This window comes from Syngnathus scovelli, chromosome 13 (assembly GCF_024217435.2).
Source record: "Syngnathus scovelli strain Florida chromosome 13, RoL_Ssco_1.2, whole genome shotgun sequence".
Classification (NCBI taxonomy): domain Eukaryota; kingdom Metazoa; phylum Chordata; class Actinopteri; order Syngnathiformes; family Syngnathidae; genus Syngnathus; species Syngnathus scovelli.
Genome location: NC_090859.1, coordinates 3,198,595 through 3,342,773, shown reverse-complemented (window position 1 = coordinate 3,342,773; position 144,179 = coordinate 3,198,595).

Here is a 144,179-nt window from a genome sequence, read left to right as displayed (position 1 = left end):
AAACGTTGCAGGTGGTTATTTATTTATGCGCAGTGGTCAACGCGGCACTCTCTAGCTGCCAAGAGCACTTTTTACTATGCACACCCAACCAGAGTGACGGGAGGAGCACATTTCAGAAAACGTGCTCAGCTCGTCGAGAAAATGCGATTTAAGCAATAAAATTAAAAATGCAACCAAAACCTAAACCAAACGTTGCAGATGGTCATTTCTTCATGCGCAGTGGTCAACGCGGCACACTCTAGCTGCCAAGAGCACTTTTTACTATGCGCACCCGACCAGAGTGACGGGAGGAGCACATTTCAGAAAACGTGCTCAGCTCGACGAGAAAATGCGATTTAAGCAATAAAATTAAAAATGCACCCAAAACCTAAACCAAACGTTGCAGGTGGTTATTTCTTCATGCGCAGTGGTCAACGCGGCACTCTCTAGCTGCCAAGAGCACTTTTTACTATGCGCACCCAACAAGAGTGACGGGAGGAGCACATTTCAGAAAACGTGCTCAGCTTGTCGAGAAAATGCGATTTAAGCAAAAAAAATAAAAATGCACCTAAAACCTAAACCAAACGTTGCAGGTGGTTATTTCTTCATGCGCAGTGGTCAACGCGGCACTCTCTAGCTGCCAAGAGCACTTTTTACTATGCGCACCCAACAAGAGTGACGGGAGGAGCACATTTCAGAAAACGTGCTCAGCTTGTCGAGAAAATTCGGTTTAAGCAATAAAATTAAACATGCACCCAAAAACTAAACCAAACGTTGCAGGTGGTTATTTCTTCATGCGCAGTGGTCAACGCGGCACTCTCTAGCTGCCAAGAGCACTTTTTACTATGCGCACCCAACCAGAGTGACGGGAGAAGCACATTTCAGAAAGCGTGCTCAGCTCGTCGAGAAAATGCGATTTAAGCAATAAAATTAAAAATGCACCTAAAACCTAAACCAAACGTTGCAGGTGGTTATTTATTTATGCGCAGTGGTCAACGCGGCACTCTCTAGCTGCCAAGAGCACTTTTTACTATGCACACCCAACCAGAGTGACGGGAGGAGCACATTTAAGAAAACGTGCTCAGCTCGTCGAGAAAATGCGATTTAAGCAATAAAATTAAAAATGCACCTAAAACCTAAACCAAACGTTGCAGATGGTCATTTCTTCATGCGCAGTGGTCAACGCGGCACTCTCTAGCTGCCAAGAGCACTTTTTACTATGCGCACCCAACCAAAGTGACGGGAGGAGCACATTTCAGAAAACGTGCTCAGCTCGTCCAGAAAATGCGATTTAAGCAATAAAATTAAAAATGCACCCAAAACCTAAACCAAACGTTGCAGGTGGTTATTTCTTCATGCGCAGTGGTCAACGCGGCACTCTCTAGCTGCCAAGAGCACTTTTTACTATGCGCACCCAACCAGAGTGACGGATGGAGCACATTTCAGAAAACGTGCTCATCTCGTCGAGAAAATGCGATTTAAGCAATAAAATTAAAAATGCACCTAAAACCTAAACCAAACGTTGCAGGTGGTTATTTCTTCATGTGCAGCCGTCAACGCGGCACTCTCTAGCTGCCAAGAGCACGTTTTACTATGCGCAGCCAACCAGAGTGACGGGAGCAGCACATTTCAGAAAACGTGCTCAGCTCGTCGAGAAAATGCGATTTAAGCAATAAAATTAAAAATGCACCTAAAACCTAAACCAAACGTTGCAGGTGGTTATTTCTTCATGCGCAGTGGTCAACGCGGCACTCTCTAGCTGCCAAGAGCACTTTTTACTATGCGCACCCAACCAGAGTGACGGGAGGAGCACATTTCAGAAAACGTGCTCAGCTCGTCCAGAAAATGCGATTTAAGCAATAAAATTAAAAATGCACCTAAAACCTAAACCAAAAATTGCAGGTGGTTATTTCTTCATGCGCAGTGGTCAACGCGGCACTCTCTAGCTGCCAAGAACACTTTTTACTATGCGCACCCAACAAGAGTGACGGGAGGAGCACATTTCAGAAAACGTGCTCAGCTTGTCGAGAAAATTCGGTTTAAGCAATAAAATTAAACATGCACCCAAAACCTAAACCAAACGTTGCAGGTGGTTATTTCTTCATGCGCAGTGGTCAACGCGGCACTCTCTAGCTGCCAAGAGCACTTTTTACTATGCGCACCCAACCAGAGTGACGGGAGGAGCACATTTCAGAAAACGTGCTCAGCTCGTCGAGAAAATGCGATTTAAGCAATAAAATTAAAAATGCACCTAAAACCTAAACCAAACGTTGCAGATGGTCATTTCTTCATGCGCAGTGGTCAACGCGGCACTCTCTAGCTGCCAAGAGCACTTTTTACTATGCGCACCCAACAAGAGTGACGGAAGGAGCACATTTCAAAAAACGTGCTCAGCTAGTCGAGAAAATGCGATTTAAGCAATAAAATTAAATATGCACCTAAAACCTAAACCAAACGTTGCAGATGGTCATTTCTTCATGCGCAGTGGTCAACGCAGCACTCTCTACCTGCCAAGAGCACTTTTTACTATGCGCACCCAACCAGAGTGACGGGAGGAGCACATTTCAGAAAACGTGCTCAGCTCGTGGAGAAAATGCAATTTAAGCAATAAAATTAAAAATGCACCTAAAACCTAAACCAAACGCTGCAGATGGTCATTTCTTCATGCGCAGTGGTCAACGCGGCACTCTCTAGCTGCCAAGAGCACTTTTTACTATGCGCACCCAACCAGAGTGACGGGAGGAGCACATTTCAGAAAACGTGCTCAGCTCGTCGAGAAAATTCGATTTAAGCAATAAAATTAAAAATGCACCCAAAACCTAAACCAAACGTTGCAAGTCGTTATTTCTTCATGCGCAGTGGTCAACGCGGCACTCTCTAGCTGGCAAGAGCACTTTTTACTATGCGCACCCAACCAGAGTGACGGGAAGGAGCACATTTCAGAAAACGTGCTCAGCTCGTCGAGAAAATGCGATTTAAGCAATAAAATTAAAAATAAACCCAAAACCTAAACCAAACGTTGCAGATGGTCATTTCTTCATGCGCAGTGGTCAACGCGGCACTCTCTAGCTGCCAAGAGCACTTTTTACTATGCGAAACCCAACCAGAGTGACGGGAGGAGCACATTTCAGAAAACGTGCTCAGCTCGTCGAGAAAATGCGATTTAAGCAATAAAATTAAAAATGCACCTAAAACCTAAACCAAACGTTGCAGATGGTCATTTCTTCATGCGCAGTGGTCAACACGGCACTTTCTAGCTGCCAAGAGCACTTTTTACTATGCGCACCCAACCAGAGTGACGGGAGGAGCACATTTCAGAAAACGTGCTCAGCTCGTCGAGGAAATGCGATTTAAGCAATAAAATTAAAAATGCACGCAAAACCTAAACCAAACGTTGCAGATGGTCATTTCTTCATGCGCAGTGGTCAACGCGGCACTCTCTAGCTGCCAAGAGCACTTTTTACTATGCGCACCCGACCAGAGTGACGGGAGGAGCACATTTCAGAAAACGTGCTCAGCTCGACGAGAAAATGCGATTTAAACAGTAAAATTAAAAATGCACCCAAAACCTAAACCAAACGTTGCAGGTGGTTATTTCTTCATGCGCAGTGGTCAACGCGGCACTCTCTAGCTGCCAAGAGCACTTTTTACTATGCGCATCCAACCAGAGTGACGGGAGGAGCACATTTCAGAAAACGTGCTCAGCTCGTCGAGAAAATGCGATTTAAGCAATAAAATTAAAAATGCACCTAAAACCTAAACCAAACGTTGCAGGTGGCTATTTCTTCATGCGCAGTGGTCAACGCGAGACTTTCTAGCTGCCAAGAGCACTTTTTTACTATGCGCACCCAACAAGAGTGACGGGAGGAGCACATTTCAGAAAACGTGCTCAGCTCGTCGAGAAAATGCGATTTAAGCAATAAAATTAAAAATGCACCTAAAACCTAAACCAAACGTTGCAGGTGGTTATTTCTTCATGCGCAGCCGTCAACGCGGCACTCTCTAGCTGCCAAGAGCACTTTTTACTATGCGCACCCGACCAGAGTGACGGGAGGAGCACATTTCAGAAAACGTGCTCAGCTCGTCGAGAAAATGCGATTTAAGCAATAAAATTAAAAATGCACCCAAAACCTAAACCAAACGTTGCAGATGGTCATTTCTTCATGCGCAGTGGTCAACGCGGCACTCTCTAGCTGCCAAGAGCACTTTTTACTATGCGCACCCAACCAGAGTGACGGGAGGAGCACATTCCAGAAAACGTGCTCAGCTCGTCGAGAAAATGCGATTTAAGCAATAAAATTAAAAATGCACCCAAAACCTAAACCAAACGTTGCAGATGGTCATTTCTTCATGCGCAGTGGTCAACGCGGCACTCTCTAGCTGCCAAGAGCACTTTTTACTATGCGCACCCAACCAGAGTGACGGGAGGAGCACATTTCAGAAAACGTGCTCAGCTCGTCGAGAAAATGCGATTTAAGCAATAAAATTAAAAATGCACCCAAAACCTAAACCAAACGTTGCAGGTGGTTATTTCTTCATGTGCAGTGGTCAACGCGGCACTCTCTAGCTGCCAAGAGCACTTTTTACTATGCGCACCCAACCAGAGTGACGGGAGGAGCACATTTCAGAAAACGTGCTCAGCTCGTCGAGAAAATGCGATTTAAGCAATTAAATTAAAAATGCACCTAAAACCTAAACCAAACGTTGCAGGTGGTTATTTCTTCATGCGCAGTGGCCAACGCGGTACTCTCTAGCTGCCAAGAGCACTTTTTACTATGCGCACCCAACCAGAGTGACGGGAGGAGCACATTTCAGAAAACGTGCTCAGCTCGTCGAGAAAATGCAATTTAAGCAATAAAATTAAAAATGCACCTAAAACCTAAACCAAACGTTGCAGGTGGTTATTTCTTCATGGGCAGTGGTCAACGCGGCACTCTCTAACTGCCAAGAGCACTTTTTACAATGCGCACCCAACCAGAGTGACGGGAGGAGCACATTTCAGAAAACGTGCTCAGCTCGTCGAGAAAATGCGATTTAAGCAATAAAATTAAAAATGCACCCAAAACCTAAACCAAACGTTGCAGGTGGTTATTTCTTCATGTGCAGCCGTCAACGCGGCACTCTCTAGCTGCCAAGAGCACGTTTTACTATGCGCAGCCAACCAGAGTGACGGGAGCAGCACATTTCAGAAAACGTGCTCAGCTCGTCGAGAAAATGCGATTTAAGCAATACAATTAAAAATGCACCCAAAACCTAAACCAAATGTTGCAGGTGGTTATTTCTTCATGCGCAGCGGTCAACGCGGCACTCTCTAGCTGCCAAGAGCACTTTTTCTATGCGCACCCAACCAGAGTGACGGGAGGAGCACATTTCAGAAAACGTGCTCAGCTCGTCGAGAAAATGCGATTTAAGCAATAAAATTAAAAATGCACCTAAAACCTAAACCAAACGTTGGAGGTGGTTATTTATTCATGCGCAGCAGTCAACGCGGCACTCTCTAGCTGCCAAGAGCACTTTTTACTATGCGCACCCAACCAGAGTGACGGGAGGAGCACATTTCAGAAAACGTGCTCAGCTCGTTGAGAAAATGCAATTTAAGCAATAAAATTAAAAATGCACCTAAAACCTAAACCAAACGTTGCAGGTGGTTATTTCTTCATGCGCAGTGGTCAACGCGGCACTCTTTAGCTGCCAAGATCACTTTTTACTATGCGCACCTAACCAGAGTGATGGGAGGAGCACATTTCAGAAAACGTGCTCAGCTCGTCGAGAAAATGCGATTTAAGCAATACAATTAAAAATGCACCTAAAACCTAAACCAAACGTTGCAGGTGGTTATTTCTTCATGCGCAGTGGTCAACGCGGCACTCTCTAGCTGCCAAGAGCACTTTTTACTATGCGCACCCAACCAGAGTGACGGGAGGAGCACATTTCAGAAAACGTGCTCAGCTCGTTGAGAAAATGCGATTTAAGCAATAAAATTAAAAATGCACCCAAAACCTAAAACAAACGTTGCACGTGGTTATTTCTTCATGCGCAGTGGTCAACGCGGCACTCTCTAGCTGCCAAGAGCACCTTTTACTATGCGCACCCAACCAGAGTGACGGGAGGAGCACATTTCAGAAAACGTGCTCAGCTCGTCGAGAAAATGCGATTTAAGCAATAAAATTAAAAATGCACCTAAAACCTAAACCAAACGTTGCAGGTGGTTATTTCTTCATGCGCAGTGGTCAACGCGGCACTCTCTAGCTGCCAAGAGCACTTTTTACTATGCGCACCCGACCAGAGTGACGGGAGGAGCACATTTCAGAAAACGTGCTCAGCTCGACGAGAAAATGCGATTTAAGCAATAAAATTAAAAATGCACCCAAAACCTAAACCAAACGTTGCAGGTGGTTATTTCTTCATGCGCAGTGGTCAACGCGGCACTCTCTAGCTGCCAAGAGCACTTTTTACTATGCGCACCCAACAAGAGTGACGGGAGGAGCACATTTCAGAAAACGTGCTCAGCTCGTCGAGAAAATGCGATTTAAGCAATAAAATTAAAAATGCACCTAAAACCTAAACCACACGTTGCAGGTGGTTATTTCTTCATGTGCAGTGTTCAACGCGGCACTCTCTAGCTGCCAAGAGCACTTTTTACTATGCGCACCCAACCAGAGTGACGGGAGGAGCACATTTCAGAAAACGTGCTCAGCTCGTCGAGAAAATGCGATTTAAGCAATAAAATTAAAAATGCACCTAAAACCTAAACCAAACGTTGCAGGTGGTTATTTCTTCATGCGCAGTGGCCAACGCGGCACTCTCTAGCTGCCAAGAGCACTTTTTACTATGCGCACCCAACCAGAGTGACGGGAGGAGCACATTTCAGAAAACGTGCTCAGCTCGTCGAGAAAATGCGATTTAAGCAATAAATTTAAAAATGCACCTAAAACCTAAACCAAACGTTGCAGGTGGTGATTTCTTCATGGGCTGTGGTCAACGCGGCACTCTCTAGCTGCCAAGAGCACTTTTTACTATGCGCACCCAACCAGAGTGACGGGAGGAGCACATTTCAGAAAACGTGCTCAGCTCGTCGAGAAAATGCGATTTAAGCAATAAAATTAAAAATACACCTAAAACCTAAACCAAACGTTGCAGGTGGTTATTTCTTCATGCGCAGTGGTCAACGCGGCACTCTCTAGCTGCCAAGAGAACCTTTTACTATGCGCACCCAACCAGAGTGACGGGAGGAGCACATTTCAGAAAACGTGCTCAGCTCGTCGAGAAAATGCGATTTAAGCAATAAAATTAAAAATGCACCCAAAACATAATCCAAACGTTGCAAGTGGTTATTTCTTCATGCGCAGTGGTCAACGCGGCACTCTCTAGCTGCCAAGAGCAGTTTTTACTATGCGCACCCAACCAGAGTGACGGGAGGAGCAAATTTCAGAAAACGTGCTCAGCTCGTCGAGAAAATGCGATTTAAGCAATAGAATTAAAAATGCACCTAAAACCTAAACCAAACGTTGCAGGTGGTTATTTCTTCATGCGCAGTGGTTAACGCGGCACTCTCTAGCTGCCAAGAGCACTTTTTACTATGCGCACCCAACCAGAGTGACGGGAGGAGCACATTTCAGAAAACGTGCTCAGCTCGTCGAGAAAATGCGATTAAAGCAATAAAATTAAAAATGCACCCAAAACCCAAACCAAACGTTGCAGATGGTCAATTCTTCATGCGCAGTGGTCAACGCGGCACTCTCTAGCTGCCAAGAGCACTTTTTACTATGCGCACCCAACCAGAGTGACGGGAGGAGCACATTTCAGAAAACGTGCTCAGCTCGTCGAGAAAATGCGATTTAAGCAATACAATTAAAAATGCAACTAAAACCTAAACCAAACGTTGCAGGTGGTTATTTCTTCATGCGCAGTGGCCAACGCGGCACTCTCTAGCTGCCAAGAGCACTTTTTACTATGCGCACCCAACCAGAGTGACGGGAGGAGCACATTTCAGAAAACGTGCTCAGCTCGTCGAGAAAATGCGATTTAAGCAATAAAATTAAAAATGCACCCAAAACCTAATCCAAACGTTGCAAGTGGTTATTTCTTCATGCGCAGTGGTCAACGCGGCACTCTCTAGCTGCCAAGAGCACTTTTTACTATGCGCACCCAACCAGAGTGACGGGAGGAGCACATTTCAGAAAACGTGCTCATCTCGTCGAGAAAATGCGATTTAAGCAATAAAATTAAAAATGCACCTAAAACCTAAACCAAACGTTGCAGGTGGTTATTTCTTCATGTGCAGCCGTCAACGCGGCACTCTCTAGCTGCCAAGAGCACGTTTTACTATGCGCAGCCAACCAGAGTGACGGGAGGAGCACATTTCAGAAAACGTGCTCAGCTCGTCGAGAAAATGCGATTTAAGCAATAAAATTAAAAATGCACCTAAAACCTAAACCAAACGTTGCAGGTGGTTATTTCTTCATGCGCAGTGGTCAACGCGGCACTCTCTAGCTGCCAAGAGCACTTTTTACTATGCGCACCCAACCAGAGTGACGGGAGGAGCACATTTCAGAAAACGTGCTCAGCTCGTCCAGAAAATGCGATTTAAGCAATAAAATTAAAAATGCACCTAAAACCTAAACCAAAAATTGCAGGTGGTTATTTCTTCATGCGCAGTGGTCAACGCGGCACTCTCTAGCTGCCAAGAACACTTTTTACTATGCGCACCCAACAAGAGTGACGGGAGGAGCACATTTCAGAAAACGTGCTCAGCTTGTCGAGAAAATTCGGTTTAAGCAATAAAATTAAACATGCACCCAAAACCTAAACCAAACGTTGCAGGTGGTTATTTCTTCATGCGCAGTGGTCAACGCGGCACTCTCTAGCTGCCAAGAGCACTTTTTACTATGCGCACCCAACCAGAATGACAGGAGGAGCACATTTCAGAAAACGTGCTCAGCTCGTCCAGAAAATGCGATTTAAGCAATAAAATTAAAAATGCACCCAAAACCTAAACCAAACGTTGCAGGTGGTTATTTCTTCATGCGCAGTGGTCAACGCGGCACTCTCTAGCTGCCAAGAGCACTTTTTACTATGCGCACCCAACCAGAGTGACGGGAGGAGCAGATTTCAGAAAACGTGCTCAGCTCGACGAGAAAATGCGATTTAAGCAATAAAATTAAAAATGCACCCAAAACCTAAACCAAACGTTGCAGATGGTCATTTCTTCATGCGCAGTGGTCAACGCGGCACTCTCTAGCTGCCAAGAGCACTTTTTACTATGCGCACCCAACCAGAGTGACGGGAGGAGCACATTTCAGAAAACGTGCTCAGCTCGTCGAGAAAATGCGATTTAAGCAATAAAATTAAAAATGCACCTAAAACCTAAACCAAACGTTGCAGGTGGTTATTTCTTCATGCGCAGTGGTCAACGCGGCACTCTCTAGCTGCCAAGAGCACTTTTTACTATGTGCACCCAACCAGAGTGACGGGAGGAGAACATTTCAGAAAACGTGCTCAGCTCGTCGAGAAAATGTGATTTAAGCAATAAAATTATAAATGCACCTAAAACCTAAACCAAACGTTACAGGTGGTTATTTCTTCATGCGCAGTGGTCAACGCGGCACTCTAGCTGCCAAGAGCACTTTTTACTATGCGCACCCAACCAGAGTGACGGGAGGAGCACATTCCAGAAAACGTGCTCAGCTCGTCGAGAAAATGCGATTTAAGCAATAAAATTAAAAATGCACCCAAAACCTAAACCAAACGTTGCAGATGGTCATTTCTTCGTGCGCATTGGTCAACGCGGCACTCTCTAGCTGCCAAGAGCACTTTTTACTATGTGCACCCAACCAGAGTGACGGGAGGAGAACATTTCAGAAAACGTGCTCAGCTCGTCGAGAAAATGTGATTTAAGCAATAAAATTATAAATGCACCTAAAACCTAAACCAAACGTTACAGGTGGTTATTTCTTCATGCGCAGTGGTCAACGCGGCACTCTAGCTGCCAAGAGCACTTTTTACTATGCGCACCCAACCAGAGTGACGGGAGGAGCACATTCCAGAAAACGTGCTCAGCTCGTCGAGAAAATGCGATTTAAGCAATTAAATTAAAAATGCACCTAAAACCTAAACCAAACGTTGCAGGTGGTTATTTCTTCATGCGCAGTGGCCAACGCGGCACTCTCTAGCTGCCAAGAGCACTTTTTACTATGCGCACCCAACCAGAGTGACGGGAGGAGCACATTTCAGAAAACGTGCTCAGCTCGTCGAGAAAATGCGATTTAAGCAATAAATTTAAAAATGCACCTAAAACCTAAACCAAACGTTGCAGGTGGTGATTTCTTCATGGGCTGTGGTCAACGCGGCACTCTCTAGCTGCCAAGAGCACTTTTTACTATGCGCACCCAACCAGAGTGACGGGAGGAGCACATTTCAGAAAACGTGCTCAGCTCGTCGAGAAAATGCGATTTAAGCAATAAAATTAAAAATACACCTAAAACCTAAACCAAACGTTGCAGGTGGTTATTTCTTCATGCGCAGTGGTCAACGCGGCACTCTCTAGCTGCCAAGAGAACCTTTTACTATGCGCACCCAACCAGAGTGACGGGAGGAGCACATTTCAGAAAACGTGCTCAGCTCGTCGAGAAAATGCGATTTAAGCAATAAAATTAAAAATGCACCCAAAACATAATCCAAACGTTGCAAGTGGTTATTTCTTCATGCGCAGTGGTCAACGCGGCACTCTCTAGCTGCCAAGAGCAGTTTTTACTATGCGCACCCAACCAGAGTGACGGGAGGAGCAAATTTCAGAAAACGTGCTCAGCTCGTCGAGAAAATGCGATTTAAGCAATAGAATTAAAAATGCACCTAAAACCTAAACCAAACGTTGCAGGTGGTTATTTCTTCATGCGCAGTGGTTAACGCGGCACTCTCTAGCTGCCAAGAGCACTTTTTACTATGCGCACCCAACCAGAGTGACGGGAGGAGCACATTTCAGAAAACGTGCTCAGCTCGTCGAGAAAATGCGATTAAAGCAATAAAATTAAAAATGCACCCAAAACCCAAACCAAACGTTGCAGATGGTCAATTCTTCATGCGCAGTGGTCAACGCGGTACTCTCTAGCTGCCAAGAGCACTTTTTACTATGCGCACCCAACCAGAGTGACGGGAGGAGCACATTTCAGAAAACGTGCTCAGCTCGTCGAGAAAATGCGATTTAAGCAATACAATTAAAAATGCAACTAAAACCTAAACCAAACGTTGCAGGTGGTTATTTCTTCATGCGCAGTGGCCAACGCGGCACTCTCTAGCTGCCAATAGCACTTTTTACTATGCGCACCCAACCAGAGTGACGGGAGGAGCACATTTCAGAAAACGTGCTCAGCTCGTCGAGAAAATGCGATTTAAGCAATAAAATTAAAAATGCACCCAAAACCTAATCCAAACGTTGCAAGTGGTTATTTCTTCATGCGCAGTGGTCAACGCGGCACTCTCTAGCTGCCAAGAGCACTTTTTACTATGCGCACCCAACCAGAGTGACGGGAGGAGCACATTTCAGAAAACGTGCTCATCTCGTCGAGAAAATGCGATTTAAGCAATAAAATTAAAAATGCACCTAAAACCTAAACCAAACGTTGCAGGTGGTTATTTCTTCATGTGCAGCCGTCAACGCGGCACTCTCTAGCTGCCAAGAGCACGTTTTACTATGCGCAGCCAACCAGAGTGACGGGAGGAGCACATTTCAGAAAACGTGCTCAGCTCGTCGAGAAAATGCGATTTAAGCAATAAAATTAAAAATGCACCTAAAACCTAAACCAAACGTTGCAGGTGGTTATTTCTTCATGCGCAGTGGTCAACGCGGCACTCTCTAGCTGCCAAGAGCACTTTTTACTATGCGCACCCAACCAGAGTGACGGGAGGAGCACATTTCAGAAAACGTGCTCAGCTCGTCCAGAAAATGCGATTTAAGCAATAAAATTAAAAATGCACCTAAAACCTAAACCAAAAATTGCAGGTGGTTATTTCTTCATGCGCAGTGGTCAACGCGGCACTCTCTAGCTGCCAAGAACACTTTTTACTATGCGCACCCAACAAGAGTGACGGGAGGAGCACATTTCAGAAAACGTGCTCAGCTTGTCGAGAAAATTCGGTTTAAGCAATAAAATTAAACATGCACCCAAAACCTAAACCAAACGTTGCAGGTGGTTATTTCTTCATGCGCAGTGGTCAACGCGGCACTCTCTAGCTGCCAAGAGCACTTTTTACTATGCGCACCCAACCAGAATGACAGGAGGAGCACATTTCAGAAAACGTGCTCAGCTCGTCCAGAAAATGCGATTTAAGCAATAAAATTAAAAATGCACCCAAAACCTAAACCAAACGTTGCAGGTGGTTATTTCTTCATGCGCAGTGGTCAACGCGGCACTCTCTAGCTGCCAAGAGCACTTTTTACTATGCGCACCCAACCAGAGTGACGGGAGGAGCAGATTTCAGAAAACGTGCTCAGCTCGACGAGAAAATGCGATTTAAGCAATAAAATTAAAAATGCACCCAAAACCTAAACCAAACGTTGCAGATGGTCATTTCTTCATGCGCAGTGGTCAACGCGGCACTCTCTAGCTGCCAAGAGCACTTTTTACTATGCGCACCCAACCAGAGTGACGGGAGGAGCACATTTCAGAAAACGTGCTCAGCTCGTCGAGAAAATGCGATTTAAGCAATAAAATTAAAAATGCACCTAAAACCTAAACCAAACGTTGCAGGTGGTTATTTCTTCATGCGCAGTGGTCAACGCGGCACTCTCTAGCTGCCAAGAGCACTTTTTACTATGTGCACCCAACCAGAGTGACGGGAGGAGAACATTTCAGAAAACGTGCTCAGCTCGTCGAGAAAATGTGATTTAAGCAATAAAATTATAAATGCACCTAAAACCTAAACCAAACGTTACAGGTGGTTATTTCTTCATGCGCAGTGGTCAACGCGGCACTCTAGCTGCCAAGAGCACTTTTTACTATGCGCACCCAACCAGAGTGACGGGAGGAGCACATTCCAGAAAACGTGCTCAGCTCGTCGAGAAAATGCGATTTAAGCAATAAAATTAAAAATGCACCCAAAACCTAAACCAAACGTTGCAGATGGTCATTTCTTCGTGCGCATTGGTCAACGCGGCACTCTCTCGCTGCCAAGAGCACTTTTTACTATGCGCACCCAATCAGAGTGACGGGAGGAGCACATTTAAGAAAACGTGCTCAGCTCGTCGAGAAAATGCGATTTAAGCAATAAAATTAAAAATGCACCTAAAACCTAAACCAAACGTTGCAGATGGTTATTTCTTCATGCGCAGCATTCAACGCGGCACTCTCTAGCTGCCAAGAGCACTTTTTACTATGCACACCCAACCAGAGTGACGGGAGGAGCACATTTCAGAAAACGTGCTCAGCTCGTCGAGAAAATGCGATTTAAGCAATAAAATTAAAAATGCACCTAAAACCTAAACCAAACGTTGCAGATGGTCATTTCTTCATGCGCAGTGGTCAACACGGCACTTTCTAGCTGCCAAGAGCACTTTTTACTATGCGCACCCAACCAGAGTGACGGGAGGAGCACATTTCAGAAAACGTGCTCAGCTCGTCGAGGAAATGCGATTTAAGCAATAAAATTAAAAATGCACGCAAAACCTAAACCAAACGTTGCAGATGGTCATTTCTTCATGCGCAGTGGTCAACGCGGCACTCTCTAGCTGCCAAGAGCACTTTTTACTATGCGCACCCGACCAGAGTGACGGGAGGAGCACATTTCAGAAAACGTGCTCAGCTCGACGAGAAAATGCGATTTAAGCAGTAAAATTAAAAATGCACCTAAAACCTAAACCAAACGTTGCAGGTGGTTATTTCTTCATGCGCAGTGGTCAACGCGGCACTCTCTAGCTGCCAAGAGCACTTTTTACTATGCGCATCCAACCAGAGTGACGGGAGGAGCACATTTCAGAAAACGTGCTCAGCTCGTCGAGAAAATGCGATTTAAGCAATAAAATTAAAAATGCACCTAAAACCTAAACCAAACGTTGCAGGTGGTTATTTCTTCATGCGCAGTGGTCAACGCGAGACTCTCTAGCTGCCAAGAGCACTTTTTTACTATGCGCACCCAACAAGAGTGACGGGAGGAGCACATTTCAGAAAACGTGCTCAGCTCGTCGAGAAAATGCGATTTAAGCAATAAAATTAAAAATGCACCTAAAACCTAAACCAAACGTTGCAGGTGGTTATTTCTTCATGCGCAGCCGTCAACGCGGCACTCTCTAGCTGCCAAGAGCACTTTTTACTATGCGCACCCAACCAGAGTGACGGGAGGAGCACATTTCAGAAAACGTGCTCAGCTCGTCGAGAAAATGCGATTTAAGCAATAAAATTAAAAATGCACCCAAAACCTAAACCAAACGTTGCAAGTGGTTATTTCTTCATGCGCAGTGGTCAACGCGGCACTCTCTAGCTGGCAAGAGCACTTTTTACTATGCGCACCCAACCAGAGTGACGGGAGGAGCACATTTCAGAAAACGTGCTCAGCTCGTCGAGAAAATGCGATTTAAGCAATAAAATTAAAAATAAACCCAAAACCTAAACAAACGTTGCAGATGGTCATTTCTTCATGCGCAGTGGTCAACGCGGCACTCTCTAGCTGCCAAGAGCACTTTTTACTATGCGCACCCAACCAGAGTGACGGGAGGAGCACATTTCAGAAAACGTGCTCAGCTCGTCGAGAAAATGCGATTTAAGCAATAAAATTAAAAATGCACCTAAAACCTAAACCAAACGTTGCAGGTGGTTATTTCTTCATGTGCAGTGTTCAACGCGGCACTCTCTAGCTGCCAAGAGCACTTTTTACTATGCGCACCCAACCAGAGTGACGGGAGGAGCACATTTCAGAAAACGTGCTCAGCTCGTCGAGAAAATGCGATTTAAGCAATAAAATTAAAAATGCACCTAAAACCTAAACCAAACGTTGCAGGTGGTTATTTCTTCATGCGCAGTGGCCAACGCGGCACTCTCTAGCTGCCAAGAGCACTTTTTACTATGCGCACCCAACCAGAGTGACGGGAGGAGCACATTTCAGAAAACGTGCTCAGCTCGTCGAGAAAATGCGATTTAAGCAATAAATTTAAAAATGCACCTAAAACCTAAACCAAACGTTGCAGGCTGTTATTTCTTCATGGGCTGTGGTCAACGCGGCACTCTCTAGCTGCCAAGAGCACTTTTTACTATGCGCACCCAACCAGAGTGACGGGAGGAGCACATTTCAGAAAACGTGCTCAGCTCGTCGAGAAAATGCGATTTAAGCAATAAAATTAAAAATACACCTAAAACCTAAACCAAACGTTGCAGGTGGTTATTTCTTCATGCGCAGTGGTCAACGCGGCACTCTCTAGCCGCCAAGAGAACCTTTTACTATGCGCACCCAACCAGAGTGACGGGAGGAGCACATTTCAGAAAACGTGCTCAGCTCGTCGAGAAAATGCGATTTAAGCAATAAAATTAAAAATGCACCCAAAACATAATCCAAACGTTGCAAGTGGTTATTTCTTCATGCGCAGTGGTCAACGCGGCACTCTCTAGCTGCCAAGAGCAGTTTTTACTATGCGCACCCAACCAGAGTGACGGGAGGAGCACATTTCAGAAAACGTGCTCAGCTCGTCGAGAAAATGCGATTTAAGCAATAAAATTAAAAATGCACCTAAAACCTAAACCAAACGTTGCAGGTGGTTATTTCTTCATGCGCAGTGGTTAACGCGGCACTCTCTAGCTGCCAAGAGCACTTTTTACTATGCGCACCCAACCAGAGTGACGGGAGGAGCACATTTCAGAAAACGTGCTCAGCTCGTCGAGAAAATGCGATTAAAGCAATAAAATTAAAAATGCACCCAAAACCCAAACCAAACGTTGCAGATGGTCAATTCTTCATGCGCAGTGGTCAACGCGGCACTCTCTAGCTGCCAAGAGCACTTTTTACTATGCGCACCCAACCAGAGTGACGGGAGGAGCACATTTCAGAAAACGTGCTCAGCTCGTAGAGAAAATGCGATTTAAGCAATAAAATTAAAAATGCACCTAAAACCTAAACCAAACGTTGCAGGAGGTTATTTCTTCATGCGCAGTGGTCAACGCGAGACTCTCTAGCTGCCAAGAGCACTTTTTACTATGCGCACCCAACAAGAGTGACGGGAGGAGCACATTTCAGAAAACGTGCTCAGCTCGTCGAGAAAATGCGATTTAAGCAATAAAATTAAAAATGCACCCAAAACCTAATCCAAACGTTGCAAGTGGTTATTTCTTCATGCGCAGTGGTCAACGCGGCACTCTCTAGCTGCCAAGAGCACTTTTTACTATGCGCAGCCAACCAGAGTGACGGGAGGAGCACATTTCAGAAAACGTGCTCAGCTCGTCGAGAAAATGCGATTTAAGCAATAAAATTAAAAATGCACCTAAAACCTAAACCAAACGTTGCAGGTGGTTATTTCTTCATGCGCAGTGGTCAACGCGGCACTCTCTAGCTGCCAAGAGCACTTTTTACTATGCGCACCCAACCAGAGTGACGGGAGGAGCACATTTCAGAAAACGTGCTCAGCTCGTCCAGAAAATGCGATTTAAGCAATAAAATTAAAAATGCACCTAAAACCTAAACCAAAAATTGCAGGTGGTTATTTCTTCATGCGCAGTGGTCAACGCGGCACTCTCTAGCTGCCAAGAACACTTTTTACTATGCGCACCCAACAAGAGTGACGGGAGGAGCACATTTCAGAAAACGTGCTCAGCTTGTCGAGAAAATTCGGTTTAAGCAATAAAATTAAACATGCACCCAAAACCTAAACCAAACGTTGCAGGTGGTTATTTCTTCATGCGCAGTGGTCAACGCGGCACTCTCTAGCTGCCAAGAGCACTTTTTACTATGCGCACCCAACCAGAGTGACGGGAGGAGCACATTTCAGAAAACGTGCTCAGCTCGTCGAGAAAATGCGATTTAAGCAATAAAATTAAAAATGCACCCAAAACCTAAACCAAACGTTGCAGATGGTCATTTCTTCATGTGCAGTGGTCAACGCGGCACTCTCTAGCTGCCAAGAGCACTTTTTACTATGCGCACCCAACCAGAGTGACGGGAGGAGCACATTTCAGAAAACGTGCTCAGCTCGTCGAGAAAATGCGATTTAAGCAATTAAATTAAAAATGCACCTAAAACCTAAACCAAACGTTGCAGGTGGTTATTTCTTCATGCGCAGTGGCCAACGCGGCACTCTCTAGCTGCCAAGAGCACTTTTTACTATGCGCACCCAACCAGAGTGACGGGAGGAGCACATTTCAGAAAACGTGCTCAGCTCGTCGAGAAAATGCGATTTAAGCAATAAAATTAAAAATGCACCTAAAACCTAAACCAAACGTTGCAGGTGGTTATTTCTTCATGGGCAGTGGTCAACGCGGCACTCTCTAGCTGCCAAGAGCACTTTTTACAATGCGCACCCAACCAGAGTGACGGGAGGAGCACATTTCAGAAAACGTGCTCAGCTCGACGAGAAAATGCGATTTAAGCAATAAAATTAAAAATGCACCAAAAACCTAAACCAAACGTTGCAGATGGTCATTTCTTCATGCGCAGTGGTCAACGCGGCACTCTCTAGCTGCCAAGAGCACTTTTTACTATGCGCACCCAACCAGAGTGACGGGAGGAGCACATTTCAGAAAACGTGCTCAGCTCGACGAGAAAATGCGATTTAAGCAATAAAATTAAAAATGCACCCAAAACCTAAATCAAACGTTGCAGGCGGTTATTTCTTCATGCGCAGTGGTCAACGCGGCACTCTCTAGCTGCCAAGAGCACTTTTTACTATGCGCACCCAACCAGAGTGACGGGAGGAGCACATTTCAGAAAACGTGCTCAGCTCGTCCAGAAAATGCGATTTAAGCAATAAAATTAAAAATGCACCTAAAACCTAAACCAAAAATTGCAGGTGGTTATTTCTTCATGCGCAGTGGTCAACGCGGCACTCTCTAGCTGCCAAGAACACTTTTTACTATGCGCACCCAACAAGAGTGACGGGAGGAGCACATTTCAGAAAACGTGCTCAGCTTGTCGAGAAAATTCGGTTTAAGCAATAAAATTAAACATGCACCCAAAACCTAAACCAAACGTTGCAGGTGGTTATTTCTTCATGCGCAGTGGTCAACGCGGCACTCTCTAGCTGCCAAGAGCACTTTTTACTATGCGCACCCAACCAGAGTGACGGGAGGAGCACATTTCAGAAAACGTGCTCAGCTCGTCGAGAAAATGCGATTTAAGCAATAAAATTAAAAATGCACCCAAAACCTAAACCAAACGTTGCAGATGGTCATTTCTTCATGTGCAGTGGTCAACGCGGCACTCTCTAGCTGCCAAGAGCACTTTTTACTATGCGCACCCAACCAGAGTGACGGGAGGAGCACATTTCAGAAAACGTGCTCAGCTCGTCGAGAAAATGCGATTTAAGCAATTAAATTAAAAATGCACCTAAAACCTAAACCAAACGTTGCAGGTGGTTATTTCTTCATGCGCAGTGGCCAACGCGGCACTCTCTAGCTGCCAAGAGCACTTTTTACTATGCGCACCCAACCAGAGTGACGGGAGGAGCACATTTCAGAAAACGTGCTCAGCTCGTCGAGAAAATGCGATTTAAGCAATAAAATTAAAAATGCACCTAAAACCTAAACCAAACGTTGCAGGTGGTTATTTCTTCATGGGCAGTGGTCAACGCGGCACTCTCTAGCTGCCAAGAGCACTTTTTACAATGCGCACCCAACCAGAGTGACGGGAGGAGCACATTTCAGAAAACGTGCTCAGCTCGACGAGAAAATGCGATTTAAGCAATAAAATTAAAAATGCACCAAAAACCTAAACCAAACGTTGCAGATGGTCATTTCTTCATGCGCAGTGGTCAACGCGGCACTCTCTAGCTGCCAAGAGCACTTTTTACTATGCGCACCCAACCAGAGTGACGGGAGGAGCACATTTCAGAAAACGTGCTCAGCTCGACGAGAAAATGCGATTTAAGCAATAAAATTAAAAATGCACCCAAAACCTAAACCAAACGTTGCAGGCGGTTATTTCTTCATGCGCAGTGGTCAACGCGGCACTCTCTAGCTGCCAAGAGCACTTTTTACTATGCGCACCCAACCAGAGTGACGGGAGGAGCACATTTCAGAAAACGTGCTCAGCTCGTCGAGAAAATGCGATTTAAGCAATAAAATTAAAAATGCACCTAAAACCTAAACCAAACGTTGCAGGTGGTTATTTCTTCATGCGCAGCGGTCAACGCGGCACTCTCTAGCTGCCAAGAGCACTTTTTCTATGCGCACCCAACCAGAGTGACGGGAGGAGCACATTTCAGAAAACGTGCTCAGCTCGTCGAGAAAATGCGATTTAAGCAATAAAATGAAAAATGCACCTAAAACCTAAACCAAACGTTGGAGGTGGTTATTTATTAATGCGCAGCAGTCAACGCGGCACTCTCTAGCTGCCAAGAGCACTTTTTACTATGCGCACCCAACCAGAGTGACGGGAGGAGCACATTTCAGAAAACGTGCTCAGCTCGTTGAGAAAATGCAATTTAAGCAATAAAATTAAAAATGCACCTAAAACCTAAACCAAACGTTGCAGGTGGTTATTTCTTCATGCGCAGTGGTCAACGCGGCACTCTTTAGCTGCCAAGATCACTTTTTACTATGCGCACCTAACCAGAGTGATGGGAGGAGCACATTTCAGAAAACGTGCTCAGCTCGTCGAGAAAATGCGATTTAAGCAATAAAATTAAAAATGCACCTAAAACCTAAAACAAACGTTGCAGGTGGTTATTTCTTCATGCGCAGTGGTCAACGCGGCACTCTCTAGCTGCCAAGAGAACTTTTTACTATGCGCACCCAACCAGAGTGACGGGAGGAGCACATTTCAGAAAACGTGCTCAGCTCGTTGAGAAAATGCGATTTAAGCAATAAAATTAAAAATGCACCCAAAACCTAAAACAAACGTTGCACGTGGTTATTTCTTCATGCGCAGTGGTCAACGCGGCACTCTCTAGCTGCCAAGAGCACTTTTTACTATGCGCACCCAACCAGAGTGACGGGAGGAGCACATTTCAGAAAACGTGCTCAGCTCGTCGAGAAAATGCGATTTAAGCAATAAAATTAAAAATGCACCTAAAACCTAAACCAAACGTTGCAGGTGGTTATTTCTTCATGCGCAGTGGTCAACGCGGCACTCTCTAGCTGCCAAGAGCACTTTTTACTATGCGCACCCAACCAGAGTGACAGGAGGAGCACATTTCAGAAAACGTGCTCAGCTCGTCCAGAAAATGCGATTTAAGCAATAAAATTAAAAATGCACCCAAAACCTAAACCAAACGTTGCAGGTGGTTATTTCTTCATGCGCAGTGGTCAACGCGGCACTCTCTAGCTGCCAAGAGCACTTTTTACTATGCGCACCCAACCAGAGTGACGGGAGGAGCACATTTCAGAAAACGTGCTCAGCTCGTCGAGAAAATGCGATTTAAGCAATAAAATTAAAAATGCACCCAAAACCTAAACCAAACGTTGCAGGTGTTTATTTCTTCATGCGCAGTGGTCAACGCGGCACTCTCTAGCTGCCAAGAGCACTTTTTACTATGCGCACCCAACCAGAGTGACGGGAGGAGCACATTTCAGAAAACGTGCTCATCTCGTCGAGAAAATGCGATTTAAGCAATACAATTAAAAATGCACCTAAAACCTAAACCAAACGTTGCAGGTGGTTATTTCTTCATGTGCAGCCGTCAACGCGGCACTCTCTAGCTGCCAAGAGCACGTTTTACTATGCGCAGCCAACCAGAGTGACGGGAGGAGCACATTTCAGAAAACGTGCTCAGCTCGTCGAGAAAATGCGATTTAAGCAATAAAATTAAAAATGCACCTAAAACCTAAACCAAACGTTGCAGGTGGTTATTTCTTCATGCGCAGTGGTCAACGCGGCACTCTCTAGCTGCCAAGAGCACTTTTTACTATGCGCACCCAACCAGAGTGACGGGAGGAGCACATTTCAGAAAACGTGCTCAGCTCGTCCAGAAAATGCGATTTAAGCAATAAAATTAAAAATGCACCTAAAACCTAAACCAAAAATTGCAGGTGGTTATTTCTTCATGCGCAGTGGTCAAAGCGGCACTCTCTAGCTGCCAAGAACACTTTTTACTATGCGCACCCAACAAGAGTGACGGGAGGAGCACATTTCAGAAAACGTGCTCAGCTTGTCGAGAAAATTCGGTTTAAGCAATAAAATTAAACATGCACCCAAAACCTAAACCAAACGTTGCAGGTGGTTATTTCTTCATGCGCAGTGGTCAACGCGGCACTCTCTAGCTGCCAAGAGCACTTTTTACTATGCGCACCCAACCAGAGTGACGGGAGGAGCACATTTCAGAAAACGTGCTCAGCTCGTCGAGAAAATGCGATTTAAGCAATAAAATTAAAAATGCACCTAAAACCTAAACCAAACGTTGCAGATGGTCATTTCTTCATGCGCAGTGGTCAACGCGGCACTCTCTAGCTGCCAAGAGCACTTTTTACTATGTGCACCCAACCAAAGTGACGGGAGGAGCACATTTCAGAAAACGTGCTCAGCTCGTCCAGAAAATGCGATTTAAGCAATAAAATTAAAAATGCACCCAAAACCTAATCCAAACGTTGCAAGTGGTTATTTCTTCATGCGCAGTGGTCAACGCGGCACTCTCTAGCTGCCAAGAGCACTTTTTACTATGCGCACCCAACCAGAGTGACGGGAGGAGCACATTTCAGAAAACGTGCTCAGCTCGTCGAGAAAATGCGATTTAAGCAATAAAATTAAAAATGCACCTAAAGCCTAAACCAAACGTTGCAGGTGGTTATTTCTTCATGCGCAATGGTCAACGCGGGACTCTCTAGCTGCCAAGAGCACTTTTTACTATGCGCACCCAACCAGAGTGACGGGAGGAGCACATTTCAGAAAACGTGCTCAGCTCGTCGACAAAATGCGATTTAAGCAATAAAATTAAAAATGCACCTAAAACCTAAACCAAACGTTGCAGATGGTCATTTCTTCATGCGCAGTTGTCAACGCGGCACTCTCAAGCTGCCAAGAGCACTTTTTACTATGCGCACCCAACCAGAGTGACGGGAGGAGCACATTTCAGAAAACGTGCTCAGCTCGTCCAGAAAATGCGATTTAAGCAATAAAATTAAAAATGCACCTAAAACCTAAACCAAAAATTGCAGGTGGTTATTTCTTCATGCGCAGTGGTCAACGCGGCACTCTCTAGCTGCCAAGAGCACTTTTTACTATGCGCACCCAACGAGAGTGACGGGAGGAGCACATTTCAGAAAACGTGCTCAGCTCGTCGAGAAAATGCGATTTAAGCAATAAAATTAAAAATGCACCCAAAACCTAATCCAAACGTTGCAAGTGGTTATTTCTTCATGCGCAGTGGTCAACGCGGCACTCTCTAGCTGCCAAGAGCACGTTTTACTATGCGCAGCCAACCAGAGTGACGGGAGGAGCACATTTCAGAAAACGTGCTCAGCTCGTCGAGAAAATGCGATTTAAGCAATAAAATTAAAAATGCACCTAAAACCTAAACCAAACGTTGCAGGTGGTTATTTCTTCATGCGCAGTGGTCAACGCGGCACTCTCTAGCTGCCAAGAGCACTTTTTACTATGCGCACCCAACCAGAGTGACGGGAGGAGCACATTTCAGAAAACGTGCTCAGCTCGTCCAGAAAATGCGATTTAAGCAATAAAATTAAAAATGCACCTAAAACCTAAACCAAAAATTGCAGGTGGTTATTTCTTCATGCGCAGTGGTCAACGCGGCACTCTCTAGCTGCCAAGAACACTTTTTACTATGCGCACCCAACAAGAGTGACGGGAGGAGCACATTTCAGAAAACGTGCTCAGCTTGTCGAGAAAATTCGGTTTAAGCATTAAAATTAAACATGCACCCAAAACCTAAACCAAACGTTGCAGGTGGTTATTTCTTCATGCGCAGTGGTCAACGCGGCACTCTCTAGCTGCCAAGAGCACTTTTTACTATGCGCACCCAACCAGAGTGACGGGAGGAGCACATTTCAGAAAACGTGCTCAGCTCGTCGAGAAAATGCGATTTAAGCAATAAAATTAAAAATGCACCTAAAACCTAAACCAAACGTTGCAGATGGTCATTTCTTCATGCGCAGTGGTCAACGCGGCACTCTCTAGCTGCCAAGAGCACTTTTTACTATGCGCACCCAATAAGAGTGACGGGAGGAGCACATTTAAGAAAACGTGCTCAGCTCGTCGAGAAAATGCGATTTAAGCAATAAAATTAAAAATGCACCTAAAACCTAAACCAAACGTTGCAGATGGTTATTTCTTCATGCGCAGCATTCAACGCGGCACTCTCTAGCTGCCAAGAGCACTTTTTACTATGCACACCCAACCAGAGTGACGGGAGGAGCACATTTCAGAAAACGTGCTCAGCTCGTCGAGAAAATGCGATTTAAGCAATAAAATTAAAAATGCACCTAAAACCTAAACCAAACGTTGCAGGTGGTTATTTCTTCATGCGCAGTGGTTAACGCGGCACTCTCTAGCTGCCAAGAGCACTTTTTACTATGCGCACCCAACCAGAGTGACGGGAGGAGCACATTTCAGAAAACGTGCTCAGCTCGTCGAGAAAATGCGATTTAAGCAATAAAATTAAAAATGCACCTAAAACCTAAACCAAACGTTGCAGGTGGTTATTTCTTCATGGGCTGTGGTCAACGCGGCACTCTCTAGCTGCCAAGAGCACTTTTTACTATGCGCACCCAACCAGAGTGACGGGAGGAGCACATTTCAGAAAACGTGCTCAGCTCGTCGAGAAAATGCGATTTAAGCAATAAAATTAAAAATACACCTAAAACCTAAACCAAACGTTGCAGGTGGTTATTTCTTCATGCGCAGTGGTCAACGCGGCACTCTCTAGCTGCCAAGAGAACCTTTTACTATGCGCACCCAACCAGAGTGACGGGAGGAGCACATTTCAGAAAACGTGCTCAGCTCGTCGAGAAAATGCGATTTAAGCAATAAAATTAAAAATGCACCCAAAACATAATCCAAACGTTGCAAGTGGTTATTTCTTCATGCGCAGTGGTCAACGCGGCACTCTCTAGCTGCCAAGAGCAGTTTTTACTATGCGCACCCAACCAGAGTGACGGGAGGAGCACATTTCAGAAAACGTGCTCAGCTCGTCGAGAAAATGCGATTTAAGCAATAAAATTAAAAATGCACCTAAAACCTAAACCAAACGTTGCAGGTGGTTATTTCTTCATGCGCAGTGGTTAACGCGGCACTCTCTAGCTGCCAAGAGCACTTTTTACTATGCGCACCCAACCAGAGTGACGGGAGGAGCACATTTCAGAAAACGTGCTCAGCTTGTCGAGAAAATGCGATTAAAGCAATAAAATTAAAAATGCACCCAAAACCCAAACCAAACGTTGCAGATGGTCAATTCTTCATGCGCAGTGGTCAACGCGGCACTCTCTAGCTGCCAAGAGCACTTTTTACTATGCGCACCCAACCAGAGTGACGGGAGGAGCACATTTCAGAAAACGTGCTCAGCTCGTAGAGAAAATGCGATTTAAGCAATAAAATTAAAAATGCACCTAAAACCTAAACCAAACGTTGCAGGAGGTTATTTCTTCATGCGCAGTGGTCAACGCGAGACTCTCTAGCTGCCAAGAGCACTTTTTACTATGCGCACCCAACCAGAGTGACGGGAGGAGCACATTTCAGAAAACGTGCTCAGCTCGTCGAGAAAATGCGATTTAAGCAATAAAATTAAAAATGCACCCAAAACCTAATCCAAACGTTGCAAGTGGTTATTTCTTCATGCGCAGTGGTCAACGCGGCACTCTCTAGCTGCCAAGAGCACGTTTTACTATGCGCAGCCAACCAGAGTGACGGGAGGAGCACATTTCAGAAAACGTGCTCAGCTCGTCGAGAAAATGCGATTTAAGCAATAAAATTAAAAATGCACCTAAAACCTAAACCAAACGTTGCAGGTGGTTATTTCTTCATGCGCAGTGGTCAACGCGGCACTCTCTAGCTGCCAAGAGCACTTTTTACTATGCGCACCCAACCAGAGTGACGGGAGGAGCACATTTCAGAAAACGTGCTCAGCTCGTCCAGAAAATGCGATTTAAGCAATAAAATTAAAAATGCACCTAAAACCTAAACCAAAAATTGCAGGTGGTTATTTCTTCATGCGCAGTGGTCAACGCGGCACTCTCTAGCTGCCAAGAACACTTTTTACTATGCGCACCCAACAAGAGTGACGGGAGGAGCACATTTCAGAAAACGTGCTCAGCTTGTCGAGAAAATTCGGTTTAAGCATTAAAATTAAACATGCACCCAAAACCTAAACCAAACGTTGCAGGTGGTTATTTCTTCATGCGCAGTGGTCAACGCGGCACTCTCTAGCTGCCAAGAGCACTTTTTACTATGCGCACCCAACCAGAGTGACGGGAGGAGCACATTTCAGAAAACGTGCTCAGCTCGTCGAGAAAATGCGATTTAAGCAATAAAATTAAAAATGCACCTAAAACCTAAACCAAACGTTGCAGATGGTCATTTCTTCATGAGCAGTGGTCAACGCGGCACTCTCTAGCTGCCAAGAGCACTTTTTACTATGCGCACCCAATAAGAGTGACGGGAGGAGCACATTTAAGAAAACGTGCTCAGCTCGTCGAGAAAATGCGATTTAAGCAATAAAATTAAAAATGCACCTAAAACCTAAACCAAACGTTGCAGATGGTTATTTCTTCATGCGCAGCATTCAACGCGGCACTCTCTAGCTGCCAAGAGCACTTTTTACTATGCACACCCAACCAGAGTGACGGGAGGAGCACATTTCAGAAAACGTGCTCAGCTCGTCGAGAAAATGCGATTTAAGCAATAAAATTAAAAATGCACCTAAAACCTAAACCAAACGTTGCAGGTGGTTATTTCTTCATGCGCAGTGGTTAACGCGGCACTCTCTAGCTGCCAAGAGCACTTTTTACTATGCGCACCCAACCAGAGTGACGGGAGGAGCACATTTCAGAAAACGTGCTCAGCTCGTCGAGAAAATGCGATTTAAGCAATAAAATTAAAAATGCACCTAAAACCTAAACCAAACGTTGCAGGTGGTTATTTCTTCATGGGCTGTGGTCAACGCGGCACTCTCTAGCTGCCAAGAGCACTTTTTACTATGCGCACCCAACCAGAGTGACGGGAGGAGCACATTTCAGAAAACGTGCTCAGCTCGTCGAGAAAATGCGATTTAAGCAATAAAATTAAAAATACACCTAAAACCTAAACCAAACGTTGCAGGTGGTTATTTCTTCATGCGCAGTGGTCAACGCGGCACTCTCTAGCTGCCAAGAGAACCTTTTACTATGCGCACCCAACCAGAGTGACGGGAGGAGCACATTTCAGAAAACGTGCTCAGCTCGTCGAGAAAATGCGATTTAAGCAATAAAATTAAAAATGCACCCAAAACATAATCCAAACGTTGCAAGTGGTTATTTCTTCATGCGCAGTGGTCAACGCGGCACTCTCTAGCTGCCAAGAGCAGTTTTTACTATGCGCACCCAACCAGAGTGACGGGAGGAGCACATTTCAGAAAACGTGCTCAGCTCGTCGAGAAAATGCGATTTAAGCAATAAAATTAAAAATGCACCTAAAACCTAAACCAAACGTTGCAGGTGGTTATTTCTTCATGCGCAGTGGTTAACGCGGCACTCTCTAGCTGCCAAGAGCACTTTTTACTATGCGCACCCAACCAGAGTGACGGGAGGAGCACATTTCAGAAAACGTGCTCAGCTTGTCGAGAAAATGCGATTAAAGCAATAAAATTAAAAATGCACCCAAAACCCAAACCAAACGTTGCAGATGGTCAATTCTTCATGCGCAGTGGTCAACGCGGCACTCTCTAGCTGCCAAGAGCACTTTTTACTATGCGCACCCAACCAGAGTGACGGGAGGAGCACATTTCAGAAAACGTGCTCAGCTCGTAGAGAAAATGCGATTTAAGCAATAAAATTAAAAATGCACCTAAAACCTAAACCAAACGTTGCAGGAGGTTATTTCTTCATGCGCAGTGGTCAACGCGAGACTCTCTAGCTGCCAAGAGCACTTTTTACTATGCGCACCCAACAAGAGTGACGGGAGGAGCACATTTCAGAAAACGTGCTCAGCTCGTCGAGAAAATGCGATTTAAGCAATAAAATTAAAAATGCACCTAAAACCTAAACCAAACGTTGCAGGTGGTTATTTCTTCATGTGCAGTGGTCAACGCGGCACTCTCTAGCTGCCAAGAGCACTTTTTACTATGCGCAACCAACCAGAGTGACGGGAGGAGCACATTTCAGAAAACGTGCTCAGCTCGTCGAGAAAATGCGATTTAAGCAATACAATTAAAAATGCAACTAAAACCTAAACCAAACGTTGCAGGTGGTTATTTCTTCATGCGCAGTGGCCAACGCGGCACTCTCTAGCTGCCAAGAGCACTTTTTACTATGCGCACCCAACCAGAGTGACGGGAGGAGCACATTTCAGAAAACGTGCTCAGCTCGTCGAGAAAATGCGATTTAAGCAATAAAATTAAAAATGCACCCAAAACCTAATCCAAACGTTGCAAGTGGTTATTTCTTCATGCGCAGTGGTCAACGCGGCACTCTCTAGCTGCCAAGAGCACTTTTTACTATGCGCACCCAACCAGAGTGACGGGAGGAGCACATTTCAGAAAACGTGCTCAGCTCGTAGAGAAAATGCGATTTAAGCAATAAAATTAAAAATGCACCTAAAACCTAAACCAAACGTTGCAGGAGGTTATTTCTTCATGCGCAGTGGTCAACGCGAGACTCTCTAGCTGCCAAGAGCACTTTTTACTATGCGCACCCAACCAGAGTGACGGGAGGAGCACATTTCAGAAAACGTGCTCAGCTCGTCGAGAAAATGCGATTTAAGCAATAAAATTAAAAATGCACCCAAAACCTAATCCAAACGTTGCAAGTGGTTATTTCTTCATGCGCAGTGGTCAACGCGGCACTCTCTAGCTGCCAAGAGCACGTTTTACTATGCGCAGCCAACCAGAGTGACGGGAGGAGCACATTTCAGAAAACGTGCTCAGCTCGTCGAGAAAATGCGATTTAAGCAATAAAATTAAAAATGCACCTAAAACCTAAACCAAACGTTGCAGGTGGTTATTTCTTCATGCGCAGTGGTCAACGCGGCACTCTCTAGCTGCCAAGAGCACTTTTTACTATGCGCACCCAACCAGAGTGACGGGAGGAGCACATTTCAGAAAACGTGCTCAGCTCGTCCAGAAAATGCGATTTAAGCAATAAAATTAAAAATGCACCTAAAACCTAAACCAAAAATTGCAGGTGGTTATTTCTTCATGCGCAGTGGTCAACGCGGCACTCTCTAGCTGCCAAGAACACTTTTTACTATGCGCACCCAACAAGAGTGACGGGAGGAGCACATTTCAGAAAACGTGCTCAGCTTGTCGAGAAAATTCGGTTTAAGCATTAAAATTAAACATGCACCCAAAACCTAAACCAAACGTTGCAGGTGGTTATTTCTTCATGCGCAGTGGTCAACGCGGCACTCTCTAGCTGCCAAGAGCACTTTTTACTATGCGCACCCAACCAGAGTGACGGGAGGAGCACATTTCAGAAAACGTGCTCAGCTCGTCGAGAAAATGCGATTTAAGCAATAAAATTAAAAATGCACCTAAAACCTAAACCAAACGTTGCAGATGGTCATTTCTTCATGCGCAGTGGTCAACGCGGCACTCTCTAGCTGCCAAGAGCACTTTTTACTATGCGCACCCAATAAGAGTGACGGGAGGAGCACATTTAAGAAAACGTGCTCAGCTCGTCGAGAAAATGCGATTTAAGCAATAAAATTAAAAATGCACCTAAAACCTAAACCAAACGTTGCAGATGGTTATTTCTTCATGCGCAGCATTCAACGCGGCACTCTCTAGCTGCCAAGAGCACTTTTTACTATGCACACCCAACCAGAGTGACGGGAGGAGCACATTTCAGAAAACGTGCTCAGCTCGTCGAGAAAATGCGATTTAAGCAATAAAATTAAAAATGCACCTAAAACCTAAACCAAACGTTGCAGGTGGTTATTTCTTCATGCGCAGTGGTTAACGCGGCACTCTCTAGCTGCCAAGAGCACTTTTTACTATGCGCACCCAACCAGAGTGACGGGAGGAGCACATTTCAGAAAACGTGCTCAGCTCGTCGAGAAAATGCGATTTAAGCAATAAAATTAAAAATGCACCTAAAACCTAAACCAAACGTTGCAGGTGGTTATTTCTTCATGGGCTGTGGTCAACGCGGCACTCTCTAGCTGCCAAGAGCACTTTTTACTATGCGCACCCAACCAGAGTGACGGGAGGAGCACATTTCAGAAAACGTGCTCAGCTCGTCGAGAAAATGCGATTTAAGCAATAAAATTAAAAATACACCTAAAACCTAAACCAAACGTTGCAGGTGGTTATTTCTTCATGCGCAGTGGTCAACGCGGCACTCTCTAGCTGCCAAGAGAACCTTTTACTATGCGCACCCAACCAGAGTGACGGGAGGAGCACATTTCAGAAAACGTGCTCAGCTCGTCGAGAAAATGCGATTTAAGCAATAAAATTAAAAATGCACCCAAAACATAATCCAAACGTTGCAAGTGGTTATTTCTTCATGCGCAGTGGTCAACGCGGCACTCTCTAGCTGCCAAGAGCAGTTTTTACTATGCGCACCCAACCAGAGTGACGGGAGGAGCACATTTCAGAAAACGTGCTCAGCTCGTCGAGAAAATGCGATTTAAGCAATAAAATTAAAAATGCACCTAAAACCTAAACCAAACGTTGCAGGTGGTTATTTCTTCATGCGCAGTGGTTAACGCGGCACTCTCTAGCTGCCAAGAGCACTTTTTACTATGCGCACCCAACCAGAGTGACGGGAGGAGCACATTTCAGAAAACGTGCTCAGCTTGTCGAGAAAATGCGATTAAAGCAATAAAATTAAAAATGCACCCAAAACCCAAACCAAACGTTGCAGATGGTCAATTCTTCATGCGCAGTGGTCAACGCGGCACTCTCTAGCTGCCAAGAGCACTTTTTACTATGCGCACCCAACCAGAGTGACGGGAGGAGCACATTTCAGAAAACGTGCTCAGCTCGTAGAGAAAATGCGATTTAAGCAATAAAATTAAAAATGCACCTAAAACCTAAACCAAACGTTGCAGGAGGTTATTTCTTCATGCGCAGTGGTCAACGCGAGACTCTCTAGCTGCCAAGAGCACTTTTTACTATGCGCACCCAACAAGAGTGACGGGAGGAGCACATTTCAGAAAACGTGCTCAGCTCGTCGAGAAAATGCGATTTAAGCAATAAAATTAAAAATGCACCTAAAACCTAAACCAAACGTTGCAGGTGGTTATTTCTTCATGTGCAGTGGTCAACGCGGCACTCTCTAGCTGCCAAGAGCACTTTTTACTATGCGCAACCAACCAGAGTGACGGGAGGAGCACATTTCAGAAAACGTGCTCAGCTCGTCGAGAAAATGCGATTTAAGCAATACAATTAAAAATGCAACTAAAACCTAAACCAAACGTTGCAGGTGGTTATTTCTTCATGCGCAGTGGCCAACGCGGCACTCTCTAGCTGCCAAGAGCACTTTTTACTATGCGCACCCAACCAGAGTGACGGGAGGAGCACATTTCAGAAAACGTGCTCAGCTCGTCGAGAAAATGCGATTTAAGCAATAAAATTAAAAATGCACCCAAAACCTAATCCAAACGTTGCAAGTGGTTATTTCTTCATGCGCAGTGGTCAACGCGGCACTCTCTAGCTGCCAAGAGCACTTTTTACTATGCGCACCCAACCAGAGTGACGGGAGGAGCACATTTCAGAAAACGTGCTCAGCTCGTCCAGAAAATGCGATTTAAGCAATAAAATTAAAAATGCACCTAAAACCTAAACCAAAAATTGCAGGTGGTTATTTCTTCATGCGCAGTGGTCAACGCGGCACTCTCTAGCTGCCAAGAACACCTTTTACTATGCGCACCCAACAAGAGTGACGGGAGGAGCACATTTCAGAAAACGTGCTCAGCTTGTCGAGAAAATTCGGTTTAAGCAATAAAATTAAACATGCACCCAAAACCTAAACCAAACGTTGCAGGTGGTTATTTCTTCATGCGCAGTGGTCAACGCGGCACTCTCTAGCTGCCAAGAGCACTTTTTACTATGCACACCCAACCAGAGTGACGGGAGGAGCACATTTCAGAAAACGTGCTCAGCTCGTCGAGAAAATGCGATTTAAGCAATAAAATTAAATATGCACCTAAAACCTAAACCAAACGTTGCAGATGGTCATTTCTTCATGCGCAGTGGTCAACGCAGCACTCTCTACCTGCCAAGAGCACTTTTTACTATGCGCACCCAACCAGAGTGACGGGAGGAGCACATTTCAGAAAACGTGCTCAGCTCGTGGAGAAAATGCAATTTAAGCAATAAAATTAAAAATGCACCTAAAACCTAAACCAAACGCTGCAGATGGTCATTTCTTCATGCGCAGTGGTCAACGCGGCACTCTCTAGCTGCCAAGAGCACTTTTTACTATGCGCACCCAACCAGAGTGACGGGAGGAGCACATTTCAGAAAACGTGCTCAGCTCGTCGAGAAAATGCGATTTAAGGAATAAAATTAAAAATGCACCCAAAACCTAAACCAAACGTTGCAAGTGGTTATTTCTTCATGCGCAGTGGTCAACGCGGCACTCTCTAGCTGGCAAGAGCACTTTTTACTATGCGCACCCAACCAGAGTGACGGGAGGAGCACATTTCAGAAAACGTGCTCAGCTCGTCGAGAAAATGCGATTTAAGCAATAAAATTAAAAATAAACCCAAAACCTAAACCAAACGTTGCAGATGGTCATTTCTTCATGCGCAGTGGTCAACGCGGCACTCTCTAGCTGCCAAGAGCACTTTTTACTATGCGCACCCAACCAGAGTGACGGGAGGAGCACATTTCAGAAAACGTGCTCAGCTCGTCGAGAAAATGCGATTTAAGCAATAAAATTAAAAATGCACCTAAAACCTAAACCAAACGTTGCAGATGGTCATTTCTTCATGCGCAGTGGTCAACGCGGCACTCTCTATTTGCCAAGAGCACTTTTTACTATGCGCACCCAACCAGAGTGACGGGAGGAGCACATTTCAGAAAACGTGCTCAGCTCGTCCAGAAAATGCGATTTAAGCAATAAAGATAAAAATGCACCTAAAACCTAAACCAAACGTTGCAGATGGTCATTTCTTCATGCGCAGTGGTCAACGCGGCACTCTCTAGCTGCCAAGAGCACTTTTTACTATGCGCACCCAACCAGAGTGACGGGAGGAGCACATTTCAGAAAACGTGCTCAGCTCGTCGAGAAAATGCGATTTAAGCAATAAAATTAAAAATGCACCTAAAACCTAAACCAAGCGTTGCAGGTGGTTATTTCTTCATGCGCAGTGGTCAACGCGGCACTCTCTAGCTGCCAAGAGCACTTTTTACTATGCGCACCCAACCAGAGTGACGGGAGGAGCACATTTCAGAAAACGTGCTCAGCTCGTCGAGAAAATGCGATTTAAGCAATAAAATTAAAAATGCACCCAAAACCTAAACCAAACGTTGCAGGTGGTCATTTCTTCATGCGCAGTGGTCAACGCGGCACTCTCTAGCTGCCAAGAGCACTTTTTACTATGCGCACCCGACCAGAGTGACGGGAGGAGCACATTTCAGAAAACGTGCTCAGTTCGACGAGAAAATGCGATTTAAGCAATAAAATTAAAAATGCACCCAAAACCTAAACCAAACGTTGCAGGTGGTTATTTCTTCATGCGCAGTGGTCAACGCGGCACTCTCTAGCTGCCAAGAGCACTTTTTACTATGCGCACCCAACCAGAGTGACGGGAGGAGCACATTTCAGAAAACGTGTTCAGCTCGTCGAGAAAATGCGATTTAAGCAATAAAATTAAAAATGCACCCAAAACCTAAACCAAACGTTGCAAGTGGTTATTTCTTCATGCGCAGTGGTCAACGCGGCACTCTCTAGCTGGCAAGAGCACTTTTTACTATGCGCACCCAACCAGAGTGACGGGAGGAGCACATTTCAGAAAACGTGCTCAGCTCGTCGAGAAAATGCGATTTAAGCAATAAAATTAAAAATAAACCCAAAACCTAAACCAAACGTTGCAGATGGTCATTTCTTCATGCGCAGTGGTCAACGCGGCACTCTCTAGCTGCCAAGAGCACTTTTTACTATGCGCACCCGACCAGAGTGACGGGAGGACCACATTTCAGAAAACGTGCTCAGCTCGACAAGAAAATGCAATTTAAGCAATAAAATTAAAAATGCACCTAAAACCTAAACCAAACGTTGCAGATGGTCATTTCTTCATGCGCAGTGGTCAACGCGGCACTCTCTAGCTGCCAAGAGCACTTTTTACTATGCGCACCCAACCAGAGTGACGGGAGGAGCACATTCCAGAAAACGTGCTCAGCTCGTCGAGAAAATGCGATTTAAGCAATAAAATTAAAAATGCACCCAAAACCTAAACCAAACGTTGCAGATGGTCATTTCTTCATGCGCAGTGGTCAACGCGGCACTCTCTAGCTGCCAAGAGCACTTTTTACTATGCGCACCCAACCAGAGTGACGGGAGGAGCACATTTCAGAAAACGTGCTCAGCTCGTCGAGAAAATGTGATTTAAGCAATAAAATTAAAAATGCATCTAAAGCCTAAACCAAACGTTGCAGGTGGTTATTTCTTCATGCGCAATGGTCAACGCGGCACTCTCTAGCTGCCAAGAGCACTTTTTACTATGCGCACCCAACCAGAGTGACGGGAGGAGCACATTTCAGAAAACGTGCTCAGCTCGTCGAGAAAATGCGATTTAAGCAATAAAATTAAAAATGCACCTAAAACCTAAACCAAACGTTGCAGATGGTCATTTCTTCATGCGCAGTGGTCAACGCGGCACTCTCTATTTGCCAAGAGCACTTTTTACTATGCGCACCCAACCAGAGTGACGGGAGGAGCACATTTCAGAAAACGTGCTCAGCTCGTCCAGAAAATGCGATTTAAGCAATAAAATTAAAAATGGACCCAAAACCTAAACCAAACGTTGCAGGTGGTTATTTCTTCATGCAGAGTGGTCAACGCGGCACTCTCTAGCTGCCAAGAGCACTTTTTACTATGCGCACCCAATCAGAGTGACGGGAGGAGCACATTTCAGAAAACGTGCTCAGCTCGTCGAGAAAATGCGATTTAAGCAGTAAAATTAAAAATGCACCTAAAACCTAAACCAAACGTTGCAGATGGTTATTTCTTCATGCGCAGCATTCAACGCGGCACTCTCTAGCTGCCAAGAGCACTTTTTACTATGCGCAACCAACCAGAGTGACGGGAGGAGCACATTTCAGAAAACGTGCTCAGCTCGTCGAGAAAATGCGATTTAAGCAATACAATTAAAAATGCAACTAAAACCTAAACCAAACGTTGCAGGTGGTTATTTCTTCATGCGCAGCATTCAACGCGGCACTCTCTAGCTGCCAAGAGCACTTTTTACTATGCGCACCCAACCAGAGTGACGGGAGGAGCACATTTCAGAAAACGTGTTCAGCTCGTCGAGAAAATGCGATTTAAGCAATAAAATTAAAAATGCACCCAAAACCTAAACCAAACGTTGCAAGTGGTTATTTCTTCATGCGCAGTGGTCAACGCGGCACTCTCTAGCTGGCAAGAGCACTTTTTACTATGCGCACCCAACCAGAGTGACGGGAGGAGCACATTTCAGAAAACGTGCTCAGCTCGTCGAGAAAATGCGATTTAAGCAATAAAATTAAAAATAAACCCAAAACCTAAACCAAACGTTGCAGATGGTCATTTCTTCATGCGCAGTGGTCAACGCGGCACTCTCTAGCTGCCAAGAGCACTTTTTACTATGCGCACCCGACCAGAGTGACGGGAGGAGCACATTTCAGAAAACGTGCTCAGCTCGACGAGAAAATGCGATTTAAGCAATAAAATTAAAAATGCACCTAAAACCTAAACCAAACGTTGCAGATGGTCATTTCTTCATACGCAGTGGTCAACGCGGCACTCTCTAGCTGCCAAGAGCACTTTTTACTATGCGCACCCAACCAGAGTGACGGGAGGAGCACATTCCAGAAAACGTGCTCAGCTCGTCGAGAAAATGCGATTTAAGCAATAAAATTAAAAATGCACCCAAAACCTAAACCAAACGTTGCAGATGGTCATTTCTTCATGCGCAGTGGTCAACGCGGCACTCTCTAGCTGCCAAGAGCACTTTTTACTATGCGCACCCAACCAGAGTGACGGGAGGAGCACATTTCAGAAAACGTGCTCAGCTCGTCGAGAAAATGCGATTTAAGCAATAAAATTAAAAATGCACCCAAAACCTAAACCAAACGTTGCAGATGGTCATTTCTTCATGTGCAGTGGTCAACGCGGCACTCTCTAGCTGCCAAGAGCACTTTTTACTATGCGCACCCAACCAGAGTGACGGGAGGAGCACATTTCAGAAAACGTGCTCAGCTCGTCGAGAAAATGCGATTTAAGCAATTAAATTAAAAATGCACCTAAAACCTAAACCAAACGTTGCAGGTGGTTATTTCTTCATGCGCAGTGGCCAACGCGGCACTCTCTAGCTGCCAAGAGCACTTTTTACTATGCGCACCCAACCAGAGTGACGGGAGGAGCACATTTCAGAAAACGTGCTCAGCTCGTCGAGAAAATGCGATTTAAGCAATAAAATTAAAAATGCACCTAAAACCTAAACCAAACGTTGCAGATGGTTATTTCTTCATGGGCAGTGGTCAACGCGGCACTCTCTAGCTGCCAAGAGCACTTTTTACAATGCGCACCCAACCAGAGTGACGGGAGGAGCACATTTCAGAAAACGTGCTCAGCTCGACGAGAAAATGCGATTTAAGCAATAAAATTAAAAATGCACCAAAAACCTAAACCAAACGTTGCAGATGGTCATTTCTTCATGCGCAGTGGTCAACGCGGCACTCTCTAGCTGCCAAGAGCACTTTTTACTATGCGCACCCAACCAGAGTGACGGGAGGAGCACATTTCAGAAAACGTGCTCAGCTCGACGAGAAAATGCGATTTAAGCAATAAAATTAAAAATGCACCCAAAACCTAAACCAAACGTTGCAGGCGGTTATTTCTTCATGCGCAGTGGTCAACGCGGCACTCTCTAGCTGCCAAGAGCACTTTTTACTATGCGCACCCAACCAGAGTGACGGGAGGAGCACATTTCAGAAAACGTGCTCAGCTCGTCGAGAAAATGCGATTTAAGCAATAAAATTAAAAATGCACCTAAAACCTAAACCAAACGTTGCAGGTGGTTATTTCTTCATGAGCAGCGGTCAACGCGGCACTCTCTAGCTGCCAAGAGCACTTTTTCTATGCGCACCCAACCAGAGTGACGGGAGGAGCAGATTTCAGAAAACGTGCTCAGCTCGACGAGAAAATGCGATTTAAGCAATAAAATTAAAAATGCACCCAAAACCTAAACCAAACGTTGCAGATGGTCATTTCTTCATGCGCAGTGGTCAACGCAGCACTCTCTAGCTGCCAAGAGCACTTTTTACTATGCGCACCCAACCAGAGTGACGGGAGGAGCACATTTCAGAAAACGTGCTCAGCTCGTCGAGAAAATGCGATTTAAGCAATAAAATTAAAAATGCACCTAAAACCTAAACCAAACGTTGCAGGTGGTTATTTCTTCATGCGCAGCAGTCAACGCGGCACTCTCTAGCTGCCAAGAGCACTTTTTACTATGCGCACCCAACCAGAGTGACGGGAGGAGCACGTTTCAGAAAACGTGCTCAGCTCGTCGAGAAAATGCGATTTAAGCAATAAAATTAAAAATGCAACCAAAACCTAAACCAAACGTTGCAGATGGTCATTTCTTCATGCGCAGTGGTCAACGCGGCAATCTCTAGCTGCCAAGAGCACTTTTTTACTATGCGCACCCAACCAGAGTGACGGAAGGAGCACATTTCAGAAAACGTGCTCAGCTCGACGAGAAAATGCGATTTAAGCAATAAAATTAAAAATGCACCCAAAACCTAAACCAAACGTTGCAGGTGGTTATTTCTTCATGCGCAGCAGTCAACGCGGCACTCTCTAGCTGCCAAGAGCACTTTTTACTATGCGCACCCAACCAGAGTGACGGGAGGAGCACGTTTCAGAAAACGTGCTCAGCTCGTCGAGAAAATGCGATTTAAGCAATAAAATTAAAAATGCACCCAAAACCTAAACCAAACGTTGCAGATGGTCATTTCTTCATGCGCAGTGGTCAACGCGGTAATCTCTAGCTGCCAAGAGCACTTTTTTACTATGCGCACCCAACCAGAGTGACGGAAGGAGCACATTTCAGAAAACGTGCTCAGCTCGACGAGAAAATGCGATTTAAGCAATAAAATTAAAAATGCACCCAAAACCTAAACCAAACGTTGCAGGTGGTTATTTCTTCATGCGCAGTGGTCAACGCGGCACTCTCTAGCTGCCAAGAGCACTTTTTACTATGCGCACCCAACCAGAGTGACGGGAGGAGCACATTTCAGAAAACGTGCTCAGCTCGTCGAGAAAATGCGATTTAAGCAATAAAATTAAAAATGCACCCAAAACCTAAACCAAACGTTGCAGATGGTCATTTCTTCATGCGCAGTGGTCAACGCGGCACTCTCTAGCTGCCAAGAGCACTTTTTACTATGCGCACCCAACCAGTGTGACGGGAGGAGCACATTTCAGAAAACGTGCTCAGCTCGACGAGAAAATGCGATTTAAGCAATAAAATTAAAAATGCAGCCAAAACCTAAACCAAACGTTGCAGGCGGTTATTTCTTCATGCGCAGTGGTCAACGCGGCACTGTCTAGCTGCCAAGAGCACTTTTTACTATGCGCACCCAACCAGAGTGACGGGAGGAGCACATTTCAGAAAACGTGCTCAGCTCGTAGAGAAAATGCGATTTAAGCAATAAAATTAAAAATGCACCTAAAACCTAAACCAAACGTTGGGGGTGGTTATTTCTTCATGTGCAGCAGTCAACGCGGCACTCTCTAGCTGCCAAGAGCACTTTTTAGTATGCGCACCCGACCAGAGTGACGGGAGGAGCACATTTCAGAAAACGTGCTCAGCTCGTCGAGAAAATGCGATTTAAGCAATAAAATTAAAAATGCACACAAAACCTAAACCAAACGTTGCAGGTGGTTATTTCTTCATGCGCAGTGGTCAACGCGGCACTCTCTAGCTGCCAAGAGCACTTCTTAGTATGCGCACCCAACCAGAGTGACGGGAGGAGCACATTTCAGAAAACGTGCTCAGCTCGTCGAGAAAATTCGATTTAAGCAATAAAATTAAAAATGCACCCAAAACCTAAACCAAACGTTGCAGGTGCTTATTTCTTCATGCGCAGTGGTCAACGCGGCACTCTCTAGCTGCCAAGAGAACTTTTTACTATGCTCACCCAACCAGAGTGACGGGAGGAGCACATTTCAGAAAACGTGCTCAGCTCGTCGAGAAAATGCGATTTAAGCAATAAAATTAAAAATGCACCTAAAACCTAAACCAAACGTTGGGGGTGGTTATTTCTTCATGTGCAGCAGTCAACGCGGCACTCTCTAGCTGCCAAGAGCACTTTTTACTATGCGCACCCGACCAGAGTGACGGGAGGAGCACATTTCAGAAAACGTGCTCAGCTCGTCGAGAAAATGCAATTTAAGCAATAAATTTAAAAATGCACCTAAAACCTATACCAAACGTTGCAGGTGGTTATTTCTTCATGCGCAGTGGTCAACGCGGCACTCTCTAGCTGCCAAGAGCACTTTTTACTATGCGCACCCAACCAGAGTGACGGGAGGAGGACATTTCAGAAAACGTGCTCAGCTCGTCGAGAAAATGCGATTAAAGCAATAAAATTAAAAATGCACCTAAAACCTAAACCAAACGTTGCAGATGGTCATTTCTTCATGCGCAGTGGTCAACGCGGCACTCTCTAGCTGCCAAGACCACTTTTTACTATGCGCACCCAACCAGAGTGACGGGAGGAGCACATTTCAGAAAACGTGCTCAGCTCGTCGAGAAAATGCGATTTAAGCAATAAAATTAAAAATGCACCCAAAACCTGAACCAAACGTTGCAGGTGGTTATTTCTTCATGCGCAGTGGTCAACGCGGCACTCTCTAGCTGTCACGTGCTGGTGCCACCTGCGACGGGACCACGCCCCCCTGTCAGTCGGATCACCGTCACCTGCCACGGGTTCATGGACAGCGCTAGATCAGCGCTGCCAGCGCAGACCCGAGTGCCAGTCTGTCCCTTGATGCTGCTTCGCTCATCATTCCCGGAGAGAATTGACTCACTTGACTACTCGAAACCCTCGCAGAATCGTTGTCCTCTCCAGCCCGATCGCCGCTCCAGCGCCAGCTGTTCCCATCATCCCCTTCAAATAAAGTCCGTCGTTACGCACTTGGCTGTACTGTCCGATCCTTAACAGTACAGACTGGCCAACACGATGCAGTCAGCGAACGACGAGACGGCATTGGGCCGACTGGAGCGAGCCGAGACCGCCATCAGCAGCCTGTCCGCCGACATCCGGAACCTGATCGAGGTTGGTCAGCAACAACAGCTGCAGCAGCAGGAGATGGCCCAAGCCCTCCAGAGACTGTCGGTGGCTGCGTCCCCGGCTGTCACGGCACCCCCGCACCGCCCGTCTGCCGAGGCCAGGAGGCTCGTGGACGACCCGGAGCCCCGCCTCGGCAACATTGAAAAGTTCAACGGCGATCCCAAGCACGTGAGGGCGTTTGTGACCAACTGTCGCATAATGTTCAGCCTCCAGCCCGTCACGTTTGCGTCAGAATCAGCCAAGGTCGGTTTCGTTCTAACCCACCTCACGGGCGAGGCGCGGCTATGGGGTTTGGCAGAGTATGAACGGATGGCCCCGGCATGCGATTCCTTCGACGCCTTCGCAGAGGAATTGCTCTTCCTGTTCGACCTGGGATCCGCCGCCGAAGACGCCGCCGAGGAACTGGCGACGCTGCGTCAGGGTAGCCGATCGGTCGCGGAGTACGCCCTTAAATTCCAGACGTTGGCCGGCAGCAGCGGATGGAACGCGCCAGCGCTCGTCAGCACGTTCCTAAACGGCCTCGCGGATTATATGAAGGACGAACTGGTGTCGTACGATCGCCCGCGAACCCTGAGGGGCGCGATGGACTTGGCGGCCCGAGTAGACCGGCGGATCCGGACGCGGCGGCGCGATCGGGAGAGGAGGTCCCCGCGGAATCCGCGTGGCCACATTCCTCCGTCTGCTGGGGACCCGCCCACCACTCCACCCGCCGAGCCCATGGATCTGGGAGGGGCTCGGGTCTCCTCGGAGGAGCACCGTCGACGCCTCTCGCTGGGCTTGTGTTTTTACTGTGGGGAGGGGGGCCATCGGGTGGCGGGGTGCCCGCTAAAAGGCCGGAGCTCACGCGGCGTCGGGGGATCCGCGTGAGCTCGACCAGCACCGGCTCTCCCAGTCCCAGCACGCTCACGCTGCAGGCACGTGTCCAGCTTGCGGGGGGCGACCAGAACGTGGCAGCCTTGGTGGATTCCGGCGCGGAGGGGAACATCATGGACATTAGCCTGGCGCGTCGGTGGGGTGTCGGCTTCCTCCCTCTGAGCCCGCCCATTCCCGCGCGTGCCATTGATGGCCGCCTGATTGGCGAGGTGGCGTTCGTGACAGAACCGGTTAAGGTACTGCTCTCCGGCAATCACCACGAGACCATCCAGTTTTTTCTTCTTTCCCTCCCAGGACAGCAGCTCATCCTGGGGCACCCTTGGTTGCGGCAGCACAACCCGGTGCTGGACTGGGAGGTGGGGGTTGTACAGCAGTGGAGCGAACGCTGCCATCGAGTGTGCCTGAAGGCGGCCACCAGCCCACTCGGCAGAGCCCCGCCCAGGTACAGTCCCGACATCTCCAATGTCCCAGCAGTTTATCACGAACTCAAGGAGGTTTTTAGTAAAGCCAGGGCCGCTTCTCTTCCTCCACACCGGTCCTACGATTGCGCCATCGACCTGTTGCCCGGCACCTTCCCTCCCAAGGGGCGCGTCTACTCCCTGTCCGCTCCTGAGCGCCGGGCTATGGAGGAGTACATCCGGGAGTCCCTGGCAGCCGGCATCATACGGCCGTCCTCTTCACCTGCGGGAGCGGGGTTTTTCTTCGTGAAGAAGAAGGAGGGCACGCTCCGTCCGTGTATCGACTACCGGGGAATAAACGCAATCACCGTAAAGAACCGATACCCTCTGCCTCTTCTTTCTTCCGCCTTTGAGAGCCTTCAGGGTGCCACCATCTTCACCAAGCTGGATCTTCGCAACGCCTACCACCTGATCCGCATCCGGGAGGGAGACGAGTGGAAGACGGCTTTCAACACCCCGAGCGGACACTACGAGTACTTGGTGGTTCCGTTTGGGCTCACCAACGCCCCAGCAGTTTTCCAGTCACTGATAAACGACGTGTTACGAGACATGCTGGACAAATTTGTGTTCGTTTATTTGGACGACATCCTCATCTTCTCCCGCTCGCTTCCTGAACACATCAAGCATGTTCGGGCGGTGCTGCGACGCCTCCTAGAGAATTCGCTCTACGTGAAGGCAGAGAAGTGCGAGTTCCACACCTCCTCTGTCAAATTCCTCGGCTACGTGGTGCGTGAGGGATCCATCGAAATGGACCCTGGGAAGGTGGAGGCGGTCACGTCATGGCCTGTTCCCGAGACACGCAAGCGGCTGCAACAATTCTTAGGTTTCGCGAACTTTTATCGCCGTTTTATCCGTGGATACAGCACGGCGGCCGCGCCACTCACCGCCCTTACCAGCCCCGCCTCTCCATACAAATGGACAGAACGGGCAGGACAAGCATTTCAGGAGCTTAAGAGGAGGTTCACATCCGCTCCCATCCTCAGAGTTCCCGATCCCGACAGACAGTTCGTGGTCGAAGTGGACGCCTCGAACGTGGGTGTCGGGGCGGTGTTGTCTCAACGCAGCCGCCAAGACGATCGTCTCCATCCGTGCGCCTTCTTTTCTCGCCGTTTGTCAGCCTCAGAACGGAACTATGACATCGGTAATCGGGAGCTCCTCGCCGTCAAGTTGGCTTTGGAGGAGTGGCGACATTGGCTGGAGGGCGCCACCACTCCGTTCATTGTCTGGACCGACCACCGCAACTTGGAGTATCTGAGATCGGCCAAGAGACTGAACGCGAGACAGGCACGGTGGGCTCTGTTCTTTGACCGGTTTGAGTTCTCTCTTTCCTACAGACCGGGTTCCCGTAACGCGAAGGCGGACGCCCTGTCGCGTTTGTTTCCTGGTGGGGAGGAGGGACAGGGTCCGCCTCCCACTATCCTCCCGAGCTCGGTTCGGGTGGCGGCTCTTACATGGGAGATCGAACGCCAAGTGGAAGCCGCATCACGCGATCAACCCGGCCCTAGCAACTGCCCGGAGGGTCGCCTGTTCGTCCCTGAAGGCCTGCGATCGGCCGTGCTGCAATGGGCGCACGACTCACGCCTGGCCTGTCATCCCGGCGCTGCACGCACGAGGTACGTGGTGGCACAGCGTTTCTGGTGGCCCACCTGGCAAGTGGACACCAGCGACTACGTCAGAGCCTGCTCAATCTGTAACCGCTACAAGACGCCTACTCGTCCTCCGGCCGGGCTGCTTCAACCCTTGCCGGTTCCCCAGCGTCCCTGGTCTCACCTGTCGATCGACTTTGTCACGGGCCTCCCCCCCTCAGAGGGAAACACGGTGGTCCTCACGGTGGTAGACCGTTTTAGCAAGATGACGCATTTCATCCCTCTGCCTAGGCTCCCATCTGCAAAGCAGACAGCGTCCATCATGGTGCGGGAGGTGTTTCGTCACCACGGTCTCCCACGAGACATCGTGTCAGACCGAGGACCTCAATTCGCCTCCACCTTCTGGACGGAGTTCTGCCGACTCCTCGGCGCCACGGCCAGCCTCTCCTCGGGGTTTCACCCTCAGTCCAACGGTCAAGCGGAGCGCCTGAACCAGGAACTGGGCAGGTCTCTCCGATGCATGGCCGCCGGAGACCAGCGCGGGTGGGTACAACAGCTTCCCTGGGTAGAGTACGCTCACAATTCCCTTCCCAGCTCGGCCACGGGACTTTCGCCTTTCCACTGCGTCTTCGGGTACCAGCCACCCTTGTTCGCCCACCAGGAGCGTGGTGCGGCGTGCCCGTCGGCCCAGGCTTGTGTCCGCCGTTGTCATCGTGCCTGGGCGAGGGGCCGGGCCACTCTTCTCCGCTCTGTTTCAGGCTACGCCCGCCAGGCGAACAAGCACCGGACGCCGGCTCCGGAGTACAGAGTGGGGCAGCGTGTGTGGCTCTCGACGCGGGATTTGCCGCTGCGAGCGGGATCCCGCAAACTGGCGCCCCGCTTTGTTGGACCGTTCCCTATCCAGAGGGTGATTGGCCCGGCCGCAGTCCGTCTGCTCCTTCCAGACTCCATGAAGGTTCATCCCACGTTCCACGTGTCCCGTGTGCGGCCCATCCATGAAAGCGCGTTGGCGCCGGCGCCCGTTCCGCCGTCGCCGCCCCAGCTCGTCGATGGGGGCCCGGCTTACGCTGTCCGCTCCCTGCTCCGATCGCGGCGGCGTGGTCGGGGCCTACAATACCTCGTGGACTGGGAGGGTTATGACGACGCGCACCGCTCCTGGATTCCGAGCCGCTGGATACTCGACCGTTCGCTCATCACGGAGTTCCATCGCTGTCATCCGGACCAACCGGGTCCTCGGCGCGGGCGCCCGAGGAGGGACGGGGGGGACCAGGGGTGAGGGTCCAGGGTGGTCTTGCCCACTGGTACCGGGGTCTTCTGTCCCCGCGCCCGTCGATCCTGCGTCTGGCGAGGTGTCGGACGTTTCAGCGGTGTGCTGACCCCTCCACCTGGCCACCCGGGGTAGTGCCTTCCTTTTAGTTTTTTTTTTGTTTTGTTATTTTCGGTTCCTGGGGACGTCGGGAGCCGTCCCTTGTGGGGGGGGGTTCTGTCACGTGCTGGTGCCACCTGCGACGGGACCACGCCCCCCTGTCAGTGGGATCACCGTCACCTGCCACGGGTTCATGGACAGCGCTAGATCAGCGCTGCCAGCGCAGACCCGAGTGCCAGTCTGTCCCTTGATGCTGCTTCGCTCATCATTCCCGGAGAGAATTGACTCACTTGACTACTCGAAACCCTCGCAGAATCGTTGTCCTCTCCAGCCCGATCGCCGCTCCAGCGCCAGCTGTTCCCATCATCCCCTTCAAATAAAGTCCGTCGTTACGCACTTGGCTGTACTGTCCGATCCTTAACACTAGCTGCCAAGAGAACTTTTTACTATGCGCACCCAACCAGAGTGACGGGAGGAGCACATTTCAGAAAACGTGCTCAGCTCGTCGAGAAAATGCGATTTAAGCAATAAAATTAAAAATGCACCTAAAACCTAAACCAAACGTTGGGGGTGGTTATTTCTTCATGTGCAGCAGTCAACGCGGCACTCTCTAGCTGCCAAGAGCACTTTTTACTATGCGCACCCGACCAGAGTGACGGGAGGAGCACATTTCAGAAAACGTGCTCAGCTCGTCGAGAAAATGCGATTTAAGCAATAAAATTAAAAATGCACCTAAAACCTAAACCAAACGTTGCAGGTGGTTATTTCTTCATGCGCAGTGGTCAACGCGGCACTCTCTAGCTGCCAAGAGCACTTTTTACTATGCGCACCCAACCAGAGTGACGGGAGGAGCACATTTCAGAAAACGTGCTCAGCTCGACGAGAAAATGCGATTTAAGAAATAAAATTAAAAATGCACCCAAAACCTAAACTAAACGTTGCAGGTGGTTATTTCTTCATGCGCAGTGGTCAACGCGGCACTCTCTAGCTGCCAAGAGCACTTTTTACTATGCGCACCCAACCAGAGTGACGGGAGGAGCACATTTCAGAAAACGTGCTCAGCTCGTCGAGAAAATGCGATTTAAGCAATAAAATTAAAAATGCACCTAAAACCTAAACCAAACGTTGGGGGTGGTTATTTCTTCATGTGCAGCAGTTAACGCGGCACTCTCTAGCTGCCAAGAGCACTTTTTACTATGCGCACCCGACCAGAGTGAAGGGAGGAGCACATTTCAGAAAACGTGCTCAGCTCGTCGAGAAAATGCGATTTAAGCAATAAAATTAAAAATGCACCTAAAACCTAAACCAAACGTTGCAGGTGGTTATTTCTTCATGCGCAGTGGTCAACGCGGCACTCTCTAGCTGCCAAGAGCACTTTTTAGTATGCGCACCCAACCAGAGTGACGGGAGGAGCACATTTCAGAAAACATGCTCAGCTCGTCGAGAAAATGCGATTTAGGCAATAAAATTAAAAATGCACCTAAAACCTAAACCAAACGTTGCAGATGGTCATTTTTTCATGCGCAGTGGTCAACGCGGCACTCTCTAGCTGCCAAGAGCACTTTTTACTATGCGCACCCAACCAGAGTGACGGGAGGAGCACATTTCAGAAAACTTGCTCAGCTCGTCCAGAAAATGTGATTTAAGCAATCAAATTAAAAATGCACCCAAAACCTAAACCAAACGTTGCAGGTGGTTATTTCTTCATGCGCAGTGGTCAACGCGGCACTCTCTAGCTGCCAAGAGCACTTTTTACTATGCGCACCCAACCAGAGTGACGGGAGGAGCACATTTCAGAAAACGTGCTCAGCTCGTCGAGAAAATGCGATTTAAGCAATAAAATTAAAAATGCACCTAAAACCTAAACCAAACTTGCAGGTGGTTATTTCTTCATGCGCAGTGGTCAACGCGGCACTCTCTAGCTGCCAAGAGCACTTTTTACTATGCGCACCCAACCAGAGTGACGGGAGGAGCACATTTCAGAAAACGTGCTCAGCTCGTCCAGAAAATGCGATTTAAGCAATAAAATTAAAAATGCACCCAAAACCTAATCCAAACGTTGCAGATGGTCATTTCTTCATGCGCAGTGGTCAACGTGGCACTCTCTAGCTGCCAAGAGCACTTTTTACTATGCGCACCCAACCAGAGTGACGGGAGGAGCACATTTCAGAAAACGTGCTCAGCTCGTCGAGAAAATGCAATTTAAGCAATAAAATTAAAAATGCACCCAAAACCTAAAACAAACGTTGCACGTGGTTATTTCTTCATGCGCAGTGGTCAACGCGGCACTCTCTAGCTGCCAAGAGCACTTTTTACTATGCGCACCCAACCAGAGTGACGGGAGGAGCACATTAGAGAAAACGTGCTCAGCTCGACGAGAAAATGCGATTTAAGCAATACATTTAAAAATGCACCCAAAACCTAAACCAAACGTTGCAGGCGGTTATTTCTTCATGCGCAGTGGTCAACGCGGCACTCTCTAGCTGCCAAGAGCACTTTTTACCATGCGCACCCAACCAGAGTGACGGGAGGAGCACATTTCAGAAAACGTGCTCAGCTCGTCGAGAAAATGCGATTTAAGCAATAAAATTAAAAATGCACCTAAAACCTAAACCAAACGTTGCAGGTGGTTATTTCTTCATGCGCAGCAGTCAACGCGGCACTCTCTAGCTGCCAAGAGCACTTTTTACTATGCGCACCCAACCAGAGTGACGGGAGGAGCACGTTTCAGAAAACGTGCTCAGCTCGTCGAGAAAATGCGATTTAAGCAATAAAATTAAAAATGCAACCAAAACCTAAACCAAACGTTGCAGATGGTCATTTCTTCATGCGCAGTGGTCAACGCGGCAATCTCTAGCTGCCAAGAGCACTTTTTTACTATGCGCACCCAACCAGAGTGACGGAAGGAGCACATTTCAGAAAACGTGCTCAGCTCGACGAGAAAATGCGATTTAAGCAATAAAATTAAAAATGCACCCAAAACCTAAACCAAACGTTGCAGGTGGTTATTTCTTCATGCGCAGCAGTCAACGCGGCACTCTCTAGCTGCCAAGAGCACTTTTTACTATGCGCACCCAACCAGAGTGACGGGAGGAGCACGTTTCAGAAAACGTGCTCAGCTCGTCGAGAAAATGCGATTTAAGCAATAAAATTAAAAATGCACCCAAAACCTAAACCAAACGTTGCAGATGGTCATTTCTTCATGCGCAGTGGTCAACGCGGTAATCTCTAGCTGCCAAGAGCACTTTTTTACTATGCGCACCCAACCAGAGTGACGGAAGGAGCACATTTCAGAAAACGTGCTCAGCTCGACGAGAAAATGCGATTTAAGCAATAAAATTAAAAATGCACCCAAAACCTAAACCAAACGTTGCAGGTGGTTATTTCTTCATGCGCAGTGGTCAACGCGGCACTCTCTAGCTGCCAAGAGCACTTTTTACTATGCGCACCCAACCAGAGTGACGGGAGGAGCACATTTCAGAAAACGTGCTCAGCTCGTCGAGAAAATTCGATTTAAGCAATAAAATTAAAAATGCACCCAAAACCTAAACCAAACGTTGCAGATGGTCATTTCTTCATGCGCAGTGGTCAACGCGGCACTCTCTAGCTGCCAAGAGCACTTTTTACTATGCGCACCCAAACCAGAGTGACGGGAGGAGCACATTTCAGAAAACTTGCTCAGCTCGACGAGAAAATGCGATTTAAGCAATAAAATTAAAAATGCACCCAAAACCTAAACCAAACGTTGCAGGTGGTTATTTCTTCATGTGCAGTGGTCAACGCGGCACTCTCTAGCTGCCAAGAGCACTTTTTACTATGCGCACCCAACCAGAGTGACGGGAGGAGCACATTTCAGAAAACGTGCTCTGCTCGTCGAGAAAATGCGATTTAAGCAATAAAATTAAAAATGCACCTAAAACCTAAACCAAACGTTGCAGTTGGTTATTTCTTCATGCGCAATGGTCAACGCGGCACTCTCTAGCTGCCAAGAGCACTTTTTACTATGCGCACCCAACCAGAGTGACGGGAGGAGCACATTTCAGAAAACGTGCTCAGCTCGTCGAGAAATTGCAATTTAAGCAATAAAATTAAAAATGCACCCAAAACCTAAACCAAACGTTGCAGATGGTCATTTCTTCATGCGCAGTGGTCAACGTGGCACTCTCTAGCTGCCAAGAGCACTTTTTACTATGCGCACCCAACCAGAGTGACGGGAGGAGCACATTTCAGAAAACGTGCTCAGCTCGTCGAGAAAATGCGATTTAAGCAATAAAATTAAAGATGCACCTAAAACCTAAACCGAACGTTGCAGGTGGTTATTTCTTCATGCGCAGTGGTCAACGCGGCACTCTCTAGCTGCCAAGAGCACTTTTTACTATGCGCACCCAACCAGAGTGACAGGAGGAGCACATTTCAGAAAACGTGCTCAGCTCGTCGAGAAAATGCGATTTAAGCAATAAAATTAAAAATGCACCTAAAACCTAAACCAAACTTGCAGGTGGTTATTTCTTCATGTGCAGTGGTCAACGCGGCACTCTCTAGCTGCCAAGAGCACTTTTTACAATGCGCACCCAACCAGAGTGACGGAAGGAGCACATTTCAGAAAACGTGCTCAGCTCGTCGAGAAAATGCGATTTAAGCAATAAAATTAAAAATGCACCTAAAACCTAAACCAAACGTTGCAGATGGTCATTTCTTCGTGCGCAGTGGTCAACGCGGCACTCTCTACCTGCCAAGAGCACTTTTTACTATGCGCACCCAACCAGAGTGACGGGAGGAGCACATTTCAGAAAACGTGCTCAGCTCGTCGAGAAAATGCGATTTAAGCAATGCACCTAAAACCTAAACCAAACGTTGCAGGTGGTTATTTCTTCATGCGCAGTGGTCAACGCGAGACTCTCTAGCTGCAAGGAGCACTTTTTACTATGCGCACCCAACAAGAGTGACGGGAGGAGCACATTTCAGAAAACGTGCTCAGCTCGTCGAAAAAATGCGATTTAAGCAATAAAATTAAAAATGCACCTAAAACCTAAACCAAACGTTGCAGGTGGTTATTTCTTCATGTGCAGTGTTCAACGCGGCACTCTCTAGCTGCCAAGAGCACTTTTTACTATGCACACCCAACCAGAGTGACGGGAGGAGCACATTTCTGAAAACGTGCTCAGCTCGACGAGAAAATGCGATTTAAGCAATAAAATTAAAAATGCACCTAAAACCTAAACCAAACGTTGCAGGTGGTTATTTCTTCATGCGCAGTGATCAACGCGGCACTCTCTAGCTGCCAAGAGCACTTTTTACTATGCGCACCCAACCAGAGTGACGGGAGGAGCACATTTCAGAAAACGTGCTCAGCTCGTCGAGAAAATGCGATTTAAGCAATAAAATTAAAAATGCACCCAAAACCTAAACCAAACGTTGCAAGTGGTTATTTCTTCATGCGCAGTGGTCAACGCGGCACTCTCTAGCTGGCAAGAGCACTTTTTACTATGCGCACCCAACCAGAGTGACGGGAGGAGCACATTTCAGAAAACGTGCTCAGCTCGTCAAAAAAATGCGATTTAAGCAATAAAATTAAAAATAAACCCAAAACCTAAACCAAACGTTGCAGATGGTCATTTCTTTATGCGCAGTGGTCAACGCGGCACTCTCTAGCTGCCAAGAGCACTTTTTACTATGCGCACCCGACCAGAGTGACGGGAGGAGCACATTTCAGAAAACGTGCTCAGCTCGACGAGAAAATGCGATTTAAGCAATACAATTAAAAATGCACCTAAAACCTAAACCAAACGTTGCAGATGGTCATTTCTTCATGCGCAGTGGTCAACGCGGCACTCTCTAGCTGCCAAGAGCACTTTTTACTATGCGCACCCAACCAGAGTGACGGGAGGAGCACATTCCAGAAAAGGTGCTCAGCTCGTCGAGAAAATGCGATTTAAGCAATAAAATTAAAAATGCACCCAAAACCTAAACCAAACGTTGCAGGTGGTTATTTCTTCATGTGCAGTGGTCAACGCGGCACTCTCTAGCTGCCAAGAGCACTTTTTACTATGCGCACCCAACCAGAGTGACGGGAGGAGCACATTTCAGAAAACGTGCTCTGCTCGTCGAGAAAATGCGATTTAAGCAATAAAATTAAAAATGCACCTAAAACCTAAACCAAACGTTGCAGTTGGTTATTTATTCATGCGCAATGGTCAACGCGGCACTCTCTAGCTGCCAAGAGCACTTTTTACTATGCGCACCCAACCAGAGTGACGGGAGGAGCACATTACAGAAAACGTGCTCAGCTCGTCGAGAAATTGCGATTTAAGCAATAAAATTAAAAATGCACCCAAAACCTAAACCAAACGTTGCAGATGGTCATTTCTTCATGCGCAGTGGTCAACGTGGCACTCTCTAGCTGCCAAGAGTACTTTTTACTATGCGCACCCAACCAGAGTCACGGGAGGAGCACATTTCAGAAAACGTGCTCAGCTCGTCGAGAAAATGCGATTTAAGCAATAAAATTAAAGATGCACCTAAAACCTAAACCGAACGTTGCAGGTGGTTATTTCTTCATGCGCAGTGGTCAACGCGGCACTCTCTAGCTGCCAAGAGCACTTTTTACTATGCGCACCCAACCAGAGTGACGGGAGGAGCACATTTCAGAAAACGTGCTCAGCTCGTCGAGAAAATGCGATTTAAGCAATAAAATTAAAAATAGACCTAAAACCTAAACCAAACGTTGCAGGTGGTTATTTCTTCATGCGCAGTGGTCAACGCGGCACTCTCTAGCTGCCAAGAGCACTTTTTACTATGCGCACCCAACCAGAGTGACGGGAGGAGCACATTTCAGAAAACGTGCTCAGCTCGTCGAGAAAATGCGATTTAAGCAATAAAATTAAAAATGCACCTAAAACCTAAACCAAACGTTGCAGGTGGTTATTTCTTCATGCGCAGCAGTCAACGCGGCACTCTCTAGCTGCCAAGAGCACTTTTTACTATGCGCACCCAACCAGAGTGACGGGAGGAGCACATTTCAGAAAACGTGCGCAGCTCGTCGAGAAAATGCGATTTAAGCAATCAAATTAAAAATGCACCTAAAACCTAAAACAAACGTTGCACGTGGTTATTTCTTCATGCGCAGTGGTCAACGCGGCACTCTCTAGCTGCCAAGAGCACTTTTTACTATGCGCACCCAACCAGAGTGACGGGAGGAGCACATTTCAGAAAACGTGCTCAGCTCGTCGAGAAAATGCGATTTAAGCAATAAAATTAAAAATGCACCCAAAACCTAAACCAAACGTTGCAGATGGTCATTTCTTCATGCGCAGTGGTCAACGCGGCACTCTCTAGCTGACAAGAGCACTTTTTACTATGCGCACCCAACCAGAGTGACGGGAGGAGCACATTTCAGAAAACGTGCTCAGCTCGACGAGAAAATGCGATTTAAGCAATAAAATTAAAAATGCACCCAAAACCTAAACCAAACGTTGCAGGTGGTTATTTCTTCATGCGCAGTGGTCAACGCGGCACTCTCTAGCTGCCAAGAGCACTTTTTACTATGCTCACCCAACCAGAGTGACGGGAGGAGCACATTTCAGAAAACGTGCTCAGCTCGTCGAGAAAATGCGATTTAAGCAATAAAATTAAAAATGCACCTAAAACCTAAACCAAACGTTGCAGGTGGTTATTTCTTCATGCGCAATGGTCAACGCGGCACTCTCTAGCTGCCAAGAGCACGTTTTACTATGCGCACCCAACCAGAGTGACGGGAGGAGCACATTTCAGAAAACGTGCTCAGCTCGTCGAGAAAATGCGATTTAAGCAATAAAATTAAAAATGCAACCAAAACCTAAACCAAACGTTGCAGATGGTCATTTCTTCATGCGCAGTGGTCAACGCGGCACTCTCTAGCTGCCAAGAGAACTTTTTACTATGCGCACCCAACCAGAGTGACGGGAGGAGCACATTTCAGAAAACGTGCTCAGCTCGTCGAGAAAATGCGATTTGAGCAATAATATTAAAAATGCACCCAAAACCTAAAACAAACGTTGCACGTGGTTATTTCTTCATGCGCAGTGGTCAACGCGGCACTCTCTAGCTGCCAAGAGCACTTTTTACTATGCGCACCCAACCAGAGTGACGGGAGGAGCACATTTCAGAAAACGTGCTCAGCTCGTCGAGAAAATGCGATTTAAGCAATAAAATTAAAAATGCACCTAAAACCTAAACCAAACTTGCAGGTGGTTATTTCTTCATGCGCAGTGGTCAACGCGGCACTCTCTAGCTGCCAAGAGCACTTTTTACTATGCGCACCCAACCAGAGTGACGGGAGGAGCACATTTCAGAAAACGTGCTCAGCTCGACGAGAAAATGCGATTTAAGCAATAAAATTAAAAATGCACCCAAAACCTAAACCAAACGTTGCAGGTGGTTATTTCTTCATGCGCAGTGGTCAACGCGGCACTCTCTAGCTGCCAAGAGCACTTTTTACTATGCGCACCCAACCAGAGTGACGGGAGGAGCACATTTCAGAAAACGTGCTCAGCTCGTCGAGAAAATGCGATTTAAACAATAAAATTAAAAATGCACCTAAAACCTAAACCAAACGTTGCAGGTGGTTATTTCTTCATGCGCAGCAGTCAACGCGGCACTCTCTAGCTGCCAAGAGCACTTTTTACTATGCGCACCCAACCAGAGTGACGGGAGGAGCACATTTCAGAAAACGTGCTCAGCTCGTCGAGAAAATGCGATTTAAGCAATAAAATTAAAAATGCACCTAAAACCTAAAACAAACGTCGTACGTGGTTATTTCTTCATGCGCAGTGGTCAACGCGGCACTCTCTAGCTGCCAAGAGCACTTTTTACTATGCGCACCCAACCAGAGTGACAAGAGGAGCACATTTCAGAAAACGTGCTCAGCTCGTCGAGAAAATGCGATTTAAGCAATAAAATTAAAAATGCAGCCAAAACCTAAACCAAACGTTGCAGATGGTCATTTCTTCATGCGCAGTGGTCAACGCGGCACTCTCTAGCTGCCAAGAGCACTTTTTACTATGCGCACCCAACCAGAGTGACGGGAGGAGCACATTTCAGAAAACGTGCTCAGCTCGTAGAGAAAATGCGATTTAAGCAATAAAATTAAAAATGCACCTAAAACCTAAACCAAACGTTGGGGGTGGTTATTTCTTCATGTGCAGCAGTCAACGCGGCACTCTCTAGCTGCCAAGAGCACTTTTTACTATGCGCACCCGACCAGAGTGACGGGAGGAGCACATTTCAGAAAACGTGCTCAGCTCGTCGAGAAAATGCGATTTAAGCAATAAAATTAAAAATGCACCCAAAACCTAAAACAAACGTTGCACGTCGTTATTTCTTCATGCGCAGTGGTCAAGGCGGCACTCTCTAGCTGCCAAGAGCACTTTTTACTATGCGCACCCAACCAGAGTGACGGGAGGAGCACATTTCAGAAAACGTGCTCAGCTCGTCGAGAAAATGCGATTTAAGCAATAAAATTAAAAATGCACCTAAAACCTAAACCAAACGTTGCAGGTGGTTATTTCTTCATGCGTAGTAGTCAACGCGGCACTCTCTAGCTGCCAAGAGCACTTTTTACTATGCGCACCCAACCAGAGTGACGGGAGGAGCACATTTCAGAAAACGTGCTCAGCTCGTCGAGAAAATGCGATTTAAGCAATAAAATTAAAAATGCACCTAAAACCTAAACCAAACGTTGGGGGTGGTTATTTCTTCATGTGCAGCAGTCAACGCGGCACTCTCTAGCTGCCAAGAGCACTTTTTACTATGCGCACCCGACCAGAGTGACGGGAGGAGCACATTTCAGAAAACGTGCTCAGCTCGTCGAGAAAATGCAATTTAAGCAATAAAATTACAAATGCACCTAAAACCTATACCAAACGTTGCAGGTGGTTATTTCTTCATGCGCAGTGTTCAACGCGGCACTCTCTAGCTGCCAAGAGCACTTTTTACTATGCGCACCCAACCAGAGTGACGGGAGGAGCACATTTCAGAAAACGTGCTCAGCTCGTCGAGAAAATGCGATTTAAGCAATAAAATTAAAAATGCACCCAAAACCTAAACCAAACGTTGCAGATGGTCATTTCTTCATGCGCAGTGGTCAACGCGGCACTCTCTAGCTTCCAAGAGCACTTTTTACTATGCACACCCAACCAGAGTGACGGGAGGAGCACATTTCTGAAAACGTGCTCAGCTCGACGAGAAAATGCGATTTAAGCAATAAAATTAAAAATGCACCCAAAACCTAAAACAAACGTCGCGGGTGGTTATTTCTTCATGCGCAGTGGTCAACGCGGCACTCTCTAGCTTCCAAGAGCACTTTTTACTATGCGCACCCAACCAGAGTGACGGGAAGAGCACATTTCAGAAATTGTGCTCAGCTCGTCGAGAAAATGCGATTTAAGCAATAAAATTAAAAATACACCCAAAACCTAAACCAAACGTTGCAGGTGGTTATTTCTTCATGCGCAGTGGTCAACGCGGCACTCTCTAGCTGCCAAGAGCACTTTTTACTATGCGCACCCAACCAGAGTGACGGGAGGAGCACATTTCAGAAAACGTGCTCAGCTCGTCGAGAAAAGGCGATTTAAGCAATAAATTTAAAAATGCACCTAAAACCTAAACCAAACGTTGCAGGTGGTTATTTCTTCATGCGCAGCAGTCAACGCGGCACTCTCTAGCTGCCAAGCGCACTTTTTACTATGCGCACCCAACCAGAGTGACGGGAGGAGCACATTTCAGAAAACGTGCTCAGCTCGTCGAGAAAATGCGATTTAGGCAATAAAATTAAAAATGCACCTAAAACCTAAAACACACGTTGCACGTGGTTATTTCTTCATGCGCAGTGGTCAACGCGGCACTCTCTAGCTGCCAAGAGCACTTTTTACTATGCGCACCCAACCAGAGTGACGGGAGGAGCACATTTCAGAAAACGTGCTCAGCTCGTCGAGAAAATTCGATTTAAGCAATAAAATTAAAAATGCACCCAAAACCTAAACCAAACGTTGCAGATGGTCATTTCTTCATGCGCAGTGGTCAACGCGGCACTCTCTAGCTGCCAAGAGCACTTTTTACTATGCGCACCCAAACCAGAGTGACGGGAGGAGCACATTTCAGAAAACTTGCTCAGCTCGACGAGAAAATGCGATTTAAGCAATAAAATTAGAAATGCACCCAAAACCTAAACCAAACGTTGCAGGTGGTTATTTCTTCATGCGCAGCGGTCAACGCGGCACTCTCTAGCTGCCAAGAGCACTTTTTACTATGCGCACCCAACCAGAGTGACGGGAGGAGCACATTTCAGAAAACGTGCTCAGCTCGTCGAGAAAATGCGATTTAAGCAATAAAATTAAAAATGCACCTAAAACCTAAAACAAACGTTGCACGTGGTTATTTCTTCATGCGCAGTGGTCAACGCGGCACTCTGTAGCTGCCAAGAGCACTTTTTACTATGCGCACCCAACCAGAGTGACGGGAGGAGCACATTTCAGAAAACGTGCTCAGCTCGTCGAGAAAATGCGATTTAAGCAATAAAATTAAAAATGCACCCAAAACCTAATCCAAACGTTGCAGATGGTCATTTCTTCATGCGCAGTGGTCAACGCGGCACTCTCTAGCTGCCAAGAGCACTTTTTACTATGCGCACCCAACCAGAGTGACGGGAGGAGCACATTTCAGAAAACGTGCTCAGCTCGTCGAGAAAATGCGATTTAAGCAATAAAATTAAAAATGCACCCAAAACCTAAACCAAACGTTGCAGATGGTCATTTCTTCATGCTCAGTGGTCAACGCGGCACTCTCTAGCTGCCAAGAGCACTTTTTACTATGCGCACCCAACCAGAGTGACGGGAGGAGCACATTTCAGAAAACGTGCTCAGCTCGACGAGAAAATGCGATTTAAGCAATAAAATTAAAAATGCACCCAAAACCTAAACCAAACGTTGCAGGCGGTTATTTCTTCATGCGCAGTGGTCAACGCGGCACTCTCTAGCTGCCAAGAGCACTTTTTACTATGCGCACCCAACCAGAGTGACGGGAGGAGCACATTTCAGAAAACGTGCTCAGCTCGTCGAGAAAATGCGATTTAAGCAATAAAATTAAAAATGCACCTAAAACCTAAACCAAACGTTGCAGGTGGTTATTTCTTCATGCGCAGCAGTCAACGCGGCACTCTCTAGCTGCCAAGAGCACTTTTTACTATGCGCACCCAACCAGAGTGACGGGAGGAGCACATTTCAGAAAACGTGCTCAGCTCGTCGAGAAAATGCGATTTAAGCAATCAAATTAAAAATGCACCTAAAACCTAAAACAAACTTTGCACGTGGTTATTTCTTCATGCGCAGTGGTCAACGCGGCACTCTCTAGCTGCCAAGAGCACTTTTTACTATGCGCACCCAACCAGAGTGACGGGAGGAGCACATTTCAGAAAACGTGCTCAGCTCGTAGAGAAAATGCGATTTAAGCAATAAAATTAAAAATGCACCGAAAACCTAAACCAAACGTTGGGGGTGGTTATTTCTTCATGTGCAGCAGTCAACGCGGCACTCTCTAGCTGCCAAGAGCACTTTTTACTATGCGCACCCGACCAGAGCGACGGGAGGAGCACATTTCAGAAAACGTGCTCAGCTCGTCGAGAAAATGCGATTTAAGCAATACAATTAAAAATGCACCTAAAACCTAAACCAAACGTTGCAGGTGGTTATTTCTTCATGCGCAGTGGTCAACGCGGCACTCTCTAGCTGCCAAGAGCACTTTTTAGTATGCGCACCCAACCAGAGTGACGGGAGGAGCACATTTCAGAAAACGTGCTCAGCTCGTCGAGAAAATGCAATTAAAGCAATAAAATTAAAAATGCACCTAAAACCTAAACCAAACGTTGCAGATGGTCATTTCTTCATGCGCAGTGGTCAACGCGGCACTCTCTAGCTGCCAAGAGCACTTTTTACTATGAGCACCCAACCCGAGTGACGGGATGAGCACATTTCAGAAAACGTGCTCTGCTCGTCGAGAAAATGCGATTTAAGCAATAAAATTAAAAATGCACCTAAAACCTAAACCAAACGTTGCAGATGGTCATTTCTTCATGCGCAGTGGTCAACGTGGCACTCTCTAGCTGCCAAGAGCACTTTTTACTATGCACACCCAACCAGAGTGACGGGAGGAGCACATTTCAGAAAACGTGCTCAGCTCGTCGAGAAAATGCGATTTAAGCAATAAAATTAAAGATGCACCTAAAACCTAAACCAAACGTTGCAGGTGGTTATTTCTTCATGCGCAGTGGTCAACGCGGCACTCTCTAGCTGCCAAGAGCACTTTTTACTATGCGCACCCAACCAGAGTGACGGGAGGAGCACATTTCAGAAAACGTGCTCAGCTCGTCAAGAAAATGCGATTTAAGCAATAAAATTAAAAATGCACCTAAAACCTAAACCAAACGTTGCAGGTGGTTATTTCTTCATGCGCAGTGGTCAACGCGGCACTCTCTAGCTGCCAAGAGCACTTTTTACTATGCGCACCCAACCACAGTGACGGGAGGAGCACATTTCAGAAAACGTGCTCAGCTCGTCGAGAAAATGCGATTTAAGCAATAAAATTAAAAATGCACCCAAAACCTAAACCAAACGTTGCAGATGGTCATTTCTTCATGCGCAGTGGTCAACGCGGCACTCTCTAGCTGCCAAGAGCACTTTTTACTATGCGCACCCAACCAGAGTGACGGGAGGAGCACATTTCAGAAAACGTGCTCAGCTCGACGAGAAAATGCGATTTAAGCAATAAAATTAAAAATGCACCCAAAACCTAAACCAAACGTTGCAGGCGGTTATTTCTTCATGCGCAGTGGTCAACGCGGCACTCTCTAGCTGCCGAGCACTTTTTACTATGCGCACCCAACCAGAGTGACGGGAGGAGCACATTTCAGAAAACGTGCTCAGCTCGTCGAGAAAATGCGATTTAAGCAATAAAATTAAAATGCACCTAAAACCTAAACCAAACGTTGCAGGTGGTTATTTCTTCATGCGCAGTGGTCAACGCGGCACTCTCTAGCTGCCAAGAGCACTTTTTACTATGCGCACCCAACCAGAGTGACGGGAGGAGCACATTTGAGAAAACGTGCTCAGCTCGTCGAGAAAATGCGATTTAAGCAATAAAATTAAAAATGCACCTAAAACCTAAACCAAACGTTGCAGATGGTCATTTCTTCATGCGCAGTGGTCAACGCGGCACTCTCTACCTGCCAAGAGCACTTTTTACTATGCGCACCCAATCAGAGTGACGGGAGGAGCACATTTCAGAAAACGTGCTCAGCTTGTCCAGAAAATGCGATTTAAGCAATAAAATTAAAAATGCACCCAAAACCTAAACCAAACGTTGCAGATGGTCATTTCTTCATGCGCAGTGGTCAACGCGGCACTCTCTAGCTGCCAAGAGCACTTTTTACTATGCGCACCCAACCAGAGTGACGGGAGGAGCACATTTCAGAAAACGTGCTCAGCTCGACGAGAAAATGCGATTTAAGCAATAAAATTAAAAATGCACCCAAAACCTAAACCAAACGTTGCAGGCGGTTATTTCTTCATGCGCAGTGGTCAACGTGGCACTCTCTAGCTGCCAAGAGCACTTTTTACCATGCGCACCCAACCAGAGTGACGGGAGGAGTACATTTCGGAAAACGTGCTCAGCTCGTCGAGAAAATGCGATTTAAGCAATAAAAATAAAAATGCACCCAAAACCTAAACCAAACGTTGCAGGTGGTTATTTCTTCATGCGCAGTGGTCAACGCGGCACTCTCTAGCTGCCAAGAGCACTTTTTACTATGCGCACCCAACCAGAGTGACGGGAGGAGCACATTTCAGAAAACGTGCTCAGCTCGTCGAGAAAATGCGATTTAAGCAATAAAATTAAAAATGCACCTAAAACCTAAACCAAACGTTGCAGATGGTCATTTCTTCATGAGCAGTGGTCAACGCGGCACTCTCTAGCTGCCAAGAGCACTTTTTACTATGCGCACCCAACCAGAGTGACGGGAGGAGCACATTTCAGAAAACGTGCTCAGCTCGTCCAGAAAATGCGATTTAAGCAATAAAATTAAAAATGCACCCAAAACCTAAACCAAACGTTGCAGGTGGTTATTTCTTCATGCGCAGTGGTCAACGCAGCACTCTCTAGCTGCCAAGAGCACTTTTTACTATGCGCACCCAACCAGAGTGACGGGAGGAGCACATTTCAGAAAACGTGCTCAGCTCGTCGAGAAAATGCGATTTAAGCAATAAAATTAAAAATGCACCTAAAACCTAAACCAAACGTTGGGGGTGGTTATTTCTTCATGTGCAGCAGTCAACGCGGCACTCTCTAGCTGCCAAGAGCACTTTTTACTATGCGCACCCGACCAGAGTGACGGGAGGAGCACATTTCAGAAAACGTGCTCAGCTCGTCGAGAAAATGCAATTTAAGCAATAAAATTACAAATGCACCTAAAACCTATACCAAACGTTGCAGGTGGTTATTTCTTCATGCGCAGTGGTCAACGCGGCACTCTCTAGCTGCCAAGAGCACTTTTTACTATGCGCACCCAACCAGAGTGACGGGAGGAGCACATTTTAGAAAACGTGCTCAGCTCGTCGAGAAAATGCGATTTAAGCAATAAAATTAAAAATGCACCCAAAACCTAAACCAAACGTTGCAGATGGTCATTTCTTCATGCGCAGTGGTCAACGCGGCACTCTCTAGCTGCCAAGAGCACTTTTTACTATGCGCACCCAACCAGAGTGACGGGAGGAGCACATTTCAGAAAACGTGCTCAGCTCGTCGAGAAAATGCGATTTAAGCAATAAAATTAAAAATGCACCTAAAACCTAAACCAAACGTTGCAGGTGGTTATTTCTTCATGCGCAATGGTCAACGCGGCACTCTCTAGCTGCCAAGAGCACTTTTTACTATGCGCACCCAACCAGAGTGACGGGAGGAGCACATTTCAGAAAACGTGCTCAGCTCGTCGAGAAAATGCGATTTAAGCAATAAAATTAAAAATGCACCCAAAACCTAAACCAAACGTTGCAGGTGGTTATTTCTTCATGCGCAGTGGTCAACGCGGCACTCTCTAGCTGCCAAGAGCACTTTTTACTATGCGCACCCAACCAGAGTGACGGGAGGAGCACATTTCAGAAAACGTGCTCAGCTCGTCGAGAAAATGCGATTTAAGCAATAAAATTAAAAATGCACCTAAAACCTAAACCAAACGTTGGGGGTGGTTATGTCTTCATGTGCAGCAGTCAACGCGGCACTCTCTAGCTGCCAAGAGCACTTTTTACTATGCGCCCCGACCAGAGTGACGGGAGGAGCACATTTCAGAAAACGTGCTCAGCTCGTCGAGAAAATGCGATTTAAGCAATAAAATTAAAAATGCACCTAAAACCTAAACCAAACGTTGCAGGTGGTTATTTCTTCATGCGCAGTGGTCAACGCGGCACTCTCTAGCTGCCAAGAGCACTTTTTACTATGCGCACCCAACCAGAGTGACGGGAGGAGCACATTTCAGAAAACGTGCTCAGCTCGACGAGAAAATGCGATTTAAGCAATAAAATTAAAAATGCACCCAAAACCTAAACCAAACGTTGCAGGCGGTTATTTCTTCATGCGCAGTGGTCAACGTGGCACTCTCTAGCTGCCAAGAGCACTTTTTACCATGCGCACCCAACCAGAGTGACGGGAGGAGTACATTTCGGAAAACGTGCTCAGCTCGTCGAGAAAATGCGATTTAAGCAATAAAAATAAAAATGCACCCAAAACCTAAACCAAACGTTGCAGGTGGTTATTTCTTCATGCGCAGTGGTCAACGCGGCACTCTCTAGCTGCCAAGAGCACTTTTTACTATGCGCACCCAACCAGAGTGACGGGAGGAGCACATTTCAGAAAACGTGCTCAGCTCGTCGAGAAAATGCGATTTAAGCAATAAAATTAAAAATGCACCTAAAACCTAAACCAAACGTTGCAGATGGTCATTTCTTCATGAGCAGTGGTCAACGCGGCACTCTCTAGCTGCCAAGAGCACTTTTTACTATGCGCACCCAACCAGAGTGACGGGAGGAGCACATTTCAGAAAACGTGCTCAGCTCGTCCAGAAAATGCGATTTAAGCAATAAAATTAAAAATGCACCCAAAACCTAAACCAAACGTTGCAGGTGGTTATTTCTTCATGCGCAGTGGTCAACGCAGCACTCTCTAGCTGCCAAGAGCACTTTTTACTATGCGCACCCAACCAGAGTGACGGGAGGAGCACATTTCAGAAAACGTGCTCAGCTCGTCGAGAAAATGCGATTTAAGCAATAAAATTAAAAATGCACCTAAAACCTAAACCAAACGTTGCAGGCGGTTATTTCTTCATGCGCAGTGGTCAACGCGGCACTCTCTAGCTGCCAAGAGCACTTTTTACTATGCGCACCCAACCAGAGTGACGGGAGGAGCACATTTCAGAAAACGTGCTCAGCTCGTCGAGAAAATGCGATTTAAGCAATAAAATCAAAAATGCACCTAAAACCTAAACCAAACGTTGCAGGTGGTTATTTCTTCATGTGCAGCCGTCAACGCGGCACTCTCTAGCTGCCAAGAGCACTTTTTACTATGCGCACCCTACCAGAGTGACGGGAGGAGCACATTTCAGAAAACGTGCTCAGCTCGTCGAGAAAATGCGATTTAAGCAATAAAATTAAAAATGCACCTAAAACCTAAAACAAACGTTGCACGTGGTTATTTCTTCATGCGCAGTGGTCAACGCGGCACTCTCTAGCTGTTAAGAGCACTTTTTACTATGCGCACCCAACCAGAGTGACGGGAGGAGCACATTTCAGAAAACGTGCTCAGCTCGTCGAGAAAATGCGATTTAAGCAATAAAATTAAAAATGCACCCAAAACCTAAACCAAACGTTGCAGATGGTCATTTCTTCATGCGCAGTGGTCAACGCGGCACTCTCTAGCTGCCAAGAGCACTTTTTACTATGCGCACCCAACCAGAGTGACGGGAGGAGAACATTTCAGAAAACGTGCTCAGCTCGACGACAAAATGCGATTTAAGCAATAAAATTAAAAATGCACCCAAAACCTAAACCAAACGTTGCAGGTGGTTATTTCTTCATGCGCAGTGGTCAACGCGGCACTCTCTAGCTGCCAAGAGCACTTTTTACTATGCTCACCCAACCAGAGTGACGGGAGGAGCACATTTCAGAAAACGTGCTCAGCTCGTCGAGAAAATGCGATTTAAGCAATAAAATTAAAAATGCACCTAAAACCTAAACCAAACGTTGCAGGTGGTTATTTCTTCATGCGCAATGGTCAACGCGACACTCTCTAGCTGCCAAGAGCACGTTTTACTATGCGCACCCAACCAGAGTGACGGGAGGAGCACATTTCAGAAAACGTGCTCAGCTCGTCGAGAAAATGCGATTTAAGCAATAAAATTAAAAATGCAACCAAAACCTAAACCAAACGTTGCAGATGGTCATTTCTTCATGCGCAGTGGTCAACGCGGCACTCTCTAGCTGCCAAGAGCACTTTTTACTATGCACACCTAACCAGAGTGACGGGAGGAGCACATTTCTGAAAACGTGCTCAGCTCGACGAGAAATTGCGATTTAAGCAATAAAATTAAAAATGCACCCAAAACCTAAACCAAACGTTGCGGGTGGTTATTTCTTCATGCGCAGTGGTCAACGCGGCACTCTCTAGCTGCCAAGAGCACTTTTTACTATGCGCACCCAACCAGAGTGACGGGAGGAGCACATTTCAGAAAACGTGCTCAGCTCGTCGAGAAAATGCGATTTAAGCAATAAAATTAAAAATGCACCCAAAACCTAAACCAAACGTTGCAGGTGGTTATTTCTTCATGCGCAGTGGTCAACGCGGCACTCTGTAGCTGCCAAGAGCACTTTTTACTATGCGCACCCAACCAGAGTGACGGGAGGAGCACATTTCAGAAAACGTGCTCAGCTCGTCGAGAAAATGCGATTTGAGCAATAATATTAAAAATGCACCTAAAACCTAAACCAAACGTTGCGGGTGGTTATTTCTTCATGCGCAGTGGTCAACGCGGCACTCTCTAGCTGCCAAGAGCACTTTTTACTATGCGCACCCAACCAGAGTGACGGGAGGAGCACATTTCAGAAAACGTGCTCAGCTCGTCGAGAAAATGCGATTTAAGCAATAAAATTAAAAATGCACCTAAAACCTAAACCAAACGTTGGGGGTGGTTATTTCTTCATGTGCAGCAGTCAACGCGGCACTCTCTAGCTGCCAAGAGCACTTTTTACTATGTGCACCCGACCAGAGTGACGGGAGGAGCACATTTCAGAAAACGTGCTCAGCTCGTCGAGAAAATGCAATTTAAGCAATAAAATTAAAAATGCACCTAAAACCTAAACCAAACGTTGCAGGTGGTTATTTCTTCACACGCAGTGGCCAACGCGGCACTCTCTAGCTGCCAAGAGCACTTTTTACTATGCGCACCCAACCAGAGTGACGGGAGGAGCACATTTCAGAAAACGTGCTCAGCTCGTCGAGAAAATGCGATTTAAGCAATAAAATTAAAAATGCACCTAAAACCTAAACCAAACGTTGCAGGTGGTTATTTATTCATGCGCAGTGGCCAACGCGGCACTCTCTAGCTGTCAAGAGCACTTTTTACTATGAGCACCCAACCAGAGTGACGGGAGGAGCACATTTCAGAAAACGTGCTCAGCTCGTCCAGAAAATGCGATTTAAGCAATAAAATTAAAAATGCACCCAAAACCTAAACCAAACGTTGCAGGTGGTTATTTCTTCATGCGCAGTGGTCAACGCAGCACTCTCTAGCTGCCAAGAGCACTTTTTACTATGCGCACCCAACCAGAGTGACGGGAGGAGCACATTTCAGAAAACGTGCTCAGCTCGACGAGAAAATGCGATTTAAGCAATAAAATTAAAAATGCACCCAAAACCTAAACCAAACGTTGCAGGCGGTTATTTCTTCATGCGCAGTGGTCAACGTGGCACTCTCTAGCTGCCAAGAGCACTTTTTACCATGCGCACCCAACCAGAGTGACGGGAGGAGTACATTTCGGAAAACGTGCTCAGCTCGTCGAGAAAATGCGATTTAAGCAATAAAAATAAAAATGCACCCAAAACCTAAACCAAACGTTGCAGGTGGTTATTTCTTCATGCGCAGTGGTCAACGCGGCACTCTCTAGCTGCCAAGAGCACTTTTTACTATGCGCACCCAACCAGAGTGACGGGAGGAGCACATTTTAGAAAACGTGCTCAGCTCGTCGAGAAAATGCGATTTAAGCAATAAAATTAAAAATGCACCCAAAACCTAAACCAAACGTTGCAGATGGTCATTTCTTCATGCGCAGTGGTCAACGCGGCACTCTCTAGCTGCCAAGAGCACTTTTTACTATGCGCACCCAACCAGAGTGACGGGAGGAGCACATTTCAGAAAACGTGCTCAGCTCGTCGAGAAAATGCGATTTAAGCAATAAAATTAAAAATGCACCTAAAACCTAAACCAAACGTTGGGGGTGGTTATTTCTTCATGTGCAGCAGTCAACGCGGCACTCTCTAGCTGCCAAGAGCACTTTTTACTATGTGCACCCGACCAGAGTGACGGGAGGAGCACATTTCAGAAAACGTGCTCAGCTCGTCGAGAAAATGCAATTTAAGCAATAAAATTAAAAATGCACCTAAAACCTAAACCAAACGTTGCAGGTGGTTATTTCTTCACACGCAGTGGCCAACGCGGCACTCTCTAGCTGCCAAGAGCACTTTTTACTATGCGCACCCAACCAGAGTGACGGGAGGAGCACATTTCAGAAAACGTGCTCAGCTCGTCGAGAAAATGCGATTTAAGCAATAAAATTAAAAATGCACCTAAAACCTAAACCAAACGTTGCAGGTGGTTATTTATTCATGCGCAGTGGCCAACGCGGCACTCTCTAGCTGTCAAGAGCACTTTTTACTATGAGCACCCAACCAGAGTGACGGGAGGAGCACATTTCAGAAAACGTGCTCAGCTCGTCCAGAAAATGCGATTTAAGCAATAAAATTAAAAATGCACCCAAAACCTAAACCAAACGTTGCAGGTGGTTATTTCTTCATGCGCAGTGGTCAACGCAGCACTCTCTAGCTGCCAAGAGCACTTTTTACTATGCGCACCCAACCAGAGTGACGGGAGGAGCACATTTCAGAAAACGTGCTCAGCTCGACGAGAAAATGCGATTTAAGCAATAAAATTAAAAATGCACCCAAAACCTAAACCAAACGTTGCAGGCGGTTATTTCTTCATGCGCAGTGGTCAACGTGGCACTCTCTAGCTGCCAAGAGCACTTTTTACCATGCGCACCCAACCAGAGTGACGGGAGGAGTACATTTCGGAAAACGTGCTCAGCTCGTCGAGAAAATGCGATTTAAGCAATAAAAATAAAAATGCACCCAAAACCTAAACCAAACGTTGCAGGTGGTTATTTCTTCATGCGCAGTGGTCAACGCGGCACTCTCTAGCTGCCAAGAGCACTTTTTACTATGCGCACCCAACCAGAGTGACGGGAGGAGCACATTTTAGAAAACGTGCTCAGCTCGTCGAGAAAATGCGATTTAAGCAATAAAATTAAAAATGCACCCAAAACCTAAACCAAACGTTGCAGATGGTCATTTCTTCATGCGCAGTGGTCAACGCGGCACTCTCTAGCTGCCAAGAGCACTTTTTACTATGCGCACCCAACCAGAGTGACGGGAGGAGCACATTTCAGAAAACGTGCTCAGCTCGTCGAGAAAATGCGATTTAAGCAATAAAATTAAAAATGCACCTAAAACCTAAACCAAACGTTGCAGGTGGTTATTTCTTCATGCGCAATGATCAACGCGGCACTCTCTAGCTGCCAAGAGCACTTTTTACTATGCGCACCCAACCAGAGTGACGGGAGGAGCACATTTCAGAAAACGTGCTCAGCTCGTCGAGAAAATGCGATTTAAGCAATAAAATTAAAAATGCACCCAAAACCTAAACCAAACGTTGCAGGTGGTTATTTCTTCATGCGCAGTGGTCAACGCGGCACTCTCTAGCTGCCAAGATCACTTTTTACTATGCGCACCCAACCAGAGTGACGGGAGGAGCACATTTCAGAAAACGTGCTCAGCTCGTCGAGAAAATGCGATTTAAGCAATAAAATTAAAAATGCACCTAAAACCTAAACCAAACGTTGGGGGTGGTTATGTCTTCATGTGCAGCAGTCAACGCGGCACTCTCTAGCTGCCAAGAGCACTTTTTACTATGCGCCCCGACCAGAGTGACGGGAGGAGCACATTTCAGAAAACGTGCTCAGCTCGTCGAGAAAATGCGATTTAAGCAATAAAATTAAAAATGCACCTAAAACCTAAACCAAACGTTGCAGGTGGTTATTTCTTCATGCGCAGTGGTCAACGCGGCACTCTCTAGCTGCCAAGAGCACTTTTTACTATGCGCACCCAACCAGAGTGACGGGAGGAGCACATTTCAGAAAACGTGCTCAGCTCGTCGAGAAAATGCGATTAAAGCAATAAAATTAAAAATGCACATAAAACCTAAACCAAACGTTGCAGGTGGTTATTTCTTCTTGCGCAGTGGTCAACGCGGCACTCTCTAGCTGCCAAGAGCACTTTTTACTATGCGCACCCAACAAAAGTGACGGGAGGAGCACATTTCAGAAAACGTGCTCAGCTCGTCGAGAAAATGCGATTTAAGCAATAAAATTAAAACTGCACCTAAAACCTAAACCAAACGTTGCAGGTGGTTATTTCTTCACACGCAGTGGCCAACGCGGCACTCTCTAGCTGCCAAGAGCACTTTTTACTATGCGCACCCAACCAGAGTGACGGGAGGAGCACATTTCAGAAAACGTGCTCAGCTCGTCGAGAAAATGCGATTTAAGCAATAAAATTAAAAATGCACCTAAAACCTAAACCAAACGTTGCAGGTGGTTATTTATTCATGCGCAGTGGCCAACGCGGCACTCTCTAGCTGTCAAGAGCACTTTTTACTATGAGCACCCAACCAGAGTGACGGGAGGAGCACATTTCAGAAAACGTGCTCAGCTCGTCGAGAAAATGCTTTTTAAGCAATAAAATTAAAAATGCACCTAAAACCTAAACCAAACGTTGCAGGTGGTTATTTCTTCATGTGCAGCCGTCAACGCGGCACTCTCTAGCTGCCAAGAGCACTTTTTACTATGCGCACCCAACCAGAGTGACGGGAGGAGCACATTTCAGAAAACGTGCTCAGCTCGTCGAGAACATGCGATTTAAGCAATAAAATTTAAAATGCACCTAAAACCTAAACCAAACGTTGCAGGTGGTTATTTCTTCATGGGCAGTGGTCAACGCGGCACTCTCTAGCTGCCATGAGCACTTTTTACTATGCGCACCCAACCAGAGTGACGGGAGGAGCACATTTCAGAAAACGTGCTCAGCTCGTCGAGAAAATGCGATTTAAGCAATAAAATTAAAAATGCACCTAAAACCTAAACCAAACGTTGCAGGTGGTTATTTCTTCATGCGCAGTGGTCAACGCGGCACTCTCTAGCTGCCAAGAGAACTTTTTACTATGCGCACCCAACCAGAGTGACGGGAGGAGCACATTTCAGAAAACGTGCTCAGCTCGTCGAGAAAATGCGATTTAAGCAATAAAATTAAAAATGCACCCAAAACCTAAACCAAACGTTGCAGATGGTCATTTCTTCATGCGCAGTGGCCAACGCGGCACTCTCTAGCTGCCAAGAGCACTTTTTACTATGCGCACCCAACCAGAGTGACGGGAGGAGCACATTTCAGAAAACGTGCTCAGCTCGACGAGAAAATGCGATTTAAGCAATAAAATTAAAAATGCACCCAAAACCTAAACCAAACGTTGCAGGTGGTTATTTCTTCATGCGCAATGGTCAACGCGGCACTCTCTAGCTGCCAAGAGTACTTTTTATTATGCGCACCCAACCAGAGTGACGGGAGGAGCACATTTCAGAAAACGTGCTCAGCTCGTCGAGAAAATGCGATTTAAGCAATAAAATTAAAAATGCACCTAAAACCTAAACCAAACGTTGCAGGTGGTTATTTCTTAATGCGCAGTGGTCAACGCGGCACTCTCTAGCTCTCAAGAGCACATTTTACTATGCGCACCCAACCAGAGTGACCAGAGGAGCACATTTCAGAAAACGTGCTCGGCTCGTCGAGAAAATGCGATTTAAGCAATAAAATTAAAAATGCACCCAAAACCTAAACCAAACGTTGCAGGTGGTTATTTCTTCATGCGCAGTGGTCAACGCGGCACTCTCTAGCTGCCAAGAGCACTTTTTACTATGCGCACCCAACCAGAGTGACGGGAGGAGCACATTTCAGAAAACGTGCTCAGCTCGTCGAGAAAATGCGATTTAAGCAATAAAATTAAAAATGCACCTAAAACCTAAACCAAACGTTGGGGGTGGTTATTTCTTCATGTGCAGCAGTCAACGCGGCACTCTCTAGCTGCCAAGAGCACTTTTTACTATGCGCACCCGACCAGAGCGACGGGAGGAGCACATTTCAGAAAACGTGCTCAGCTCGTCGAGAAAATGCGATTTAAGCAATAAAATTAAAAATGCACCTAAAACCTAAACCAAACGTTGCAGGTGGTTATTTCTTCATGCGCAGTGGTCAACGCGGCACTCTCTAGCTGCCAAGAGCACTTTTTAGTATGCGCACCCAACCAGAGTGACGGGAGGAGCACATTTCAGAAAACGTGCTCAGCTCGTCGAGAAAATGCAATTAAAGCAATAAAATTAAAAATGCACCTAAAACCTAAACCAAACGTTGCAGATGGTCATTTCTTCATGCGCAGTGGTCAACGCGGCACTCTCTAGCTGCCAAGAGCACTTTTTACTATGCGCACCCAACCCGAGTGACGGGATGAGCACATTTCAGAAAACGTGCTCTGCTCGTCGAGAAAATGCGATTTAAGCAATAAAATTAAAAATGCACCTAAAACCTAAACCAAACGTTGCAGTTGGTTATTTCTTCATGGGCAATGGTCAACGCGGCACTCTCTAGCTGCCAAGAGCACTTTTTACTATGCGCACCCAACCAGAGTGACGGGAGGAGCACATTTCAGAAAACGTGCTCAGCTCGTCGAGAAAATGCGATTTAAGCAATAAAATTAAAAATGCACCTAAAACCTAAACCAAACGTTGCAGATGGTCATTTCTTCATGCGCAGTGGTCAACGCGGCACTCTCTAGCTGCCAAGAGCACTTTTTACTATGCGCACCCAACCCGAGTGACGGGATGAGCACATTTCAGAAAACGTGCTCTGCTCGTCGAGAAAATGCGATTTAAGCAATAAAATTAAAAATGCACCTAAAACCTAAACCAAACGTTGCAGTTGGTTATTTCTTCATGGGCAATGGTCAACGCGGCACTCTCTAGCTGCCAAGAGCACTTTTTACTATGCGCACCCAACCAGAGTGACGGGAGGAGCACATTTCAGAAAACGTGCTCAGCTCGTCGAGAAAATGCGATTTAAGCAATAAAATTAAAAATGCACCTAAAACCTAAACCAAACGTTGCAGATGGTCATTTCTTCATGCGCAGTGGTCAACGTGGCACTCTCTAGCTGCCAAGAGCACTTTTTACTATGCGCACCCAACCAGAGTGACGGGAGGAGCACATTTCAGAAAACGTGCTCAGCTCGTCGAGAAAATGCGATTTAAGCAATAAAATTAAAGATGCACCTAAAACCTAAACCAAACGTTGCAGGTGGTTATTTCTTCATGCGCAGTGGTCAACGCGGCACTCTCTAGCTGCCAAGAGCACTTTTTACTATGCGCACCCAACCAGAGTGACGGGAGGAGCACATTTCAGAAAACGTGCTCAGCTCGTCAAGAAAATGCGATTTAAGCAATAAAATTAAAAATGCACCTAAAACCTAAACCAAACGTTGCAGGTGGTTATTTCTTCATGCGCAGTGGTCAACGCGGCACTCTCTAGCTGCTAAGAGCACTTTTTACTATGCGCACCCAACCACAGTGACGGGAGGAGCACATTTCAGAAAACGTGCTCAGCTCGTCGAGAAAATGCGATTTAAGCAATAAAATTAAAAATGCACCCAAAACCTAAACCAAACGTTGCAGATGGTCATTTCTTCATGCGCAGTGGTCAACGCGGCACTCTCTAGCTGCCAAGAGCACTTTTTACTATGCGCACCCAACCAGAGTGACGGGAGGAGCACATTTCAGAAAACGTGCTCAGCTCGACGAGAAAATGCGATTTAAGCAATAAAATTAAAAATGCACCCAAAACCTAAACCAAACGTTGCAGGCGGTTATTTCTTCATGCGCAGTGGTCAACGCGGCACTCTCTAGCTGCCGAGCACTTTTTACTATGCGCACCCAACCAGAGTGACGGGAGGAGCACATTTCAGAAAACGTGCTCAGCTCGTCGAGAAAATGCGATTTAAGCAATAAAATTAAAATGCACCTAAAACCTAAACCAAACGTTGCAGGTGGTTATTTCTTCATGCGCAGTGGTCAACGCGGCACTCTCTAGCTGCCAAGAGCACTTTTTACTATGCGCACCCAACCAGAGTGACGGGAGGAGCACATTTGAGAAAACGTGCTCAGCTCGTCGAGAAAATGCGATTTAAGCAATAAAATTAAAAATGCACCTAAAACCTAAACCAAACGTTGCAGATGGTCATTTCTTCATGCGCAGTGGTCAACGCGGCACTCTCTACCTGCCAAGAGCACTTTTTACTATGCGCACCCAATCAGAGTGACGGGAGGAGCACATTTCAGAAAACGTGCTCAGCTCGTCCAGAAAATGCGATTTAAGCAATAAAATTAAAAATGCACCCAAAACCTAAACCAAACGTTGCAGATGGTCATTTCTTCATGCGCAGTGGTCAACGCGGCACTCTCTAGCTGCCAAGAGCACTTTTTACTATGCGCACCCAACCAGAGTGACGGGAGGAGCACATTTCAGAAAACGTGCTCAGCTCGACGAGAAAATGCGATTTAAGCAATAAAATTAAAAATGCACCCAAAACCTAAACCAAACGTTGCAGGCGGTTATTTCTTCATGCGCAGTGGTCAACGTGGCACTCTCTAGCTGCCAAGAGCACTTTTTACCATGCGCACCCAACCAGAGTGACGGGAGGAGTACATTTCGGAAAACGTGCTCAGCTCGTCGAGAAAATGCGATTTAGGCAATAAAAATAAAAATGCACCCAAAACCTAAACCAAACGTTGCAGGTGGTTATTTCTTCATGCGCAGTGGTCAACGCGGCACTCTCTAGCTGCCAAGAGCACTTTTTACTATGCGCACCCAACCAGAGTGACGGGAGGAGCACATTTCAGAAAACGTGCTCAGCTCGTCGAGAAAATGCGATTTAAGCAATAAAATTAAAAATGCACCTAAAACCTAAACCAAACGTTGCAGGCGGTTATTTCTTTATGCGCAGTGGTCAACGCGGCAATCTCTAGCTGCCAAGAGCACTTTTTACTATGCGCACCCAACCAGAGTGACGGGAGGAGCACATTTCAGAAAACGTGCTCAGCTTGTCGAGAAAATGCGATTTAAGCAATAAAATTAAAAATGCACCTAAAACCTAAACCAAACGTTGCAAGTGGTTATTTCTTCATGCGCAGTGGTCAACGCGGCACTCTCTAGCTGCCAAGAGCACTTTTTACTATGCGCACCCAACCAGAGTGACGGGAGGAGCACATTTCAGAAAACGTGCTCAGCTCGTCGAGAAAATGCGATTTAAGCAATAAAATCAAAAATGCACCTAAAACCTAAACCAAACGTTGCAGGTGGTCATTTCTTCATGCGCAGTGGTCAACGCGGCACTCTCTAGCTGCCAAGAGCACTTTTTACTATGCGCACCCAACCAGAGTGACGGGAGGAGCACATTTCAGAAAACGTGCTCAGCTCGACGAGAAAATGCGATTTAAGCAATAAAATTAAAAATGCACCCAAAACCTAAACCAAACGTTGCAGGCGGTTATTTCTTCATGCGCAGTGGTCAACGCGGCACTCTCTAGCTGCCAAGAGCACTTTTTACTATACGCACCCAACCAGAGTGACGGGAGGAGCACATTTCAGAAAACGTGCTCAGCTCGTCGAGAAAATGCGATTTAAGCAATAAAATTAAAAATGCACCTAAAACCTAAACCAAACGTTGCAGGTGGTTATTTCTTCATGCGCAGTGGTCAACGCGGCACTCTCTAGCTGCCAAGAGCACTTTTTACTATGCGCACCCAACCAGAGTGACGGGAGGAGCACATTTCAGAAAACGTGCTCAGCTCGACGAGAAAATGCGATTTAAGCAATAAAATTAAAAATGCACCTAAAACCTAAACCAAACGTTGCAGGTGGTTATTTCTTCATGTGCAGTGGTCAACGCGGCACTCTCTAGCTGCCAAGAGCACTTTTTACTATGCGCAACCAACCAGAGTGACGGGAGGAGCACATTTCAGAAAACGTGCTCAGCTCGTCGAGAAAATGCGATTTAAGCAATACAATTAAAAATGCACCTAAAACCTAAACCAAACGTTGCAGGTGGTTATTTCTTCATGCGCAGTGGCCAACGCGGCACTCTCTAGCTGCCAAGAGCACTTTTTACTATGCGCACCCAACCAGAGTGACGGGAGGAGCACATTTCAGAAAACGTGCTCAGCTCGTCGAGAAAATGCGATTTAAGCAATAAAATTAAAAATGCACGTAAAACCTAAACCAAACGTTGCAGGTGGTTATTTCTTCATGCGCAGTGGTCAACGCGGCACTCTCTAGCTGCCAAGAGCACTTTTTACTATGCGCACCCAACCAGAGTGACGGGAGGAGCACATTTCAGAAAACGTGCTCAGCTCGTCGAGAAAATGCGATTTAAGCAATACAATTAAAAATGCACCCAAAACCTAAACCAAACGTTGCAGGTGGTTATTTCTTCATGCGCAATGGTCAACGCGGCACTCTCTAGCTGCCAAGAGCACTTTTTACTATGCGCAGCCAACCAGAGTGACGGGAGGAGCACATTTCAGAAAACGTGCTCAGCTCGTCGAGAAAATGCGATTTAAGCAATAAAATTAAAAATGCACCCAAAACCTAAACCAAACGTTGCAGATGGTCATTTCTTCATGCGCAGTGGTCAACGCGGCACTCTCTCGCTGCCAAGAGCACTTTTTACTATGCACACCCAACCAGAGTGACGGGAGGAGCACATTTCTGAAAACGTGCTCAGCTCGACGAGAAAATGCGATTTAAGCAATAAAATTAAAAATGCACCCAAAACCTAAACCAAACGTTGCACGTGGTTATTTCTTCATGCGCAGTGGTCAACGCGGCACTCTCTAGCTGCCAAGAGCACTTTTTACTATGCGCACCCAACCAGAGTGACGGGAGGAGCACATTTCAGAAAACGTGCTCAGCTCGTAGAGAAAATGCGATTTAAGCAATAAAATTAAAAATGCACCTAAAACCTAAACCAAACGTTGGGGGTGGTTATTTCTTCATGTGCAGCAGTCAACGCGGCACTCTCTAGCTGCCAAGAGCACTTTTTACTATGCGCACCCGACCAGAGTGACGGGAGGAGCACATTTCAGGAAACGTGCTCAGCTCGTCGAGAAAATGCGATTTAAGCAATAAAATTAAAAATGCACCTAAAACCTAAACCAAACGTTGCAGGTGGTTATTTCTTCATGCGCAGTGGTCAACGCGGCACTCTCTAGCTGCCAAGAGCACTTTTTACTATGCGCACCCAACCAGAGTGACGGGAGGAGCACATTTCAGAAAACGTGCTCAGCTCGTCGAGAAAATGCGATTTAAGCAATAAAATTAAAAATGCACCCAAAACCTAAACCAAACGTTGCACGTGGTTATTTCTTCATGCGCAGTGGTCAACGCGGCACTCTCTAGCTGCCAAGAGCACTTTTTACTATGCGCACCCAACCAGAGTGACGGGAGGAGCACATTTCAGAAAACGTGCTCAGCTCGTAGAGAAAATGCGATTTAAGCAATAAAATTAAAAATGCACCTAAAACCTAAACCAAACGTTGGGGGTGGTTATTTCTTCATGTGCAGCAGTCAACGCGGCACTCTCTAGCTGCCAAGAGCACTTTTTACTATGCGCACCCAACCAGAGTGACGGGAGGAGCACATTTCAGAAAACGTGCTCAGCTCGACGAGAAAATGCGATTTAAGCAATAAAATTAAAAATGCACCCAAAACCTAAACCAAACGTTGCAGGCGGTTATTTCTTCATGCGCAGTGGTCAACGTGGCACTCTCTAGCTGCCAAGAGCACTTTTTACCATGCGCACCCAACCAGAGTGACGGGAGGAGTACATTTCGGAAAACGTGCTCAGCTCGTCGAGAAAATGCGATTTAAGCAATAAAAATAAAAATGCACCCAAAACCTAAACCAAACGTTGCAGGTGGTTATTTCTTCATGCGCAGTGGTCAACGCGGCACTCTCTAGCTGCCAAGAGCACTTTTTACTATGCGCACCCAACCAGAGTGACGGGAGGAGCACATTTCAGAAAACGTGCTCAGCTCGTCGAGAAAATGCGATTTAAGCAATAAAATTAAAAATGCACCTAAAACCTAAACCAAACGTTGCAGATGGTCATTTCTTCATGAGCAGTGGTCAACGCGGCACTCTCTAGCTGCCAAGAGCACTTTTTACTATGCGCACCCAACCAGAGTGACGGGAGGAGCACATTTCAGAAAACGTGCTCAGCTCGTCCAGAAAATGCGATTTAAGCAATAAAATTAAAAATGCACCCAAAACCTAAACCAAACGTTGCAGGTGGTTATTTCTTCATGCGCAGTGGTCAACGCAGCACTCTCTAGCTGCCAAGAGCACTTTTTACTATGCGCACCCAACCAGAGTGACGGGAGGAGCACATTTCAGAAAACGTGCTCAGCTCGTCGAGAAAATGCGATTTAAGCAATAAAATTAAAAATGCACCTAAAACCTAAACCAAACGTTGCAGGCGGTTATTTCTTCATGCGCAGTGGTCAACGCGGCACTCTCTAGCTGCCAAGAGCACTTTTTACTATGCGCACCCAACCAGAGTGACGGGAGGAGCACATTTCAGAAAACGTGCTCAGCTCGTCGAGAAAATGCGATTTAAGCAATAAAATCAAAAATGCACCTAAAACCTAAACCAAACGTTGCAGGTGGTTATTTCTTCATGTGCAGCCGTCAACGCGGCACTCTCTAGCTGCCAAGAGCACTTTTTACTATGCGCACCCTACCAGAGTGACGGGAGGAGCACATTTCAGAAAACGTGCTCAGCTCGTCGAGAAAATGCGATTTAAGCAATAAAATTAAAAATGCACCTAAAACCTAAAACAAACGTTGCACGTGGTTATTTCTTCATGCGCAGTGGTCAACGCGGCACTCTCTAGCTGTTAAGAGCACTTTTTACTATGCGCACCCAACCAGAGTGACGGGAGGAGCACATTTCAGAAAACGTGCTCAGCTCGTCGAGAAAATGCGATTTAAGCAATAAAATTAAAAATGCACCCAAAACCTAAACCAAACGTTGCAGATGGTCATTTCTTCATGCGCAGTGGTCAACGCGGCACTCTCTAGCTGCCAAGAGCACTTTTTACTATGCGCACCCAACCAGAGTGACGGGAGGAGAACATTTCAGAAAACGTGCTCAGCTCGACGGCAAAATGCGATTTAAGCAATAAAATTAAAAATGCACCCAAAACCTAAACCAAACGTTGCAGGTGGTTATTTCTTCATGCGCAGTGGTCAACGCGGCACTCTCTAGCTGCCAAGAGCACTTTTTACTATGCTCACCCAACCAGAGTGACGGGAGGAGCACATTTCAGAAAACGTGCTCAGCTCGTCGAGAAAATGCGATTTAAGCAATAAAATTAAAAATGCACCCAAAACCTAAACCAAACGTTGCAGATGGTCATTTCTTCATGCGCAGTGGTCAACGCGGCACTCTCTAGCTGCCAAGAGCACTTTTTACTATGCGCACCCAACCAGAGTGACGGGAGGAGCACATTTCAGAAAACGTGCTCAGCTCGTCGAGAAAATGCGATTTAAGCAATAAAATTAAAAATGCACCTAAAACCTAAACCAAACGTTGCAGGCGGTTATTTCTTTATGCGCAGTGGTCAACGCGGCAATCTCTAGCTGCCAAGAGCACTTTTTACTATGCGCACCCAACCAGAGTGACGGGAGGAGCACATTTCAGAAAACGTGCTCAGCTTGTCGAGAAAATGCGATTTAAGCAATAAAATTAAAAATGCACCTAAAACCTAAACCAAACGTTGCAAGTGGTTATTTCTTCATGCGCAGTGGTCAACGCGGCACTCTCTAGCTGCCAAGAGCACTTTTTACTATGCGCACCCAACCAGAGTGACGGGAGGAGCACATTTCAGAAAACGTGCTCAGCTCGTCGAGAAAATGCGATTTAAGCAATAAAATCAAAAATGCACCTAAAACCTAAACCAAACGTTGCAGGTGGTCATTTCTTCATGCGCAGTGGTCAACGCGGCACTCTCTAGCTGCCAAGAGCACTTTTTACTATGCGCACCCAACCAGAGTGACGGGAGGAGCACATTTCAGAAAACGTGCTCAGCTCGACGAGAAAATGCGATTTAAGCAATAAAATTAAAAATGCACCCAAAACCTAAACCAAACGTTGCAGGCGGTTATTTCTTCATGCGCAGTGGTCAACGCGGCACTCTCTAGCTGCCAAGAGCACTTTTTACTATACGCACCCAACCAGAGTGACGGGAGGAGCACATTTCAGAAAACGTGCTCAGCTCGTCGAGAAAATGCGATTTAAGCAATAAAATTAAAAATGCACCTAAAACCTAAACCAAACGTTGCAGGTGGTTATTTCTTCATGCGCAGTGGTCAACGCGGCACTCTCTAGCTGCCAAGAGCACTTTTTACTATGCGCACCCAACCAGAGTGACGGGAGGAGCACATTTCAGAAAACGTGCTCAGCTCGACGAGAAAATGCGATTTAAGCAATAAAATTAAAAATGCACCTAAAACCTAAACCAAACGTTGCAGGTGGTTATTTCTTCATGTGCAGTGGTCAACGCGGCACTCTCTAGCTGCCAAGAGCACTTTTTACTATGCGCAACCAACCAGAGTGACGGGAGGAGCACATTTCAGAAAACGTGCTCAGCTCGTCGAGAAAATGCGATTTAAGCAATACAATTAAAAATGCACCTAAAACCTAAACCAAACGTTGCAGGTGGTTATTTCTTCATGCGCAGTGGCCAACGCGGCACTCTCTAGCTGCCAAGAGCACTTTTTACTATGCGCACCCAACCAGAGTGACGGGAGGAGCACATTTCAGAAAACGTGCTCAGCTCGTCGAGAAAATGCGATTTAAGCAATAAAATTAAAAATGCACGTAAAACCTAAACCAAACGTTGCAGGTGGTTATTTCTTCATGCGCAGTGGTCAACGCGGCACTCTCTAGCTGCCAAGAGCACTTTTTACTATGCGCACCCAACCAGAGTGACGGGAGGAGCACATTTCAGAAAACGTGCTCAGCTCGTCGAGAAAATGCGATTTAAGCAATACAATTAAAAATGCACCCAAAACCTAAACCAAACGTTGCAGGTGGTTATTTCTTCATGCGCAATGGTCAACGCGGCACTCTCTAGCTGCCAAGAGCACTTTTTACTATGCGCAGCCAACCAGAGTGACGGGAGGAGCACATTTCAGAAAACGTGCTCAGCTCGTCGAGAAAATGCGATTTAAGCAATAAAATTAAAAATGCACCCAAAACCTAAACCAAACGTTGCAGATGGTCATTTCTTCATGCGCAGTGGTCAACGCGGCACTCTCTCGCTGCCAAGAGCACTTTTTACTATGCACACCCAACCAGAGTGACGGGAGGAGCACATTTCTGAAAACGTGCTCAGCTCGACGAGAAAATGCGATTTAAGCAATAAAATTAAAAATGCACCCAAAACCTAAACCAAACGTTGCACGTGGTTATTTCTTCATGCGCAGTGGTCAACGCGGCACTCTCTAGCTGCCAAGAGCACTTTTTACTATGCGCACCCAACCAGAGTGACGGGAGGAGCACATTTCAGAAAACGTGCTCAGCTCGTAGAGAAAATGCGATTTAAGCAATAAAATTAAAAATGCACCTAAAACCTAAACCAAACGTTGGGGGTGGTTATTTCTTCATGTGCAGCAGTCAACGCGGCACTCTCTAGCTGCCAAGAGCACTTTTTACTATGCGCACCCGACCAGAGTGACGGGAGGAGCACATTTCAGGAAACGTGCTCAGCTCGTCGAGAAAATGCGATTTAAGCAATAAAATTAAAAATGCACCTAAAACCTAAACCAAACGTTGCAGGTGGTTATTTCTTCATGCGCAGTGGTCAACGCGGCACTCTCTAGCTGCCAAGAGCACTTTTTACTATGCGCACCCAACCAGAGTGACGGGAGGAGCACATTTCAGAAAACGTGCTCAGCTCGTCGAGAAAATGCGATTTAAGCAATAAAATTAAAAATGCACCCAAAACCTAAACCAAACGTTGCAGATGGTCATTTCTTCATGCGCAGTGGTCAATGCGGCACTCTCTAGCTGCCAAGAGCACTTTTTACTATGCGCACCCAACCAGTGTGACGGGAGGAGCACATTTCAGAAAACGTGCTCAGCTCGACGAGAAAATGCGATTTAAGCAATAAAATTAAAAATGCAGCCAAAACCTAAACCAAACGTTGCAGGCGGTTATTTCTTCATGCGCAGTGGTCAACGCGGCACTCTCTAGCTGCCAAGAGCACTTTTTACTATGCGCACCCAACCAGAGTGACGGGAGGAGCACATTTCAGAAAACGTGCTCAGCTCGTCGAGAAAATGCGATTTAAGCAATAAAATTAAAAATGCACCTAAAACCTAAACCAAACGTTGGGGGTGGTTATTTCTTCATGTGCAGCAGTCAACGCGGCACTCTCTAGCTGCCAAGAGCACTTTTTAGTATGCGCACCCGACCAGAGTGACGGGAGGAGCACATTTCAGAAAACGTGCTCAGCTCGTCGAGAAAATGCGATTTAAGCAATAAAATTAAAAATGCACACAAAACCTAAACCAAACGTTGCAGGTGGTTATTTCTTCATGCGCAGTGGTCAACGCGGCACTCTCTAGCTGCCAAGAGCACTTTTTACTATGCGCACCCAACCAGAGTGACGGGAGGAGCACATTTCAGAAAACGTGCTCAGCTCGTCGAGAAAATGCGATTTAAGCAATAAAATTAAAAATGCACCCAAAACCTAAACCAAACGTTGCAGGTGCTTATTTCTTCATGCGCAGTGGTCAACGCGGCACTCTCTAGCTGCCAAGAGAACTTTTTACTATGCGCACCCAACCAGAGTGACGGGAGGAGCACATTTAAGAAAACGTGCTCAGCTCGTCGAGAAAATGCGATTTAAGCAATAAAATTAAAAATGCACCTAAAACCTAAACCAAACGTTGGGGGTGGTTATTTCTTCATGTGCAGCAGTCAACGCGGCACTCTCTAGCTGCCAAGAGCACTTTTTACTATGCGCACCCGACCAGAGTGACGGGAGGAGCACATTTCAGAAAACGTGCTCAGCTCGTCGAGAAAATGCGATTTAAGCAATAAAATTAAAAATGCACCTAAAACCTAAACCAAACGTTGCAGGTGGTTATTTCTTCATGCGCAGTGGTCAACGCGGCACTCTCTAGCTGCCAAGAGCACTTTTTAGTATGCGCACCCAACCAGAGTGACGGGAGGAGCACATTTCAGAAAACGTGCTCAGCACGTCGAGAAAATGCAATTAAAGCAATAAAATTAAAAATGCACCTAAAACCTAAACCAAACGTTGCAGATGGTCATTTCTTCATGCGCAGTGGTCAACGCGGCACTCTCTAGCTGCCAAGAGCACTTTTTACTATGCGCACCCAATCAGAGTGACGGGAGGAGCACATTTCAGAAAACGTGCTCAGCTCGTCGAGAAAATGCGATTTAAGCAATAAAATTAAAAATGCACCTAAAACCTAAACCAAACGTTGGGGGTGGTTATTTCTTCATGTGCAGCAGTCAACGCGGCACTCTCTAGCTGCCAAGAGCACGTTTTACTATGCGCACCCAACCAGAGTGACGGGAGGAGCACATTTCAGAAAACGTGCTCAGCTTGTCGAGAAAATGCGATTTAAGCAATAAAATTAAAAATGCACCTAAAACCTAAACCAAACGTTGCAAGTGGTTATTTCTTCATGCGCAGTGGTCAACGCGGCACTCTCTAGCTGCCAAGAGCACTTTTTACTATGCGCACCCAACCAGAGTGACGGGAGGAGCACATTTCAGAAAACGTGCTCAGCTCGTCGAGAAAATGCGATTTAAGCAATAAAATCAAAAATGCACCTAAAACCTAAACCAAACGTTGCAGGTGGTTATTTCTTCATGTGCAGCCGTCAACGCGGCACTCTCTAGCTGCCAAGAGCACTTTTTACTATGCGCACCCTACCAGAGTGACGGGAGGAGCACATTTCAGAAAACGTGCTCAGCTCGTCGAGAAAATGCGATTTAAGCAATAAAATTAAAAATGCACCTAAAACCTAAACCAAACGTTGCAGGTGGTTATTTCTTCATGGGCAGTGGTCAACGCGGCGCTCTCTAGCTGCCAAGAGCACTTTTTACTATGCGCACCCAACCAGAGTGACGGGAGGAGCACATTTCAGAAAACGTGCTCAGCTCGTCGAGAAAATGCGATTTAAGCAATAAAATTAAAAATGCACCTAAAACCTAAACCAAACGTTGCAGGTTGTTATTTCTTCATGCGCAGTGGTCAACGCGGCACTCTCTAGCTGCCAAGAGCACGTTTTACTATGCGCACCCAACCAGAGTGACGGGAGGAGCACATTTCAGAAAACGTGCTCAGCTTGTCGAGAAAATGCGATTTAAGCAATAAAATTAAAAATGCACCTAAAACCTAAACCAAACGTTGCAAGTGGTTATTTCTTCATGCGCAGTGGTCAACGCGGCACTCTCTAGCTGCCAAGAGCACTTTTTACTATGCGCACCCAACCAGAGTGACGGGAGGAGCACATTTCAGAAAACGTGCTCAGCTCGTCGAGAAAATGCGATTTAAGCAATAAAATCAAAAATGCACCTAAAACCTAAACCAAACGTTGCAGGTGGTCATTTCTTCATGCGCAGTGGTCAACGCGGCACTCTCTAGCTGCCAAGAGCACTTTTTACTATGCGCACCCAACCAGAGTGACGGGAGGAGCACATTTCAGAAAACGTGCTCAGCTCGACGAGAAAATGCGATTTAGGCAATAAAATTAAAAATGCACCCAAAACCTAAACCAAACGTTGCAGGCGGTTATTTCTTCATGCGCAGTGGTCAACGCGGCACTCTCTAGCTGCCAAGAGCACTTTTTACTATACGCACCCAACCAGAGTGACGGGAGGAGCACATTTCAGAAAACGTGCTCAGCTCGTCGAGAAAATGCGATTTAAGCAATAAAATTAAAAATGCACCTAAAACCTAAACCAAACGTTGCTAGTGGTTATTTCTTCATGCGCAGTGGTCAACGCGGCACTCTCTAGCTGACAAGAGCACTTTTTACTATGCGCACCCAACCAGAGTGACGGGAGGAGCACATTTCAGAAAACGTGCTCAGCTCGTCGAGAAAATGCGATTTAAGCAATAAAATTAAAAATGCACCTAAAACCTAAACCAAACGTTGCAGGTGGTTATTTCTTCATGCGCAGTGGTCAACGCGGCACTCTCTAGCTGCCAAGAGCACTTTTTACTATGCGCACCCAACCAGAGTGACGGGAGGAGCACATTTCAGAAAACGTGCTCAGCTCGTCGAGAAAATGCGATTTAAGCAATAAAATTAAAAATGCACCTAAAACCTAAAACAAACGTTGCAGATGGTCATTTCTTCATGCGCAGTGGTCAACGCGGCACTCTCGCGCTGCCAAGAGCACTTTTTACTATGCACACCCAACCAGAGTGACGGGAGGAGCACATTTCAGAAAACATGCTCAGCTCGTCGAGAAAATGCGATTTAAGCAATAAAATTAAAAATGCACCCAAAACCTAAACCAAACGCTGCAGATGGTCATTTCTTCATGCGCAGTGGTCAACGCGGCACTCTCTAGCTGCCAAGAGCACTTTTTACTATGCGCACCCAACCAGAGTGACGGGAGGAGCACATTTCAGAAAACGTGCTCAGCTCGTCGAGAAAATGCGATTAAAGCAATAAAATTAAAAATGCACATAAAACCTAAACCAAACGTTGCAGGTGGTTATTTCTTCATGCGCAGTGGTCAACGCGGCACTCTCTAGCTGCCAAGAGCACTTTTTACTATGCGCACCCAACCAGAGTGACGGGAGGAGCACATTTCAGGAAACGTGCACAGGTCGTCGAGAACATGCCATTTAAGCAATAAAATTAAAAATGCACCCAAAACCTAAACCAAACGTTGCAGGTGGTTATTTCTTCATGCGCAGTGGTCAACGCGGCACTCTCTAGCTGCCAAGAGCACTCTTTTTACTATGCGCACCCAACCAGAGTGACGGGAGGAGCACATTTCAGAAAACGGGCTCAGCTCGTCGAGAAAATGCGATTTAAGCAATAAAATTAAAAATGCACCTAAAACCTAAACCAAACGTTGGGGGTGGTTATTTCTTCATGCGCAGTGGTCAACGCGGCACTCTCTAGCTGCCAAGAGCACTTTTTACTATGCGCACCCAACCAGAGTGACGGGAGGAGCACATTTCAGAAAACGTGCTCAGCTCGTCGAGAAAATGCGATTTAAGCAATACAATTAAAAATGCACCCAAAACCTAAACCAAACGTTGCAGATGGTCATTTCTTCATGCGCAGTGGTCAACGCGGCACTCTCTAGCTGCCAAGAGCCCTTTTTACTATGCGCACCCAACCAGAGTGACGGGAGGAGCACATTTCAGAAAACGTGCTCAGCTCGACGAGAAAATGCAATTTAAGCAATAAAATTAAAAATGCACCCAAAACCTAAACCAAACGTTGCAGGCGGTTATTTCTTCATGCGCAGTGGTCAACGCGGCACTCTCTAGCTGCCAAGAGCACTTTTTACTATGCGCACCCAACCAGAGTGAGGGGAGGAGCACATTTCAGAAAACGTGCTCAGCTCGTCGAGAAATTGCGATTTAAGCAATAAAATTAAAGATGCACCTAAAACCTAAACCAAACGTTGCAGGTGGTTATTTCTTCATGCGCAGTGGTCAACGCGGCACTCTCTAGCTGCCAAGAGCACTCTTTTTACTATGCGCACCCAACCAGAGTGACGGGAGGAGCACATTTCAGAAAACGGGCTCAGCTCGTCGAGAAAATGCGATTTAAGCAATAAAATTAAAAATGCACCTAAAACCTAAACCAAACGTTGCAGGTGGTTATTTCTTCATGCGCAGTGGTCAACGCGGCACTCTCTAGCTGCCAAGAGCACTTTTTACTATGCGCGCCCAACAAGAGTGACGGGAGGAGCACATTTCAGAAAACGTGCTCAGCTCGTCGAGAAAATGCGATTTAAGCAATAAAATTAAAAATGCACCTAAAACCTAAACCAAACTTGCAGGTGGTTATTTCTTCATGTGCAGTGGTCAACGCGGCACTCTCTAGCTGCCAAGAGCACTTTTTACTATGCGCACCCAACCAGAGTGACGGGAGGAGCACATTTCAGAAAACGTGCTCAGCTCGTCGAGAAAATGCGATTTAAGCAATAAAATTAAAAATGCACCTAAAACCTAAACCAAACGTTGCAGGCTGTTATTTCTTCATGCGCAGTGGTCAACGCGGCACTCTCTAGCTGCCAAGAGCACTTTTTACTATGCGCACCCAACCAGAGTGACGGGAGGAGCACATTTCAGAAAACGTGCTCAGCTCGTCGAGAAAATGCGATTTAAGCAATAAAATTAAAAATGCACCTAAAACCTAAACCAAACGTTGCAGATGGTCATTTCTTCATGCGCAGTGGTCAACGCGGCACTCTCTAGCTGCCAAGAGCACTTTTTAATATGCGCACCCAACCAGAGTGACGGGAGGAGCACATTTCAGAAAACGTGCTCAGCTCGTCGAGAAAATGCGATTTAAGCAATCAAATTAAAAATGCACCTAAAACCTAAAACAAACGTTGCACGTGGTTATTTCTTCATGCGCAGTGGTCAACGCGGCACTCTCTAGCTGCCAAGAGCACTTTTTACTATGCGCACCCAACCAGAGTGACGCGAGGAGCACATTTCAGAAAACGTGCTCAGCTCGTCGAGAAAATGCGATTTAAGCAATAAAATTAAAAATGCACCCAAAACCTAAACCAAACGTTGCAGATGGTCATTTCTTCATGCGCAGTGGTCAACGCGGCACTCTCTAGCTGCCAAGAGCACTTTTTACTATGCGCACCCAACCAGAGTGACGGGAGGAGCACATTTCAGAAAACATGCTCAGCTCGTCGAGAAAATGCGATTTAAGCAATAAAATTAAAAATAGACCTAAAACCTAAACCAAACGTTGCAGATGGTCATTTCTTCATGCGCAGTGGTCAACGCGGCACTCTCTAGCTGCCAAGAGCACTTTTTACTATGCGCACCCAACCAGAGTGACGGGAGGAGCACATTTCAGAAAACGTGCTCAGCTCGTCAAGAAAATGCGATTTAAGCAATAAAATTAAAAATGCACCCAAAACCTAAACCAAACGTTGCAGATGGTCATTTCTTCATGCGCAGTGGTCAACGCGGCACTCTCTAGCTGCCAAGAGCACTTTTTACTATGCGCACCCAACCAGAGTGACGGGAGGAGCACATTTCAGAAAACGTGCTCAGCTCGTCGAGAAAATGCGATTTAAGCAATAAAATTAAAAATGCACCTAAAACCTAAACCAAACGTTGCAGGTGGTTATTTCTTCATGCGCAGTGGTCAACGCGGCACTCTCTAGCTGCCAAGAGCACTTTTTACTATGCGCGCCCAACAAGAGTGACGGGAGGAGCACATTTCAGAAAACGTGCTCAGCTCGTCGAGAAAATGCGATTTAAGCAATAAAATTAAAAATGCACCTAAAACCTAAACCAAACTTGCAGGTGGTTATTTCTTCATGTGCAGTGGTCAACGCGGCACTCTCTAGCTGCCAAGAGCACTTTTTACTATGCGCACCCAACCAGAGTGACGGGAGGAGCACATTTCAGAAAACGTGCTCAGCTCGTCGAGAAAATGCGATTTAAGCAATAAAATTAAAAATGCACCTAAAACCTAAACCAAACGTTGCAGGCTGTTATTTCTTCATGCGCAGTGGTCAACGCGGCACTCTCTAGCTGCCAAGAGCACTTTTTACTATGCGCACCCAACCAGAGTGACGGGAGGAGCACATTTCAGAAAACGTGCTCAGCTCGTCGAGAAAATGCGATTTAAGCAATAAAATTAAAAATGCACCTAAAACCTAAACCAAACGTTGGGGGTGGTTATGTCTTCATGTGCAGCAGTCAACGCGGCACTCTCTAGCTGCCAAGAGCACTTTTTACTATGCGCACCCGACCAGAGTGACGGGAGGAGCACATTTCAGAAAACGTGCTCAGCTCGTCGAGAAAATGCGATTTAAGCAATAAAATTAAAAATGCACCTAAAACCTAAACCAAACGTTGCAGGTGGTTATTTCTTCATGCGCAGTGGTCAACGCGGCACTCTCTAGCTGCCAAGAGCACTTTTTACTATGCGCACCCAACAAGAGTGACGGGAGGAGCACATTTCAGAAAACGTGCTCAGCTCGTCGAGAAAATGCGATTTAAGCAATAAAATTAAAAATGCACCTAAAACCTAAACCAAACTTGCAGGTGGTTATTTCTTCATGCGCAGTGGTCAACGCGGCACTCTCTAGCTGCCAAGAGCACTTTTTACTATGCGCACCCAACCAGAGTGACGGGAGGAGCACATTTCAGAAAACGTGCTCAGCTCGTCGAGAAAATGCGATTTAAGCAATAAAATTAAAAATGCACCTAAAACCTAAACCAAACGTTGCAAATGGTCATTTCTTCATGCTCAGTGGTCAACGCGGCACTCTCTAGCTGCCAAGAGCACTTTTTACTATGCGCACCCAACCAGAGTGACAGGAGGAGCACATTTCAGAAAACGTGCTCAGCTCGTCGAGAAAATGCAATTTAAGCAATAAAATTAAAAATGCACCTAAAACCTAAACCAAACGTTGCAAATGGTCATTTCTTCATGCGCAGTGGTCAACGCGGCACTCTCTAGCTGCCAAGAGCACTTTTTACAATGCGCACCCAACCAGAGTGACGGGAGGAGCACATTTCAGAAAACGTGCTCAGCTCGTCGAGAAAATGCGATTTAAGCAATAAAATTAAAAATGCACCTAAAACCTAAACCAAACGTTGCAGATGGTCATTTCTTCATGCGCAGTGGTCAACGCGGTACTCTCTAGCTGCCAAGAGCACTTTTTACTACGCACACCCAACCAGAGTGACGGGAGGAGCACATTTCAGAAAACGTGCTCAGCTCGTCGAGAAAATGCGATTTAAGCAATAAAATTAAAAATGCACCTAAAGCCTAAACCAAACGTTGCAGGTGGTTATTTCTTCATGCGCAGTGGTCAACGCGGCACTCTCTAGCTGCCAAGAGCACTTTTTACTATGCGCACCCAACCAGAGTCACGGGAGGAGCACATTTCAGAAAACGTACTCAGCTCGTCGAGAAAATGCGATTTAAGCAATAAAATTAAAAATGCACCTAAAACCTAAACCAAACGTTGCAGGTGGTTATTTCTGCATGCGCAGTGGTCAACGCGGCACTCTCTAGCTGCCAAGAGCACTTTTTACAATGCGAACCCAACCAGAGTGACGGAAGGAGCACATTTCAGAAAACGTGCTCAGCTCGTCGAGAAAATGCGATTTAAGCAATAAAATTAAAAATGCACCTAAAACCTAAACCAAACGTTGCAGATGGTCATTTCTTCATGCGCAGTGGTCAACGCGGCACTCTCTAGCTGCCAAGAGCACTTTTTACTATGCGCACCCAACCAGAGTGATGGGAGGAGCACATTTCAGAAAACGTGCTCAGCTCGTCGAGAAAATGCGATTTAAGCAATAAAATTAAAAATGCACATAAAACCTAAACCAAACGTTGCAGGTGGTTATTTCTTCATGCGCAGTGTTCAACGCGGCACTCTCTAGCTGCCAAGAGCACTTTTTACTATGCGCACCCAACCAGAGTGACGGGAGGAGCAAATTTCAGAAAACGTGCACAGCTCGTCGAGAACATGCGATTTAAGCAATAAAATTAAAAATGCACCTAAAACCTAAACCAAACGTTGCAGGTGGTTATTTCTTCATGCGCAGTGGTCAACGCGGCAATCTCTAGCTGCCAAGAGCACTCTTTTTACTATGCGCACCCAACCAGAGTGACGGGAGGAGCACATTTAAGAAAACGTGCTCAGCTCGTCGAGAAAATGCGATTTAAGCAATAAAATTAAAAATGCACCTAAAACCTAAACCAAACGTTGCAGGTGGTTATTTCTTCATGCGCAGTGGTCAACGCGGCACTCTCTAGCTGCCAAGAGCACTTTTTACTATGCGCACCCAACCAGAGTGACGGGAGGAGCACATTTCAGAAAACGTGCTCAGCTCGTCGAGAAAATGCGATTTAAGCAATAAAATTAAAAATGCACCTAAAACCTAAACCAAACGTTGCAGGTGGTTATTTCTTCATGCGCAGTGGTCAACGCGGCACTCTCTAGCTGCCAAGAGCACGTTTTACTATGCGCACCCAACCAGAGTGACGGAAGGAGCACATTTCAGAAAACGTGCTCAGCTCGTCGAGAAAATGCGATTTAAGCAATAAAATTAAAAATGCACCTAAAACCTAAACCAAACGTTGCAAATGGTCATTTCTTCATGCTCAGTGGTCAACGCGGCACTCTCTAGCTGCCAAGAGCACTTTTTACTATGCGCACCCAACCAGAGTGACAGGAGGAGCACATTTCAGAAAACGTGCTCAGCTCGTCGAGAAAATGCAATTTAAGCAATAAAATTAAAAATGCACCTAAAACCTAAACCAAACGTTGCAAATGGTCATTTCTTCATGCGCAGTGGTCAACGCGGCACTCTCTAGCTGCCAAGAGCACTTTTTACAATGCGCACCCAACCAGAGTGACGGGAGGAGCACATTTCAGAAAACGTGCTCAGCTCGTCGAGAAAATGCGATTTAAGCAATAAAATTAAAAATGCACCTAAAACCTAAACCAAACGTTGCAGATGGTCATTTCTTCATGCGCAGTGGTCAACGCGGTACTCTCTAGCTGCCAAGAGCACTTTTTACTATGTGCACCCAACCAAAGTGACGGGAGGAGCACATTTCAGAAAACGTGCTCAGCTCGTCCGGAAAATGCGATTTAAGCAATAAAATTAAAAATGCACCCAAAACCTAAACCAAACGTTGCAGGTGGTTATTTCTTCATGCGCAGTGGTCAACGCGGCACTCTCTAGCTGCCAAGAGCACTTTTTACTACGCACACCCAACCAGAGTGACGGGAGGAGCACATTTCAGAAAACGTGCTCAGCTCGTCGAGAAAATGCGATTTAAGCAATAAAATTAAAAATGCACCTAAAGCCTAAACCAAACGTTGCAGGTGGTTATTTCTTCATGCGCAGTGGTCAACGCGGCACTCTCTAGCTGCCAAGAGCACTTTTTACTATGCGCACCCAACCAGAGTGACGGGAGGAGCACATTTCAGAAAACGTACTCAGCTCGTCGAGAAAATGCGATTTAAGCAATAAAATTAAAAATGCACCTAAAACCTAAACCAAACGTTGCAGGTGGTTATTTCTGCATGCGCAGTGGTCAACGCGGCACTCTCTAGCTGCCAAGAGCACTTTTTACAATGCGAACCCAACCAGAGTGACGGAAGGAGCACATTTCAGAAAACGTGCTCAGCTCGTCGAGAAAATGCGATTTAAGCAATAAAATTAAAAATGCACCTAAAACCTAAACCAAACGTTGCAGATGGTCATTTCTTCATGCGCAGTGGTCAACGCGGCACTCTCTAGCTGCCAAGAGCACTTTTTACTATGCGCACCCAACCAGAGTGATGGGAGGAGCACATTTCAGAAAACGTGCTCAGCTCGTCGAGAAAATGCGATTTAAGCAATAAAATTAAAAATGCACATAAAACCTAAACCAAACGTTGCAGGTGGTTATTTCTTCATGCGCAGTGTTCAACGCGGCACTCTCTAGCTGCCAAGAGCACTTTTTACTATGCGCACCCAACCAGAGTGACGGGAGGAGCAAATTTCAGAAAACGTGCACAGCTCGTCGAGAACATGCGATTTAAGCAATAAAATTAAAAATGCACCTAAAACCTAAACCAAACGTTGCAGGTGGTTATTTCTTCATGCGCAATGGTCAACGCGGCACTCTCTAGCTGCCAAGAGCACTCTTTTTACTATGCGCACCCAACCAGAGTGACGGGAGGAGCACATTTAAGAAAACGTGCTCAGCTCGTCGAGAAAATGCGATTTAAGCAATAAAATTAAAAATGCACCTAAAACCTAAACCAAACGTTGCAGGTGGTTATTTCTTCATGCGCAGTGGTCAACGCGGCACTCTCTAGCTGCCAAGAGCACTTTTTACTATGCACACCTAACCAGAGTGACGGGAGGAGCACATTTCAGAAAACGTGCTCAGCTCGTCGAGAAAATGCGATTTAAGCAATAAAATTAAAAATGCACCTAAAACCTAAACCAAACGTTGCAGGTGGTTATTTCTTCATGCGCAGTGGTCAACGCGGCACTCTCTAGCTGCCAAGAGCACTTTTTACTATGCGCACCCAACCAGAGTGACGGGAGGAGCACATTTCAGAAAACGTGCTCAGCTCGTCGAGAAAATGCGATTTAAGCAATAAAATTAAAAATGCACCTAAAACCTAAACCAAACGTTGCAGATGGTCATTTCTTCATGCTCAGTGGTCAACGCGGCACTCTCTAGCTGCCAAGAGCACTTTTTACTATGCGCACCCAACCAGAGTGACAGGAGGAGCACATTTCAGAAAACGTGCTCAGCTCGTCGAGAAAATGCAATTTAAGCAATAAAATTAAAAATGCACCTAAAACCTAAACCAAACGTTGCAAATGGTCATTTCTTCATGCGCAGTGGTCAACGCGGCACTCTCTAGCTGCCAAGAGCACTTTTTACAATGCGCACCCAACCAGAGTGACGGAAGGAGCACATTTCAGAAAACGTGCTCAGCTCGTCGAGAAAATGCGATTTAAGCAATAAAATTAAAAATGCACCTAAAACCTAAACCAAACGTTGCAGATGGTCATTTCTTCGTGCGCAGTGGTCAACGCGGCACTCTCTACCTGCCAAGAGCACTTTTTACTATGCGCACCCAACCAGAGTGACGGGAGGAGCACATTTCAGAAAACGTGCTCAGCTCGTCGAGAAAATGCGATTGAAGCAATAAAATTAAAAATGCACCTAAAACCTAAACCAAACGTTGCAGGTGGTTATTTCTTCATGCGCAGTGGTCAACGCGAGACTCTCTAGCTGCCAAGAGCACTTTTTACTATGCGCACCCAACAAGAGTGACGGGAGGAGCACATTTCAGAAAACGTGCTCAGCTCGTCGAAAAAATGCGATTTAAGCAATAAAATTAAAAATGCACCTAAAACCTAAACCAAACGTTGCAGGTGGTTATTTCTTCATGTGCAGTGGTCAACGCGGCACTCTCTAGCTGCCAAGAGCACTTTTTACTATGCACACCCAACCAGAGTGACGGGAGGAGCACATTTCAGAAAACATGCTCAGCTCGTCGAGAAAATGCGATTTAAGCAATAAAATTAAAAATGCACCCAAAACCTAAACCAAACGTTGCAGGTGGTTATTTCTTCATGCGCAGTGGTCAACGCGGCACTCTCTAGCTGCCAAGAGCACTTTTTACTATGTGCACCCAACCAGAGTGACGGGAGGAGCACATTTCAGAAAACGTGCTCAGCTCGTCGAGAAAATGCGATTTAAGCAATAAAATTAAAAATGCACCTAAAACCTAAACCAAACGTTGCAGATGGTCATTTCTTCATGCTCAGTGGTCAACGCGGCACTCTCTAGCTGCCAAGAGCACTTTTTACTATGCGCACCCAACCAGAGTGACAGGAGGAGCACATTTCAGAAAACGTGCTCAGCTCGTCGAGAAAATGCGATTTAAGCAATAAAATTAAAAATGCACCTAAAACCTAAACCAAACTTGCAGGTGGTTATTTCTTCATGTGCAGTGGTCAACGCGGCACTCTCTAGCTGCCAAGAGCACTTTTTACTATGCGCACCCAACCAGAGTGACGGGAGGAGCACATTTCAGAAAACGTGCTCAGCTCGTCGAGAAAATGCGATTTAAGCAATAAAATTAAAAATGCACCTAAAACCTAAACCAAACGTTGCAGGTGGTTATTTCTTCATGCGCAGTGGTCAACGCGGCACTCTCTAGCTGCCAAGAGCACTTTTTACTAAAGTACTTTTTACGGGAGGAGCACATTCCAGAAAACGTGCTCAGCTCGTCGAGAAAATGCGATTTAAGCAATAAAATTAAAAATAAACCCAAAACCTAAACCAAACGTTGCAGATGGTCATTTCTTCATGCGCAGTGGTCAACGCGGCACTCTCTAGCTGCCAAGAGCACTTTTTACTGGTCGGGTGACCAGAGTGACGGGAGGAGCACATTTCAGAAAACGTGCTCAGCTCGACGAGAAAATGCGATTTAAGCAATACAATTAAAAATGCACCTAAAACCTAAACCAAACGTTGCAGATGGTCATTTCTTCATGCACAGTGGTCAACGCGGCACTCTCTAGCTGCCAAGAGCACTTTTTACTATGCACACCCAACCAGAGTGACGGGAGGAGCACATTTCAGAAAACATGCTCAGCTCGTCGAGAAAATGCGATTTAAGCAATAAAATTAAAAATGCACCCAAAACCTAAACCAAACGTTGCAGGTGGTTATTTCTTCATGCGCAGTGGTCAACGCGGCACTCTCTAGCTGCCAAGAGCACTTTTTACTATGTGCACCCAACCAGAGTGACGGGAGGAGCACATTTCAGAAAACGTGCTCAGCTCGTCGAGAACATGCGATTTAAGCAATAAAATTAAAAATGCACCTAAAACCTAAACCAAACGTTGCAGGTGGTTATTTCTTCATGCGCAGTGGTCAACGCGGCACTCTCCAGCTGCCAAGAGCACTCTTTTTACTATGCGCACCCAACCAGAGTGACGGGAGGAGCACATTTCAGAAAACGTGCTCAGCTCGTCGAGAAAATGCGATTTTAGCAATAAAATTAAAAATGCACCTAAAACCTAAACCAAACGTTGCAGGTGGTTATTTCTTCATGCGCAGTGGTCAACGCGGCACTCTCTAGCTGCCAAAAGCACTTTTTACTATGCGCACCCAACCAGAGTGACGGGAGGAGCACATTTCAGAAAACGTGCTCAGCTCGTCGAGAAAATGCAATTTAAGCAATAAAATTTAAAATGCACCTAAAACCTAAACCAAACGCTGCAGATGGTCATTTCTTCATGCGCAGTGGTCAACGCGGCACTCTCTAGCTGCCAAGAGCACTTTTTACTATGCGCACCCAACCAGAGTGACGGGAGGAGCACATTTCAGAAAACGTGCACAGCTCGTCGAGAACATGCGATTTAAGCAACAAAATTAAAAATGCACCTAAAACCTAAACCAAACGTTGCAGGTGGTTATTTCTTCATGCGCAGTGGTCAACGCGGCACTCTCCAGCTGCCAAGAGTACTCTTTTTACTATGCGCACCCAACCAGAGTGACGGGAGGAGCACATTTAAGAAAACGTGCTCAGCTCGTCGAGAAAATGCGATTTAAGCAATAAAATTAAAAATGCACCTAAAACCTAAACCAAACGTTGCAGGTGGTTATTTCTTCATGCGCAGTGGTCAACGCGGCACTCTCTAGCTGCCAAGAGCACTTTTTACTATGCACACCCAACCAGAGTGACGGGAGGAGCACATTTCAGAAAACGTGCTCATCTCGTCGAGAAAATGCGATTTAAGCAATAAAATTAAAAATGCACCCAAAACCTAAACCAAACGTTGCAGATGGTCATTTCTTCATGCGCAGTGGTCAACGCGGCACTCTCTAGCTGCCAAGAGCACTTTTTACTATGCGCACCCGACCAGAGTGACGGGAGGAGCACATTTCAGAAAACGTGCTCAGCTCGTCGAGAAAATGCGATTTAAGCAATAAAATTAAAAATGCACCTAGAACCTAAACCAAACGTTGCAGGTGGTTATTTCTTCATGCGCAGTGGTCAACGCGGCACTCTCTAGCTGCCAAGAGCACTTTTTACTATGCGCACCCAACCAGAGTGACGGGAGGAGCACATTTCAGAAAACGTGCTCAGCTCGTCGAGAAAATGCGATTTAAGCAATAAAATTAAAAATGCACCTAAAACCTAAACCAAACGTTGCAGATGGTCATTTCTTCATGCGCAGTGGTCAACGCGGCACTCTCTAGCTGCCAAGAGCACTTTTTACTATGCGCACCCAACCAGAGTGACAGGAGGAGCACATTTCAGAAAACGTGCTCAGCTCGTCGAGAAAATACAATTTAAGCAATAAAATTAAAAACGCACCTAAAACCTAAACCAAACGTTGCAAATGGTCATTTCTTCATGCGCAGTGGTCAACGCGGCACTCTCTAGCTGCCAAGAGCACTTTTTACAATGCGCACCCAACCAGAGTGACGGAAGGAGCACATTTCAGAAAACGTGCTCAGCTTGTCGAGAACATGCGATTTAATCAATAAAATTAAAAATGCACCCAAAACCTAAACCAAACGTTGCAGGTGGTTATTTCTTCATGCGCAGTGGTCAACGCGGCACTCTCTAGCTGCCAAGAGCACTTTTTACTATGTGCACCCAACCAGAGTGACGGGAGGAGCACATTTCAGAAAACGTGCTCAGCTTGTCGAGAAAATGCGATTTAAGCAATAAAATTAAAAATGCACCTAAAACCTAAACCAAACGTTGCAGGTGGTTATTTCTTCATGCGCAGTGGTCAACGCGGCACTCTCTAGCTGCCAAGAGCACTTTTTACTATGCGCACCCAACAAGAGTGACGGGAGGAGCACATTTCAGAAAACGTGCTCAGCTTGTCGAGAAAATTCGGTTTAAGCAATAAAATTAAACATGCACCCAAAACCTAAACCAAACGTTGCAGGTGGTTATTTCTTCATGCGCAGTGGTCAACGCGGCACTCTCTAGCTGCCAAGAGCACTTTTTACTATGCGCACCCAACCAGAGTGACGGGAGGAGCACATTTCAGAAAACGTGCTCAGCTCGTCGAGAAAATGCGATTTAAGCAATAAAATTAAAAATGCACCTAAAACCTAAACCAAACGTTGCAGATGGTCATTTCTTCATGCGCAGTGGTCAACGCGGCACTCTCTAGCTGCCAAGAGCACTTTTTACTATGCGCACCCAACCAGAGTGACGGGAGGAGCACATTTCAGAAAACGTGCTCAGCTCGTCGAGAAAATGCGATTTAAGCAATAAAATTAAAAATGCACATAAAACCTAAACCAAACGTTGCAGGTGGTTATTTCTTCATGCGCAGTGGTCAACGCGGCACTCTCTAGCTGCCAAGAGCACTTTTTACTATGCGCACCCAACCAGAGTGACGGGAGGAGCACATTTCAGAAAACGTGCTCAGCTCGTCGAGAAAATGCGATTTAAGCAATAAAATTAAAAATGCACCTAAAACCTAAACCAAACGTTGCAGGTGGTTATTTCTTCATGCGCAGTGGTCAACGCGAGACTCTCTAGCTGCCAAGAGCACTTTTTACTATGCGCACCCAACAAGAGTGACGGGAGGAGCACATTTCAGAAAACGTGCTCAGCTCGTCGAGAAAATGCGATTTAAGCAATAAAATTAAAAATGCACCTAAAACCTAAACCAAACGTTGCAGGTGGTTATTTCTTCATGTGCAGTGGTCAACGCGGCACTCTCTAGCTGCCAAGAGCACTTTTTACTATGCGCAACCAACCAGAGTGACGGGAGGAGCACATTTCAGAAAACGTGCTCAGCTCGTCGAGAAAATGCGATTTAAGCAATACAATTAAAAATGCACCTAAAACCTAAACCAAACGTTGCAGGTGGTTATTTCTTCATGCGCAGTGGCCAACGCGGCACTCTCTAGCTGCCAAGAGCACTTTTTACTATGCGCACCCAACCAGAGTGACGGGAGGAGCACATTTCAGAAAACGTGCTCAGCTCGTCGAGAAAATGCGATTTAAGCAATAAAATTAAAAATGCACGTAAAACCTAAACCAAACGTTTCAGGTGGTTATTTCTTCATGCGCAGTGGTCAACGCGGCACTCTCTAGCTGCCAAGAGCACTTTTTACTATGCGCACCCAACCAGAGTGACGGGAGGAGCACATTTCAGAAAACGTGCTCAGCTCGTCGAGAAAATGCGATTTCAGCAATAAAATTAAAAATAAACCCAAAACCTAAACCAAACGTTGCAGATGGTCATTTCTTCATGCGCAGTGGTCAACGCGGCACTCTCTAGCTGCCAAGAGCACTTTTTACTATGCGCACCGAACCAGAGTGACGGGAGGAGCACATTTCAGAAAACGTGCTCAGCTCGTCGAGAAAATGCGATTTAACCAATAAAATTAAAAATGCACCTAAAGCCTAAACCAAACGTTGCAGGTGGTTATTTCTTCATGCGCAATGGTCAACGCGGCACTCTCTAGCTGCCAAGAGGACTTTTTACTATGCGCACCCAACCAGAGTGACGGGAGGAGCACATTTCAGAAAACGTGCTCAGCTCGTCGAGAAAATGCGATTTAAGCAATAAAATTAAAAATGCACAAAACCTAAACCAAACTTGCAGGTGGTTATTTCTTCATGTGCAGTGGTCAACGCGGCACTCTCTAGCTGCCAAGAGCACTTTTTACTATGCGCACCCAACCAGAGTGACGGGAGGAGCACATTTCAGAAAACGTGCTCAGCTCGTCGAGAAAATGCGATTTAAGCAATAAAATTAAAAATGCACCTAAAACCTAAACCAAACGTTGCAGATGGTCATTTCTTCATGCGCAGTGGTCAACGCGGCACTCTCTAGCTGCCAAGAGCACTTTTTACTATGCGCACCCAACCAGAGTGACGGGAGGAGCACAATTCAGAAAACATGCTCAGCTCGTCGAGAAAATGCGATTTAAGCAACAAAATTAAAAATAGACCTAAAACCTAAACCAAACGTTGCAGATGGTCATTTCTTCATGCGCAGTGGTCAACGCGGCACTCTCTAGCTGCCAAGAGCACTTTTTACTATGCGCACCCAACCAGAGTGACGGGAGGAGCACATTTCAGAAAACGTGCTCAGCTCGTCGAGAAAATGCGATTTAAGCAATAAAATTAAAAATAGACCTAAAACCTAAACCAAACGTTGCAGATGGTCATTTCTTCATGCGCAGTGGTCAACGCGGCACTCTCTAGCTGCCAAGAGCACTTTTTACTATGCGCACCCAACCAGAGTGACGGGAGGAGCACATTTCAGAAAACATGCTCAGCTCGTCGAGAAAATGCGATTTAAGCAATAAAATTAAAAATAGACCTAAAACCTAAACCAAACGTTGCAGATGGTCATTTCTTCATGCGCAGTGGTCAACGCGGCACTCTCTAGCTGCCAAGAGCACTTTTTACTATGCGCACCCAACCAGAGTGACGGGAGGAGCACATTTCAGAAAACATGCTCAGCTCGTCGAGAAAATGCGATTTAAGCAATAAAATTAAAAATAGACCTAAAACCTAAACCAAACGTTGCAGATGGTCATTTCTTCATGCGCAGTGGTCAACGCGGCACTCTCTAGCTGCCAAGAGCACTTTTTACTATGCGCACCCAACCAGAGTGACGGGAGGAGCACATTTCAGAAAACGTGCTCAGCTCGTCAAGAAAATGCGATTTAAGCAATAAAATTAAAAATGCACCCAAAACCTAAACCAAACGTTGCAGATGGTCATTTCTTCATGCGCAGTGGTCAACGCGGCACTCTCTAGCTGCCAAGAGCACTTTTTACTATGCGCACCCAACCAGAGTGACGGGAGGAGCACATTTCAGAAAACGTGCTCAGCTCGTCGAGAAAATGCGATTTAAGCAATAAAATTAAAAATGCATCCAAAACCTAAACCAAACGTTGCAGATGGTCATTTCTTCATGCGCAGTGGTCAACGCGGCACTCTCTAGCTGCCAAGAGCACTTTTTACTATGCGCACCCGACCAGAGTGACGGGAGGAGCACATTTCAGAAAACGTGCTCAGCTCGTCGAGAAAATGCGATTTAAGCAATAAAATTAAAAATGCACCTAAAACCTAAACCAAACGTTGCAGGTGGTTATTTCTTCATGGGCAGTGGTCAACGCGGCACTCTCTAGCTGCCAAGAGCACTTTTTACTATGCGCACCCAACCAGAGTGACGGGAGGAGCACATTTCAGAAAACGTGCTCAGCTCGTCGAGAAAATGCGATTTAAGCAATAAAATTAAAAATGCACCTAAAACCTAAACCAAACGTTGCAGATGGTCATTTCTTCATGCGCAGTGGTCAACGCGGCACTCTCTAGCTGCCAAGAGCACTTTTTACTATGCGCACCCAACCAGAGTGACGGGAGGAGCACATTTCAGAAAACGTGCTCAGCTCGACGAGAAAATGCGATTTAAGCAATAAAATTAAAAATGCACCCAAAACCTAAACTAAACGTTGCAGGTGGTTATTTCTTCATGCGCAGTGGTCAACGCGGCACTCTCTAGCTGCCAAGAGTACTTTTTACTATGCGCACCCAACCAGAGTGACGGGAGGAGCACATTTCAGAAAACGTGCTCAGCTCGTCGAGAAAATGCGATTTAAGCAATAAAATTAAAAATGCACCTAAAACCTAAACCAAACGTTGGGGGTGGTTATTTCTTCATGTGCAGCAGTCAACGCGGCACTCTCTAGCTGCCAAGAGCACTTTTTACTATGCGCACCCAACCAGAGTGACGGGAGGAGCACATTTCAGAAAACGTGCTCAGCTCGTCGAGAAATTGCGATTTAAGCAATAAAATTAAAAATGCACCCAAAACCTAAACCAAACGTTGCAGATGGTCATTTCTTCATGCGCAGTGGTCAACGTGGCACTCTCTAGCTGCCAAGAGCACTTTTTACTATGCGCACCCAACCAGAGTGACGGGAGGAGCACATTTCAGAAAACGTGCTCAGCTCGTCGAGAAAATGCGATTTAAGCAATAAAATTAAAGATGCACCTAAAACCTAAACCGAACGTTGCAGGTGGTTATTTCTTCATGCGCAGTGGTCAACGCGGCACTCTCTAGCTGCCAAGAGCACTTTTTACTATGCACACCCAACCAGAGTGACGGGAGGAGCACATTTCAGAAAACGTGCTCAGCTCGTCGAGAAAATGCGATTTAAGCAATAAAATTAAAAATGCACCTAAAACCTAAACCAAACGTTGCAGATGGTCATTTCTTCATGCGCAGTGGTCAACGCGGCACTCTCTAGCTGCCAAGAGCACTTTTTACTATGCGCACCCAACCAGAGTGACGGGAGGAGCACATTTCAGAAAACATGCTCAGCTCGTCGAGAAAATGCGATTTAAGCAATAAAATTAAAAATAGACCTAAAACCTAAACCAAACGTTGCAGATGGTCATTTCTTCATGCGCAGTGGTCAACGCGGCACTCTCTAGCTGCCAAGAGCACTTTTTACTATGCGCACCCAACCAGAGTGACGGGAGGAGCACATTTCAGAAAACGTGCTCAGCTCGTCAAGAAAATGCGATTTAAGCAATAAAATTAAAAATGCACCCAAAACCTAAACCAAACGTTGCAGATGGTCATTTCTTCATGCGCAGTGGTCAACGCGGCACTCTCTAGCTGCTAAGAGCACTTTTTACTATGCGCACCCAACCAGAGTGACGGGAGGAGCACATTTCAGAAAACGTGCTCAGCTCGTCGAGAAAATGCGATTTAAGCAATAAAATTAAAAATGCATCCAAAACCTAAACCAAACGTTGCAGATGGTCATTTCTTCATGCGCAGTGGTCAACGCGGCACTCTCTAGCTGCCAAGAGCACTTTTTACTATGCGCACCCGACCAGAGTGACGGGAGGAGCACATTTCAGAAAACGTGCTCAGCTCGTCGAGAAAATGCGATTTAAGCAATAAAATTAAAAATGCACCTAGAACCTAAACCAAACGTTGCAGGTGGTTATTTCTTCATGCGCAGTGGTCAACGCGGCACTCTCTAGCTGCCAAGAGCACTTTTTACTATGCGCACCCAACCAGAGTGACGGGAGGAGCACATTTCAGAAAACGTGCTCAGCTCGTCGAGAAAATGCGATTTAAGCAATAAAATTAAAAATGCACCTAAAACCTAAACCAAACGTTGCAGATGGTCATTTCTTCATGCGCAGTGGTCAACGCGGCACTCTCTAGCTGCCAAGAGCACTTTTTACTATGCGCACCCAACCAGAGTGACAGGAGGAGCACATTTCAGAAAACGTGCTCAGCTCGTCGAGAAAATACAATTTAAGCAATAAAATTAAAAACGCACCTAAAACCTAAACCAAACGTTGCAAATGGTCATTTCTTCATGCGCAGTGGTCAACGCGGCACTCTCTAGCTGCCAAGAGCACTTTTTACAATGCGCACCCAACCAGAGTGACGGAAGGAGCACATTTCAGAAAACGTGCTCAGCTTGTCGAGAACATGCGATTTAATCAATAAAATTAAAAATGCACTCAAAACCTAAACCAAACGTTGCAGGTGGTTATTTCTTCATGCGCAGTGGTCAACGCGGCACTCTCTAGCTGCCAAGAGCACTTTTTACTATGTGCACCAAACCAGAGTGACGGGAGGAGCACATTTCAGAAAACGTGCTCAGCTTGTCGAGAAAATGCGATTTAAGCAATAAAATTAAAAATGCACCTAAAACCTAAACCAAACGTTGCAGGTGGTTATTTCTTCATGCGCAGTGGTCAACGCGGCACTCTCTAGCTGCCAAGAGCACTTTTTACTATGCGCACCCAACAAGAGTGACGGGAGGAGCACATTTCAGAAAACGTGCTCAGCTTGTCGAGAAAATTCGGTTTAAGCAATAAAATTAAACATGCACCCAAAACCTAAACCAAACGTTGCAGGTGGTTATTTCTTCATGCGCAGTGGTCAACGCGGCACTCTCTAGCTGCCAAGAGCACTTTTTACTATGCGCACCCAACCAGAGTGACGGGAGGAGCACATTTCAGAAAACGTGCTCAGCTCGTCGAGAAAATGCGATTTAAGCAATAAAATTAAAAATGCACCTAAAACCTAAACCAAACGTTGCAGATGGTCATTTCTTCATGCGCAGTGGTCAACGCGGCACTCTCTAGCTGCCAAGAGCACTTTTTACTATGCGCACCCAACCAGAGTGACGGGAGGAGCACATTTCAGAAAACGTGCTCAGCTCGTCGAGAAAATGCGATTTAAGCAATAAAATTAAAAATGCACATAAAACCTAAACCAAACGTTGCAGGTGGTTATTTCTTCATGCGCAATGGTCAACGCGGCACTCTCTAGCTGCCAAGAGCACTTTTTACTATGCGCACCCAACCAGAGTGACGGGAGGAGCACATTTCAGAAAACGTGCTCAGCTCGTCGAGAAAATGCGATTTAAGCAATAAAATTAAAAATGCACCTAAAACCTAAACCAAACGTTGCAGGTGGTTATTTCTTCATGCGCAGTGGTCAACGCGAGACTCTCTAGCTGCCAAGAGCACTTTTTACTATGCGCACCCAACAAGAGTGACGGGAGGAGCACATTTCAGAAAACGTGCTCAGCTCGTCGAGAAAATGCGATTTAAGCAATAAAATTAAAAATGCACCTAAAACCTAAACCAAACGTTGCAGGTGGTTATTTCTTCATGTGCAGTGGTCAACGCGGCACTCTCTAGCTGCCAAGAGCACTTTTTACTATGCGCAACCAACCAGAGTGACGGGAGGAGCACATTTCAGAAAACGTGCTCAGCTCGTCGAGAAAATGCGATTTAAGCAATACAATTAAAAATGCACCTAAAACCTAAACCAAACGTTGCAGGTGGTTATTTCTTCATGCGCAGTGGCCAACGCGGCACTCTCTAGCTGCCAAGAGCACTTTTTACTATGCGCACCCAACCAGAGTGACGGGAGGAGCACATTTCAGAAAACGTGCTCAGCTCGTCGAGAAAATGCGATTTAAGCAATAAAATTAAAAATGCACGTAAAACCTAAACCAAACGTTTCAGGTGGTTATTTCTTCATGCGCAGTGGTCAACGCGGCACTCTCTAGCTGCCAAGAGCACTTTTTACTATGCGCACCCAACCAGAGTGACGGGAGGAGCACATTTCAGAAAACGTGCTCAGCTCGTCGAGAAAATGCGATTTCAGCAATAAAATTAAAAATAAACCCAAAACCTAAACCAAACGTTGCAGATGGTCATTTCTTCATGCGCAGTGGTCAACGCGGCACTCTCTAGCTGCCAAGAGCACTTTTTACTATGCGCACCGAACCAGAGTGACGGGAGGAGCACATTTCAGAAAACGTGCTCAGCTCGTCGAGAAAATGCGATTTAACCAATAAAATTAAAAATGCACCTAAAGCCTAAACCAAACGTTGCAGGTGGTTATTTCTTCATGCGCAATGGTCAACGCGGCACTCTCTAGCTGCCAAGAGGACTTTTTACTATGCGCACCCAACCAGAGTGACGGGAGGAGCACATTTCAGAAAACGTGCTCAGCTCGTCGAGAAAATGCGATTTAAGCAATAAAATTAAAAATGCACAAAACCTAAACCAAACTTGCAGGTGGTTATTTCTTCATGTGCAGTGGTCAACGCGGCACTCTCTAGCTGCCAAGAGGACTTTTTACTATGCGCACCCAACCAGAGTGACGGGAGGAGCACATTTCAGAAAACGTGCTCAGCTCGTCGAGAAAATGCGATTTAAGCAATAAAATTAAAAATGCACCTAAAACCTAAACCAAACGTTGGGGGTGGTTATTTCTTCATGTGCAGCAGTCAACGCGGCACTCTCTAGCTGCCAAGAGCACTTTTTACTATGCGCACCCGACCAGAGTGACGGGAGGAGCACATTTCAGAAAACGTGCTCAGCTCGTCGAGAAAATGCGATTTAAGCAATAAAATTAAAAATGCACCTAAAACCTAAACCAAACGTTGCAGGTGGTTATTTCTTCATGCGCAGTGGTCAACGCGGCACTCTCTAGCTGCCAAGAGCACTTTTTAGTATGCGCACCCAACCAGAGTGACGGGAGGAGCACATTTCAGAAAACGTGCTCAGCTCGTCGAGAAAATGCGATTAAAGCAATAAAATTAAAAATGCACCTAAAACCTAAACCAAACGTTGCAGATGGTCATTTCTTCATGCGCAGTGGTCAACGCGGCACTCTCTAGCTGCCAAGAGCACTTTTTACTATGCGCACCCAACCAGAGTGACGGGAGGAGCACATTTCAGAAAACGTGCTCAGCTCGTCGAGAAATTGCGATTTAAGCAATAAAATTAAAAATGCACCCAAAACCTAAACCAAACGTTGCAGATGGTCATTTCTTCATGCGCAGTGGTCAACGTGGCACTCTCTAGCTGCCAAGAGCACTTTTTACTATGCGCACCCAACCAGAGTGACGGGAGGAGCACATTTCAGAAAACGTGCTCAGCTCGTCGAGAAAATGCGATTTAAGCAATAAAATTAAAGATGCACCTAAAACCTAAACCGAACGTTGCAGGTGGTTATTTCTTCATGCGCAGTGGTCAACGCGGCACTCTCTAGCTGCCAAGAGCACTTTTTACTATGCACACCCAACCAGAGTGACGGGAGGAGCACATTTCAGAAAACGTGCTCAGCTCGTCGAGAAAATGCGATTTAAGCAATAAAATTAAAAATGCACCTAAAACCTAAACCAAACGTTGCAGATGGTCATTTCTTCATGCGCAGTGGTCAACGCGGCACTCTCTAGCTGCCAAGAGCACTTTTTACTATGCGCACCCAACCAGAGTGACGGGAGGAGCACATTTCAGAAAACATGCTCAGCTCGTCGAGAAAATGCGATTTAAGCAATAAAATTAAAAATAGACCTAAAACCTAAACCAAACGTTGCAGATGGTCATTTCTTCATGCGCAGTGGTCAACGCGGCACTCTCTAGCTGCCAAGAGCACTTTTTACTATGCGCACCCAACCAGAGTGACGGGAGGAGCACATTTCAGAAAACGTGCTCAGCTCGTCAAGAAAATGCGATTTAAGCAATAAAATTAAAAATGCACCCAAAACCTAAACCAAACGTTGCAGATGGTCATTTCTTCATGCGCAGTGGTCAACGCGGCACTCTCTAGCTGCTAAGAGCACTTTTTACTATGCGCACCCAACCAGAGTGACGGGAGGAGCACATTTCAGAAAACGTGCTCAGCTCGTCGAGAAAATGCGATTTAAGCAATAAAATTAAAAATGCATCCAAAACCTAAACCAAACGTTGCAGATGGTCATTTCTTCATGCGCAGTGGTCAACGCGGCACTCTCTAGCTGCCAAGAGCACTTTTTACTATGCGCACCCGACCAGAGTGACGGGAGGAGCACATTTCAGAAAACGTGCTCAGCTCGTCGAGAAAATGCGATTTAAGCAATAAAATTAAAAATGCACCTAAAACCTAAACCAAACGTTGCAGGTGGTTATTTCTTCATGGGCAGTGGTCAACGCGGCACTCTCTAGCTGCCAAGAGCACTTTTTACTATGCGCACCCAACCAGAGTGACGGGAGGAGCACATTTCAGAAAACGTGCTCAGCTCGTCGAGAAAATGCGATTTAAGCAATACAATTAAAAATGCACCTAAAACCTAAACCAAACGTTGCAGATGGTCATTTCTTCATGCGCAGTGGTCAACGCGGCACTCTCTAGCTGCCAAGAGCACTTTTTACTATGCGCACCCAACCAGAGTGACGGGAGGAGCACATTTCAGAAAACGTGCTCAGCTCGTCCAGAAAATGCAATTTAAGCAATAAAATTAAAAATGCACCCAAAACCTAAACCAAACGTTGCAGGTGGTTATTTCTTCATGCGCAGTGGTCAACGCGGCACTCTCTAGCTGCCAAGAGCACTTTTTACTATGCGCACCCAACCAGAGTGACGGGAGGAGCACATTTCAGAAAACGTGCTCAGCTCGTCGAGAAAATGCGATTTAAGCAATAAAATTAAAAATGCACATAAAACCTAAACCAAACGTTGCAGATGGTTATTTCTTCATGCGCAGCATTCAACGCGGCACTCTCTAGCTGCCAAGAGCACTTTTTACTATGCGCACCCAACCAGAGTGACGGGAGGAGCACATTTCAGAAAACGTGCTCAGCTCGTCGAGAAAATGCGATTTAAGCAATAAAATTAAAAATGCACCTAAAACCTAAACCAAACGTTGCAGATGGTCATTTCTTCATGCGCAGTGGTCAACGCGGCACTCTCTAGCTGCCAAGAGCACTTTTTACTATGCGCACCCAACCAGAGTGACGGGAGGAGGACATTTCAGAAAACGTGCTCAGCTCGTCGAGAAAATGCGATTTAAGCAATAAAATTAAAAATGCACCTAAAACCTAAACCAAACGTTGCAGATGGTCATTTCTTCATGCGCAGTGGTCAACGCGGCACTCTCTAGCTGCCAAGAGCACTTTTTACTATGCGCACCCAACCAGAGTGACGGGAGGAGCACATTTCAGAAAACGTGCTCAGCTCGTCCAGAAAATGCGATTTAAGCAATAAAATTAAAAATGCACCCAAAACCTAAAAAAAACGTTGCAGGTGGTTATTTCTTCATGCGCAGTGGTCAACGCGGCACTCTCTAGCTGCCAAGAGCACTTTTTACTATGCGCACCCAACCAGAGTGACGGGAGGAGCACATTTCAGAAAACGTGCTCAGCTCGTCCAGAAAATGCGATTTAAGCAATAAAATTAAAAATGCACCCAAAACCTAAACCTAACGTTGCAGGTGGTTATTTCTTCATGCGCAGTGGTCAACGCGGCACTCTCTAGCTGCCAAGAGCACTTTTTACTATGCGCACCCAACCAGAGTGACGGGAGGAGCACATTTCAGAAAACGTGCTCAGCTCGTCGAGAAAATGCGATTTAAGCAATAAAATTAAAAATGCACCTAAAACCTAAACCAAACGTTGCAGATGGTCATTTCTTCATGCGCAGTGGTCAACGCGGCACTCTCTAGCTGCCAAGAGCACTTTTTACTATGCGCACCCAACCAGAGTGACGGGAGGAGCACAATTCAGAAAACATGCTCAGCTCGTCGAGAAAATGCGATTTAAGCAACAAAATTAAAAATAGACCTAAAACCTAAACCAAACGTTGCAGATGGTCATTTCTTCATGCGCAGTGGTCAACGCGGCACTCTCTAGCTGCCAAGAGCACTTTTTACTATGCGCACCCAACCAGAGTGACGGGAGGAGCACATTTCAGAAAACGTGCTCAGCTCGTCGAGAAAATGCGATTTAAGCAATAAAATTAAAAATAGACCTAAAACCTAAACCAAACGTTGCAGATGGTCATTTCTTCATGCGCAGTGGTCAACGCGGCACTCTCTAGCTGCCAAGAGCACTTTTTACTATGCGCACCCAACCAGAGTGACGGGAGGAGCACATTTCAGAAAACATGCTCAGCTCGTCGAGAAAATGCGATTTAAGCAATAAAATTAAAAATGCACCTAAAACCTAAACCAAACGTTGCAGATGGTCATTTCTTCATGCGCAGTGGTCAACGCGGCACTCTCTAGCTGCCAAGAGCACTTTTTACTATGCGCACCCAACCAGAGTGACGGGAGGAGCACATTTCAGAAAACATGCTCAGCTCGTCGAGAAAATGCGATTTAAGCAATAAAATTAAAAATAGACCTAAAACCTAAACCAAACGTTGCAGATGGTCATTTCTTCATGCGCAGTGGTCAACGCGGCACTCTCTAGCTGCCAAGAGCACTTTTTACTATGCGCACCCAACCAGAGTGACGGGAGGAGCACATTTCAGAAAACGTGCTCAGCTCGTCAAGAAAATGCGATTTAAGCAATAAAATTAAAAATGCACCCAAAACCTAAACCAAACGTTGCAGATGGTCATTTCTTCATGCGCAGTGGTCAACGCGGCACTCTCTAGCTGCTAAGAGCACTTTTTACTATGCGCACCCAACCAGAGTGACGGGAGGAGCACATTTCAGAAAACGTGCTCAGCTCGTCGAGAAAATGCGATTTAAGCAATAAAATTAAAAATGCATCCAAAACCTAAACCAAACGTTGCAGATGGTCATTTCTTCATGCGCAGTGGTCAACGCGGCACTCTCTAGCTGCCAAGAGCACTTTTTACTATGCGCACCCGACCAGAGTGACGGGAGGAGCACATTTCAGAAAACGTGCTCAGCTCGTCGAGAAAATGCGATTTAAGCAATAAAATTAAAAATGCACCTAAAACCTAAACCAAACGTTGCAGGTGGTTATTTCTTCATGGGCAGTGGTCAACGCGGCACTCTCTAGCTGCCAAGAGCACTTTTTACTATGCGCACCCAACCAGAGTGACGGGAGGAGCACATTTCAGAAAACGTGCTCAGCTCGTCGAGAAAATGCGATTTAAGCAATACAATTAAAAATGCACCTAAAACCTAAACCAAACGTTGCAGATGGTCATTTCTTCATGCGCAGTGGTCAACGCGGCACTCTCTAGCTGCCAAGAGCACTTTTTACTATGCGCACCCAACCAGAGTGACGGGAGGAGCACATTTCAGAAAACGTGCTCAGCTCGTCCAGAAAATGCAATTTAAGCAATAAAATTAAAAATGCACCCAAAACCTAAACCAAACGTTGCAGGTGGTTATTTCTTCATGTGCAGTGGTCAACGCGGCACTCTCTAGTTGCCAAGAGCACTTTTTACTATGCGCACCCAACCAGAGTGACGGGAGGAGCACATTTCAGAAAACGTGCTCAGCTCGTCGAGAAAATGCGATTTAAGCAATAAAATTAAAAATGCACATAAAACCTAAACCAAACGTTGCAGATGGTTATTTCTTCATGCGCAGCATTCAACGCGGCACTCTCTAGCTGCCAAGAGCACTTTTTACTATGCGCACCCAACCAGAGTGACGGGAGGAGCACATTTCAGAAAACGTGCTCAGCTCGTCGAGAAAATGCGATTTAAGCAATAAAATTAAAAATGCACCTAAAACCTAAACCAAACGTTGCAGATGGTCATTTCTTCATGCGCAGTGGTCAACGCGGCACTCTCTAGCTGCCAAGAGCACTTTTTACTATGCGCACCCAACCAGAGTGACGGGAGGAGGACATTTCAGAAAACGTGCTCAGCTCGTCGAGAAAATGCGATTTAAGCAATAAAATTAAAAATGCACCTAAAACCTAAACCAAACGTTGCAGATGGTCATTTCTTCATGCGCAGTGGTCAACGCGGCACTCTCTAGCTGCCAAGAGCACTTTTTACTATGCGCACCCAACCAGAGTGACGGGAGGAGCACATTTCAGAAAACGTGCTCAGCTCGTCCAGAAAATGCGATTTAAGCAATAAAATTAAAAATGCACCCAAAACCTAAAAAAAACGTTGCAGGTGGTTATTTCTTCATGCGCAGTGGTCAACGCGGCACTCTCTAGCTGCCAAGAGCACTTTTTACTATGCGCACCCAACCAGAGTGACGGGAGGAGCACATTTCAGAAAACGTGCTCAGCTCGTCCAGAAAATGCGATTTAAGCAATAAAATTAAAAATGCACCCAAAACCTAAACCTAACGTTGCAGGTGGTTATTTCTTCATGCGCAGTGGTCAACGCGGCACTCTATAGCTGCCAAGAGCACTTTTTACTATGCGCACCCAACCAGAGTGACGGGAGGAGCACATTTCAGAAAACGTGCTCAGCTCGTCGAGAAAATGCGATTTAAGCAATAAAATGAAAAATGCACAAAACCTAAACCAAACTTGCAGGTGGTTATTTCTTCATGTGCAGTGGTCAACGCGGCACTCTCTAGCTGCCAAGAGCACTTTTTACTATGCGCACCCAACCAGAGTGACGGGAGGAGCACATTTCAGAAAACGTGCTCAGCTCGTCGAGAAAATGCTATTTAAGCAATAAAATTAAAAATGCACCTAAAACCTAAACCAAACGTTGCAGGTGGTTATTTCTTCTTGCGCAGTGGTCAACGCGGCAATCTCTAGCTGCCAAGAGCACTTTTTACTATGCGCACCCAACCAGAGTGACGGGAGGAGCACATTTCAGAAAATGTGCTCAACTCGTCGAGAAAATGCGATTTAAGCAATAAAATAAAAATGCACCCAAAACCTAAACCAAACGTTGCAGATGGTCATTTCTTCATGCGCAGTGGTCAACGCGGCACTCTCTAGCTGCCAAGAGCACTTTTTACTATGCGCACCCAACCAGAGTGACGGGAGGAGCACATTTCAGAAAACGTGCTCAGCTCGACGAGAAAATGCGATTTAAGCATTAAAATTAAAAATGCACCCAAAACCTAAACCAAACGTTGCAGGTGGTTATTTCTTCATGCGCAGTGGTCAACGCGGCACTCTCTAGCTGCCAAGAGCACTTTTTACTATGCGCACCCAACCAGAGTGACGGGAGGAGCACATTTCAGAAAACGTGCTCAGCTCGTCGAGAAAAGGCGATTTAAGCAATAAAGTTAAAAATGCACCTAAAACCTAAACCAAACGTTGCAGGTGGTTATTTCTTCATGCGCAGCAGTCAACGCGGCACTCTCTAGCTGCCAAGCGCACTTTTTACTATGCGCACCCAACCAGAGTGACGGGAGGAGCACATTTCAGAAAACGTGCTCAGCTCGTCGAGAAAATGCGATTTAAGCAATAAAATTAAAAATGCACCTAAAACCTAAAACACACGTTGCACGTGGTTATTTCTTCATGCGCAGTGGTCAACGCGGCACTCTCTAGCTGCCAAGAGCACTTTTTACTATGCGCACCCAACCAGAGTGACGGGAGGAGCACATTTCAGAAAACGTGCTCAGCTCGTCAAGAAAATTCGATTTAAGCAATAAAATTAAAAATGCACCCAAAACCTAAACCAAACGTTGCAGATGGTCATTTCTTCATGCGCAGTGGTCAACGCGGCACTCTCTAGCTGCCAAGAGCACTTTTTACTATGCGCACCCAAACCAGAGTGACGGGAGGAGCACATTTCAGAAAACTTGCTCAGCTCGACGAGAAAATGCGATTTAAGCAATAAAATTAAAAATGCACCCAAAACCTAAACCAAACGGTGCAGGTGGTTATTTCTTCATGCGCAGCGGTCAACGCGGCACTCTCTAGCTGCCAAGAGCACTTTTTACTATGCGCACCCAACCAGAGTGACGGGAGGAGCACATTTCAGAAAACGTGCTCAGCTCGTCGAGAAAATGCGATTTAAGCAATCAAATTAAAAATGCACCTAAAACCTAAAACAAACGTTGCACGTGGTTATTTCTTCATGCGCAGTGGTCAACGCGGCACTCTCTAGCTGCCAAGAGCACTTTTTACTATGCGCACCCAACCAGAGTGACGGGAGGAGCACATTTCAGAAAACGTGCTCAGCTCGTCGAGAAAATTCGATTTAAGCAATAAAATTAAAAATGCACCCAAAACCTAAGCCAATCGTTGAGGATGGTCATTTCTTCATATCAGTGGTCAACGCGGCACTCTCTAGCTGCCAAGAGCACTTTTTACTATGCGCACCCAACCAGAGTGACGGGAGGAGCACATTTCAGAAAACGTGCTCAGCTCGACGAGAAAATGCGATTTAAGCAATAAAATTAAAAATGCACCCAAAACCTAAACTAAACGTTGCAGGTGGTTATTTCTTCATGCGCAGTGGTCAACGCGGCACTCTCTAGCTGCCAAGAGTACTTTTTACTATGCGCACCCAACCAGAGTGACGGGAGGAGCACATTTCAGAAAACGTGCTCAGCTCGTCGAGAAAATGCGATTTAAGCAATAAAATTAAAAATGAACCTAAAACCTAAACCAAACGTTGGGGGTGATTATTTCTTCATGTGCAGCAGTCAACGCGGCACTCTCTAGCTGCCAAGAGCACTTTTTACTATGCGCACCCGACCAGAGTGACGGGAGGAGCACATTTCAGAAAACGTGCTCAGCTCGTCGAGAAAATGCGATTTAAGCAATAAAATTAAAAATGCACCTAAAACCTAAACCAAACGTTGCAGGTGGTTATTTCTTCATGCGCAGTGGTCAACGCGGCACTCTCTAGCTGCCAAGAGCACTTTTTAGTATGCGCACCCAACCAGAGTGACGGGAGGAGCACATTTCAGAAAACGTGCTCAGCTCGTCGAGAAAATGCGATTAAAGCAATAAAATTAAAAATGCACCTAAAACCTAAACCAAACGTTGCAGATGGTCATTTCTTCATGCGCAGTGGTCAACGCGGCACTCTCTAGCTGCCAAGAGCACTTTTTACTATGCGCACCCAACCAGAGTGACGGGAGGAGCACATTTCAGAAAACATGCTCAGCTCGTCGAGAAAATGCGATTTAAGCAATAAAATTAAAAATGCACCTAAAACCTAAACCAAACGTTGCAGATGGTCATTTTTTCATGCGCAGTGGTCAACGCGGCACTCTCTAGCTGCCAAGAGCACTTTTTACTATGCGCACCCAACCAGAGTGACGGGAGGAGCACATTTCAGAAAACGTGCTCAGCTCGTCCAGAAAATGCGATTTAAGCAATAAAATTAAAAATGCACCCAAAACCTAAACCAAACGTTGCAGGTGGTTATTTTTTCATGCGCAGTGGTCAACGCGGAACTCTCTAGCTGCCAAGAGCACTTTTTACTATGCGCACCCAACCAGAGTGACGGGAGGAGCACATTTCAGAAAACGTGCTCAGCTCGTCGAGAAAATGCGATTTAAGCAATAAAATTAAAAATGCACCTAAAACCTAAACCAAACTTGCAGGTGGTTATTTCTTCATGCGCAGTGGTCAACGCGGCACTCTCTAGCTGCCAAGAGCACTTTTTACTATGCGCACCCAACCAGAGTGACGGGAGGAGCACATTTCAGAAAACGTACTCAGCTCGTCGAGAAAATGCGATTTAAGCAATAAAATTAAAAATGCACCCAAAACCTAAACCAAACGTTGCAGGTGGTTATTTCTTCATGTGCAGTGGTCAACGCGGCACTCTCTAGCTGCCAAGAGCACTTTTTACTATGCGCACCCAACCAGAGTGACGGGAGGAGCACATTTCAGAAAACGTGCTCTGCTCGTCGAGAAAATGCGATTTAAGCAATAAAATTAAAAATGCACCTAAAACCTAAACCAAACGTTGCAGTTGGTTATTTCTTCATGCGCAATGGTCAACGCGGCACTCTCTAGCTGCCAAGAGCACTTTTTACTATGCGCACCCAACCAGAGTGACGGGAGGAGCACATTTCAGAAAACGTGCTCAGCTCGTCGAGAAAATTCGATTTAAGCAATAAAATTAAAAATGCACCCAAAACCTAAGCCAATCGTTGAGGATGGTCATTTCTTCATATCAGTGGTCAACGCGGCACTCTCTAGCTGCCAAGAGCACTTTTTACTATGCGCACCCAACCAGAGTGACGGGAGGAGCACATTTCAGAAAACGTGCTCAGCTCGACGAGAAAATGCGATTTAAGCAATAAAATTAAAAATGCACCCAAAACCTAAACTAAACGTTGCAGGTGGTTATTTCTTCATGCGCAGTGGTCAACGCGGCACTCTCTAGCTGCCAAGAGTACTTTTTACTATGCGCACCCAACCAGAGTGACGGGAGGAGCACATTTCAGAAAACGTGCTCAGCTCGTCGAGAAAATGCGATTTAAGCAATAAAATTAAAAATGAACCTAAAACCTAAACCAAACGTTGGGGGTGATTATTTCTTCATGTGCAGCAGTCAACGCGGCACTCTCTAGCTGCCAAGAGCACTTTTTACTATGCGCACCCGACCAGAGTGACGGGAGGAGCACATTTCAGAAAACGTGCTCAGCTCGTCGAGAAAATGCGATTTAAGCAATAAAATTAAAAATGCACCTAAAACCTAAACCAAACGTTGCAGGTGGTTATTTCTTCATGCGCAGTGGTCAACGCGGCACTCTCTAGCTGCCAAGAGCACTTTTTAGTATGCGCACCCAACCAGAGTGACGGGAGGAGCACATTTCAGAAAACGTGCTCAGCTCGTCGAGAAAATGCGATTAAAGCAATAAAATTAAAAATGCACCTAAAACCTAAACCAAACGTTGCAGATGGTCATTTCTTCATGCGCAGTGGTCAACGCGGCACTCTCTAGCTGCCAAGAGCACTTTTTACTATGCGCACCCAACCAGAGTGACGGGAGGAGCACATTTCAGAAAACATGCTCAGCTCGTCGAGAAAATGCGATTTAAGCAATAAAATTAAAAATGCACCTAAAACCTAAACCAAACGTTGCAGATGGTCATTTTTTCATGCGCAGTGGTCAACGCGGCACTCTCTAGCTGCCAAGAGCACTTTTTACTATGCGCACCCAACCAGAGTGACGGGAGGAGCACATTTCAGAAAACGTGCTCAGCTCGTCCAGAAAATGCGATTTAAGCAATAAAATTAAAAATGCACCCAAAACCTAAACCAAACGTTGCAGGTGGTTATTTTTTCATGCGCAGTGGTCAACGCGGAACTCTCTAGCTGCCAAGAGCACTTTTTACTATGCGCACCCAACCAGAGTGACGGGAGGAGCACATTTCAGAAAACGTGCTCAGCTCGTCGAGAAAATGCGATTTAAGCAATAAAATTAAAAATGCACCTAAAACCTAAACCAAACTTGCAGGTGGTTATTTCTTCATGCGCAGTGGTCAACGCGGCACTCTCTAGCTGCCAAGAGCACTTTTTACTATGCGCACCCAACCAGAGTGACGGGAGGAGCACATTTCAGAAAACGTACTCAGCTCGTCGAGAAAATGCGATTTAAGCAATAAAATTAAAAATGCACCCAAAACCTAAACCAAACGTTGCAGGTGGTTATTTCTTCATGTGCAGTGGTCAACGCGGCACTCTCTAGCTGCCAAGAGCACTTTTTACTATGCGCACCCAACCAGAGTGACGGGAGGAGCACATTTCAGAAAACGTGCTCTGCTCGTCGAGAAAATGCGATTTAAGCAATAAAATTAAAAATGCACCTAAAACCTAAACCAAACGTTGCAGTTGGTTATTTCTTCATGCGCAATGGTCAACGCGGCACTCTCTAGCTGCCAAGAGCACTTTTTACTATGCGCACCCAACCAGAGTGACGGGAGGAGCACATTTCAGAAAACGTGCTCAGCTCGTCGAGAAATTGCGATTTAAGCAATAAAATTAAAAATGCACCCAAAACCTAAACCAAACGTTGCAGATGGTCATTTCTTCATGCGCAGTGGTCAACGTGGCACTCTCTAGCTGCCAAGAGCACTTTTTACTATGCGCAACCAACCAGAGTGACGGGAGGAGCACATTTCAGAAAACGTGCTCAGCTCGTCGAGAAAATGCGATTTAAGCAATAAAATTAAAGATGCACCTAAAACCTAAACCGAACGTTGCAGGTGGTTATTTCTTCATGCGCAGTGGTCAACGCGGCACTCTCTAGCTGCCAAGAGCACTTTTTACTATGCGCACCCAACCAGAGTGACGGGAGGAGCACATTTCAGAAAACGTGCTCAGCTCGTCGAGAAAATGCGATTTAAGCAATAAAATTAAAAATGCACCTAAAACCTAAACCAAACGTTGCAGATGGTCATTTCTTCATGCGCAGTGGTCAACGCGGCACTCTCTAGCTGCCAAGAGCACTTTTTACTATGCGCACCCAACCAGAGTGACGGGAGGAGCACATTTCAGAAAACATGCTCAGCTCGTCGAGAAAATGCGATTTAAGCAATAAAATTAAAAATAGACCTAAAACCTAAACCAAACGTTGCAGATGGTCATTTCTTCATGCGCAGTGGTCAACGCGGCACTCTCTAGCTGCCAAGAGCACTTTTTACTATGCGCACCCAACCAGAGTGACGGGAGGAGCACATTTCAGAAAACGTGCTCAGCTCGTCAAGAAAATGCGATTTAAGCAATAAAATTAAAAATGCACCCAAAACCTAAACCAAACGTTGCAGATGGTCATTTCTTCATGCGCAGTGGTCAACGCGGCACTCTCTAGCTGCCAAGAGCACTTTTTACTATGCGCACCCAACCAGAGTGACGGGAGGATCACATTTCAGAAAACGTGCTCAGCTCGTCGAGAAAATGCGATTTAAGCAATAAAATTACAAATGCATCCAAAACCTAAACCAAACGTTGCAGATGGTCATTTCTTCATGCGCAGTGGTCAACGCGGCACTCTCTAGCTGCCAAGAGCACTTTTTACTATGCGCACCCGACCAGAGTGACGGGAGGAGCACATTTCAGAAAACGTGCTCAGCTCGTCGAGAAAATGCGATTTAAGCAATTAAATTAAAAATGCACCTAAAACCTAAACCAAACGTTGCAGGTGGTTATTTCTTCATGGGCAGTGGTCAACGCGGCACTCTCTAGCTGCCAAGAGCACTTTTTACTATGCGCACCCAACCAGAGTGACGGGAGGAGCACATTTCAGAAAACGTGCTCAGCTCGTCGAGAAAATGCGATTTAAGCAATAAAATTAAAAATGCACCTAAAACCTAAACCAAACGTTGCAGATGGTCATTTCTTCATGCGCAGTGGTCAACGCGGCACTCTCTAGCTGCCAAGAGCACTTTTTACTATGCGCACCCAACCAGAGTGACGGGAGGAGCACATTTCAGAAAACGTGCTCAGCTCGTCCAGAAAATGCAATTTAAGCAATAAAATTAAAAATGCACCCAAAACCTAAACCAAACGTTGCAGGTGGTTATTTCTTCATGCGCAGTGGTCAACGCGGCACTCTCTAGCTGCCAAGAGCACTTTTTACTATGCGCACCCAACCAGAGTGACGGGAGGAGCACATTTCAGAAAACGTGCTCAGCTCGTCGAGAAAATGCGATTTAAGCAATAAAATTAAAAATGCACATAAAACCTAAACCAAACGTTGCAGATGGTTATTTCTTCATGCGCAGCATTCAACGCGGCACTCTCTAGCTGCCAAGAGCACCTTTTACTATGCGCACCCAACCAGAGTGACGGGAGGAGCACATTTCAGAAAACGTGCTCAGCTCGTCCAGAAAATGCGATTTAAGCAATAAAATTAAAAATGCACCCAAAACCTAAACCAAACGTTGCAGGTGGTTATTTCTTCATGCGCAGTGGTCAACGCGGCACTCTCTAGCTGCCAAGAGCACTTTTTACTATGCGCACCCAACCAGAGTGACGGGAGGAGCACATTTCAGAAAACGTGCTCAGCTCGTCCAGAAAATGCGATTTAAGCAATAAAATTAAAAATGCACCCAAAACCTAAACCAAACGTTGCAGGTGGTTATTTCTTCATGCGCAGTGGTCAACGCGGCACTCTATAGCTGCCAAGAGCACTTTTTACTATGCGCACCCAACCAGAGTGACGGGAGGAGCACATTTCAGAAAACGTGCTCAGCTCGTCGAGAAAATGCGATTTAAGCAATAAAATTAAAAATGCACAAAACCTAAACCAAACTTGCAGGTGGTTATTTCTTCATGTGCAGTGGTCAACGCGGCACTCTCTAGCTGCCAAGAGCACTTTTTACTATGCGCACCCAACCAGAGTGACGGGAGGAGCACATTTCAGAAAACGTGCTCAGCTCGTCGAGAAAATGCTATTTAAGCAATAAAATTAAAAATGCACCTAAAACCTAAACCAAACGTTGCAGGTGGTTATTTCTTCTTGCGCAGTGGTCAACGCGGCAATCTCTAGCTGCCAAGAGCACTTTTTACTATGCGCACCCAACCAGAGTGACGGGAGGAGCATATTTCAGAAAACGTGCTCAGCTCGTCGAGAAAATGCGATTTAAGCAATAAAATAAAAATGCACCCAAAACCTAAACCAAACGTTGCAAATGGTCATTTCTTCATGCGCAGTGGTCAACGCGGCACTCTCTAGCTGCCAAGAGCACTTTTTACTATGCGCACCCAACCAGAGTGACGGGAGGAGCACATTTCAGAAAACGTGCTCAGCTCGACGAGAAAATGCGATTTAAGCAATAAAATTAAAAATGCACCCAAAACCTAAACCAAACGTTGCAGGTGGTTATTTCTTCATGCGCAGTGGTCAACGCGGCACTCTCTAGCTGCCAAGAGCACTTTTTACTATGCGCACCCAACCAGAGTGACGGGAGGAGCACATTTCAGAAAACGTGCTCAGCTCGTCGAGAAAAGGCGATTTAAGTAATAAAATTAAAAATGCACCTAAAACCTAAACCAAACGTTGCAGGTGGTTATTTCTTCATGCGCAGCAGTCAACGCGGCACTCTCTAGCTGCCAAGCGCACTTTTTACTATGCGCACCCAACCAGAGTGACGGGAGGAGCACATTTCAGAAAACGTGCTCAGTTCGTCGAGAAAATGCGATTTAAGCAATAAAATTAAAAATGCACCTAAAACCTAAACCAAACGTTGCAGATGGTTATTTCTTCATGCGCAGTGGTCAACGCGGCACTCTCTAGCTGCCAAGAGCACTTTTTACTATGCGCACCCAACCAGAGTGACGGGAGGAGCACATTTCAGAAAACGTGCTCAGCTCGTCCAGAAAATGCGATTTAAGCAATAAAATTAAAAATGCACCCAAAACCTAAACCAAACGTTGCAGGTGGTTATTTCTTCATGCGCAGTGGTCAACGCGGCACTCTCTAGCTGCCAAGAGCACTTTTTACTATGCGCACCCAACCAGAGTGACGGGAGGAGCACATTTCAGAAAACGTGCTCAGCTCGTCCAGAAAATGCGATTTAAGCAATAAAATTAAAAATGCACCCAAAACCTAAACCAAACGTTGCAGGTGGTTATTTCTTCATGCGCAGTGGTCAACGCGGCACTCTATAGCTGCCAAGAGCACTTTTTACTATGCGCACCCAACCAGAGTGACGGGAGGAGCACATTTCAGAAAACGTGCTCAGCTCGTCGAGAAAATGCGATTTAAGCAATAAAATTAAAAATGCACAAAACCTAAACCAAACTTGCAGGTGGTTATTTCTTCATGTGCAGTGGTCAACGCGGCACTCTCTAGCTGCCAAGAGCACTTTTTACTATGCGCACCCAACCAGAGTGACGGGAGGAGCACATTTCAGAAAACGTGCTCAGCTCGTCGAGAAAATGCTATTTAAGCAATAAAATTAAAAATGCACCTAAAACCTAAACCAAACGTTGCAGGTGGTTATTTCTTCTTGCGCAGTGGTCAACGCGGCACTCTCTAGCTGCCAAGAGCACTTTTTACTATGCGCACCCAACCAGAGTGACGGGAGGAGCACATTTCAGAAAACGTGCTCTGCTCGTCGAGAAAATGCGATTTAAGCAATAAAATTAAAAATGCACCTAAAACCTAAACCAAACGTTGCAGTTGGTTATTTCTTCATGCGCAATGGTCAACGCGGCACTCTCTAGCTGCCAAGAGCACTTTTTACTATGCGCACCCAACCAGAGTGATGGGAGGAGCACATTTCAGAAAACGTGCTCAGCTCGTCGAGAAATTGCGATTTAAGCAATAAAATTAAAAATGCACCCAAAACCTAAACCAAACGTTGCAGATGGTCATTTCTTCATGCGCAGTGGTCAACGTGGAACTCTCTAGCTGCCAAGAGCACTTTTTACTATGCGCACCCAACCAGAGTGACGGGAGGAGCACATTTCAGAAAACGTGCTCAGCTCGTCGAGAAAATGCGATTTAAGCAATAAAATTAAAGATGCACCTAAAACCTAAACCGAACGTTGCAGGTGGTTATTTCTTCATGCGCAGTGGTCAACGCGGCACTCTCTAGCTGCCAAGAGCACTTTTTACTATGCACACCCAACCAGAGTGACGGGAGGAGCACATTTCAGAAAACGTGCTCAGCTCGTCGAGAAAATGCGATTTAAGCAATAAAATTAAAAAAAGACCTAAAACCTAAACCAAGCGTTGCAGGTGGTTATTTCTTCATGCGCAGTGGTCAACGCGGCACTCTCTAGCTGCCAAGAGCACTTTTTACTATGCGCACCCAACCAGAGTGACGGGAGGAGCACATTTCAAAAAACGTGCTCAGCTCGTCGAGAAAATGCGATTTAAGCAATAAAATTAAAAATGCACCTAAAACCTAAACCAAACGTTGCAGGTGGTTATTTCTTCATGCGCAGCAGTCAACGCGGCACTCTCTAGCTGCCAAGAGCACTTTTTACTATGCGCACCCAACCAGAGTGACGGGAGGAGCACATTTCAGAAAACGTGCGCAGCTCGTCGAGAAAATGCGATTTAAGCAATCAAATTAAAAATGCACCTAAAACCTAAAACAAACGTTGCACGTGGTTATTTCTTCATGCGCAGTGGTCAACGCGGCACTCTCTAGCTGCCAAGAGCACTTTTTACTATGCGCACCCAACCAGAGTGACGGGAGGAGCACATTTCAGAAAACGTGCTCAGCTCGTCGAGAAAATGCGATTTAAGCAATAAAATTAAAAATGCACCCAAAACCTAAACCAAACGTTGCAGATGGTCATTTCTTCATGCGCAGTGGTCAACGCGGCACTCTCTAGCTGCCAAGAGCACTTTTTACTATGCGCACCCAACCAGAGTGACGGGAGGAGCACATTTCAGAAAACGTGCTCAGCTCGACGAGAAAATGCGATTTAAGCAATAAAATTAAAAATGCACCCAAAACCTAAACCAAACGTTGCAGGTGGTTATTTCTTCATGCGCAGTGGTCAACGCGGCACTCTCTAGCTGCCAAGAGCACTTTTTACTATGCTCACCCAACCAGAGTGACGGGAGGAGCACATTTCAGAAAACGTGCTCAGCTCGTCGAGAAAATGCGATTTAAGCAATAAAATTAAAAATGCACCCAAAACCTAAAACAAACGTTGCACGTGGTTATTTCTTCATGCGCAGTGGTCAACGCGGCACTCTCTAGCTGACAAGAGCACTTTTTACTATGCGCACCCAACCAGAGTGACGGGAGGAGCACATTTCAGAAAACGTGCTCAGCTCGTCGAGAAAATGCGATTTGAGCAATAAAATTAAAAATGCACCTAAAACCTAAACCAAACGTTGCGGGTGGTTATTTCTTCATGCGCAGTGGTCAACGCGGCACTCTCTAGCTGCCAAGAGCACTTTTTACTATGCGCACCCGACCAGAGTGACGGGAGGAGCACATTTCAGAAAACGTGCTCAGCTCGTCGAGAAAATGCGATTTAAGCAATAAAATTAAAAATGCACCTAAAACCTAAACCAAACTTGCAGGTGGTTATTTCTTCATGTGCAGTGGTCAACGCGGCACTCTCTAGCTGCCAAGAGCACTTTTTACTATGCGCACCCAACCAGAGTGACGGGAAGAGCACATTTCAGAAAACGTGCTCAGCTCGTCGAGAAAATGCGATTTAAGCAATAAAATTAAAAATGCACCTAAAACCTAAACCAAACGTTGCAGGTGGTTATTTCTTCATGCGCAGTGGTCAACGCGGCACTCTCTAGCTGCCAAGAGCACTTTTTACTATGCGCACCCAACCAGTGTGACGGGAGGAGCACATTTCAGAAAACGTGCTCAGCTCGTCGAGAAAATGCGATTTAAGCAATAAAATTAAAAATGCACCCAAAACCTAAACCAAACGTTGCAGATGGTCATTTCTTCATGCGCAGTGGTCAACGCGGCACTCTCTAGCTGCCAAGAGCACTTTTTACTATGCGCACCCAACCAGTGTGACGGGAGGAGCACATTTCAGAAAACGTGCTCAGCTCGACGAGAAAATGCGATTTAAGCAATAAAATTAAAAATGCACCCAAAACCTAAACCAAACGTTGCAGGCGGTTATTTCTTCATGCGCAGTGGTCAACGCGGCACTCTCTAGCTGCCAAGAGCACTTTTTACTATGCGCACCCAACCAGAGTGACGGGAGGAGCACATTTCAGAAAACGTGCTCAGCTCGTCGAGAAAATGCGATTTAAGCAATAAAATTAAAAATGCACCTAAAACCTAAACCAAACGTTGCAGGTGGTTATTTCTTCATGCGCAGTGGTCAACGCGGCACTCTCTAGCTGCCAAGAGCACTTTTTACTATGCGCACCCAACCAGAGTGACGGGAGGAGCACATTTCAGAAAACGTGCTCAGCTCGTCGAGAAAATGCGATTTAAGCAATAAAATTAAAAATGCACCCAAAACCTAAACCAAACGTGGCAGATGGTTATTTCTTCATGCGCAGTGGTCAACGCGGCACTCTCTAGCTGCCAAGAGCACTTTTTACTATGCGCACCCAACCAGAGTGACGGGAGGAGCACATTTCAGAAAACGTGTTCAGCTCGACGAGAAAATGCGATTTAAGCAATAAAATTAAAAATGCACCCAAAACCTAAACCAAACGTTGCAGGTGGTTATTTCTTCATGCGCAGTGGTCAACGCGGCACTCTCTAGCTGCCAAGAGCACTTTTTACTATGCTCACCCAACCAGAGTGACGGGAGGAGCACATTTCAGAAAACGTGCTCAGCTCGTCGAGAAAATGCGATTTAAGCAATAAAATTAAAAATGCACCTAAAACCTAAACCAAACGTTGCAGGTGGTTATTTCTTCATGCGCAGCAGTCAACGCGGCACTCTCTAGCTGCCAAGAGCACTTTTTACTATGCGCACCCAACCAGAGTGACGGGAGGAGCACATTTCAGAAAACGTGCTCAGCTCGTCGAGAAAATGCGATTTAAGCAATAAAATTAAAAATGCACCTAAAACCTAAAACAAACGTCGTACGTGGTTATTTCTTCATGCGCAGTGGTCAACGCGGCACTCTCTAGCTGCCAAGAGCACTTTTTACTATGCGCACCCAACCAGAGTGACAAGAGGAGCACATTTCAGAAAACGTGCTCAGCTCGTCGAGAAAATGCGATTTAAGCAATAAAATTAAAAATGCAGCCAAAACCTAAACCAAACGTTGCAGATGGTCATTTCTTCATGCGCAGTGGTCAACGCGGCACTCTCTAGCTGCCAAGAGCACTTTTTACTATGCGCACCCAACCAGAGTGACGGGAGGAGCACATTTCAGAAAACGTGCTCAGCTCGTAGAGAAAATGCGATTTAAGCAATAAAATTAAAAATGCACCTAAAACCTAAACCAAACGTTGGGGGTGGTTATTTCTTCATGTGCAGCAGTCAACGCGGCACTCTCTAGCTGCCAAGAGCACTTTTTACTATGCGCACCCGACCAGAGTGACGGGAGGAGCACATTTCAGAAAACGTGCTCAGCTCGTCGAGAAAATGCGATTTAAGCAATAAAATTAAAAATGCACCCAAAACCTAAAACAAACGTTGCACGTCGTTATTTCTTCATGCGCAGTGGTCAAGGCGGCACTCTCTAGCTGCCAAGAGCACTTTTTACTATGCGCACCCAACCAGAGTGACGGGAGGAGCACATTTCAGAAAACGTGCTCAGCTCGTCGAGAAAATGCGATTTAAGCAATCAAATTAAAAATGCACCTAAAACCTAAAACAAACGTTGCACGTGGTTATTTCTTCATGCGCAGTGGTCAACGCGGCACTCTCTAGCTGCCAAGAGCACTTTTTACTATGCGCACCCAACCAGAGTGACGGGAGGAGCACATTTCAGAAAACGTGCTCAGCTCGTCGAGAAAATGCGATTTGAGCAATAAAATTAAAAATGCACCTAAAACCTAAACCAAACGTTGCGGGTGGTTATTTCTTCATGCGCAGTGGTCAACGCGGCACTCTCTAGCTGCCAAGAGCACTTTTTACTATGCGCACCCAACCAGAGTGACGGGAGGAGCACATTTCAGAAAACGTGCTCAGCTCGTCGAGAAAATGCGATTTAAGCAATAAAATTAAAAATGCACCCAAAACCTAAACCAAACGTTGCAGGTGGTTATTTCTTCATGCGCAGTGGTCAACGCGGCACTCTCTAGCTGCCAAGAGCACTTTTTACTATGCGCACCCAACCAGAGTGACGGGAGGAGCACATTTCAGAAAACGTGCTCAGCTCGTAGAGAAAATGCGATTTAAGCAATAAAATTAAAAATGCACCCAAAACCTAAAACAAACGTTGCACGTGGTTATTTCTTCATGCGCAGTGGTCAACGCGGCACTCTCTAGCTGCCAAGAGCACTTTTTACTATGCGCACCCAACCAGAGTGACGGGAGGAGCACATTTCAGAAAACGTGCTCAGCTCGTCGAGAAAATGCGATTTGAGCAATAAAATTAAAAATGCACCTAAAACCTAAACCAAACGTTGCGGGTGGTTATTTCTTCATGCGCAGTGGTCAACGCGGCACTCTCTAGCTGCCAAGAGCACTTTTTACTATGCGCACCCAACCAGAGTGACGGGAGGAGCACATTTCAGAAAACGTGCTCAGCTCGTCGAGAAAATGCGATTTAAGCAATAAAATTAAAAATGCACCCAAAACCTAAACCAAACGTTGCAGGTGGTTATTTCTTCATGCGCAGTGGTCAACGCGGCACTCTCTAGCTGCCAAGAGCACTTTTTACTATGCGCACCCAACCAGAGTGACGGGAGGAGCACATTTCAGAAAACGTGCTCAGCTCGTAGAGAAAATGCGATTTAAGCAATAAAATTAAAAATGCACCTAAAACCTAAACCAAACGTTGGGGGTGGTTATTTCTTCATGTGCAGCAGTCAACGCGGCACTCTCTAGCTGCCAAGAGCACTTTTTACTATGCGCACCCGACCAGAGTGACGGGAGGAGCACATTTCAGAAAACGTGCTCAGCTCGTCGAGAAAATGCGATTTAAGCAATAAAATTAAAAATGCACCTAAAACCTAAACCAAACTTGCAGGTGGTTATTTCTTCATGTGCAGTGGTCAACGCGGCACTCTCTAGCTGCCAAGAGCACTTTTTACTATGCGCACCCAACCAGAGTGACGGGAAGAGCACATTTCAGAAAACGTGCTCAGCTCGTCGATAAAATGCGATTTAAGCAATAAAATTAAAAATGCACCTAAAACCTAAACCAAACGTTGCAGGTGGTTATTTCTTCATGCGCAGTGGTCAACGCGGCACTCTCTAGCTGCCAAGAGCACTTTTTACTATGCGCACCCAACCAGAGTGACGGGAGGAGCACATTTCAGAAAACGTGCTCAGCTCGTCGAGAAAATGCGATTTAAGCAATAAAATTAAAAATGCACCCAAAACCTAAACCAAACGTTGCAGATGGTCATTTCTTCATGCGCAGTGGTCAACGCGGCACTCTCTAGCTGCCAAGAGCACTTTTTACTATGCGCACCCAACCAGTGTGACGGGAGGAGCACATTTCAGAAAACGTGCTCAGCTCGTCGAGAAAATGCGATTTAAGCAATAAAATTAAAAATGCACCCAAAACCTAAACCAAACGTGGCAGATGGTTATTTCTTCATGCGCAGTGGTCAACGCGGCACTCTCTAGCTGCCAAGAGCACTTTTTACTATGCGCACCCAACCAGAGTGACGGGAGGAGCACATTTCAGAAAACGTGCTCAGCTCGACGAGAAAATGCGATTTAAGCAATAAAATTAAAAATGCACCCAAAACCTAAACCAAACGTTGCAGGTGGTTATTTCTTCATGCGCAGTGGTCAACGCGGCACTCTCTAGCTGCCAAGAGCACTTTTTACTATGCTCACCCAACCAGAGTGACGGGAGGAGCACATTTCAGAAAACGTGCTCAGCTCGTCGAGAAAATGCGATTTAAGCAATAAAATTAAAAATGCACCTAAAACCTAAACCAAACGTTGCAGGTGGTTATTTCTTCATGCGCAGCAGTCAACGCGGCACTCTCTAGCTGCCAAGAGCACTTTTTACTATGCGCACCCAACCAGAGTGACGGGAGGAGCACATTTCAGAAAACGTGCTCAGCTCGTCGAGAAAATGCGATTTAAGCAATACAATTAAAAATGCACCTAAAACCTAAACCAAACGTTGCAGGTGGTTATTTCTTCATGCGTAGTAGTCAACGCGGCACTCTCTAGCTGCCAAGAGCACTTTTTACTATGCGCACCCAACCAGAGTGACGGGAGGAGCACATTTCAGAAAACGTGCTCAGCTCGTCGAGAAAATGCGATTTAAGCAATAAAATTAAAAATGCACCTAAAACCTAAACCAAACGTTGGGGGTGGTTATTTCTTCATGTGCAGCAGTCAACGCGGCACTCTCTAGCTGCCAAGAGCACTTTTTACTATGCGCACCCGACCAGAGTGACGGGAGGAGCACATTTCAGAAAACGTGCTCAGCTCGTCGAGAAAATGCAATTTAAGCAATAAAATTACAAATGCACCTAAAACCTATACCAAACGTTGCAGGTGGTTATTTCTTCATGCGCAGTGGTCAACGCGGCACTCTCTAGCTGCCAAGAGCACTTTTTACTATGCGCACCCAACCAGAGTGACGGGAGGAGCACATTTCAGAAAACGTGCTCAGCTCGTCGAGAAAATGCGATTTAAGCAATAAAATTAAAAATGCACCCAAAACCTAAACCAAACGTTGCAGATGGTCATTTCTTCATGCGCAGTGGTCAACGCGGCACTCTCTAGCTGCCAAGAGCACTTTTTACTATGCGCACCCAACCAGAGTGACGGGAGGAGCACATTTCAGAAAACGTGCTCAGCTCGTCGAGAAAATGCGATTTAAGCAATAAAATTAAAAATGCACCTAAAACCTAAACCAAACGTTGCAGGTGGTTATTTCTTCATGCGCAATGGTCAACGCGGCACTCTCTAGCTGCCAAGAGCACTTTTTACTATGCGCACCCAACCAGAGTGACGGGAGGAGCACATTTCAGAAAACGTGCTCAGCTCGTCGAGAAAATGCGATTTAAGCAATAAAATTAAAAATGCACCCAAAACCTAAACCAAACGTTGCAGATGGTCATTTCTTCATGCGCAGTGGTCAACGCGGCACTCTCTAGCTTCCAAGAGCACTTTTTACTATGCACACCCAACCAGAGTGACGGGAGGAGCACATTTCTGAAAACGTGCTCAGCTCGACGAGAAAATGCGATTTAAGCAATAAAATTAAAAATGCACCCAAAACCTAAAACAAACGTTGCGGGTGGTTATTTCTTCATGCGCAGTGGTCAACGCGGCACTCTCTAGCTGCCAAGAGCACTTTTTACTATGCGCACCCAACCAGAGTGACGGGAAGAGCACATTTCAGAAATTGTGCTCAGCTCGTCGAGAAAATGCGATTTAAGCAATAAAATTAAAAATACACCCAAAACCTAAACCAAACGTTGCAGGTGGTTATTTCTTCATGCGCAGTGGTCAACGCGGCACTCTCTAGCTGCCAAGAGCACTTTTTACTATGCGCACCCAACCAGAGTGACGGGAGGAGCACATTTCAGAAAACGTGCTCAGCTCGTCGAGAAAATGCGATTTAAGCAATAAAATTAAAAATGCACCCAAAACCTAAACCAAACGTTGCAGATGGTCATTTCTTCATGCGCAGTGGTCAACGCGGCACTCTCTAGCTTCCAAGAGCACTTTTTACTATGCACACCCAACCAGAGTGACGGGAGGAGCACATTTCTGAAAACGTGCTCAGCTCGACGAGAAAATGCGATTTAAGCAATAAAATTAAAGATGCACCTAAAACCTAAACCGAACGTTGCAGGTGGTTATTTCTTCATGCGCAGTGGTCAACGCGGCACTCTCTAGCTGCCAAGAGCACTTTTTACTATGCGCACCCAACCAGAGTGACGGGAGGAGCACATTTCAGAAAACGTGCTCAGCTCGTCGAGAAAATGAGATTTAAGCAATAAAATTAAAAATACACCCAAAACCTAAACCAAACGTTGCAGGTGGTTATTTCTTCATGCGCAGTGGTCAACGCGGCACTCTCTAGCTGCCAAGAGCACTTTTTACTATGCGCACCCAACCAGAGTGACGGGAGGAGCACATTTCAGAAAACGTGCTCAGCTCGTCGAGAAAATGCGATTTAAGCAATAAAATTAAAAATGCACCTAAAACCTAAACCAAACGTTGGGGGTGGTTATGTCTTCATGTGCAGCAGTCAACGCGGCACTCTCTAGCTGCCAAGAGCACTTTTTACTATGCGCCCCGACCAGAGTGACGGGAGGAGCACATTTCAGAAAACGTGCTCAGCTCGTCGAGAAAATGCGATTTAAGCAATAAAATTAAAAATGCACCTAAAACCTAAACCAAACGTTGCAGGTGGTTATTTCTTCATGCGCAGTGGTCAACGCGGCACTCTCTAGCTGCCAAGAGCACTTTTTACTATGCGCACCCAACCAGAATGACGGGAGGAGCACATTTCAGAAAATGTGCTCAGCTCGTCGAGAAAATGCGATTTAAGCAATAAAATAAAAATGCACCCAAAACCTAAACCAAACGTTGCAGATGGTCATTTCTTCATGCGCAGTGGTCAACGCGGCACTCTCTAGCTGCCAAGAGCACTTTTTACTATGCGCACCCAACCAGAGTGACGGGAGGAGCACATTTCAGAAAACGTGCTCAGCTCGACGAGAAAATGCGATTTAAGCAATAAAATTAAAAATGCACCCAAAACCTAAACCAAACGTTGCAGGCGGTTATTTCTTCATGCGCAGTGGTCAACGCGGCACTCTCTAGCTGCCAAGAGCACTTTTTACTATGCGCACCCAAACCAGAGTGACGGGAGGAGCACATTTCAGAAAACTTGCTCAGCTCGACGAGAAAATGCGATTTAAGCAATAAAATTAAAAATGCACCCAAAACCTAAACCAAACGTTGCAGGTGGTTATTTCTTCATGCGCAGCGGTCAACGCGGCACTCTCTAGCTGCCAAGAGCACTTTTTACTATGCGCAACCAACCAGAGTGACGGGAGGAGCACATTTCAGAAAACGTGCTCAGCTCGTCGAGAAAATGCGATTTAAGCAATAAAATTAAAAATGCACCTAAAACCTAAAACAAACGTTGCACGTGGTTATTTCTTCATGCGCAGTGGTCAACGCGGCACTCTGTAGCTGCCAAGAGCACTTTTTACTATGCGCACCCAACCAGAGTGACGGGAGGAGCACATTTCAGAAAACGTGCTCAGCTCGTCGAGAAAATGCGATTTAAGCAATAAAATTAAAAATGCACCCAAAACCTAATCCAAACGTTGCAGATGGTCATTTCTTCATGCGCAGTGGTCAACGCGGCACTCTCTAGCTGCCAAGAGCACTTTTTACTATGCGCACCCAACCAGAGTGACGGGAGGAGCACATTTCAGAAAACGTGCTCAGCTCGTCGAGAAAATGCGATTTAAGCAATAAAATTAAAAATGCACCCAAAACCTAAACCAAACGTTGCAGATGGTCATTTCTTCATGCTCAGTGGTCAACGCGGCACTCTCTAGCTGCCAAGAGCACTTTTTACTATGCGCACCCAACCAGAGTGACGGGAGGAGCACATTTCAGAAAACGTGCTCAGCTCGACGAGAAAATGCGATTTAAGCTGTAAAATTAAAAATGCACCCAAAACCTAAACCAAACGTTGCAGGCGGTTATTTCTTCATGCGCAGTGGTCAACGCGGCACTCTCTAGCTGCCAAGAGCACTTTTTACTATGCGCACCCAACCAGAGTGACGGGAGGAGCACATTTCAGAAAACGTGCTCAGCTCGTCGAGAAAATGCGATTTAAGCAATAAAATTAAAAATGCACCTAAAACCTAAACCAAACGTTGCAGGTGGTTATTTCTTCATGCGCAGCAGTCAACGCGGCACTCTCTAGCTGCCAAGAGCACTTTTTACTATGCGCACCCAACCAGAGTGACGGGAGGAGCACATTTCAGAAAACGTGCTCAGCTCGTCGAGAAAATGCGATTTAAGCAATCAAATTAAAAATGCACCTAAAACCTAAAACAAACGTTGCACGTGGTTATTTCTTCATGCGCAGTGGTCAACGCGGCACTCTCTAGCTGCCAAGAGCACTTTTTACTATGCGCACCCAACCAGAGTGACGGGAGGAGCACATTTCAGAAAACGTGCTCAGCTCGTCGAGAAAATGCGATTTGAGCAATAAAATTAAAAATGCACCTAAAACCTAAACCAAACGTTGCGGGTGGTTATTTCTTCATGCGCAGTGGTCAACGCGGCACTCTCTAGCTGCCAAGAGCACTTTTTACTATGCGCACCCAACCAGAGTGACGGGAGGAGCACATTTCAGAAAACGTGCTCAGCTCGTCGAGAAAATGCGATTTAAGCAATAAAATTAAAAATGCACCCAAAACCTAAACCAAACGTTGCAGGTGGTTATTTCTTCATGCGCAGTGGTCAACGCGGCACTCTCTAGCTGCCAAGAGCACTTTTTACTATGCGCACCCAACCAGAGTGACGGGAGGAGCACATTTCAGAAAACGTGCTCAGCTCGTAGAGAAAATGCGATTTAAGCAATAAAATTAAAAATGCACGCACAACCTAAAACAAACGTTGCACGTGGTTATTTCTTCATGCGCAGTGGTCAACGCGGCACTCTCTAGCTGCCAAGAGCACTTTTTACTATGCGCACCCAACCAGAGTGACGGGAGGAGCACATTTCAGAAAACGTGCTCAGCTCGTCGAGAAAATGCGATTTGAGCAATAAAATTAAAAATGCACCTAAAACCTAAACCAAACGTTGCGGGTGGTTATTTCTTCATGCGCAGTGGTCAACGCGGCACTCTCTAGCTGCCAAGAGCACTTTTTACTATGCGCACCCAACCAGAGTGACGGGAGGAGCACATTTCAGAAAACGTGCTCAGCTCGTCGAGAAAATGCGATTTAAGCAATAAAATTAAAAATGCACCCAAAACCTAAACCAAACGTTGCAGGTGGTTATTTCTTCATGCGCAGTGGTCAACGCGGCACTCTCTAGCTGCCAAGAGCACTTTTTACTTTGCGCACCCAACCAGAGTGACGGGAGGAGCACATTTCAGAAAACGTGCTCAGCTCGTCGAGAAAATGCGATTTAAGCAATAAAATTAAAAATGCACCTAAAACCTAAACCAAACGTTGGGGGTGGTTATTTCTTCATGTGCAGCAGTCAACGCGGCACTCTCTAGCTGCCAAGAGCACTTTTTACTATGCGCACCCGACCAGAGTGACGGGAGGAGCACATTTCAGAAAACGTGCTCAGCTCGTCGAGAAAATGCGATTTAAGCAATAAAATTAAAAATGCACCTAAAACCTAAACCAAACTTGCAGGTGGTTATTTCTTCATGTGCAGTGGTCAACGCGGCACTCTCTAGCTGCCAAGAGCACTTTTTACTATGCGCACCCAACCAGAGTGACGGGAGGAGCACATTTCAGAAAACGTGCTCAGCTCGTAGAGAAAATGCGATTTAAGCAATAAAATTAAAAATGCACCTAAAACCTAAACCAAACGTTGGGGGTGGTTATTTCTTCATGTGCAGCAGTCAACGCGGCACTCTCTAGCTGCCAAGAGCACTTTTTACTATGCGCACCCGACCAGAGTGACGGGAGGAGCACATTTCAGAAAACGTGCTCAGCTCGTCGAGAAAATGCGATTTAAGCAATAAAATTAAAAATGCACCCAAAACCTAAAACAAACGTTGCACGTCGTTATTTCTTCATGCGCAGTGGTCAAGGCGGCACTCTCTAGCTGCCAAGAGCACTTTTTACTATGCGCACCCAACCAGAGTGACGGGAGGAGCACATTTCAGAAAACGTGCTCAGCTCGTCGAGAAAATGCGATTTAAGCAATACAATTAAAAATGCACCTAAAACCTAAACCAAACGTTGCAGGTGGTTATTTCTTCATGCGTAGTAGTCAACGCGGCACTCTCTAGCTGCCAAGAGCACTTTTTACTATGCGCACCCAACCAGAGTGACGGGAGGAGCACATTTCAGAAAACGTGCTCAGCTCGTCGAGAAAATGCGATTTAAGCAATAAAATTAAAAATGCACCTAAAACCTAAACCAAACGTTGGGGGTGGTTATTTCTTCATGTGCAGCAGTCAACGCGGCACTCTCTAGCTGCCAAGAGCACTTTTTACTATGCGCACCCGACCAGAGTGACGGGAGGAGCACATTTCAGAAAACGTGCTCAGCTCGTCGAGAAAATGCAATTTAAGCAATAAAATTACAAATGCACCTAAAACGTATACCAAACGTTGCAGGTGGTTATTTCTTCATGCGCAGTGGTCAACGCGGCACTCTCTAGCTGCCAAGAGCACTTTTTACTATGCGCACCCAACCAGAGTGACGGGAGGAGCACATTTCAGAAAACGTGCTCCGCTCGTCGAGAAAATGCGATTTAAGCAATAAAATTAAAAATGCACCCAAAACCTAAACGAAACGTTGCAGATGGTCATTTCTTCATGCGCAGTGGTCAACGCGGCACTCTCTAGCTGCCAAGAGCACTTTTTACTATGCGCACCCAACCAGAGTGACGGGAGGAGCACATTTCAGAAAACGTGCTCAGCTCGTCGAGAAAATGCGATTTAAGCAATAAAATTAAAAATGCACCTAAAACCTAAACCAAACGTTGCAGGTGGTTATTTCTTCATGCGCAATGGTCAACGCGGCACTCTCTAGCTGCCAAGAGCACTTTTTACTATGCGCACCCAACCAGAGTGACGGGAGGAGCACATTTCAGAAAACGTGCTCAGCTCGTCGAGAAAATGCGATTTAAGCAATAAAATTAAAAATGCACCCAAAACCTAAACCAAACGTTGCAGATGGTCATTTCTTCATGCGCAGTGGTCAACGCGGCACTCTCTAGCTTCCAAGAGCACTTTTTACTATGCACACCCAACCAGAGTGACGGGAGGAGCACATTTCTGAAAACGTGCTCAGCTCGACGAGAAAATGCGATTTAAGCAATAAAATTAAAAATGCACCCAAAACCTAAAACAAACGTTGCGGGTGGTTATTTCTTCATGCGCAGTGGTCAACGCGGCACTCTCTAGCTGCCAAGAGCACTTTTTACTATGCGCACCCAACCAGAGTGACGGGAAGAGCACATTTCAGAAATTGTGCTCAGCTCGTCGAGAAAATGCGATTTAAGCAATAAAATTAAAAATACACCCAAAACCTAAACCAAACGTTGCAGGTGGTTATTTCTTCATGCGCAGTGGTCAACGCGGCACTCTCTAGCTGCCAAGAGCACTTTTTACTATGCGCACCCAACCAGAGTGACGGGAGGAGCACATTTCAGAAAACGTGCTCAGCTCGTCGAGAAAATGCGATTTAAGCAATAAAATTAAAAATGCACCCAAAACCTAAACCAAACGTTGCAGATGGTCATTTCTTCATGCGCAGTGGTCAACGCGGCACTCTCTAGCTTCCAAGAGCACTTTTTACTATGCACACCCAACCAGAGTGACGGGAGGAGCACATTTCTGAAAACGTGCTCAGCTCGACGAGAAAATGCGATTTAAGCAATAAAATTAAAAATGCACCCAAAACCTAAAACAAACGTTGCGGGTGGTTATTTCTTCATGCGCAGTGGTCAACGCGGCACTCTCTAGCTGCCAAGAGCACTTTTTACTATGCGCACCCAACCAGAGTGACGGGAGGAGCACATTTCAGAAAACGTGCTCAGCTCGTCGAGAAAATGCGATTTAAGCAATAAAATTAAAAATACACCCAAAACCTAAACCAAACGTTGCAGGTGGTTATTTCTTCATGCGCAGTGGTCAACGCGGCACTCTCTAGCTGCCAAGAGCACTTTTTACTATGCGCACCCAACCAGAGTGACGGGAGGAGCACATTTCAGAAAACGTGCTCAGCTCGTCGAGAAAATGCGATTTAAGCAATAAAATTAAAAATGCACCTAAAACCTAAACCAAACGTTGGGGGTGGTTATGTCTTCATGTGCAGCAGTCAACGCGGCACTCTCTAGCTGCCAAGAGCACTTTTTACTATGCGCCCCGACCAGAGTGACGGGAGGAGCACATTTCAGAAAACGTGCTCAGCTCGTCGAGAAAATGCGATTTAAGCAATAAAATTAAAAATGCACCTAAAACCTAAACCAAACGTTGCAGGTGGTTATTTCTTCATGCGCAGTGGTCAACGCGGCACTCTCTAGCTGCCAAGAGCACTTTTTACTATGCGCACCCAACCAGAGTGACGGGAGGAGCACATTTCAGAAAATGTGCTCAGCTCGTCGAGAAAATGCGATTTAAGCAATAAAATAAAAATGCACCCAAAACCTAAACCAAACGTTGCAGATGGTCATTTCTTCATGCGCAGTGGTCAACGCGGCACTCTCTAGCTGCCAAGAGCACTTTTTACTATGCGCACCCAACCAGAGTGACGGGAGGAGCACATTTCAGAAAACGTGCTCAGCTCGACGAGAAAATGCGATTTAAGCAATAAAATTAAAAATGCACCCAAAACCTAAACCAAACGTTGCAGGTGGTTATTTCTTCATGCGCAGCGGTCAACGCGGCACTCTCTAGCTGCCAAGAGCACTTTTTACTATGCGCAACCAACCAGAGTGACGGGAGGAGCACATTTCAGAAAACGTGCTCAGCTCGTCGAGAAAATGCGATTTAAGCAATAAAATTAAAAATGCACCTAAAACCTAAACCAAACGTTGCAGGTGGTTATTTCTTCATGCGCAGTGGTCAACGCGGCACTCTCTAGCTGCCAAGAGCACTTTTTACTATGCGCACCCAACCAGAGTGACGGGAGGAGCACATTTCAGAAAACGTGCTCAGCTCGTCGAGAAAATGCGATTTGAGCAATAAAATTAAAAATGCACCTAAAACCTAAACCAAACGTTGCGGGTGGTTATTTCTTCATGCGCAGTGGTCAACGCGGCACTCTCTAGCTGCCAAGAGCACTTTTTACTATGCGCACCCAACCAGAGTGACGGGAGGAGCACATTTCAGAAAACGTGCTCAGCTCGTGGAGAAAATGCGATTTAAGCAATAAAATTAAAAATGCACCCAAAACCTAAACCAAACGTTGCAGGTGGTTATTTCTTCATGCGCAGTGGTCAACGCGGCACTCTCTAGCTGCCAAGAGCACTTTTTACTATGCGCACCCAACCAGAGTGACGGGAGGAGCACATTTAGGGAAAACGTGCTCAGCTCGTCGAGAAAATGCGATTTAAGCAATAAAATTAAAAATGCACCCAAAACCTAAACCAAACGTTGCAGATGGTCATTTCTTCATGCGCAATGGTCAACGCGGCACTCTCTAGCTGCCAAGAGCACTTTTTACTATGCGCACCCAACCAGAGTGACGGGAGGAGCACATTTCAGAAAACGTGCTCAGCTCGTCGAGAAAATGCGATTTGAGCAATAAAATTAAAAATGCACCTAAAACCTAAACCAAACGTTGCAGGTGGTTATTTCTTCATGTGCAGCGGTCAACGCGGCACTCTCTAGCTGCCAAGAGCACTTTTTACTATGCGCACCCAACCAGAGTGACGGGAGGAGCACATTTCAGAAAACGTGCTCAGCTCGTCGAGAAAATGCGATTTAAGCAATAAAATTAAAAATGCACCTAAAACCTAAACCAAACGTTGCAGATGGTCATTTCTTCATGCGCAGTGGTCAACGCGGCACTCTCTAGCTTCCAAGAGCACTTTTTACTATGCACACCCAACCAGAGTGACGGGAGGAGCACATTTCTGAAAACGTGCTCAGCTCGACGAGAAAATGCAATTTAAGCAATAAAATTAAAAATGCACCCAAAACCTAAAACAAACGTTGCGGGTGGTTATTTCTTCATGCGCAGTGGTCAACGCGGCACTCTCTAGCTGCCAAGAGCACTTTTTACTATGCACACCCAACCAGAGTGACGGGAAGAGCACATTTCAGAAATTGTGCTCAGCTCGTCGAGAAATTGCGATTTAAGCAATAAAATTAAAAATACACCCAAAACCTAAACCAAACGTTGCAGGTGGTTATTTCTTCATGCGCAGTGGTCAACGCGGCACTCTCTAGCTGCCAAGAGCACTTTTTACTATGCGCACCCAACCAGAGTGACGGGAGGAGCACATTTCAGAAAACGTGCTCAGCTCGTCGAGAAAATGCGATTTAAGCAATAAAATTAAAAATGCACCCAAAACCTAAACCAAACGTTGCAGATGGTCATTTCTTCGTGCGCAGTGGTCAACGCGGCACTCTCTAGCTTCCAAGAGCACTTTTTACTATGCACACCCAACCAGAGTGACGGGAGGAGCACATTTCTGAAAACGTGCTCAGCTCGACGAGAAAATGCGATTTAAGCAATAAAATTAAAAATGCACCCAAAACCTAAAACAAACGTTGCGGGTGGTTATTTCTTCATGCGCAGTGGTCAACGCGGCACTCTCTAGCTGCCAAGAGCACTTTTTACTATGCGCACCCAACCAGAGTGACGGGAGGAGCACATTTCAGAAAACGTGCTCAGCTCGTCGAGAAAATGCAATTTAAGCAATAAAATTAAAAATACACCCAAAACCTAAACCAAACGTTGCAGGTGGTTATTTCTTCATGCGCAGTGGTCAACGCGGCACTCTCTAGCTGCCAAGAGCAGTTTTTACTATGCGCACCCAACCAGAGTGACGGGAGGAGCACATTTCAGAAAACGTGCTCAGCTCGTCGAGAAAATGCGATTTAAGCAATAAAATTAAAAATGCACCTAAAACCTAAACCAAACGTTGCAGGTGGTTATTTCTTCATGCGCAGTGGTTAACGCGGCACTCTCTAGCTGCCAAGAGCACTTTTTACTATGCGCACCCAACCAGAGTGACGGGAGGAGCACATTTCAGAAAACGTGCTCAGCTCGTCGAGAAAATGCGATTTAAGCAATAAAATTAAAAATGCACCTAAAACCTAAACCAAACGTTGCAGGTGGTTATTTCTTCATGCGCAGCAGTCAACGCGGCACTCTCTAGCTGCCAAGAGCACTTTTTACTATGCGCACCCAACCAGAGTGACGGGAGGAGCACATTTCAGAAAACGTGCTCAGCTCGTCGAGAAAATGCGATTTAAGCAATAAAATTAAAAATACACCTAAAACCTAAACCAAACGTTGCAGGTGGTTATTTCTTCATGCGCAGTGGTCAACGCGGCACTCTCTAGCTGCCAAGAGAACCTTTTACTATGCGCACCCAACCAGAGTGACGGGAGGAGCACATTTCAGAAAACGTGCTCAGCTCGTCGAGAAAATGCGATTTAAGCAATAAAATTAAAAATGCACCCAAAACATAATCCAAACGTTGCAAGTGGTTATTTCTTCATGCGCAGTGGTCAACGCGGCACTCTCTAGCTGCCAAGAGCAGTTTTTACTATGCGCACCCAACCAGAGTGACGGCAGGAGCACATTTCAGAAAACGTGCTCAGCTCGTCGAGAAAATGCGATTTAAGCAATAAAATTAAAAATGCACCTAAAACCTAAACCAAACGTTGCAGGTGGTTAGTTCTTCATGCGCAGTGGTTAACGCGGCACTCTCTAGCTGCCAAGAGCACTTTTTACTATGCGCACCCAACCAGAGTGACGGGAGGAGCACATTTCAGAAAACGTGCTCAGCTCGTCGAGAAAATGCGATTAAAGCAATAAAATTAAAAATGCACCCAAAACCCAAACCAAACGTTGCAGATGGTCAATTCTTCATGCGCAGTGGTCAACGCGGCACTCTCTAGCTGCCAAGAGCACTTTTTACTATGCGCACCCAACCAGAGTGACGGGAGGAGCACATTTCAGAAAACGTGCTCAGCTCGTAGAGAAAATGCGATTTAAGCAATAAAATTAAAAATGCACCTAAAACCTAAACCAAACGTTGCAGGAGGTTATTTCTTCATGCGCAGTGGTCAACGCGAGACTCTCTAGCTGCCAAGAGCACTTTTTACTATGCGCACCCAACAAGAGTGACGGGAGGAGCACATTTCAGAAAACGTGCTCAGCTCGTCGAGAAAATGCGATTTAAGCAATAAAATTAAAAATGCACCTAAAACCTAAACCAAACGTTGCAGGTGGTTATTTCTTCATGTGCAGTGGTCAACGCGGCACTCTCTAGCTGCCAAGAGCACTTTTTACTATGCGCAACCAACCAGAGTGACGGGAGGAGCACATTTCAGAAAACGTGCTCAGCTCGTCGAGAAAATGCGATTTAAGCAATACAATTAAAAATGCAACTAAAACCTAAACCAAACGTTGCAGGTGGTTATTTCTTCATGCGCAGTGGCCAACGCGGCACTCTCTAGCTGCCAAGAGCACTTTTTACTATGCGCACCCAACCAGAGTGACGGGAGGAGCACATTTCAGAAAACGTGCTCAGCTCGTCGAGAAAATGCGATTTAAGCAATAAAATTAAAAATGCACCCAAAACCTAATCCAAACGTTGCAAGTGGTTATTTCTTCATGCGCAGTGGTCAACGCGGCACTCTCTAGCTGCCAAGAGCACTTTTTACTATGCGCACCCAACCAGAGTGACGGGAGGAGCACATTTCAGAAAACGTGCTCAGCTCGTCGAGAAAATGCGATTTAAGCAATAAAATTAAATATGCACCTAAAACCTAAACCAAACGTTGCAGATGGTCATTTCTTCATGCGCAGTGGTCAACGCAGCACTCTCTACCTGCCAAGAGCACTTTTTACTATGCGCACCCAACCAGAGTGACGGGAGGAGCACATTTCAGAAAACGTGCTCAGCTCGTAGAGAAAATGCAATTTAAGCAATAAAATTAAAAATGCACCTAAAACCTAAACCAAACGCTGCAGATGGTCATTTCTTCATGCGCAGTGGTCAACGCGGCACTCTCTAGCTGCCAAGAGCACTTTTTACTATGCGCACCCAACCAGAGTGACGGGAGGAGCACATTTCAGAAAACGTGCTCAGCTCGTCGAGAAAATGCGATTTAAGGAATAAAATTAAAAATGCACCCAAAACCTAAACCAAACGTTGCAAGTGGTTATTTCTTCATGCGCAGTGGTCAACGCGGCACTCTCTAGCTGGCAAGAGCACTTTTTACTATGCGCACCCAACCAGAGTGACGGGAGGAGCACATTTCAGAAAACGTGCTCAGCTCGTCGAGAAAATGCGATTTAAGCAATAAAATTAAAAATAAACCCAAAACCTAAACCAAACGTTGCAGATGGTCATTTCTTCATGCGCAGTGGTCAACGCGGCACTCTCTAGCTGCCAAGAGCACTTTTTACTATGCGCACCCAACCAGAGTGACGGGAGGAGCACATTTCAGAAAACGTGCTCAGCTCGTCGAGAAAATGCGATTTAAGCAATAAAATTAAAAATAAACCCAAAACCTAAACCAAACGTTGCAGATGGTCATTTCTTCATGCGCAGTGGTCAACGCGGCACTCTCTAGCTGCCAAGAGCACTTTTTACTATGCGCACCCGACCAGAGTGACGGGAGGAGCACATTTCAGAAAACGTGCTCAGCTCGACGAGAAAATGCGATTTAAGCAATAAAATTAAAAATGCACCTAAAACCTAAACCATACGCTGCAGATGGTCATTTCTTCATGCGCAGTGGTCAACGCGGCACTCTCTAGCTGCCAAGAGCACTTTTTACTATGCGCACCCAACCAGAGTGACGGGAGGAGCACATTTCAGAAAACGTGCTCAGCTCGTCGAGAAAATGCGATTTAAGCAATAAAATTAAAAATGCACCTAAAACCTAAACCAAACGTTGCAGATGGTCATTTCTTCATGCGCAGTGGTCAACGCGGCACTTTCTAGCTGCCAAGAGCACTTTTTACTATGCGCACCCAACCAGAGTGACGGGAGGAGCACATTTCAGAAAACGTGCTCAGCTCGTCGAGGAAATGCGATTTAAGCAATAAAATTAAAAATGCACGCAAAACCTAAACCAAACGTTGCAGATGGTCATTTCTTCATGCGCAGTGGTCAACGCGGCACTCTCTAGCTGCCAAGAGCAATTTTTACTATGCGCACCCAACAAGAGTGACGGGAGGAGCACATTTCAGAAAACGTGCTCAGCTCGTCGAGAAAATGCGATTTAAGCAATAAAATTAAAAATGCACCTAAAACCTAAACCAAACGTTGCAGGTGGTTATTTCTTCATGCGCAGCCGTCAACGCGGCACTCTCTAGCTGCCAAGAGCACTTTTTACTATGCGCACCCAACCAGAGTGACGGGAGGAGCACATTTCAGAAAACGTGCTCAGCTCGTCGAGAAAATGCGATTTAAGCAATAAAATTAAAAATGCACCCAAAACCTAAACCAAACGTTGCAAGTGGTTATTTCTTCATGCGCAGTGGTCAACGCGGCACTCTCTAGCTGGCAAGAGCACTTTTTACTATGCGCACCCAACCAGAGTGAAGGGAGGAGCACATTTCAGAAAACGTGCTCAGCTCGTCGAGAAAATGCGATTTAAGCAATAAAATTAAAAATAAACCCAAAACCTAAACCAAACGTTGCAGATGGTCATTTCTTCATGCGCAGTGGTCAACGCGGCACTCTCTAGCTGCCAAGAGCACTTTTTACTATGCGCACCCGACCAGAGTGACGGGAGGAGCACATTTCAGAAAACGTGCTCAGCTCGACGAGAAAATGCGATTTAAGCAATAAAATTAAAAATGCACCTAAAACCTAAACCAAACGTTGCAGATGGTCATTTCTTCATGCGCAGTGGTCAACGCGGCACTCTCTAGCTGCCAAGAGCACTTTTTACTATGCGCACCCAACCAGAGTGACGGGAGGAGCACATTTCAGAAAACGTGCTCAGCTCGTCGAGAAAATGCGATTTAAGCAATAAAATTAAAAATGCACCTAAAGCCTAAACCAAACGTTGCAGGTGGTTATTTCTTCATGCGCAATGGTCAACGCGGGACTCTCTAGCTGCCAAGAGCACTTTTTACTATGCGCACCCAACCAGAGTGACGGGAGGAGCACATTTCAGAAAACGTGCTCAGCTCGTCGAGAAAAGGCGATTTAAGCAATAAAATTAAAAATGCACCTAAAACCTAAACCAAACGTTGCAGATGGTCATTTCTTCATGCGCAGTTGTCAACGCGGCACTCTCTAGCTGCCAAGAGCACTTTTTACTATGCGCACCCAACCAGAGTGACGGGAGGAGCACATTTCAGAAAACGTGCTCAGCTCGTCCAGAAAATGCGATTTAAGCAATAAGATTAAAAATGCACCCAAAACCTAAACCAAACGTTGCAGGTGGTTATTTCTTCATGCGCAGTGGTCAACGCGGCACTCTCTAGCTGCCAAGAGCACTTTTTACTATGCGCACCCAACCAGAGTGACGGGAGGAGCACATTTCAGAAAACGTGCTCAGCTCGTCGAGAAAATGCGATTTAAGCAATAAAATTAAAAATGCACCTAAAACCTAAACCAAACGTTGCAGATGGTCATTTCTTCATGCGCAGTGGTCAACGCGGCACTCTCTAGCTGCCAAGAGCACTTTTTACTATGCGCACCCAACCAGAGTGACGGAAGGAGCACATTTCAGAAAACGTGCTCAGCTCGTCGAGAAAATGCGATTTAAGCAATAAAATTAAATATGCACCTAAAACCTAAACCAAACGTTGCAGATGGTCATTTCTTCATGCGCAGTGGTCAACGCAGCACTCTCTACCTGCCAAGAGCACTTTTTACTATGCGCACCCAACCAGAGTGACGGGAGGAGCACATTTCAGAAAACGTGCTCAGCTCGTCGAGAAAATGCGATTTAAGCAATAAAATTAAAAATGCACCTAAAACCTAAACCAAACGTTGCAGGTGGTTATTTCTTCATGCGCAGTGGTCAACGCGGCACTCTCTAGCTGCCAAGAGCACTTTTTACTATGCGCACCCAACCAGGGTGACGGGAGGAGCACATTTCAGAAAACGTGCTCAGCTCGTCCAGAAAATGCGATTTAAGCAATAAAATTAAAAATGCACCTAAAACCTAAACCAAAAATTGCAGGTGGTTATTTCTTCATGCGCAGTGGTCAACGCGGCACTCTCTAGCTGCCAAGAACACTTTTTACTATGCGCACCCAACAAGAGTGACGGGAGGAGCACATTTCAGAAAACGTGCTCAGCTTGTCGAGAAAATTCGGTTTAAGCAATAAAATTAAACATGCACCCAAAACCTAAACCAAACGTTGCAGGTGGTTATTTCTTCATGCGCAGTGGTCAACGCGGCACTCTCTAGCTGCCAAGAGCACTTTTTACTATGCGCACCCAACCAGAGTGACGGGAGGAGCACATTTCAGAAAACGTGCTCAGCTCGTCGAGAAAATGCGACTTAAGCAATAAAATTAAAAATGCACCTAAAACCTAAACCAAACGTTGCAGATGGTCATTTCTTCATGCGCAGTGGTCAACGCGGCACTCTCTAGCTGCCAAGAGCACTTTTTACTATGTGCACCCAACCAAAGTGACGGGAGGAGCACATTTCAGAAAACGTGCTCAGCTCGTCCAGAAAATGCGATTTAAGCAATAAAATTAAAAATGCACCCAAAACCTAATCCAAACGTTGCAAGTGGTTATTTCTTCATGCGCAGTTGTCAACGCGGCACTCTCTAGCTGCCAAGAGCACTTTTTACTATGCGCACCCAACCAGAGTGACGGGAGGAGCACATTTCAGAAAACGTGCTCAGCTCGTCGAGAAAATGCGATTTAAGCAATAAAATTAAAAATGCACCTAAAGCCTAAACCAAACGTTGCAGGTGGTTATTTCTTCATGCGCAATGGTCAACGCGGGACTCTCTAGCTGCCAAGAGCACTTTTTACTATGCGCACCCAACCAGAGTGACGGGAGGAGCACATTTCAGAAAACGTGCTCAGCTCGTCGAGAAAATGCGATTTAAGCAATAAAATTAAAAATGCACCCAAAACCTAAACCAAACGTTGCAGGTGGTTATTTCTTCATGCGCAGTGGTCAACGCGGCACTCTCTAGCTGCCAAGAGCACTTTTTACTATGCGCACCCAACCAGAGTGACGGGAGGAGCACATTTCAGAAAACGTGCTCAGCTCGTCGAGAAAATGCGATTTAAGCAATAAAATTAAAAATGCACCTAAAACCTAAACAAAACGTTGCAGGTGGTTATTTCTTCATGCGCAGTGGTCAACGCGGCACTCTCTAGCTGCCAAGAGCACTTTTGACTATGCGCACCCAACCAGAGTGACGGGAGGAGCACATTTCAGAAAACGTGCTCAGCTCGTCGAGAAAATGCGATTTAAGCAATAAAATTAAAAATGCACCTAAAACCTAAAACAAACGTTGCAGATGGTCATTTCTTCATGCGCAGTGGTCAACGCGGCACACTCTAGCTGCCAAGAGCACTTTTTACTATGCGCACCCGACAAGAGTGACGGGAGGAGCACATTTCAGAAAACGTGCTCAGCTCGACGAGAAAATGCGATTTAAGCAATAAAATTAAAAATGCACCCAAAACCTAAACCAAACGTTGCAGGTGGTTATTTCTTCATGCGCAGTGGTCAACGCGGCACTCTCTAGCTGCCAAGAGCACTTCTTACTATGCGCACCCAACAAGAGTGACGGGAGGAGCACATTTCAGAAAACGTGCTCAGCTTGTCGAGAAAATGCGATTTAAGCAAAAAAAATAAAAATGCACCTAAAACCTAAACCAAACGTTGCAGGTGGTTATTTCTTCATGTGCAGTGGTCAACGCGGCACTCTCTAGCTGCCAAGAGCACTTTTTACTATGCGCACCCAACCAGAGTGACGGGAGGAGCACATTTCAGAAAACGTGCTCAGCTCGTCGAGAAAATGCGATTTAAGCAATACAATTAAAAATGCACCTAAAACCTAAACCAAACGTTGCAGGTGGTTATTTCTTCATGCGCAGTGGCCAACGCGGCACTCTCTAGCTGCCAAGAGCACTTTTTACTATGCGCACCCAACCAGAGTGACGGGAGGAGCACATTTCAGAAAACGTGCTCAGCTCGTCGAGAAAATGCGATTTAAGCAATAAAATTAAAAATGCACCTAAAACCTAAACCAAACGTTGCAGGTGGTTATTTCTTCATGGGCAGTGGTCAACGCAGCACTCTCTACCTGCCAAGAGCACTTTTTACTATGCGCACCCAACCAGAGTGACGGGAGGAGCACATTTCAGAAAACGTGCTCAGCTCGTAGAGAAAATGCAATTTAAGCAATAAAATTAAAAATGCACCTAAAACCTAAACCAAACGCTGCAGATGGTCATTTCTTCATGCGCAGTGGTCAACGCGGCACTCTCTAGCTGCCAAGAGCACTTTTTACTATGCGCACCCAACCAGAGTGACGGGAGGAGCACATTTCAGAAAACGTGCTCAGCTCGTCGAGAAAATGCGATTTAAGGAATAAAATTAAAAATGCACCCAAAACCTAAACCAAACGTTGCAAGTGGTTATTTCTTCATGCGCAGTGGTCAACGCGGCACTCTCTAGCTGGCAAGAGCACTTTTTACTATGCGCACCCAACCAGAGTGACGGGAGGAGCACATTTCAGAAAACGTGCTCAGCTCGTCGAGAAAATGCGATTTAAGCAATAAAATTAAAAATAAACCCAAAACCTAAACCAAACGTTGCAGATGGTCATTTCTTCATGCGCAGTGGTCAACGCGGCACTCTCTAGCTGCCAAGAGCACTTTTTACTATGCGCACCCAACCAGAGTGACGGGAGGAGCACATTTCAGAAAACGTGCTCAGCTCGTCGAGAAAATGCGATTTAAGCAATAAAATTAAAAATAAACCCAAAACCTAAACCAAACGTTGCAGATGGTCATTTCTTCATGCGCAGTGGTCAACGCGGCACTCTCTAGCTGCCAAGAGCACTTTTTACTATGCGCACCCGACCAGAGTGACGGGAGGAGCACATTTCAGAAAACGTGCTCAGCTCGTCGAGAAAATGCGATTTAAGCAATAAAATTAAAAATGCACCTAAAACCTAAACCAAACGTTGCAGATGGTCATTTCTTCATGCGCAGTGGTCAACGCGGCACTTTCTAGCTGCCAAGAGCACTTTTTACTATGCGCACCCAACCAGAGTGACGGGAGGAGCACATTTCAGAAAACGTGCTCAGCTCGTCGAGGAAATGCGATTTAAGCAATAAAATTAAAAATGCACGCAAAACCTAAACCAAACGTTGCAGATGGTCATTTCTTCATGCGCAGTGGTCAACGCGGCACTCTCTAGCTGCCAAGAGCAATTTTTACTATGCGCACCCAACAAGAGTGACGGGAGGAGCACATTTCAGAAAACGTGCTCAGCTCGTCGAGAAAATGCGATTTAAGCAATAAAATTAAAAATGCACCTAAAACCTAAACCAAACGTTGCAGGTGGTTATTTCTTCATGCGCAGCCGTCAACGCGGCACTCTCTAGCTGCCAAGAGCACTTTTTACTATGCGCACCCAACCAGAGTGACGGGAGGAGCACATTTCAGAAAACGTGCTCAGCTCGTCGAGAAAATGCGATTTAAGCAATAAAATTAAAAATGCACCCAAAACCTAAACCAAACGTTGCAAGTGGTTATTTCTTCATGCGCAGTGGTCAACGCGGCACTCTCTAGCTGGCAAGAGCACTTTTTACTATGCGCACCCAACCAGAGTGAAGGGAGGAGCACATTTCAGAAAACGTGCTCAGCTCGTCGAGAAAATGCGATTTAAGCAATAAAATTAAAAATAAACCCAAAACCTAAACCAAACGTTGCAGATGGTCATTTCTTCATGCGCAGTGGTCAACGCGGCACTCTCTAGCTGCCAAGAGCACTTTTTACTATGCGCACCCGACCAGAGTGACGGGAGGAGCACATTTCAGAAAACGTGCTCAGCTCGACGAGAAAATGCGATTTAAGCAATAAAATTAAAAATGCACCTAAAACCTAAACCAAACGTTGCAGATGGTCATTTCTTCATGCGCAGTGGTCAACGCGGCACTCTCTAGCTGCCAAGAGCACTTTTTACTATGCGCACCCAACCAGAGTGACGGGAGGAGCACATTTCAGAAAACGTGCTCAGCTCGTCGAGAAAA